General features: G+C 38.1%; 1 protein-coding gene and 1 pseudogene across 2 annotated transcripts; both read right to left on the reverse strand.

Moving 5' to 3' along the window:
• Positions 1–5,746: 5,746 nt before the first annotated feature.
• On the reverse strand, positions 5,747–115,462 carry Maob (monoamine oxidase B). Of its 2 annotated transcripts, XM_004665759.2 has the most exons (15): positions 115,314–115,462; positions 79,039–79,133; positions 76,119–76,256; positions 35,853–35,957; positions 33,824–33,915; positions 26,920–27,061; positions 25,494–25,643; positions 24,154–24,313; positions 22,047–22,143; positions 20,631–20,684; positions 17,080–17,137; positions 14,728–14,825; positions 8,620–8,731; positions 7,767–7,829; positions 5,747–6,663 (listed from the first exon to the last, which is right to left on the reverse strand). In XM_004665759.2, the coding sequence occupies exons 1-15, from the start codon at positions 115,357–115,359 to the stop codon at positions 6,511–6,513; spliced, it is 1,563 nt and encodes a 520-aa protein (XP_004665816.1). In that variant the 5' UTR covers positions 115,360–115,462; the 3' UTR covers positions 5,747–6,510. The 2 variants fall into 2 exon arrangements, with proteins under 2 accessions (XP_004665816.1, XP_044996319.1); XM_045140384.1 differs by lacking the exons at positions 76,119–76,256; positions 79,039–79,133; positions 115,314–115,462 and adding an exon at positions 44,008–44,058.
• Positions 42,232–43,769, reverse strand: LOC105944584 (annotated as a pseudogene).
• Positions 115,463–144,179: the final 28,717 nt, after the last annotated feature.

The following is a 144,179-nucleotide window of genomic DNA, read 5'->3' on the forward strand; positions in this document are numbered from 1 at the left end:
TAAAATACACAAGCAGTGAGGAGAAGGAGGGATCACCCATACTGTGGTCCATTCAAGCCCAGGTTGTCCATAGATTAATGTCACATTCTTTTCCTGGGGAGACTATCTCTATTTACTCTAAATACAAAAGGCAATGATAGTCTAACCTAAATCTTCTACATCTTCCCTTCCTCCCTCTCCTCCTCCCCCTCCCCTCTCTAACTCTTGTATATTAGTTGTCTTTTTCCTCATTTTCTTTTTTTTTTTAATTTTTTTGTTTATTTTTTATTTATTTATTTGAGAGCTACAGACACAGAGAGAAAGAGGGAGAGAGAGAGAATGAGAATGGGCGTGCTAGGGCTTCCAGCCACTGCAAACGAACTCCAGACGCGTGTGCCCCAGGGGAGTCGAGCCTTGAACTGGGGTCCATAGGCTTCACAGGCAAGTGCTTAACCACTAAGCCGTCTCTCCAGCCCCCTCATTTTCTTAGTGGGCACTGACCTGTAACTCCCAGTACCAGCATGGGGCTATCATCCACAATGAGCTTTTGATCAGAGAAACCTACAAGGTTTCCTAAAAGAATGACAGATTTCTGTCAGAGTACTTGATGACCCACCAAAGGTCAGTGGTAAGACCCTATTGCTGAAGACTCCATATGCAGATGACACATAAAATGGCTTTCCATTTTATGTGCATGGCTGGAAGCCAGGAGAGAGTCAGGCCCCAGACAGTCAGCTATCTAGTGCCAGAAGTTGCTACATGGGCGACTGGGGGAAATGACCAATATCTGTCCAAGCAACACATGGTCTAACCTACATAGCAACAAATAACCTGTTGTGATGCCCACACAAGTGCAATAGTGGCACACAGCCATGGTGGGGAACCAACTGCTCTTGATTTGGCTAAATGATCCCCTCAGTGGTACGGGACCCATAGCTGGAGCTGGCAAACAAGTCAGAACCATATCCAAACATAAGCCCCCTCTCCATTATCAAGCTACCATCAATCATGGGGTACAAGAGGGCCTACACGTATTAAACTCTCTATAAAAAAAGTAAGGGATATCTCATTTATCCTGGTGCTAACTTACTCTCCGTTGGAGAATCTGCTTCTCTTTTTCAGATAGATGCAGATCCTAAGGAGAGAGCCACCCCATCAAACCTCAAAAGGGCCCCAACTGAAACTAAGGAAAACTGGCGAAACAAGCAAGGGTGCTGTTTTCCTGATGAACCGGATACCAGCACAAGGGGGAAGGAGACCAACAGAGAAAAATCAACTCCTACCAAATCAGAGAGCCAGAGCCTCAGAGGCCCCCAACACCTCATCACTGAAACAGACCAAAAATGAACCCAATATGACTCAGGGAAATTTTGCGGAAGAGGGGGCGGAAAGAATGTCAGAGCCACATGTTGGGTCATGATATGCAGAGACATTTATCGTAACAATAACTGTGGGCTAACTCCACAATGCCTGACCCATATACTTCAACAAGGAGGGGCCATTGGGGAGGGGGTAGGTCACGGATGAGCCTAATAATAGTACCAAACTGCCTGTATTTGCTGAATAGAAAACTAATTTTAAAAAAAAAAAGGTAATGATAGTTCAAAGAAACAATTCCATCACAAGTCCAGCTTGATGAACCACTAAGCTTATTGTGGACTATTTAAGGGAGCATGACCAATGGGCAAAAAAGCCACAATGTAACAGGGATGGTGATTTGTGAAAGTTGAATCTCTGAAGTACCCTGAACAGCTATTTGAGAAATAGCTAAAGAGAATGGGTGCTTCAGGTCCTCTTGTCACTGCAGAACTCCAGACACGCATGCCACTTTGGACATCTGGCTTTAAGTGGGTACTGGGAAATCAAACCCCAGCAAGTAGCCATTGCAAGCAAGTGTCTTTACCCACTGAGAAGTCACCCCAGCCCTTCTTTAAAACCCTGCTGAGGAGTATCCTCAATGGAATGGGGGTAGGGACAAGGGAAAAGAGGGTACCGACACATGATGTAGGCATATGAAATATGTTGATAGTAATAATAAACATAAAGTATTTTTACTTTTTTATTTGTTCAGGCTCATGTGTGAGTCGGTGTGCATAGATGTATGTGCCAAAGTCTTTTTGCTGCCGGATGCTTGCATCATATTTTGAATCTAGCTTTGATGTGGGTGCAGGGGAATCGATCTTAGGCCTTAGGCTTTCCAAGCAAGTGCCTTTAACCACTGAGCAATCTCCCCAGCGTGCACTCCAACATTGTTAGTGAGGGAAGTTTCTTCCTTTCTTGTGTTTAAAACTCCATGCATGTCTGGGACTGTACCCGATACTTTATATCCATTTAAGGTAGGGGCTCTTTATGTAGATCAGGCTGGCCCTAAACTCAAGATATTTCCAAGTGCTGGGATTCTATGTGTGAGTCAACATGTTTGGCTACTCATCACTCTTAAATAAAGAAAAAGATCATATCTTCCTTTAAGCAACAAACCATACTCTCAATGAAATAATTTGGCTGCCAAATACATACTGTGGAATAATCAAATCTCTTGAGTTTCAATTAAAGTTCAAGATTGGGTTAGTTTGTTGTTCAGTTTAGTTTAGTTTGTGCTGGGGTGGAATCTAAGGGCTCGGTATGCTAGGCAAGTGTTCTAAACTGAGTTACAGCCCCATCCTCAGCGTTATATTTTTTTATTTTATTTGTTTATTTATTTATTTTTTGGTTTTTCAAGGTTTTTTGAGGTAGCAATCCTCCTACTTCTTCCCGAGTGCCGAGATTAAAGGCATGATCTACCACGCCTGATGGTGGTGCATGCCTTTAATCTCGGCACTCAGGAGGCAGAGGTAGGGGGATTGCCATAAGTTCGAGGCCACCCTGAGATTCCATAGTGAATTCCAGGTCAGCCTGCACTAGAGTGAGACCCTGCCTTGATAAAATCAAAAAGAAAAAAAGTTACAAAGAAAGTATCAACAGTTTATTTAAGAAATTATATTAATAATATTATTTAATTAATTATTATTAATTAATCCTCAGAAACTAAATTATACATATGATAAAGTAATTACCTTCATCTTTTAAAATAAATAAATAGATACTTAATTATTTAGTTATTAGAGTGAAAGAGGCAGAAAGAAATAGAGAGCAAATGGCCTCCAACCACTGCAAAGAACTCCAGACTCCAGATGCATGCACTCTTGAGCATCTGGCTTACATGGGTCCTATAGAATTGAACCGGGTGTCCTTTGGCTTTGCAGGCAAATTCCTTAACTGCTAGCCATCTCTCCAGACCTACCTTCATCTTTAAAAGAAGACCATGAAAATGTTAATTTATAAATCTAAAATGCAACCTTATAGAAACTGACCTTGTAAGTCAAGAGATATGAGTTCTTCAAAATGATGATCTCATTCAAAAAATAGTTCAAACAGAACTTAATGAACCATGAAACTATAGTTTTAAATTAATGGGTGTACCTAGTAAAATACTTTGCACTGATAAGGAATATAAAAGGTCAATTGAAGTGTTACAATTATTTTAATAGTAAAAGTAGTTTGCTTATTAATATATCTATTATTTTGACAGATTTTAGTGGGGGTATGAAAGGAAGGACCTGTGTCTGGTAGCATACTTACTATGCTAGTTTGAATAGATAGTCCCCAGTATATTCAGTGTTTTCTTTGCAGTTTGGATCTACAGCCATCTGGCTAGAAGAGGGGCCACTGGGAGGATTTTAGGGTCCAGCCCTAAAGTGTGGTGATATATTTAAGATTCCTATGTAAGATATACAAAGTGTCTGACTTACACTTATAGTTCCTGAAGGGCTCTGTGTAGCTTTTGTCTTGGGCCTTCTCTCTCTCCGCTTGGACCTATGAAAGCAAACCAGCTTCTTCTGCCATTATGGAACTTTCTCTGGATCTGAAAACTGCAATAAATATCCCTTTCTTCATAACTGTGCTTGGTTTGGTAGTTCATCTCAGTGAAATTATCCACTATAAAAATTAGTACCAGGAGTAGGGTGAGATAAACCTGAACATGTGAATTTTAGTCTTTTGGAACTTTTGTTTTGTAAGAACAGACATGGGCTTGGTACTTTCAACTAAGCATGCCTTCTGGAGTGGTAAGCAAAATATTATGGACTATTCAGATGAGAGTTTGAAAATGCTAAGTATAAACAGTATTAGAGGCTTGGCTTATGCATTTCTAAGGGGAAGGAAGGACTATAGAGAACTTTGTTAAAACTGGACTACTGGAGTAAGGGCTGGCTGTTTTCTGCTGCCCAGGCCCAAAAAGTTTGTTCAAGGTTAAACTTGTAATAGACTGATATGCTTGGCTAAAGTTATTGGACAGAGAGATTTAAGATTTTAAGTTTAAAAACCTCAAACAAGTTAAAATTAGACACCGAGACTGCTTTTAGGTTACTAAAGCTGCTATCATCAACAATATTAACAATCTTTAAAAAGGTGGCCCAACTGCTTTACATTAAAACAATTGATTAGATGCCTAAAAAAAGACTATGATAAAAATACAAACTTTTGAAGAGAGTTGAGTGGAAAAAAAATCTGTGTTTCAAGGTTATGATTTATTTTATCCCTAAATTAAAAATATGACTGTGTCCTATACACCTGAATCTAGTTTAAAAAATACATAAAAGAAGTCAAAAAACACACTGCTCAATGAGCCACTGCTAAGATACAAAATAATACAGGACATAATGACCTTAATATGCTACAAGAGCCTTTAAAAGATAGACCATGGTTTACATATAAACCTAAAAAATGTTTTGGATATACCTAAACTATACAAGAACTACCAAAATGGCTGTTAGCTAGGAATAAAAGATTTCCCTGGCTACTCAGCCTAGCTGGAGGGGCAAAATTTAAAAATCCAAAGACTGTCAATCACTAAACCTAAACTACAAAAGTTTAATGTTTGCTTGATGATGATTAAGTTTACATTGTTCTAATCTCCTTGCTATGCCTTATACCAGTTAAAATATTTACTGTGTGCTTTTATATGTTAAAATATATATAACTTGTTTGATTTTACAAGACTTGTAACTAAAAGGCAATCTTAAATCTCAGAAGAGACTTAAGACTTTAAAATTATCTTAAGTTGATCAAGACTGTAAGGACCTTTAAAATTAAACTAAATACAATTTATAATATATAATGGTTTTAAATCTATTAAGACCAGAGACAAAATATAGTAGTTTAAATAAATGTCCCCACCACCAATATACTCAGTGTTTTTTGTAGTTTAAATCTACATGCACCTGGCTTAAAAAAGGTGTCACTGGATAGAATTTAAGGTCCCACCCTAAGGTGTGGTAGTGAATTTAAAATTCCAATCTGAAAATATACAAAGTGCCTAAGTCCCACCTAGAGTTCCTAAAGTGTGCTGTGTGGCTTTTGGCTTGGGGTTTTTCTCTCTCTACTTGGACCTGTAAAAACAGGCCAGGTTCTGTCATTATAAAACTTCCCCTAAATCTGTAAGCTTCAATAAATATCCCTTTCTCCATAACTGTGTCTGGTTTAAAAGTTCATTTCAGCAAACCTAAAATGGTCTTCTACACTTACCATCTCATTGTAAATCATTTACCAAGTGCTCATATATATGAGAATATGACAATTCACACCATCAAAATGCACATATCATTCCAGCTCAAAGAAAATGTTTACTCCATGCTTCCAAGCCACAATTATGTGCCTAATTATTTGTCTTAATTTGACTTGTCAAAGCTATAAAAGTTATTATCTAAAAAGAAAAGACATCAGGAATCTCTCTGGTCAATCAGGTTTACTTTTAATTATCCAGGTGTGTATTGACGTTTGCATGAAAACGTTATGGAGGACACAAAAGAAAAATAGATAGCACTTTCACTATCAACATAATGGAAATCAGCTGCAAATACAAAGTTAAAGGATATATATTGAGTAGTATTTGAGTAGTACAAGATGACTTAATACAGAGTAAGTCTACATAGAGACAACCATCACATACTATGATGGAAGACAAAGGAGGGCAGTTGGGAAATACATCCCAGTAGGTGGGAAAAGCACTAAATCTATGTTCTAGTCACTCTACTACCAATGGGTTTATTATGGGACTTAGGTGATTAAGTTCTGTCAACCATAGTTTATTCAACTCTAAAATAGAGGGGGAGCTCCAGAAGGTGTCTTCTAGCTACAAGAAGACAGAGTTCTAAAGAAAACTACAGAGAACTTGGGAAAGCACAGATACTACAAGGCAAGCAAAGACAAGGCAAAGCACAGAGATGGGAAGAAATTTGTGTGGATGGGCTAGGTGTGTTGTTGGAAATCAAACAGCTTAAACACCCTGGTGTAACCACTCTGAACATTCTGAGGACAGGAACTTGGAAATATGTAGGACATAGTGTTGCTCTCAAGTAAAGGAGGCTAATCCAGGGCCAAAATGGAGAAAGAGGTACCGTGTTTCCTCACTCTTCATTGAATTAGATCTCACCCCACTGCCCAAGTAGAATAAGAAAACAATGTGGCTCCATATGCCCTGCCATTTAGATGTCATTAGATCCGTACAAGCAGCCCCCTTTTGTAGATGAGAAAGCCTAGAGCTGTTGCTGAAAATATGGTTGTCAATCCAAGTAGCCTTAGCAGGCCTGGAACTGAAGGCAGGTGTCTCTCCAGGAAGGTGGTGGTGATGGGCTGTGCAGGGACATCCTAGGTCCAGAAAATATTTATGTGTTAGTACACACTATTGCATATAATTTCAGAGAGTCTGTATTTCCTCCAGGTTTCAGAGTGAATCATTCTTTCTAGCCTATCTAACATGGCAGTCCTATTGTAAACTAGCACACCTCATTTCCCCCCACAGTACCTTCCTGAGGGAGTCTTTCTGCAGTCCCCTCAGTCTGAAATATCCTCACTTTTTCTCTCAGCATGTCGTCCCTGTCAGAATTGTACTCTGCTTGTTATCTGTCTTTACTTCCTGGAGTTGAGCTCCTTGAAAGAACTGCTGGGCCCTGACCACAATGACCAATGTGGAACAACATGTGTATCATAAAAAGTTGTTGAGGAAATGAATCAATAGTCCTCCCAGCCCACCATCCCGTCTCTAGCAGAAGCACTAGGACAATGACTTTGGAGTATCAGCTATTTTTTCTCTCTGGCTTCCCACTTAAGAGGATAGAGGAATAACTTTGACCTTTATGAGTCTTGTTCTCTACAACTCCCTGGCCTCTATGCATCTTTCTTCTGAGCCAGGAAATTTTCCTGGCATTCCAAAACAAAAGGAAGTATGCTTGGAGTAAATTATAAATGAAATTTGCTCAATCCCTTTGCCCCAGGACATGATAATACACTCTCTTTTCCTAACTCTGATTAAGATTCATGAAGCAAGGTATTTATTCAATAGACATCTTTTGAGTTCTTAAATGGTTAATTGCTTTTATATTGCTTTTATTTTCCTTTTTTTGTTGTGCTGGGGATTGAACTTGAGACCTCATACATGCTAAGCAAACACTCTTTAACTGAGCTATATACTCCCATTCCCTATAAAGTTCTTAATGTATCTACAATTCTCTGAGAATTATTTCTTCTTCATCAAAAAATCATATTTTCCTTAATAACCTGAAATGAATGTGGAGCTATATAAATTTATCAAAGTTCTCCTAAATCTATCACACCTGCATTAAGTCATGCTAGTTATTTAGACATTCAATGTTGAATCACTTAGGGAATGCTATGTAGATACAAGTAGTTTTTTCTTGTGGAATTTTTTTTTCTTAGAGGAAAGATTGGTAAGTTTATAAAAAATAGTTTACCATAGACTCTGCTTCTGGCTGCCAGATTTCATCTTCTGGAATCTTCCCTATGGCATTCAGAATCTAGAATGAAAGAGCACTTTAGTGAATAGGAAAATGAGAAGTACTTTTCTTCTACTTTTTCAATAAAGAACTAGGTGAATGTCTCTGGTACTATCTAGCAAAAAATAATAATAAATAAATAAAAATAAAGGCCAGAGTAGCACATTTTACTTTTGAACAACTCCAAATGGTCTTTTACTTATAAGAGGTTCTGACCATTATTGGTCTTATCATAAATTTTATAGTACTTGTGAACATGCCTTAATGAAAATGGGATAAAATGAAATGTCAGAGAAAGGTGAAAATGGGGCTGGAAAGATGGTTCAGTGGTTAAGGCACTTGCATGCAAAGCCTAAGGACCTGGGTTCAATTTTCCAGTACCCGTGTAAAGCTAGATGCACAATGTGGTACATGCATCTGGAGTTTGTTTGCAGTGACTAGATGCTCTGGTGTGCCCACTCTCTAACTGCCTCTTTCTCTCTTAAATAAACAAAATATTTTAAAAGGTGAATGAATTCTGACTCCTAATAGAAACAAGTTTGATCCTATAATACCAGACTTATGCTCTCTCTCAAGAATAGCTACATGTTTATTTGCTTTTTTTTTGTTTGTTTTGTTTTTACCTTGGGTGATATATTAGATATTTCCATAGTCAGCTAGGTTAAGGTGTTCCTTTTACCTGAAGCTGCCTTTGTAATAGTGTTTCCTGGGGAGTATGGAAGTGATGCTAGAATCTTAGATATCTTTGCCGTACTTGTAAAGCCCATGAATCGACTCCTTACCCCTGTTCCCTCATGACCCTGAATCCTACCTCTCGGGCTGCTCTTTCCCCAGCCTCCACAGCCCCCTCCATGTAGCCACTCCAGTGTGTGGCCGTCTCAGTGCCTGCAAAAAAGATCCTGCCCACTGGTTGCCGGAGAGCCCTGAGAATAAAAGAAAAGTGATCATTGGGGTTTCTCTCAGCTCAAAGACGAGCTTCCCATGAAGATCAAGGCCAGCTGGCTTCCTTAGGTTTGAAACTTTGAGGAGGACACTCTGTGTGGAATATTGTTCACTGGGTTCCTCCTACCCTTATACCATCTTTGTAATATGTAAAATGCCAAAGACCACATACTGGTGCACCAAAAGCCCACAGAGAAAGAACTGACACCAATGGGAACAAAATAAGTATTGTTTTTACCTACAGGAAGTGAGGGATTATATGACCCCAGCTCACTAGCTCTGGGCAAAATGACATGTCTCCATTTTCCCACCTAGTTATTCCACGGTGGTCTTGGCAATTACTTTGCCTCATGTACTTCTGTCTTTCCTCATCTGTTCTGCAGATATTGTTTTGTTTGTAGCACTGTGTATGGAATCCAGTGCTTTGTACATGCTATTTATGCACAGTACTAATGACCTACATCCCCAGCTTGTCCTCATCTCTTAAAGATGACCGTCTAATGATATCTAAGATGGTTTCCATCAGTGGTATCAGACAAATCCATGAGACTTATGCCTTCATAACTACCATTCATTGAGTACACATCTCTATTAGGTTTCAGCATTGCTATACTAAATTATAAACATTAACCTTTGAATATCAACTCTTCATAACCTTAATACTGCTATTGTCCTCTTTTTTTCCGAAGAATATTTGGAGATATCATGTGTTGCGTCATGATGCACCATCAGGAATGAATGGCTTGGTTCCACTTGATGATGCTTGTGTTCCTTGGAGTCTGTTCCACTTAAGAAAACTACTGCATACCTCCTCCCAGAGGCTGATGCATTCAGTGACTGATCAGCATGAGCCTATGAAAACTCTAGCCTCATGCCCCTACAGGAGATCATTTGAAGGGCTGTTCTACTTCCAGAGCTCCCCATGGAGTCAGCTGGGGTCTTCATTGGAATTGCATCACTGCCTAGCTCCTTGCTCTTCCAGGTCTTGCTTCCTTGTTTGCTATTCTATAGGTGTGAATCCTAGGGATGCGGATTAGTATCTGTCCTGTGTACTAATTGCTTTGGACTTTGATTCTTATAAACCAACCAACTATAGCAGATAGCAAATGACAGCAGTAGTAGTTGAATCCAAGTGAATTGACTCTAGAACCCCTATTTTTGCTACTTGGTTATACTTCATCTCTGTGTACTACAGTCTTTCTTTCCCCAAACTTTTAAAGAACTATATGATGTAGCTACTATTATCTCATGTCATATATGAGGAAACTAACACTGGGAGAAATGTGCAGTGACTCAACAAGGGTCACACTGTGAGAAGAAGCAGAGGCAGGATTCTTACCAGGTCTAACAGAAGTGAAAGTTTCTATATTCATTCTATATGTGTTGCGTGATATAGTTTCATCACCATTTCACAAAATGCCCACATACTATGCAAAGAATGAAAAGGTATGGCTGGTATCCATGGCAATTCATTGCCAAGTCTTACAAAATGACCATGAAAGCAACATCATTGACAGTCATTCATACTAGCTCACTTTTCCATCATTAGATATGGATTGTCTAGAACTCAAACCATGCTCATCTTAGTTAGCAATTTGTCCCCTCTGGGCATGTCTCTGGGTGATTTCCAGACAAGAATTCTGACCTAAAGAATGGTATAATCCATTGATACATTCAAAATTTGAATAGACTGTTCAAATAGACTGTGGAAGATGGTGTCAGGTTGAAGGAAGTAAGTCACCAGGGGCTTGTTTTGGGGGGGTATATTTTTCCTTGGCTCCTTACTGTTACTAATATGCACCGCTATGATGTGAGCTGTGCTGACACACTCTCCTTGCAATTAAGGACCTCTGAAATCATGATTCTGTCAGGCATTGGTATGAGGGACAAAAAGCTAACTAATGCAACAGGCTACATCCATGGGCCTTATTAAAACTAACCAGGTTGACTGGAATTAGTAGGTTTTCTTTCACCAGCCTTTGTTGTAGTCATCAAAACAAAAGGCAGGTGGATGTAAGGGAAAATATTATAGAATATTAGTAAAATGATAGTACATGGAGTCATTATCCAGAGCCTGCGGGTATTCAGGAAGGATTCCCTAAGAGAGGAGTTTGGTTTACCTTCCTTGTACTCATTAAACTATGCTGCATCTCACTTCATGTTTGCTTTTTACAAACAGGAAACTGCCAATCTGTGGGTCCTGGCCAAACCTTAGTTAAAGATTATAAGACTAAGGCTGGGCATGGTGGTGCACACCTTTAATCCCAGTACTCAGGAGGCAGAGGTAGGTGGATCACAGTGAGTTCAAGGCCACCCTGAGACTACATAGCGAATTCCAGGTCAGTCTGGGCTACAGTGATACCCTACCTTAAAAAAAAAAAGAAAAAAAGATTAGAAGACAGATTTAGAGAACTATCCACGCTAGCATTTATCATGTAAAAACATAAGTAATAATTAATTAATTATTATTATTTTTTTTTTTTAGGTAGGGTCTTGCTTTAGTCCAGGCTGACCTAGAATTCACAATGTAGTCTCAGGGCCTCGAACTCACAGTGATCAACCTACCTCTGTCTCCCAAGTGCTGAGATTAAAGGCATGCATCACCACCCCTGGCTAAGAGATAGTTAACTTCCAATAGTCATTTGGAAATTGTCTTCCTTTAGGGGGAAAAAAGAACCAGGTACTAGATAAGAAAATCCTTTTTTTTGTAGGCAAGTAGACAGTATATTCACAAAAGATGGAGGATATAGGTTATCATATAGGAAAGACTTCACAAATACTCCTCATGGATTATGAGTTGTAATGCATAGTCAGACAAGTCCATTTTTGCATGCATGTGTGTGGTCTGCATGTAGGTGTATATACATGTGGACATACATGTGTGCAGGTGCAGATACCAATGCTGGATGTCTTCCTTAATCTTTGTCTACCTTATTTGAAAACAAAGTATGTTAGTTACCTTGTTTAGTGAGAACAATGCTAGGACCAAATACCTGGCACAAATCAGTTTAAGGAAGGAAAATTCTATTTCAGCTTACAGTACCAGCTTATAGTCTATCATGGCAGGAAGGCACAGGAGCTCAAGGCAGATGGTCATAGGTCATCACAGTGAGGAAGCAGAGGGAAGAGTGCTGCTGCTTAGCCAGTTCTCTCCATTTTATAGTCTAGGACACCAGCCCATGGAAGAATGATTCCCAAAGTTAAGACAATAATCCTTTACAGGCATGCACAGAGACTAACCTAATCTTAAGCAATCACACAGGCCTCTCACTGAGCCTCCAGAGATCACTGATTCAGCTATAGTAGCTAGCCAGCAAGACTAGTGATCCTCCTGTCTCTATCTCCCCAGCACTGACATCACAGGCATGCACCCCCTTGCACAACATCTTACACGAGTGCTTAGGACCTGAACTCAGGTCCTCATGCTTGTATCACAAGCACTTTATCACCATTGAACCATCTCCTCAGCTCATTTTTTTTTTATGGCAGGGTCTTTTGTATTCAAAGCTGTACTCTAATTCACTGTATAGCCAACGATGGTCTTGAACTGTGGAGCTTTACCTCCCAACTACTGAGTTTGCAGGTATGTGCTGCCATGCCTGGTTTAATGTGATGCTGGGGATCAAACCTACACCTTTGTGTATGTTAAGCAAGCACCCAACCAACTGAGATAATCCCCAGCCTATTTTTAATTCTATCTAAAAGAAAAAAAAAAGTCTTAAGAAATATGTGTTCAGTTCCTTACTAAAGTTGGATTTCTAATTCTGTTCTCTGCCTTCTATCTGGAAGCATAATGCTTCTGTGTACATATAAGGTCCTAGAGATAAAGTTCCTTGCAGTAGCCCAATTGTTATAGCCCTAAAGGTTCAGGAATTCCTGTGGTGGCCCTTCTTTATTCATGTTGGGGTTATGTTGCTAAGTTATGTTGTGTCTCATTTCTATTCTACAACTCGAAGGTGTGTCACCACCAGTGCCTAACATAGTGGCATTCATTTCCTCTCATATAGTATCTGGTTTGTACAAATGAATATTCTTCTTGCTCTCTGCCTCCACAGGAATTTTCTTGACATTCTATAGGACTGAGCAGAAAATCCACGATCTGGTGCTCAGAAGTCAAATGATGTCACACTTCAGATTTAAGACAAAGTCAAAAGCAAAACCAATGCAATAATGGCCTTTCTCTCGTAAAAAGATGAAGTTTTCTAACCCTGATGTGTCACACAAAATATATAGGACCCTACACCTTTATCTTATCTGATTCTCAGTTTTGTCATCAATATCACCTATAGCCAAGCCACACTGAGTTTGCCTAAGACCTTCTTAAGAACTTGCAGAATTCCAGGAGTTCACTACTTTCATTCCATATGTCCAGACTCATCTGCAGAAGTCTGCTTCTGTCCCCTACAATACAGGGTGCTGGTGTGAATGGTATCTTCATTAAGAAGCTGTGGCACGTTTTACTAGGTAAGTTGAACTTGCACTTTCTTGGGTCTCCAGAATATTTTTGCTGTCCCCTACTCACTTTAAACTCCACTTCTGAGATCTGTCCTCCTCCATGATGACTCAGGCCCCCAACACTGTCTTTAATATTGAAGTTTCTAATGTAGTGTTAAGCAAGTGGTTCACGTTTAGCCAAAACATGTTGGAGAAAACAATGACGAAGCACTTATTCTACACACAGCATATTTTAAAATGAACCTAATGACCAAGTAATTTATCAGGTAGTGCACTTTGCCCCCAGAATGTTATCTTAAGTGATATTTTGGCATGTGTAGGGAGATAAGGATAGTGCTCAACAAAGTCATGAGATATCTTCTGGTAAGCATGTTTGAATCCTTCTTCCACCAGTTTTTACAGACAGTTTGATCAGTCACCTCTCCATTTTCTCAGTTTGTGGTATATACTCAACTGATTTTCACTGTGTTACAGTTCCCATTTTGTTTAGATTGAGCCCTCAGAATTGAATTATTGCTTCCTTTAATGTTGCTATGTGGGTCAGAATTATATCAGTAATTCATACCTTGTTACCATCAAATACACTGAATTGAATATCAGTGACTCATGCTTAGCTGCTACATATTGTGAGTGCTACAAGAGCCCTTGAACTTTGGATAAATTATTTGTTATGTTATAAATATGCTAATGATGAAGAATATCAGAAAGAAATTTGTTAGGTAGTCAGGGAAGAGACCTTGAAGATTAGTAGTTTTGTCTTTTGTCGTTGCCTGGGGAATATAATGGTTAAAGTGACTGTTAGGTTAAAACAGCAAAGCCAAAACACTGGGGAAAAGGTCGTTTCAAAGATCAACTTTTTTCTTTAGCAAGAAAGACTAATAGGCCTCATACAGAGAAACTCACTGGCAATGCATGTTCTAAGACCCATCTCTGCTCCTGAGAGCTGTTTCCTTGTGCTTCTTTCACTGTTCAATGGGCAACCTATCTTTGGGTCTTCTCTAGTATGGAATCTCCCCATATCAGAGTTCTTTTCTTTGCTTTTAAGAAAGTTTGCTTGGGCTGGAGAGATGGCTCAGCATTTAAGGTACTGGACTTCCAAGCCTAATGACCCTAGTTCTATTCCCCAGCACTCATGTAAGACAGATGCACAGAGTGGCACATGCATCTGGAGTTTGTTTGCAGTGGCTGGAGGCCCCAGCATGCCATACACTTTCTTTCTCTCTCTCATCTCTCTGCTTACATATATTTTTAATTTTTATTAACATTTTCCATGATTATAAAATATATCCCATGCTAATTCCCTCCCTCCCCACCCCACATGCTTACATATTTTTAAAAAACCTTTTTTTAAAATTTGCTTGCTCTCTATAATATAGACTTTTTCTCTAAACTTGCTTTCCATCTATAACAAAGTTTCTCCTTTGAAACCCATCCTTCTTGTCTGTAAGATTCATTCCTGGAATTGTGAGACAAGGAACCAAGGGCCAGTAGTGTAAAGAATTTCAGTCACAGCTTAGCTTACCTTCCATACTGAGTCATGATCCCAGGGGGGAAGTAGGTAGTATAACAGCCCCCAGAGTACTGTTCCTCACACCAGTTCTTCTCTTCATAATGGACAGGCTGCAAGTTGGAAGGACAAATGCTTGAAAGAGAGGCAGAAGGTAATATCTAGTCTAGACTAAATCAAACACTCTCTAATAGATTTCCTAGTAGAGAACCAATTGTAACCATTTCTTGGAATCTGACGGGCAGTGGTTTCAGGGCACCCTCCCTCACACTACCAAAAAAAAAAAAAATTCCAGATGTTCAAACCTCTTGCATCAAATGGTATAGTATATATATATATATATATATATATATATATATATATATATATATATATATATATATATATATATGGCCTGTACATATCTTCTATATACTTTAAATCTTCTCTAGATTGTTTAGAATTCCTGATACAATGTAAATGCTGTGTAGATAGTTGTCATACTGTACTGCTCAGGGAATAAGGACAAATAAAAATCACTACATGTTCAATACGGATGCAAATTTTTAAAAAATACTTTCCATACCTATTTGGTTGAGTCCATAGCTACAGAACCTGCAAATGTGCAAGGCTGGATATATTTGTGAAATATAATTCCATTATTCCTTTGTTTTTGAAGATATGTCTGATCAAGTGAGTGCCTTTGGTAATAAACTTCCAAGAAATTCAGATTTCAGAAAAAAAATTTTCACTTGGTTAATGCATGCCTTAACGCCTCTCTCTCTCTCTCTCTCTCTCTCTCTCTCTCTCTCTCTCTCTCTCTCTCTGTGTGTGTGTGTGTGTGTGTGTGTGTGTGTGTTTTGAGACAGGGTCTTATCATGTATCCCAATCTGACGGAAAAGTGTTGATTCTTCTGCTTCCACCTTTCGAAGGTATGGATTGTAAGCATGTGCAGCCATGGCTGGCCATGCATGTCTTAAGTGCTGCTCATAAACTGCAAGCATCTGTTTCCATTTTAACTTGGTTTTACCTATTAAGAAGTTTTTAATGCTTAGTGGTTTTGAGAAGTTTTTGAAAGGTTGAGATTAGCACACAGGACTGGTTCACTAAGAAAAAAGTAGAAAAATATATCTGTTAAAAAAATGATATGTTTCATGTTTTTAGTAGGGATGAACTTTGTTTACAAAGGGGAGCTGGAAAGGTAAACTAATATTATCATGGTATGCACTCACTTCTATGGATAGCATAGGGAAATATATTTTGGCCAGGAAGACATGTTTTAGTCATGAATAAGCGATACATTAGCTAAATTTTTAAAAATAAAATTTGAGGGGGGAGGTTATTACCATGGGATATTTTTTATAATCATGGAAAATGTTAATAAAAATTGTGAAAAGATAAAAAATTAAATTAAATTAAATTAAAAAATAAAATAAATATTTTACTTTAAAAAAATAAAATTTGAAGCCAGGAATGGTGGTGCACACCTTTAAGCCCAGCACTTGGGAGGCAGAAGTACAAGGATCATTGTGAGTATGAGGCCAGCCTGAGACTACATAGTGAATTCCAGGTCAGACTGGGCTACAGTGAGACACTACCTCAGAAAAACAAAAACAAAAAAATAATATTGAGGCATATCTTAGTGGTACCATATTTAGCATTTATGGAGGATAAGGCCTGGTCTGGTGTATAAATGGGCTAAGAGCTCTCTTGTGGTATCATCACACTGTGTCCTGGTCTCTGAAGGCTATTGCCACCTGTGAAATATCCTTCTCTGACTTTTTGCAGTCAATCAGAGGAAATATTAAACTTTCTATTTTACCTTTTCTTGCTTATAGTCATTTTTTTCCCCACATAGCAGATAGCAAAGACAGAGTGAAGCAAGAGTCTCCCTCCTTGCCAAAATCACACAAAAAATTATTTTCATCATCAGAAATCAATGTTCTTCTTGTGTTGAGATTTTCACAAATGAAAAGTGATCACTTTTTGGAGAATTGAGAACAACCGCTTTTCTCACTAAGTGAGGTTCTCCAATCAACAAGCTCATTACATTTTGAGAATTTCAGTCACAGATTGCCGTGGCCTGACAGAGCTGGGGGTGGATATGTCTAATATGCTCCAGGCAGAGCTCTGAATTCAGAGAGGGGGGCTGTACCACCTAAACCACAGTATGTCACAGATTCAAGTCCTTGACCCACCACTAACACAGTCAGAACCTACACTCTCTGGGACCACTACTAAATAACCATCCCTGCGCAGACCTCTCTGCGTGTCTGTTGGGGAAACATGAACTCTAGAGTCTTATAGGCATAAACATCTTCATGTAAACCCCTTCAGAACAAAATAATGATCTCTGTATCTTGGGAGGGGGCTCAGGAGCAGCCTTACCTGCAAAGCTTCTTGGGAGCCTAGAACTTTTGCATAAAGTTCACAAAGTTTCTTCAACCTATGGGACAGGAAAACACTTTAATGTCAAATCGAAGGTGCAGGAACAAAGAAAGAGAAAGAGATAGGCACCCATCCCCTTAGGAATGGAGCTATGGAGTATTACTCAGTGGATAAAATGCTTGCTGCAAAAGCATGAAGACTTCAGTGTTTGGATCCCCAGAACCCACACAAATTTAGACACAGTATTGCAAGCATCTGTATTCCATGGGTCTATGGTCAGACTGGCGGCAACACTGCAGATTATTGAGAGCCAGCTAGCCTCATGAACACAGCTGTGAACAAGGAGAGATCATGTGATAAAGAAGGGGAAAGGCAAGGACTGACCCCTAAAGTTGTCCTTTAACTTCCATTCATGTAGCATGTTATATGGGTGTCCACACACATGCATAAATACACACGCATGACTCTGAGAGTCATTGCCTACACTTTGATATTTTATTTTAATTAATTATGTTTTGTGTTGTATAGCTTGGGACAGTATCTCACTATGTAGCTAAGGATGGCTTTCAAGCTCTCAAAGACCTGGGATTACAGGCAAGTGTGGCCATACACAGCATTATTTTAATTTTTAGAAACAAGGAATTTTGTACTATTTCAAATGTATTAAACCAATGAGGTAAAAAATATGAATTGAATGAGATTTCTGGTAAATCTTTAAGAGAGGAAAGCAATGAACAGTTTGAATCACTGGCAGCATATAGCAATTTATAAATGTCCATTCTCTGGTTCTGTCCTGGACCTCACAGCTTACAGACCTTCCAGGAGATTCTTAAATTTGGGAACTACCAAGATAAAATTTTCAGCCCAATAGCCAATATGTAATAAGTTCTCAGTAGATGATAACTCAAGTCAAGTGGAGGAATTGGAAGTAGGCTAACAATTATAATTAGTCAATTAATCTAAATTAACTAAATACTCAATTAAGAATAGTCAACTATATTTCTATAAGTAAACATTGTTACTTCAACAGTGCTTTTTAAAGATCAATGCTAAAGAGGACATTAAACATGATTAAGCTATGCTAATGAGTTTTAAAAGTTATTATTTTAAATCTTGGAACTTTTTCTATAAGCAAAATTATATTCAAATGTCTACTTTCTTTTCTCTTCTTTCTTTCTCTCTCTCACTCACTCTCACTGTTTCTCTCTGAACTAGCTTGTCACAAACAGGAATGGCAACACTAATGTAGTACAATTAAAGTCAGAAATAGAAACAAACACATAAGGGATTTAGAATTCACAAACAGGAACACTTTAAACTCACTGGGAGAAGACTGATTAGTCTATAAAATGGTTACCCAGGAAACAAATGAATGTGGACTTCTTCATTATTTATTACATCAAAATATATTTTAGGAATTAGAGATGGCTAAGCAGTGCAAAGCCTGACCTCCTGGGTTCAATTTCCCAGTACCCACATAAAATGCCATATGCATCATAAATAAATAAATATATATATATATATATATATATATATATATATATATATATATATATATTCAAAAAAGAAAAAAAAATCAGATAGTGAATCCAGAGCTGGACACAATGGCACATGCCTATAATTCCAGCACTCAGGAAATGGAGGCAAATGTATAAGGTTCAAAGACAGTCTGGGCTATAAAATGAATTAGAGCATAATGTACACTTGACAGTGCATCCCAGTCTTTTTGTTTGTTTGTTTGTTGAGGTAGGGTCTCACTGTAGCCCAAGCTGACCTGGAATTCACTATGGAGTCTCAGGGTGGCCTTGAACTCATGGCAATCCTCCTACCTCTGCCTCCCGAGTGCTGGGATTAAAGGCGTGCGCTTCCACACCCAGCTTTCTTTTCTTTTTTTTTAATATATTTTTAATTTTTTTGTTTTATTTTTATTTATTTATTTGAGAGCAAAAGACAGAGAAAGAAGGAGAGAGAGAGAGAGAGAGAGAGAGAGAGAGAGAAATGGATGTGCCAGGGCCTCCAGCCACTGCAAAGGAACTTCAGACTTGTGTGCCACCTTGTGCATCTGGCTTACATGGGTCCTGGCGAATTGACCCTCGAACTGAGGTCCTTAGGGTTCACAGGCAAGTGCTTAACCACTAAGCCATCTCTCCAGCCCCTGGTCTTTTCTATATACGAGTGAGACTTAACATTTCTGGATATATACCCATATGTAGTCCAGAAAGGTAATAGAAATATGGACAACTAAAAAAAAAAATCTCTTGACTAATGCTGGGAGGAATCTCAGTAAGGAAAATGCTTGCCTTGTGAGCATGATGAGTATGTGTTTGATCCCCAGAACCTATGTAAAAGCTAGGTATGGTGTCATAAAACTTTGATTTCAGTGCTGGAGAGGCAGACACAATTTTGGGGGTTCACTGGCTAGCCAGTCTATCCTAATTAGGTGAGTTCCAGGCCAATGAGAGACCCTATCTCAGAAAAGTGGACAAAATCTCAGGAATGGCATCTAAGGATGTTTTCTAGCCTCCATAGGCACACATACACATGTATACAGACACATACACTCATGTGCCCTGGCATATACATGAAAATATGTATGATACATATATATATATATATCTCCTTAGACTAAGAAACAGTTTTATATGTTTGATAGATCATTTGGAAGCAGATGATTAAAAATGAGGAAATTTGATTTGATAAAAGATCTAACTTTATAGTATAAGATTTATAAACATGTTCAAAAGACAAATCAGGAAAAGCCTTATTTTGGGCACTGGTGATCCAGAAGTAAATCAACTTAGATATACTTTCTAATCATCAGATATTTTATATTCAAGTGGGAACATTTTTAAGTGTGTGGCCCAGGCAGACCTCCATAGTCCTGGCTGCCCACAAAGATGGCATTGTTTATTGGGGATCAGATTGATGCAGGGGGAATAAAGCAGGCATTAGTTGGTTAGTATGATCAGTAGCAGTGTGAGAACACATAATATCAACAGCAAATGCTAATTGCCAGACGTAATTGCCACCTCTAGAGAAATTAGTCCTCTATATTTATAATCTGTATGCCAATGTTCAGCATTGCTTATGTAGTGCTTTGGAACCTAACAATTTGTGAACCTGGTTATCCCCTTCACAAGTGAAAATTCAAACTCTGAGTTATATTCATTTTCATACTCTTCATAGTCATTAGCATGGTGTCTTTTCAACAAGTATTAATTGCAATATTTGGTTCTGATGTTTTAAGCATTGTGCCTTAATACAGGATACTTTAATTAATATAGCAGAGACATGACATTGGTAATACACATATCATTAGGCATTTAGCGATATAAAATATAAGAAAAATTGAAGGACAAACAAGTAGTCAGCAAAAAAGAAAAAAATGAAAGAAAGGAAAGGAAAGAATGAAATAGAATAGAAATAAGTGACTTTTGAGAAACATGTATTCTGTCTTGACTGTGTACTTTTGCTCTGAAATAAAATTCCTACCAATTCCAAGAAATAGAAAAAAAAATTAAATGTAAGAAAGAAGAAACACTTTTTCTTACCTTTCTTCTTTGGTGAGACGTGCTAGTTTTCTGGCTTTGTGAGCAAGGATAAATCTAAAACATTCAAGTAACAAGAGGAGAGATCAGTATTTTTTACCTCGGCCTCATTTCTATAACTATATGTGCCCAGTGTACAATGTTAAAGGCAGGTAGAACAAACAACACTTAATATTTCTATGCTGCATTTCTGACACTAGGGAGCAGTTTTTGAAGCTGTGGAAGCTGTGGAGTCGAGAGACTAAAAGAAGATGACTGGCTATGACTTCTGCCTAGGTCATGACAACTGATTCACTTCCCCCATTTGGCTAGTGGCCAACAGGAAGGGTCTCAAAACCTCACTTGAGATTGCTCCAGTTCTTTCTCACTCTTGAGTTCTGTCTCTACCATGATGTCTCCCTAGCACCCAACCTTTTAGATTCGGCTTCACATATAGCCATATACTAGCTTTCAACTTAACAATTAGCTTTGGCCTTCTTATTCTCACCATGACTTTCTGAGATAAAATCATATATGTCATAGGGACTGACTCTATTTTAGCTGTTCCAGAAAAACACCTATCTGAATTGTACACTAGCTCGCAAGATATTCTCCATCTGGGTGGGTCTTTCCTGTAAAGTTAGAGAGATGGCAGGCCTTCACTTCTACATAGGAGAATTCAGAAAATTTCAATACTTTACATAAATATCATTTGTTATTATTTAGATATGATTCATCCTCATTAAAAGTCATGTTGAAATTCTATTCCAAATGTGATGTCATTGAGAGGTGGTGGGACCTTCAAGAAGCATTGCAGGTTGAAAGGGGTCCACTCTCATTTAAGTATTAGTATAATTTTCACGACATTTGACCAGTTCTTAGAAGAGTAGGTTATTGTAGAACAAGTTTGGCTTCCTCTGCTTGCTCTCTTGCCATGTGATCACTTGGCACATGCCCACTTCCTTTCTATCAAGTATGGAAGTCCCTCATTAGAAGTAAAGCAGAGGTTTGTGCCATGGTCATGTGCTTCCAGAGCTACGAGCGACAATAAATCTTTTTTCTTTATATGTTACTCATTTCAGAAATTTTAGTATAGCAACACAAAACAAAGAACATTCGTAGCAATACAGCCTTTACAAGAAGCCTTAGTAAAATACTTTTATATCACATGGCAATGAAAGATAGTGACCAAAATAGTATATACCCCAGTATTACATAGAAAACAGAATATGAAAAAATTTTAAAATGTTGTTAGCATTTAAATTCCTTTCTAGGTATGTTCAGAAGACTGTTTTAAAAGAAGAAACAATATGAACCTTTATGTTGCTGGGTGTGGTGGATAGTATCATTAAATAAAAAATTAACAAAGTTTTTGGTGCCTTTAATAGTATTTTCCTTGTCAACATTGAACATAGCTGCAACACCATAATTGTACCTTACCCCATTATAGCAGCGTAGTTGCCATCTGGTTTGGTATCATCCAATGTGTAGGCAATTGGAGCTTCCTCTCCTTCAATAACCATAGTTCCACAGAAATCTGGGAAAATTGTGAAGAAGATATTCATTGCCCTAACAAATTACCCAAGCAATTGCTATGAAACATGCATTTTTTTCTACCTGAGTAGCTGGAAGGACAAACACAGCATATGATACTCTACATATATAAAGGCAAATAAAACTGATGTCAAAAAGAGTTAAACAATCAAACCACAAACCCTTATTGGTAAAGAATGGGGCAATATAATATTCCAAATTCTTCCAGGTTACCATTTAATAAAACCCAGTTTTCCTGTTTTTTAAAATACTTGTGTCCCCTATTTCTCCTTTTATAATGAAGCAGAATAAAATCAAAGTGGTAAAAGGAAATACTGGTTTATCCTGTGAAACAGAAGAAAACTGGTTCACATTTCATGAGGGATCACTCTTTTTTTTAATTTTTTTTTCTTTTAGAGACAGGTTTCAATATCTTTCCTAGGCTGGTTCTATGCTCATGCTGGTCGTGAAATCAAGTAGTCTGCTTTGCCAGTCTCCTGAGTGACTAGGACCACAGGTGTCTGTCACTACATCTGTTCATTTATTCTACTTGAACTAATTTTCAATTATTAGGACACAGGGCACAGAGAAGATAGAATTAAGATGGAGTCTAGAGTCCCATTTCACATATAACCCACAAAGGCCTCTTTTTGTCCCTCATAAAAACCTTGGAAAACAATTTCAGTACATTCTGGGGGAAAAAAGTGTTCCCCGAATTACTCTCATGAACAAAATACAGCTGGCTCCCTCAATCTCTAGGCTTTACATCTGTCACTTCAAGCCAATTGTCAATCAAAAATACACATCCAAAATTACTTCTGTACTAAGCATGTATATGCTATTTTTTTTGTCATGATTCCTTAAATAATAATGTATGTACAGTTTGTATATATACATACTTAGGTACATATATATAAATAGCATGCATTACATGCACAAAGTTTTATGTAGTATAAAGTCTACTTACATAGAATTATATTACATTAGTATACATAATCAAAATGATTTAACTGTACAGGAGAATGTACAGGTTCTATGCAAATATGTTGCCATTTCATATTTAAGGGTTCAAGTATTGGATAATTTTAGGACCCATGGAAAGTCCTGGAGCCAGTCCCCCCCTGGATACTGGGGATGACTTGTGCAATTTCAACAAAAAGCTGACAGAAGTGAAAATGTCAAGCCAGAGTCTGCAAAGTTGCAATAGCCTACCACAATGTACTCTATCAAGCTACTATTAACATGCTCTAACAAAATGCCTTCATGCTCTGTCATTTTCTTGCAAATTCGAGGATGTTCAACAAAAGTATGGTGGAAGACTCTGAAGCAAATGTCTAGTAGAAAAGCTAATGGGAGGGTAATGACAATATATCTTTTTAGATCTGTGTGATAATTTAGGAATAAATAAATATAATGGTAGTTTATATATATTTTTTCTGTAGGTCTGAAAAAAAACATTTGAAGCCCAGTGACAAAGATCAAGGGACTGGTAAGACTCCAAGTTGGGGAATGGGTGTGGCTCAGTGCTAGACCACATTCTTAATATGTGTGAGGTTCTAGGTTCAATCTCTTAGAACCTGAACTATCCAGAAGTGGTAGCACACACCTGTAATCCTAGCACTCAGAAGACTGAGGCAGGAGCACTACAAATTTGATACATATCTGGGCTCTATCCTAGGACCTTGTTTCACTAAAAAGAACCTGCATAAATTTTAATCAAAATAATTACTTGCAAATATATATATTTTAGAATTTTATTTCTTTGTAAGTAGAGAGGGTGTGGAGAGAGAAAAAGAAAGCATGGGTGAGCCAGGACATCTTGCCACTGCAGATGAACTCCATACACATGTACCACTTATTTGGCTTACACAGACATTGAGGAATCAAATCTGGGCTGTCATGTTTTACAAGTAAACACCTTTAAATGCTGAGCCATCTCTCCAGCTCCACAATATATATTTTGACACCAAGTTTCTTGGACCATCGCCTGGAAGTATATCAAGAAATTGCTCACCTTTTTTCCTCCAAAACGGCTCTTTATAATAAACCATGCACTTGATAACTGAACCCAAAGGCACACGAGTGATCAGCTGGTTTCTTATCATTGGCAGAGGAGGGCTATAGTGAATCTTCATGCCCAGAATGGGAGGAATAGCACTAATCACATATTTTGCCTGAAAGAAAAGCAACATGCTTAAACAACATTGATCTGCTATTTTAGTTTCTCCTAATGATCATTTTACTCATTCTATCCTTGTTCCATTTCAGTCTCCAGAGTTATCAGAAAGACCGGTTATAATCTCAAGTAGCCCTCACTATTTTCTAGATTGAAACTTCCAATAATACTCACAGTCAAAGCCAAGTTCCCCACAGTCACCTGCAAGGTCATACATAAAATGAAACCCTATGTTAAGGTTTGACTCTGAAATTCCCCCCACAGTCTCATGTTTTGTTTCCCAGCTAGTGGTACTATTTGGGATGTTGTGGAATGTTTAGAAGGTGGGGTTTGGCTGGTGAAAGTAGTTCATTTAGAGGTGGTCTTTTTAAGGTTATAGCCTGGCCCTGGGTTCTGGCTTTGCACTCTGCTTCAAGGTCATCTGTGATGCTAACACCCCCTACCACATGCTCCCACTGTCATGAATTGAACCACCCATGCCTTCTCCATTGTAGTGGATAGAAACCCTCTGAAATGGTGAACCAAAATAAGCCTTTCCCTTCAATAGAGTGTTTCTGTCAGATATTAAGGTGACATAAAAGTTGCTAATATGCACTTTTGCCTTTATGATCTTACTTACTCTTACTCTTCTCTTCTAGTCTACCTTGCTATTCCTTGATCATTCCATCCAGGCTCCCACCTCTGGGCCTGGGTCCTGGCTAATCCAGCCATGAGAAATACTCACTCATCTCCTTCATCTGTGTTCATCTTCTCAGTAAGGACTTTGCTGATTACCTCATTTCAACTTGCATGTCACCATCTGGGATACCCTCTTCCTCCCCTACTTGATTTCTTCCATACTTTAGATTTTGACTTCAAATATACGTACTGTCTCATTTCTAAAATGTAAGCCACATGAATTCATAGAATTGCATCTGTTTTATTCACTGCTGTGTCACCAACTACTAGAATGATGTCAGGCACATGGGAGGTGCTTGATTTTTATCAAATTAATACTTTTGTTTGGCTTCTAATTATGTAGGAGCCATATACAGAGGGCTGATAAAATATATTTTTGTAGCCCTGCCTCCATGGAAACCTTCTGGCTTTCTTTGAAGTCTGGAATGTTTTTGGCTTTATCCAAACTTTTGTTATCCGTAGGACTCTATTCTCTTCCCTCTTTTGAGGGTCTTAATTACCTCATATATTTCATGATTTAGGGTCTCCACAAGGACATTTTCTCCTGTCTGGTCAATGTGAATCACAGGCCTTTCAAGTTTCACTTGGTCCCCAAGGAGGTCCATTATCCGCTCGCTTACCTGACCAGATCCACCCACAAATTTTCTCTCCTGAAAGAAAATAAAGGGCTTATGAGATGGGTTGGAAATACAGAAATAGGTTTAAATTACTAAGTAGTACTTTTCCTGGCTATATTTGTACTAACATATATAACATTTCATTTCACTGTTTGAAAATCATGTTGTTTGCCTTGTTTTCAAATAAGTTTTTTTTTTTTTTTTAACAAAGCTCTAGGTTCAGTAAGTCACCTTAAGGTCACACTTGTGTGGACTTTCAGGCTCAAATCTCAGCTGGACATCCATTGAATGATCCCCATCTCCCACCTGCCTGGTTCCTACCTCTGTCATGAGTTCCATCTGCATCCTTTAGCTTATCTTCTGGACCAGATGAAACTTTACCTACAACTTGGCCACCATTTTTCTGAGCACACCTAAACCTTGTCCTACTGACTCAGGCTCCAACCTCCCTCATCCTCTTCCTCTACACTCATCTCTACTGCAAGCCTTGCCTCCTCTCTGTTGCAGGCAGCTTATTTCATCTAGGATCAGATATGTCCTGCTTCTGTGCCCTCCAAAATGGCATAGACTCTTGAGCCTTACTGCATCTACCTGCCTTGATTCCTGCTTCCAAATGCTTTACTGGGCTATGACATAGATCAGCTGACTGCCACCTTCCTTTCAATGTTCAGATCAGTTAATGTTTCTAAAGACTATTTCAAATTTAAGTCCAAGAAGAAAATGTGGAGGAAGAAGAGAACAAAGAAAAAGAGAGTGAGGGTTCTGGAGGCTGATTATCCAAGGATGCCAATCCTCTTCGTACTATGCCTAGCACAGGGCTTTATACAGTGCTAGGCTCACGGAGCAGATGTTGAATGAAGGAATTCTGCATATGCTGTGTGGATTTTTTATGCTTTTTTATGATGGTGCTGGGGATGGCAAGCAGAACCTAGTTGATACAAGGCAAATACTCTACCAATGAGCTATAGCCTAGCCCATGGTATGTGCCTTAAATTGTAAAGGTATTTTTAATTTTCTTTTGGGGGCTTTCCAAGAAGTACTCAAGATATATTCAACAGATAGTCCCCTACAAACTTACTGAATAATATCAAAAAGTTATATCCACATGAAAAAATAGTGAAAGTACTTAAAAATAGGTAAGTAGACAAGCTTAGTATTAAAAATACAGTGAATGCCAGGTTCTCACACTGGGCAAGAAAAGAAACAAACCTGCTTAAAGCCTCAGTAATTCCTGATTGAAGGACAGTGCCAGTTTTTCAATCCTGTAGTGGTAGTTTTCTGTTGGGACAGTAGGGAAATGGATAGGTACCTGCCCTCCATTGGTCGTTGAAAAGATTCTGGTGGTGCCCCCACACTGCTTCACATACCAAAGGAACCAGAGAGCAGAGACTTCATGGGTTTCTGCAGTGACACACAGGTTCACAAAGAGAGTGGCAAACTGCTTTGCAGATCTGCTCAAGAAGAAACAAGCAAATATTTGACAAATTTGGGGCATATTTTCTTAATTCTGTAGAGACTATTCAAATAATGTTTTATTGTCTATGTTTAGCAAACTGTAGGAAAGTGTTACTAGAACTCAATGTCATTAAACATGCAACATATATTTGGGAAATATGGGATTTATTCCCCATTAAACAAAGCATCTTATTCATAATGGACTTTTCTTCCATATCCTGTGTTGCCAGTTGTTTCTATAACCCTTGCTGTTCTTCCAGTGGTCCTCATCTTGGTAATAGGCACTGTTTACTAAGCGATAAAAGCCAACACTCTGGAAAGTAACTGCAATTTCTCTATCACTTCTCCCAAATCCAGTCATCTTTCCTCATATCTTTCTATGTCCATCATTACCAATTTCAAAACATCTCTTGCCAGGAGTACTGAAAATAAGTACTCCAGATTGGCCTCTCTGTCTCTACTCATCATCATCTCCTATCTACTGAACATACCTGAAAACAGATGCTTTTACCTCCTTTCCTACCACTCCCTCTCAAAGCTGAATCAAGTGATATAATTCCCTTGCCTAAAACTCTATAATGGCATCTCATCAAACCAAAGATAGAATTCAAAGCTTTTATCACACCCTCCAAATCCTACATAATGTAACCCTTCCTGCCTTTTACTTCTCACCTTGTATCTTCTTCCACTTACTCTGTTTCTTCAGAAAAAAAAAATCTTAATCTCTATGAATATGAGCACTAGCTTCCATAATCCCACCATTATGGCATTCTGTCATTATTCCACTGAATAACATCTATATCACTCTCTTCAAAGTCTGAAATTAGTTTTTATGTTGCTTTATTATTTCTACTGCCATTTCTCAATTTAGCATATCAACCTATGAGTGTTCTTCATCATAGTGTTCCTGACAAAATTGTTCCTGACATATATAAGCAGTCAAAAATTACTTGTTGAATGATTAAATAAGTGTAAATATCAGTTAGATATTTTTATTTAATTTATTTATTTGACATAGAGAAAGAGGGAGAGAGAGAGAGAGGATGGGTATGCTAGGGCCCCTTGCCGCTGCAAACGAACTCCAGACACATGTGCTACCTTGTGCAACTGCCTAACATGGGTCCTGGGGAATCGAACCTGGGTCCTTTGGCTTTGAAGGCAAGTGCCTTAACTTCTAAACCATCTCTCCAGTCCCAGTTAGACATTTTAAACATACTCATCATGTGGTTTGCTAGGCATTACACCTAGCAAGATTAGCCCCAATTATCTGTTTAAGATATTCACCACCAGGCTGGAGAGCTGGTTTAGCAGTTTAAGGTGCCTGTTTGCAAAGCCTAAGAACCAAGTTTTGATTCTCCAGGACCCATGTAAGCCAGATGCACAAGGTGGTGCATGCATGTACATTTGCAGTGGCTGGAGGCCCTGGAACACCCATTCTCTCTATCTGCCCCCCTCGAATAAATAAAATATTTTTTAAAGAAAATGTTTATTGCCTAATAGAAGTCATCATGAAAGGACAGATGAGAGGGGAATTATAAATAAAGCATAGATAGGTGAACTTTTGCTTTATGTCTTGGCAGGCAAAAAGCTATGGACTATATCCTCCCAAGGAGTACACCAAAAATGAATAATGTCATTCAATTCCAAGGTCACAGATAAATCTAGCATACACTCTACAATTTATCACATTAATGTGAACTGTGGTACATCTTTAGTAAGAACCAATCTCCCTTGTGACTTTGTTGTGAGCTTTTCATGTTGTTAATCTAATTATATCTAGGGCAGAATTTTCCGCTTGATAATGATGGCAGCAGGTGGAATAGATAAAACCACCTTCCATCTTTTGAATTCCTTCCACTCTGCTTGATGTTTGAATCTATTATCTTGTTTAATTGTTACATAAATCCTATAAAATAACCACAATCCCCCACCCCCACGCAGTTCACAAACCAGAAAACTGAGTCTCAGAAAGTTTTGTATTTTTTAGCTCAGTAAATGATACAACTTCAAACCAGGTCATGCCTGACTCAAAGCTTAGGCTGATTTTTTAAATTTTATTTTTATTTTCATTTATTTGAGAACGACAGACAGAGAAAGAGGCACAGAGAGACAGAGAGAGAGAGAGAAGAGAGAATGGGCGCACCAGGGCCTCCAGCCACTGCAAACAAACTCGTGATGTGTGCGCCCCCTTGTGTATCTGGCTAACGTGGGTCCTGGGGAACCGAGCCTCGAACCAGGGTCATTAGGCTTCACAGGCAAGCGCTTAACTGCTAAGCAATCTCTCCAGCCCCCAAAGCTTAGGCTTTAACACTAAAATGTTTGAGTTCGCTAGCAACCTTGAAAGTGCAAATACTCAGCAAGAGGCAGCTCTCTGCTCTAGTGCATCTTGACCCTGGAAATTTGAGGAATCATGTCTAACACACATACAAGGTATCTTGGTGTGTTTGCTTTGTTTGTTTGTTTGTTTGCTATTAGCCTAAGTTGGCCTTGAACTCTCTATGTAGTCTAGGCTAGCCTCCAACACATTATCCTCCTGCATCAGCCTCCCAAATGCTGGGATAATAAGTGTGTAACCATCATGGTCAGTATACACCAATGATTGACAATATGTAAAGCCACAAAAACCTGACAGCACTTTTGTAACAGCTTCCATCATTATAGCTGCAAATGATGCCATATTTGAAATGACTTAGCATTAGTTTGCAGAATTCCCCATGATAATTAAAGAGGTGAAATAGTAGAGGCATCCAATGCTGTTCACCTAAAACAAAGAAGTAGACATTGATGTAAAATAGGAACTGGAGAGATGGCTCAGTAGTTAAAGGCAGCTGTTTGCAAAGCTTGATGGCCCGGGTTTGATTCCCCAATACACACATAAATCCAGATGTACAAAATGGTACATGCATTTGGAGTTCATTTGCAGTATCAGGAGGCCCTGGTGTGCCCATAGTCACATACTGCCTCTTTCTCTGTGTCTTTCTCTTTGTCTCAAATAAATATACAATATTTTTTAAAACATATTACTTCAAAGTGAAACTATCCATTGCTAATTCCTATTTCATAACATACTATTTCTATGTAGTCTCAAGGTGGCCTTGAACTCACAACTATCCTACTACCTCTGCCTCCTGAGTGCTGGCATTAAAAGCATGTGCCACCACGCCTGGCCTTATACTATTTCTTTTCTTTTTTCTTTTGGTTTTTCAAGGTAGAATCTCACTCTGGTCCAGGATGACCTGGAATTAACTATACAGTCTCAGGGTGGCCTCGAACTCACAGTGATCCTCCTACCTCTGCCTCCCAAGTGCTAGAATTAAAGACATGTGCCACTACGCCTGGTTTATTTCTTTTGTTCCTTACCTTATAGATAAGTTAAAAGGTATGAAGTAAAGGGAATAAGAAAACAGTAAACTTATCATGGACCCAACACGACAACAAATATTAAACATAAAAATACTGCTGTGGGGCTGAAGAGATGGCTTAATGGTTAAGCGCTTGCCTGTGAAGCCTAAGGACCCTGGTTCGAGGCTTGATTTACCAGGACCCACATTAGCCAGATGCATGGGGGTCGCATGTATTTGGAGTTCGTTTGCAGTGGATGGAAGACCTAGCTAGCCCATTCTCTCTCTCTCTCTGTCTCTCCCTCTTTCTCTCTCTGTCTGTTGCTCTCAAATAAATAAAAATAAACAAAAAAATATTGCTGTGTTCCTAATTGTTATTGTTGCCAATTTGCTGGGAAGGAAATAAGTAGTTTGAAATGAAGAGGGATCTAAAATATAGCACACAGGGCTGGAGAGATAGCTTAATAGTTAAGTGCTTGCCTGTGATGTCTGAGGACCCCAGTAAGAGGCTGGATTGCTTTTTCCTTTACAAAATTATCCAAAAATTTAATTTATATTGCTGGGGGTATAGCTCAGTTGTAGAACACTTGCCCAACAAACCCTGGGTTCGGTCTCCAACAACACAAGGAATATTTTCCTTTCTAAATTAGACCCATTAAGAGACCAACAATATAACTAATAGTAAAGTTGAGTAATTATGATGATATACAGTAGCAAAATTTAGATGAATGTAGTCTTTCTTTTAAGAGACTAAAAAAATAGTCTTTAGGGACAGAATTTAACCATGAATAATTGAAAATACAAAATGGCAAACTATGCATAAGGAGAAGCAACTGTATTCTCTCTGGCAGATTGGTCGATTCCTAATCTTTTATTAGATTTACTCTGGGAGCTTCAGTAAGAAATGAGCTGAGCAGTGTTTGAGAGATGGAAGGTCAAGAAAGTTGGCATAATACTATTTCATGGTTTCTGCCTTGTTGACTTTTAAAAAGATAAATGTTATAGTATTTTCTACATGAAAAATATATAAATATTAGATAAACTTCGGAACACTGATAAGATTAAAAATATGAGAAAATGAATAGTTTCCATAGTTTTATCCCCAAAAGAAAGTTGCTAATCTCCTTTTGATGCATATTTTAAATATAGGCTTTCTAAAATATGATCACACAGCTTTGAAGTATACTTTATAAATTATAACTGAATGAATTATCATCAAAAATCTTTGAATATATGTTTTTGTTTTATTTTGAATTAAAATAGGTTAAATATTCTGGAGCTTGCTTTATTTTGGTTTTACGCATAATGATCTCATGTGTATCTTACTTAGGAAAAATTAGAGAATTTATCTGTGTTCATTTCCCCATTCTATTTTATCACAGTAGCATTTTATTTTGCCAGTCAACAACAATGATAATCACTGAGTGGAGGCTGAGGCAAATACTGTGGTAGTAAATCTCAGATCTCAATGGACCTAAAGGGATGGAATTGGTCCTGTCATGAGGGTACCTAAAAGCTCTCTGGGGAGAACAGATCAAGCTGAATTTATTAAAACCTTTCCATAATAGAAGTTCTAGAACAAATATAGATATCATGTACTCACTATATTTTGAAAATCTATAGAATTTTAAAATAATCACTATAATTTTATTACAGTGAAAATGTCATATTGTAAACCATATTCTCATCTGTAGTGTCAAATACATATTTAAAAGTATATACTTAATAACAGGTATTAATTTTATGACAATTATTATTCAAGAACTGGTTGCTTTCAAAGGCTGAAGGCATAGTGTATTATGTAATAGTAATAATAAAAATGTGGAGGCAACCAAAATGTTCAATATAATGATGTCAGAATTTATATCCATTGCTTTTGCAGTACATTGAGATGTGCGATCATATACTCTACTGTATATACTGCATAACAGCTTGCCTTTCTACATGTTTAATATTATTTTCATAGCCATTAATTAAGTATTTATGTACAATATGATATTAAAACCCTCTAGGCTATTCACTTTTTTAATGCTGCATAACAAACTTAGATGATCTTCTATTATTAGACGTTTATGTTTTCCCTTTTAAAAATAAAGCTTTGAAATGGCCTTTCAAACTCTATACCTTTACTAGTATGTATCTCTCTTTCTCTCCCTCTCTCAATTCTTTCCACCCTTCTTTATAAGCTAAATTCCAAGAAGCTGATTTTTCTATAAAAAGAAGTATGGTCATTATATGTATTTTGATTATTCTTATCTGAAGGACTCAGGTTTGTCTAAGCTTGTTTTCTATTTGAGTTTTCAGTGTCCTGTCTTCCTTCTTTAGAAACTACCAGAGCACAAAGACCTTAACTCCAGATCCCAATAAAAGTTGTTTAGCAAAGCCAAAGGATCCAGGTTCAATTCCCCAGGACCCATGTTAGCCAGATGCACAAGGGGGCACAAGCATCTGAAGTTCATTTGCAGTGGCTGGAAGCCCTGGCATGCCCATTCTCTCTTTCTCTCTCTTTCTCCCTCTCTTTCTCTCTTTCCCTCTTTCTCTGTCAAATAAATAAATAAATAGGAAAAATATTTTAAAAATAAGTTGTTTAGCATGAGAGACTAGCTTCTTTAAGTTTGGCTTCTATTTCTATTTCTTTCTTGACCACAAACTCACTATAGGCTTATATTAGAAGCCCCACAATGCTTTCCTCTTTCTGCTACCTAGGATCAGTGAGGCCTCCTCAATTTATAATCAGTTCCCAGCACTGCCAGGAAGAACTTAAGTTTTTACTCATATATACTTGTTTTCAATACTATGGCTATAAGATTTTTTTCCCTAAAGGGGGCGAGTAGGTCCACTAACATGCTTCCCCTATAGTTATGAATTACGTAGAAGCCTATTTTCAAATTCTTGGAAGAGTTGCACTGCATGACAAAAGGTATTGCAAATGTATAGGCTATCTGCACTTGACCACCAGCAAGGATTATAAAAGTATCTCTACAGGAACAACATGATAAGTGAGGCCTTTAAGCTGCTGGTAGACTTTGAGGTGTTCTAAGGAAAAGAGATAGCATATTCAAGTCTGGGTCTATTCAGAGGATTTTTATGGGGCAATATCACCTTGGTGATGTAAATCTATTCCAAATGTGTAAGTTGTATATATACACATACACACATACTCTATCTGTCTGTCTGTCTGTCTGACAGTCTATCTATCTGTTTGTCTGTCTGTCTGTCTATCTACCTACCTACCTACCTACCTATTCATCTGTCTTTAAGGGAAGACGTAATTCCAATATTTTTCACCATTTCACTTGGCCACTGATGTGCTTTTAGATATAAATCAGCTACTTTTCCCATGCTTATTGAGTGGCATTGTTAAATAAACCTGAGACATATTCACAATAAATGAATTTCCCTAGTGGCAAGTCTTACTCAGTCCAGCAGATCTTGTCTAGGAGCTCCTTCATTGTCATGTGGTCCCACTCTTCTGCAAGGGGAGCCTTCCAGGGAGCATCACTGGGAATCTACATTCAGAAGAAGAATGAAAACAAGGCATTTTTTTTTTCATTTCAAGTAAGTAGTCAACCAATACTAAAATCTTAAAGTAGAGAAACACAAGATTGGTATGGTGTGCCATTCACATTTGTCCTTTCCTTGTGGTCAATGTGAGAGTACTGTGTGTGGTCACTTCTGGAAAAATTGGCTCAGTCCTCTCTAGTTATTTATCTACTTTTGCCTTTCATTTCTCTGACTAACAAATATTAAACATTCATGTCTTCCTAGGGAAAAAAAAAGAAAGAAACACAAGATTCTTAAATTCCTGCAACAGTTTCATTCCACACATAACCCATGTCTGTGTACAGTCTTCCTGTTATCTATTGCACTCAGTAGACATTTAATTTACAATAACCTTCCTGTATCATAAAGTGCATTGTATTTTTATCTTTGTGTGAATGTTTATGATGTATGTGTATGTTCACATGTTCCTGTGTATGAGTGAGGGTGTGCACATACCACAGCATGTGTGTGGAGGTAAGATGATAGCCTCAGGTGTTGTTCCTTACCTTCCACCTTGTTTGAGGCAAGGTTCCTTGTTGGCAGCTGTGCTTACCTGGCTACATGGCCCACAAACCTCCATGAATTTTCATTTCTCTGCCTGCCATCTCACTGTAAGAGCTCAGATTACAGATGCTCATGCTACCATGGAATTTGGCTTTATATGAGTTCTGGGGATCTGAATCGAGGTACTCACACTTACACAGCAAGCACTTTCTCCATTAAGCCATTTTCCCAGACCCTAAATTAGTTATTTCTAATTATGGGTAACAGTGGTATTTCCAATCCATGAGGGGTATATTCCAAGACCCTAAGTAGATTCCTAAAAGCACTAAAAGTGCCAAGTAATATGTGGCTATTGTTTTTTTCCCTATACTTACATATGTACAACAAAATTTAACTTCTAAATTAAGCACGACGTGAGATTAACAGAACAATTATAGCATTGCACTGCTCTAAAAGTTATGCAAATCTAGTTTATATCTGGAATTGTGTTGTTTGAATGTGGTATATGCATATGTGTATGCAGATAAACGCATTCTGAATGCATACATGTGCAGGCTGGAGAACATCATGGATAGTGTCTCCCTCTATCTCTCTTCTATCTTATTTTTCTTAGAGTCTCTCATTGAACCTGGAGCTCCTGTGTTTTGATTGGAGTGCTTGACCAGTGAAACTCAGTGTTCTGCCCTGTGCCCTCAGCTCTGGGCTTAAAGATATGTGTGATCCATGCTTAGTTTTTTTTTTTTTTTTATGTGGGAGCTGGGGATCAAACTCATATCCTCATGCTTGAGCAGCAAAACTTCTCACCAACTGAGCCATCTCTGCAGCCCCTGTTGCTGGAATTTTCTATGCAGCATTCTCCAATTGCAGTTGACTGACCACAGACAACTACAACCATTGAAAGTGAAACCATGGATAAGGAGTGAGAAGACTACTGTATTAAGTTGATAACTGATAGAGAACATTCACAAATTCAGCCCTTTTGATTAGGATCAGATAGCTGTACTTAACCAAATCTAAATGAGAGTTTTTCAGTTAAGCTTTGCATGTGTTTACTTTTGGACTACAGATTTGTGCATGACAGAGAATCAAACATCTTACTTTGCTATGTCCTAAGTATTTTATAAATTAGAAAATTAGAAATATTATCCCTGGAATGCTGAATAGCTCATAATTTTCAGATAAGTCACCAATTGTACACAAACAACAGTCTGTTTGGCATCTTATTCTTTCATGTTAAATTCAAATTCATTCAAGTTACAGATGTTTGTAGTTGTTAGTCTGTGCTGAACAATATGCTAGCCATGGGTAATGAATAATAGATTGTACATTCTTTCTTTAAAAGGAATAAACTTATTATGAAAAAGACAAATGCAGTCAAAACCATTTTAGGAAGCTTTACCTCTTGCCCCATGTCATCTATTGTCCTCCAAAAATTGTTATGATCTAGATAGGTGATCGGGTTCCACACAGATGGTAATGGGCCCCTGAAGGGGTATGATTTGCCCTGTGAGACACACATTTTCAAAAGGAAGTATTTACAACAATATAAGTCAATGCAATTAAATTTATAAATTTTATAAAAGTCAGCAAGTAAAATCATATCATTAATATGTAACATACATAGAAGTCTTTTGGCTCCAGTGTCCATAGAATCCTAATTAACTTTTTTGGTATAGAGCTTTCCAATAAAATATTCTGTCAGAAAAGCAGTTTTGTGACATTTCAAACACAGTAGAGAGTATTCTGTCTGAAATTAGGACCCTTGTGATATAAAATATAAATGTCAGTATGGAAGTAGAGTCACCAAAAGGAATATAAATGCTTGTAAATATCTTAGAATCCAGAGCCCTTATATACACAGAGAATGACAAAATTACAGCATAATCATACAAGTTAGAAATGGATGAATAAGCAGTCACAGAAATGCAGCTATATGTAGAAAGAACTACAAAATGGGTCCAGCAAGATCTGCTAAGGAATCAAAAATCTAGATCAATGCAGGAGTTCCCAAAGGTCAGTAAAATCAAAGTAGGCAAATGAGACAACACCCAGCCTGTCCTCCAGGCATGCTGGCATCAAGTGGTTCTACCTATAGGGACATGTTGATATAGGGATCGAGACATATATCTCCAGTAAAGATTAATAATAATTAAAAAATCACATCTGTGACAGGTAAAGGAAACATATAAACCACTTTGGGTCCATTTGAAAACCTGTGTTAGATCTGACTATGCAATATGACAGAATCGTTCAAGTCAATGAAAATAACTGAAATTCTTCTTCAACCAAAATCGCACAGCAATTCTGAGCCAGTCAACAATGACACATCTTATGTTGACTTTATAGGTAAAGTAATATGAGTTGCAAAATGAGAAGACACTTCGTTGTGTTTTTTTTTTTTTTTTTTTCTGTCACTACTTTGGCCTTTTCTCCCTCAGGCCATGAGATTCAAAGGAAAGAGTTCTTCTCAATAAGAGAGAAAGGCAAGAGTTCCAAATGAGAGAGAGAGGGTGGGGGGAGGGAGAGAGAGAGAGAATTCACATTTATCTTAAGGAACTAGTTCCTGAAATGAGTAGTTCAAGAAGCACAATATCTACAGGGTAGGGCAGATAGAAAAGAGATACAGTTCATGTTCTAAAACATACAGCTAGTAGAATTCCCCTGTCTCCTAGGAACTCAAATCCTTTCCCCATAAGCTCCAGGAAACACAAAGATAATTTTTTCAGAGAGAAAGAATCCCAGTATGACTCATTAGTTTGGCTTGGGATAAAAAGAATAAGTTTTGGGTCAGGGTAGAGTCAACTGATATAGGAAGGGCCCCAACCAATGACCATAGCCTCCTCTTGGTATATTAATATTCCCCTCAGGACATCTTGTGAGGTGGGCAATTATTCAACACCTTCCCTAGGGACAACATCTTTATACAGTATGTGTCATGTGGAAGTGATGTAGTGGAAGTGCTGATAGGTCATTTCCAAGGCTTAATTTGACATAACTCAGTGGCCCAGCTGAAGTATAACTCTAGATGAAATACAGGGCTGCTCCTAAGCCACAAGATTCCAGCAAGCCAATGATGACAGAGTACAGTCACCAAAGCTCTTCTAATCCAGGAACATTCTTAGATCTGGAGATGTGTTAAGAGTTCTAAAATCAAAACCAGAATTAAATGTGATAATCTGTGTGGGAAAATTCAAATAATATGCAGAAAGAAAGAAAAGTGATGAATAAAATCTTTTTATTCATGAGTTTACTCACAGCACTTGGTTTCACATCTGAGCAGATAGGAGCTTAACTTAGGTAGATTCATAAAAGCAAGTATTCTTTTATAAGATGAGGGAAAGCTTCTGATAAACACAGGAAAAAGCTATTGTTAGACTCATTAAAAAAGTCTCAAATCTTCAAGCTTCAGGGAATTTGCAGGGGAGGGAGGAAATAGCTAAGTTTATAAGATTACACTGCACGAGATTTGGGCCTCAGATCTGGCCATGATAGAAATAGTCTTGTGATTGTTACTGTTTTGAACATTGTCCAGGGAGGCCTGTCCTGAAGAAATCAGGAAAACAAAATCAGAATAAGCCACCAGCTCAGGAACTGCCAAGTTACACAGTTTACTTCCATATACCATTTGTATTTTATTCTCAACACAGCCCTGTGAAATAACACAGTAGATTTTTCTTTCCTTTATAAAGAAAATAAAGCACAGATAAGTTGAAATAACTAGTTTGAGATCTAAGTGTGTGTGTGAGTGTGCACACACACACACACACATTTGTGCCAGTGTGTGTAAGGAGGATGTAGAATGTTTAGTGATTGTCTGTAACTATTCATTAGCCAATGTGTTGTGTGTATATGTATGACTAGCATTAAAATCTCTATGATCAAAATTAAATAAGCTTTAGTAGGCGGAGATACCACCATAGGACAATGTACATTGAATTCTTTCTTCTTCTTCTGGAAAGAGAAGTGAAGTGGATTTTGGGGCAAAGAGATGGTAGGAATCCAAGATAGCTCCAAGGTCTTTGGGGGAAACTTGAACGAGAGTGGATGCTTAAGGCACAGGACAAGTCTAAAACAAATACATCCCCACTGCTGGTCAGAAAGCAAAGGTTAAGAACTCTGCTTGATGGAAATGTACACACTTAAGTGTGTGCATATATGCATGCCTGTGTGAGTGTATGTATGTGTTGTATATTCATTGCAGAAATTTTAGATGACAAATAAAACTGGAAAAACTATGTATTTAGGGCTATGGCCATAGTTCAGTGTTAGAACACTTGCCTAGCATGGATTGGGTTTGATCCCCAAAATAGCAAAGTGTAAAAAGTAAAGAAAGAGTAAGCGTTTATGACCCCACCAAGTAAGATCCCATCCTGGTTATTAATCTTCAACATTTTTATCCTCCCATTAATTTTATACATTTGGTGGCTGTAATCCTGGAATCCATGTAATTATTTTCCTGCTAATTTTAATCCAATTTTTATCTGAAACATAGCCCATGTCATTTATTAACCCTTGTTAGCCACACTTTTCACTCTTAGATGTTATTTCATGATATGTAAAGATCATAAGTTTTCAAAATGGGTTCCAATATCCCTTGGGGATCATGAAACACTCAGGGAATAATTGTGGGGTATCCCTGTCCAACCACAAATCCATATAAGGAAAGGTTTTCTTTATAAATTTCAACACAAAAGAACATATTGCAGTAAATGAATGACTGTGCAATCATAAGAATCCAGCTGTTTTTTATGGACTTGGATGTGAAAAAGCTATGCAAAGATGTAAATCAATGTCATTCATTATTTTGTTTGTTTTAGAAACTGTTTTTTCATACAATATATTATACTAATTTTAGTGGAGTTGTTATGGTTGTTTTAAGTAGATTAATAACTATTTTGAAGATTCTCAGTTTTAATTTCTCATATAGCAAAAGTAGGTAAAACCATGAAAGCAAATACCACCTGGGACTCAGAGTATGTTTTAAAATGTGAAAGCAGAGGTCATGAAGATATAACAGTGCCTAGAAAGTTCATTTCATTTTGAGTGTCTATCATAGATGCTTATATTTTCTCATGCTATCTTGATAGTATTGTCTGAATATTTCATGTGTGTACCTCTTCTTTTTCCATCTGCATCAGGAAATGAACCATTTGTATCTTCCTATAATGATTAAGAGTGTTGTAGCTTCAATTGATGTTCCATAAATAATAATGGGATGAATAGGTGGGTAGATGGATGCTGGAAGGATAATTGAGCAAATAAAAATTATGAGAGGAATTATCCAGTCTAAGATGGAAGTGTGATTGCTTTCTAAACAAAACCAAATTTTATTTCTGGGAGCTGGAGGTATACAGTTCAGTGAAAGAGCTTAGCATGAGCAAGTTCCTGTGTTCCCTTTCAGCACCTCCAAAAATATTAATTCTTCTGAAAACCTAAATATTTAGAGAGCTGACAATTCTAACTCTTCCCCCTAATAAATATCATTTATATATTTGTCTTTTCCTCTTATTATTTATTATAAAATATACCTGCCTATGAGATAACCCTAAGTTGCAGAGGAATGAATCTCCCAAGTCAGTCTGTTGGCCTTAGGGAATAAGAGAGTGTTCATAAGGATGGTCCTAATTCTTTGCATCTTGATTCAGTCATTCCTAGCCTATACCACATTTCAAACTATCAGGACACACCATCAATGCCAAGAGGTTGTTGGCAAGCAGATTAATGACCATGGCTACAAAGCATGTTTTTGTGCCCATTTTTTAAATTGAACATTTGCCATTTTTAAGTTTTTTTTTTCAGTTACTTCCAAAATGACATTGAAGTTTTATGAAAGGACAGAAACTGATCATATTTTTGCTTATAACTATGCTGGACATTTTAAAATTAAAAGAAAATTAAATATATAACAAAGGATATTTTAATTCTTCTTGATAAAACATTTTTATTTAAAAATATTTTTGTTGAAAATGGAATTTACAATAATTAGGTTTCATAATATTTTGTTCTGTTACTCCTTAATCCTTATATCTTAACTTTGAACTAACAATACGTCAAAATAAGCTTGAACACTTATTTTACAGTTTCATACTTTTATAAATTTCAGAACCCCCAAAACATCCAGGTCAAAGATTATAAGACAGTTAAACTCAAGAATGGTTAGAGCTGGGTGTGGTGGTGCACGCCTTTAATCCTAGCACTCTGGAGGCAGAGGTAGGAGGATCGCCATGAGTTCGAGGCTACCCTGAGAATACAGAGTGAATTCCAGGTCAGCCTGAGCTAGAGCTAGACCCTACCTCAAAAACCAAGAAAAAAAAAAAAAAGAATGCATTGTTTACCATGCAGAATAGCTTTTCATCAGTTGAACTGGAATGATGCCAGGAAGTACTGGCTTATTGTAGTTGACCCAGTCCCTAGTCACCTGCTGCACTGTTACCTGCTAGGCTCAAGAGACTGTCTCCATAAACTATCATATACATACTTATATATGTTTTTTTTTTCTGTTAGAAAAAACAGGGGTGGTCTGAAATCTGAATTAGGGAAATCATTCCACAGAAAACTACTTTATACTAGTTTTGCTATACAGCTCTTGGCTTCCAAATAGTGGCTTTCAATTTTACCCATATATGTAACATAAAAACAATCAAATATCTAGCCAAGCGTGGTGGCACACACCTTTAATCCCAGCACTTGGGAGGCAGAGGTAGGAGGATCACCATGAGTTCCAGGCCACCCTGATACTACATAGTGAATTCCAGGTCAGCCTGAGCTAGAGTGAGACCCTACCTCAGAAAAAAAAAAAATCAAATAACTAAGTTAAAGAAAAAGTGGCATTACTATAACTCAAAAAAATATGTAAAGGGGGCTTTTTTAAATCCTGGAACGTGAGCAAAATGGAAGACCTTGTTAAGACAAGGTGGCTTTGGAACCTTGCAAAGCTAAATCATCACCTCTCAGGAGGTGAGTAGTGAGAGACCACATGGCGTGTCTGGGTGGAATTGGTCACAGGCGGAGCAAAGCAGCTGAGTAGTGGTGTAGGCAACTCTAGGATACATAAGAACTCATAGTTGTGGAGAGAGCCAGGCTATACCAGGGCTAACCCCAGTCTGCTGTTGAAGGAAAATGGAGGAATCCGAAAGACAGTATTCTCTGCTGTCTTTTAAAGTTACAAACAAAAGGCAAGTCTCTAATTCATTAGAGATATAAAACTGACAGCTAGCACCTGTGCACCATTGTCTCTTCCTAGCTTCCGTAAAGTTACCTGATTCCCATCTGAGTAAGTTTTCAAAAGTTCTTGTTTGTTGAAGCCAGTGTTGTGGCTGCACCGTAATGCACCACATAAAAAGCTTCCACCCCCGGTTACCCCTCCAATTAACTTTGTAAGCATTCATTAATTTTGCTGTCAGCCAACCACATTCCTGCAAGGACTGGGTCGTTTCACATCTTAAGAAAAATTACACAGAAATGATTACCTTGGAAGTATCTAGTCATGGGCTAAAACTCAAAACAGAATGTTTAAGATGTTAAATAAATAAAAATATCAGGGAATTAGGTAACATCTTGGTCAATGAATGTTGTTTTCCATAATAGACTTACAAATTCTAAAAGTTCTGTGTGGGTACTTGTTAAAGTTATATCTCTGATATATTTCTAAATAGCCCATTAGTCTAAAACTGATTTAAATTAGTGTGTTTTCAGTAGCAGCCAGAACAATCTAGCATTTGATAGGAATATGCAGCCTGGTATACAGTACAAAATGTAACTATGTAACACTTTGCAAACTAGCTGCAATTTTCAGAAGCTGTGTGCACCAACTGTTTAACAGAATTATAATGTTCTTCTAATCCATATGCATGTGTCATATATACAAGCACTAAAGGATTTTTTGGATATTCTTCGCCAACTACAATAGGAAGAATGTCTGCCTGTATTATCTCTATTGGTATTTTTAAAATGTGAGACAGAGCTCTTAGCTCAAGCTGACTTCCCCATGTAGCTGTGTGTACAATATCTTCACAGTACTTTTCAGACTCTTCTGGCCTGTACATCTCCCCTGTGTTAGAGTTCGTTACAAATGGCAAGAAGTCCTCTGCGTGGCTTTGCATGTATTCAGCAGGCTACCTTCATAAGTCCACCATTGTCACGGTGCAATTCTGCTCCTTCAGTTGGTCCTCAATGGCTCTGCACATAGAGTAACCATTAGATGGAATCTGCTTAATTTGCAACTGTCTGGCTGATAGTATTTGAGCAAGCTTTTGACTTTCTTTGTCTGGCTCCAGGTAAGTTCTCAATTTCAGCTTCCCACTCATTTTCCAATGCAGCTTTTTCCCCATCTCTTTCGTGCTTTGCAAACAAGTGCCTTAACCACTGAGCAATTTCCCCAGCCTCCTGTCCATGTTCTTGTCAGCATTGTTCGTTTCTTAATGACTGACACTCTCACTGGGGTGTGGTAGAATCCCTGCAGTTTTGATTTGCATTTTTTTGAGGAATAAAGAGGTTGAACATGCTTTAACTTGTTTATTGGCCACTTGGATTCATCTTTTAAGCACAGCCTATTCATTTCATTAGCTTATTTACTGACTGGGTAGTCTGAATTCTTACTGTTTGCTTTTTTAGTTCTTTGTGTAGTCTAGATTATCTAGATTAATTCATTGTTTAAAGTACATTTAAAACAGTATGCGGGGTTGGAGAGATTGCTCAGCGCTTAGAGGACTTGCCTGCAAAGGCTAATGACCCCAGTTTGATTTCCCAGTACCCATGTAAAGCCAGATGCACAAAGTGTAGCATGCATCTGAAGTTCATTTGCAGTGTCTGGGGGCCCTGGTAACCCAATCTATTCCTCTTGTTTCTTATTCTCTCTGCTTTCAAATGAATTTAAAATATTTAAAAATATATAAATAGTATGTGCTTAAATATTGTATTTTAAAGGGTCTTTTTTTTGCGATGCTGGTGATCAAATCCAGGGCCTTGTGAAGAGTAAGCAAGAATTCTACCACTAAGCCACACTCTTAGCCCTCACAGTTTAAATTCACAAGGATAGGCCAAGAATATCAGTGCATGAAAGATAAAGCATTTGCATAGACTATGTGAGGTATCAAGTTCCATCACTAGCACCACAAAAATAAAATAAGAAAATTACCAGGAAATCCGACTTAAAGACTACACGCTATAGAATTTTATTTATATAACATTCTAAAACAGACAAAAATCAATCTGTGTTGATAGAAGTCAGCATGGTAGTTACACTTGGGGTAGGGTAATATCTAAAGACAGCATGAGGTTTCCGTGGACTATAGGTACTGTGTTTCTTGGTCTGCATGCTAGTTTCATGGCTGTGCTATTTTGTGAATATTAATCAAATTGCTCATTTAAATTTTGTCTCCTCTTCTGTATATTATATACCAGCAAAAGTTTACATAATCAGAATAGACTACAACCCATTGATCTGTGTACTTTCTGTGGGTGAATTCTATGATATGTGAATTATATCTCCGTGAAGAAGGTTGTCAGTCATCATAAGAGCCCCAGATTCTCCTATGAAATGCATACTTACTGACCATTTGAGTGGAAAGGGTCCTCAGCTTGCAGCTTGGTCTGGCCAGCACCAATCTACTGTTGCAAAACCAAGATTCCTGCTCAGCCTGATGTAATAGGAATGACATCCAGGCCACTAACTAGGTTTCTGCCCTAGAAATGGATGTTTAATGTCCACACTGCTTCTGAGACAAAAAAAAAAAAGGTTTAAAAATCACAGTCTCGTTTGCATTAAATTTAGAGTGGTTTTTATCACCTGGCACTGGCATTGAAAATATCCTGTATCAAGTTGATGGTGATGAGGCCACCTGAAGGAAAGAGATCCCCATTGACACATTGATCCTATGTTTAATGTTTGCTGCCTCCAACCCCCCGTCCCAAAAAGTTCATTTCTTAAAGGTAAGAAGCTATAGGGGCCTCCCAAAGGCCATCAATGTGAGAATAGGATCTTTTAGTGTGATATTTCTTCTTTCTAGATATAAAGATACCCCCTCTTTCTTCTCTCTCCCTTCCTCATCTCTCACTATTTCTCCTTCCTCTCTCTCTGTTCTTCCCTCCCCTTACTAACAGAAATGATTCTGTGAGAGTCTGGTGAATTTTACTGGTTTATTCTATTTTTTTTTCTCAACCTCACCACCCACACACGTCTATTACTTTTACTGCCAGGTAGTAACTCATTCCTACATAACTGCCATGGTGAAATCAGTTTCTTAAAATAAAAGAATGCCCTAGATTATTCTCCTTTACCATATCCTCAAGTGGAGTCTATTCTATATGTTAAGCAGATCTAGAACCCAACCACTTCTCATCTCTTTGACTATGTGCTTCCAAGTTCAAGCCACCATATTATTACACTACCTATATTATTACATTAACTTCCTAAATATTTTCCTTGTTCTTACCATTAGTGATCAGAGTCTCCAACCAATGCCCCCTCTAAAACTCACATTGATAGTTAGCTGCTATTATAATTATATAAAGAAGCAGCACCTTAGCTGGGTGTGGTGGTGCATGTGCATAATTCCAGCACTGCAGAGACAGAGGGAAAAGAATCACTGCAAGTTTGAATCCATTCTGGTCAGGCTAGCTTGGTCTATGGAGTGAGATACTGTCTCAACAAGGACAGAACGAAGAAGAGGAGGAAGAGCAGATTTAAGATATGATTAGGTCATGAGAGTAGATTACTAAAGAAGTCGGTTAGTTATAGTAGGAGTGTGTTCCTGAAAAAAAAAAAAGGTGAGTTTTTTCTCTCTGTTTCATGCATGGTAGCTGGCCCTTGTTCATGCTTTGATACAATACAGAAACCTTCACCAGATGCCAGCATCATGCCTTTGAACTTCAAAGCTCCCATTACTGTGGTCTAAATAAATTTGCATTCCTTATGAATTACATTCTCTGTGGTATTCTGTTATAGCAGCACAAAGTAGACTAGGATATTATTAGTAAGCCTTTGGATAAACAACTTTCCTAAGATCACACAGCTTATGAGTAGGGTTCAAATTCAAGTCTGCTTAAAGTCAAGCTATGCTTTTCCAGCTCACAATATCTCTCAAAGTGCAGGAGATCCAAGACTTGAAAGGACCTCGATGCATAGACAACAGCCACCAACAAGGCCCACCTTGTTACGATACCACTCTGGCTGCTTACATGTAACTGTGACTTTAGGAATCCTATACAGAGACAAAGGAAAGGATAACAATCCAATTAAAGCTAATACTGGGGCTGGGGATCTAGCTCAGTGAGAGGCACTTGCTTAGTGTGCACAAGATCCTGGATCCTACCCACAACATGGAAAAAAAGCTCATACTGCACTTTGTTAAGTAGTGTAGAGAATCAAACTGATAGGCTTGAATAGGCCCAAGAACCATTTCCAGGCATCATACTTCCAAGTGCTATCAGCATGTGTGCCATGTTTGCTTGTGTAAAATAACAATGTATTATTGATGAGCTATGATTCAGGTGCCATTTGATCTTCTCAACAGATAGGCAAAATGCACAGTCCTAGGCCCACAGAGGTCCAAAGTCTGGTTAGAAAGGCAGGTTCATGGAAAAGAGAATTATGGCACCATGATACCATCCATCACATGTCTGGCTTCCTAGTTTCATCAGGACATGTTGCTATGTACTGTATGGCTCTTTGCTGCCCCCTCAACTTCGGGTACAGGGAGTTGTTTCATGGACAATGCAATCAATAGGACTCCTGACTGCATCTATCTCACCCCAGATGCCTTTGCACATTTAGGTCCCAAGCCACTGTGTCAGCCAGCTGGCAAGGTCTACAAACTCTTCACTACAGGAAGTTTGGCCTGGTACTACTAGAACACTCTCAAAGTTGTCATTGTGGTGGATGCTGTGACCAGCTAGCCCAGGTGGCCTTCACAAACAAGTACACTAGTTCTATAGCTGCTGAGACTACTTCTAGGAGGCAGCCCTGCTTCTTAGCCCCGTTCAGCTGCGGAAATGCCATTTTAACTGAAGCTATTCTGCATCCTGTGGGCAGCTCACTCGCAATGGCTGATGTGATGGTAATAAGGGTTTTGGCCCCTTGGCCCACTCAGGAAAGCTCTAAAGGCTTATCCCATCTTCAGATTGCTTTGCATGGTTACCGGACTTATAACACCATCACAGTCTAATTTTCCCTGTGCCTGCACCTGCCTCCTCCCCCTCCTCTCTAGCTGTTACACCCCCAGAGCTCTCGCTGATAACTTTCCCACATATACTTGTCCATTACCTATGCAACCATTCATTGGAAAGGGTATAACAAACTGTACTGATATGTGCAGAATCTCCACCCAAGGTTCTGGTGTGGCTCAGGTCTCATGAGAAAAATCTGGAACCAAATCCAGTGGAAGCTTATGTGAGAATACAAATTTGGTGGGAGTGGTGTTGAGGTATAAGTCTTCATCTCCTTGATCCTTACTTCACTTGCTAAAGCAAATGGGAAATATATATAGCAAAGGGTGCTCCAAACATGTTCAGGTAGCTGAATAGCCTGAAAAGGAGAGACTAGTCTATATCCATATCGAAGGGCCACAAGAAAAAGCTTACTTTGATATCACAGATCATAATTTTACAATGCTCTGGATGTTCACATAATAAATATTTGGCTAAGTGTAAGAGTAAATTTGTCATGTCATACAGTGTCTCCAAAGACCTAAAACTCCACAAATCCTGTTTTATATTTTGAGTTATTTTTAGACTTGGAACTAAATTGAATGGAATTAAACCTAGGAATCAAAATACATGTAATCTCCAAATTCCAATGAATCCTAAACAAGTTTAAATATTGAAATATTTTGTTACATGAATTTTAACAAGCTCCTCTAGCTATATTTCTCAAGTGTAATTCTTAAATTATAGAAAAGATAAATTTTAGTCTTACTACAAGAATTCATAAAATTGTCCATAAATAATTTACACAGAAGATAGTTTTCCCTACTGCCATCTTCTAATTTAATTAATAAAGCTAATGTGAGTTTTCCTAGACAAAGTACCAATAAAATGCTTGCATGAACAGGCATTACTAAAACCTTACAAAATTTCAGCCTTGTATAAATATGCCATGGCTTGGAAAATTTCACTACAAATATGAAATGATTTTCATGGTGATTATTATAAGGTAATGAAATAATAACAAACAAACTAGCATTGGCACAAAAGATGGCCCCCCAGCTTTATTATAATAATTTAAATCTTAATTTTATAATATTAAAACACCATAAACTACTTGATACATACTCGTTTGAGGGTGGAGATATACCTCAGTGATAGAGCACTTGCTTGCCTTTCATACACAGTGTTCTTGATTGTATCCCTAGCACCACAATTTTTAAACATTAATAACCAGTTCATTTTTGCTTGCATGTCCATGGTATCAGAGTTCAGAGCACTGCTAATGATAGTCAACATCCCAGTAGGTAACCAGGCATTCAACAAACCACGTAGGACTCTATATAGAATGTGGGCTTACCTAGAACCAATGCTAAGGTGTTATTGGGGACAATCAGTAAGCTAATGCATGCATATCTCATAACATACAGCCCTATACACAGTAAATGTCTAAATATGGACCAATCTCACCATTGCTATCTCTATAGTTTCCTTCACACACAAAGGGTTTTGCCAACTGTCATTTAGAATATGGGAGCATTGGTTCAAGAAAAAGATGAATTCTAATGGTGGGACCTTAGGTATGTTCTACCTCTCGCACTTTCTGGGCAGTTCACTTCCACTTCACAGATGATTCTATAACATGTTGGTAATGACACCTATCTCAAGGGTGAGGATTAAATGAAATAATAAATACTTAGAAAAGTTTAGGTTATTACTGTTATTATATTTTCAATAAGTGCAAAACATTTTCCCACACATATTTTGACCCTGCCATGATCTGCTACGGCAATTCTACCATGTAAATCTACAGATGACTTTTTAGGAGAAAATTACAAGTTCTTCACACTTACAGCATCTCTAAGAACACTGAGGTTTATCAGCTGAAATGCCTATCATCAAATACACCTAGCATCCTTTGTTGGGTTGAATACTCACCCAGATGCATCAGCTGCCAAGCCCTCTCTGAAGCTCCAGCCCTGGACCCAAAACTCCAGCCTCTCAGTGAATCCAGGGCAATTGCTCTAGCTTTCCTGGCCTAACTGTAGCCTCACTGGGATTGTAGATGCAGGATGAAAGGTGTGCATCTGGTCTTTCAAAGACATTATACAAATGCTTTTGGTGTCTCTGAAATATTTAGAGTAGTGAGAATATAGACAAGCTTTCTGATCCTCAGTACAAGGCTAGTGCCATATGAAAGGATGGAAAGAAGGAAAAGGAAAATGGGCATATAAAGTAAATTTTTTTTCTCAAAACAGGATTTTCTTTACATGACAGTCATTATCCTTGGTTACTAGACTTTCATGTTGAACTTAAGGACATGTGATGATCTAAGCCTGGAAAATTTGTTCCTAAAAAAAATTACTTTTCTGATAATTTATTCTTTAGAGCCAAAATGATTTCTCTACTACAAAAAATATAATAACAATAAAAATATCTGACACTTACAAAGTCATTTCACACATTGTTATATATCTAATTTTTCCAAAACACTAGGAGATTGAAACTACTAAAAAGCATTAAGTTACATGCCTGGGGTCCATGACCTATATATTGATATACCAGGAGTTGAACAGGTCTATGACTCTACAATTATATGCCTTTGTCTCTAAGAAGGTCCCTATGAGACCGAAATTTATATCCTTGGATATATCCAAACATAGCATGCATTTGACTCTCTGTTGAATTATTCAGCCAGATTCAAATTTTGCCTCTGGTCAAAATCTATAATGGTACTTTTTACTCCATATGTTACTTGGGAGAAATGTTGAATTTTTTTAGTGGTACAGACAAAAATGATTATTCACTGGATGAGCCAGAAGATTCCCTGAAAAAAGTGTGATTCCTGGGCTGGAGAGATGGCTTAGCAGTTAAGCGCTTGCCTGTGAAGCCTACGGACCCCGGTTCGAGGCTCGGTTCCCCAGGTCCCACGTTAGCCAGATACACAAGGGGGCGCACACGTCTGGAGTTCGTTTGCAGTGGCTGGCTGGAGGCCCTGGCGTGCCCATTCTCTCTCTCTCTCTCTCTCTCTCTCTCTCTCTCTGTCTGCCTCTTTCTCTCTCTCACTCTCAAATAAATAAAAATGAACAAAAAATATTTTTTAAAAAGCGTAATTCCTGAATAAAAGATCTACACTGGAAAATTAACCAGAGAGGAAGTCATACAGAAAAGAAAGATCTTCCTGGCCCCTGTAGGAACTTTGCTGCTATGAACACTAATTACTAGTATGAAAATTCTGTTAATTTGAGCCAGTAAGATGGGCACTGAGCAGATCCTGGTTAAAAGAACATGCTAGGGACTAGTAGAAAAATCATGCAAATTATCTTCATCATTGTCATCATCATCATCATGCTTTACAATTTCTGAACATTTGTTCTGTAACCAAAGTCCTTCTAAGCACATTGCGATATTTAATTCATCTATCTTTCTTAACTTCTCTATCAGAAAGGTGTTATTATTATCTTCATTTTAAATAAGTTTGTCTAAAACCACACAGGGCCTCTGGATTCTAAGCATCTAATCTCAATCTCCATATTATGAGACATGTACCTATTATCATATTGTTTGACTTGCTCAAGAAAATTTACATAATGAGCTTTTCAAGACTTTGAGAAGGTCTGGTAGGATAATGCTATATATTTTGTAGCTGCTCTAAGATGTTGACTAAATACTATGAAGACCAAGGCTGTTTGTTACACAGATGAGAGATACAGTTTGTAAAATAGACAATAATTCATGGCATATGTTAAATTTATATGCACTTGTCTCTTTCCCTTTAGTATTATTTTCAATGTTCTCACCTTTTCTGTCTTTAAGCTTTATGCTTAGAAAGTCTGTCACTAAGCTATAAGTTCTTTGATCTATATCCTTTAGACTTACTCAAAATCAAGCTTTTAATTTAGTCTCTAAAATACTTTCAATAACATTCTTGCTTTTTTTCATGGTAGGGTTTCACTTTAGCTCAGGCTGACCTGGAATTCTCTATGTAGTCTCAGGGTGGCCTCAAACTCACGGTGATTCTCCTACCTCTGCCTCTGGAGTGCTGGGATTAAAGGCATGTGCCAAAATGCCCGGCTTCAATAACATCCTTATACATAATTTCAATTAAAATATTGTTTGGTGAGCTGTTGACCAGGGAGACACATGAGATCCCCAAAATAATGTTGACCATTGTCAAAACACTTGGTTACCTGCCAGGTGCTAAACACATTACAGCCTGTACTCCCAGGACATGAAGATACCATACTGGAACTAAGAAGGAAAACACTTCTCTCCTGGCTAGCCCTTAAGGCATTGGAAATTGCTATAGGAGATGCTGGGGGGAATGGTTACCAGAAAATCAACCCGCTGGGCATGAATTACATATCTGTACAACAGTGGTACAGAGCCTAGGCAGGTAACCAACTGTTCTTGAGTTGGACATGAGACATGCTCAGCGGGACAGAACCCATACCTGGGACTTGGAGCCAAGTCAGAATTCCATTTATAGGAAACTCAGAGATTCTAGGGAGAACCTCTGGTGCTCTTTAGCTAAGACTAATGACTGGACACATTAAAAAGCCTCTCAAATAACCATGTTTATCCCCATTAATTCCAGCTGCTCTTACTACTGCTGGTTTGGGAATCTGTTGGACAGGAAGAGAGAGGAAGAGAGAGAAAGATTATTAGGGATGTTATATTTTACTACAGCACAACCCCAGTGAACTACTTCCTCTAGCTAAACTTTGCCTCCTAAACTTCCCTCTGCCTCCTAAAATAGCATCATCATCTAGGGAGGCTGAAGCAGGAGGATTGTGAATTCAAGACCAGCCTGAACTATAAATCTTACCAAACATAAATTAATGAAAATAGCAACTTAAGATAATAAGAGCTGTAAATGCTGGCACACACCTGCAATCTCCATACTTTGGAGGATGAAACAGGAAGATTGTAGATCCAAGGTCAGCTAAAGATATATTGCAATATTCTGTCTCAAATTACAAAAAGCCAGTGTGGCTGTAATAGCCAGGTCATGAGATCAGTAGGGGAGTAACATTTAGGTAGTAGTAGGCTAAGATAAAAATTTGATTTTGGGGCTGGAGAGGTGGCTTAGTCGTTAAGGCATTTGCCTGCAAAGCCAAAGGACCCTGGCTGGATTCTCCAAGATCCATGTAAGCCAGATACTCAAGGGGGCACTTGCATCTGAAGTTCCTTTGCAGTGGCTGGAGGCCCTGGCATGCCCATTCTCTTTCTCTCTCTCTCTCTCTCATGCATGCACACTGCCTCTTTCTCTCTTAAATAAATAAATTAAATATATTTTAAATTTTGATTTTCTTCCTAAAAATTATTGCTAATTTTCTCTCAGAGTTCTATAGTCAAGATAGCTTAGCTCCAGCTTGGATACATAGAAAAGAGGACAACAGGGCTCTAAGAGAAATGACTGGAACCAAGTAGGGAGAGATATGAAGTCCTCAAAATAGCCATAGCACCACTATCCTGACGTTAGAAAGAGCAGATGTAGCTTAAATGACAACCTGATGTTTTTAGAAGGATCCACATCCTTTCTAATTCAAAGGATCAATGCTATTAGGTATTGTAATATCACTCTTTGACTGCCAAAACATCCCTTTTACCTCGATTTCTCTTAAATACATTGTTTCATTGTTCCCTTTCTAGCTAAGCATGTCATTATACATGAGATAATGCTTTTTCTAAATGTATGTTTATACTTTGCAATGAAACCATGAAACGAATACAACATTCATGTATACATCTACTTGCTCCTATGTTTATCTCATGTGACACAGAGTTCTAGCAATCTCATTGTGGTGTTAATACTTCTTGAGTTCCTGGATTAAGAATGAAATGAGATGGTTTAATGTTATATTAATCTGTTTTGTGTGGCTAGAATAAAGTATGTGGTAAATAAGAAGAGATTTTTTGAGCTTATAGTCTTAGAGATTTGGGAATATTGTGCTCACACCATCTTAACTCTGTTGAGGTATCCCCAGACTATACCATGTCAAAGCAGATGGCATCTTGACAAGAGTACATGTGACCAAGGAGGTATCAAGGGTGATAAAGGAAGCCTTTATAACAATGGATCCTCAAGGGAACTAACCAGAGATCCATGAGAACTACATCAATCTTTTCAAAATGTAGTGCTCCGGCCCATAACCTAGTGACTTCCCAGTAGGCTGGACCTCTTTAAAGATCCCACCACCTCACAACATTGAAACCATGCTTCTAACACATGATCCCTCAGGGGACAAACCACAGCCAACCATAGTATTTGTCTCCTACTAGTCCTTAATTTAACCAAATGTATAGTCCATATTTATGATTTTCATGGGCTCCTAATAGCAACAGGCAATGAGGGAGGTCCCAGAAAGTCAAATGTTTATGCATGGGAGGAATCAATGAGATGACATAAGACAGAAAAAGTCAGCATTAGGTAGCAGAGACATTAAACAGAATGAAGAGCATTGAAGGCCTGAACAGCAATTCAGTCCTCAGCACCCTTACCTCTTTTCTTGTCTTTCTGGAGTCCTCACCCATGCTTAAACACAATTCCTGTGTAAGATAGCAAGTTGTCTGAGGTGTAAAATTTCTGAACTCTGGAATAAATTGGATGGATCTGAGTCTGAGTCCCTTATTCTATCATTTATCAATTGGGGATCTAGTGCTTTGTGTCGTAAGAACCTCTTTTGCAAAGGAGGTTCTTAACCATCAGGGTATTTAAAATTATGTTTTATTTATTTATTTTATTTGACTAAGAGAGAGAGAAAGAAAGAAAAGAGAGAGAGAACTGAGAGAAGAGAGAGAGAAATGAGAGAAGAGAGAGAGAGAAAGGGCTGTACAAATGAACTCCAGATGCATGTGCCACTTTGTGTATCTGGCATTACATGGATACTAAGGAATCAAACCTGGGCCAGCAGGCTTTGTAAACAACCACCTTTAACTGCTAAGTCATTTCCCTAGCCATTCCCTTTAATATTAATGAGTTAAAGGCATCTGAAATGCTTAGGATGGTGCTTTGCACATATTAAAATCTCAAAATATGTTCATTATTGCAACTATTAAATTCAAGTTTGAACTGAATATTCAAAAGTTGTCATATACTTCAATAGTTGTTATTGTCGTGTGTGTGTGTGTGTGTGTGTGTGTGTGTGTGTGTGTGTGTGTTACACATTTGGTTTAACTTGATAGCCTATGTTATAGGCAGTTACAAATTGTGATTTATTTTTTATCTTGCAGATAATTAGAAGGTGCCTCACACAACCACCCTTAACAACTGCCAAATTAAAAGGAGGAAAGTAAAGGTAAGCAGCAAAGGGTTCCGTGCCAAGCTGTATCAATTATGCTCACATTTCACATGGTACATGCATGCTGAAAGAGGAACTGAGTAAATAAATTTCTTCCACTCAGATAACATTTAAGACAATCACTATGGATAACACTCTGGGCTAGTTCTATGGGTTCTACTGAGTTTGTCACAGTCAGGGACAAATTTACACATGTATTAAAATAATGAGCCTATATTAAATGTATATATGCTTACCATAAAGTTATTCTCTTAAATTTATGAGCAATGTCCTTCAAAGTTTGGGTAAGTATTCAAAAACTTTACTTACAGTTGCCTACCTATTTCAACCTTATTAAGTTTCAGTTTGCTTACTTTTCATAGGAGAATTTTCTCAAAATGATTCCAAGCATACCTGTCTTCAGCAAGCAACAATTATATACGGAATTTCATTCTTTGTTTATGTCCATGTTTTTGTGATGTAATATATTTGTAGATGCAGGATAAGTGAAGTTAATTGAGATATATTGTAAGGCTATATTGTGAGATCTAGGCATATTTTCTGAACAGATGCTTTAATTTTTTAAGATGGATTGGAAATGTTTGCAAAAAATAAAAACATGAAATATCCTAACTTCTTAAGCCTGTGATATCCAGTTCTGTAGCCACGTACCCAAATCCAAATTGGAATAAATTAACACCAGATACTTTTTAAGTTGTTACATACAAGAATATAAAACATCTCATTAATAATGATTCATATTAAACACCAGAGATTTTAAGATGGTATTTTTGGATATACTGGGTACAATAAGATGCATTATGACAATTTCATCTATGTTATTTTATCTTTTAATATAGCTCCTAGTAAACTTAAAATTAATTGTATGACCATATTTTATTTCAATTAGACAGGTCTGTTTTAAGTTATTTTAATGAGGTTTCCCTGGATTTTGAGCATATGGCCAAAAAGAAAGAAAATAATATACTTTAACATGGTGAACTTGGCACTATAAAAATGTCTTCATGACCTTTCCTTAGTTACCCAAAGGAAACACTTTTAGTTGTCCTAATCACAACCAGTCTCATATTGTAGGAACTGAAAAAAAAAAAAAAACAGAGCAAAATGAAAGGAAATTCAGAAGTTAACAGGACCAGAAAGGAACATTTTGTTTCTCTTTTCTATGATCTACTTAGCCTGTTAGCCTGGGCATGGGAGTTTAGCTTCAGCCAAATGCTAATCTCCTAGCCTACTCAGTGCAGGAAACAAACAGAAGAGGGAAGACTGGAATTAAAGGGTCAGGACTCCCATTTCAGTGTCTAAGGAGCTTATGAAAATATTTTCAGGATGAGTTTATTGGTCTGGTTTGTCTTGTGAAATGAATTTGGAAAGTCTTATCCCACCTGGTGTCTTGTCTTTTAAAGTCTCACATGATGGTAAGAATCCCAAGAGCCTATTAGAACAGCGTGATTTCCAAAGAAAATGAAACACACTATCTTTCCTATTAAAATGTTCTTAAGATCTTCAGTGTATCACAGCAGCTTTGTTGATACAATGTTTGTGTCCTATGTTAACATCTTTTATATTTCAAACCTCATAGAACTAATTGGGTTTTCATGCAAATGTTCTTCTTTTCAGATGGAGAACTTAACATGGCAAGGTCTCACAGAAAGTCGATAAGAACAATTAATCATGATAATGAAGAGAGCAAAAGAAAGTCAGAGAGAGAGAGAGAGAGAGATTGAGAAGTTCTGTAGCCCAGTAATACCAGGATAAGAGCATTTTGGGTATTAGAACAGCTGCTTTGAGGTCTGTATTGTCTAAAGGATCTAAGCTTAGTCACTAAGCTTGGTTAGAAGTAGTTTGGTTATTGTTAATGGATATGTAACCTGGAGACTGCTGCCTAGACAGGTGAGAGGTATAGAGTTCTGCTGGAAACACCAGCCTAACCACTTCTCACAGACCAGGAGCTCACCAAAACCTATGCCTAATTACATTTTTAAAAATAAACATGAGAGAAGTTCTTTGTAAAATGTTTGAGCATTCCAAATGAAAAGAAAGCAACATATTACCTCATATAACAAAATCTTTTTTTTTTAAAGGCACAGTGTTCAGTATATGGTATTCCAGAACTCTTCACAAACATTGACAAGGTATAAAAATGGATAGATTAATGGATAGATGGTTACTATGGATGGATACACAAACAAATGGATGATAGATAGATGTAAGGGCAAAATAAAAAGGGAAGAAAAGGCACAGAAAGAAATATGAGCATTCAATTATATAACATTAGCAAGTTTAAGTGGAGAAATGTCTTTGAATTTAATGCAAGTGGCACAAAATGAAAGAACTGCTGAACTTCACATATTTATTACCTGAATACCAATAATGTTAGTTCCTGAATTATTTTTGTACTATTAAGTCAAATATTTATGAGTTGCTAAGATAGTTCGGTCTGCTTTTTTTAAAAATAAATACAAGTTTAACTTTGGCATACATTGATTTCAAATATCCAATGGAAAAAGACCTAAGGAGCTGTACCCTTCTTATATGTCATCCATTTCTTCTTTGTTACATTTATTAGTTATATAATTTGCCCATATAAGACATTTGAAAATATTTTTATTTATTTGTGAGAGGAGAGAGAAGGGGAGAGAGAATGGGCATATCAGGGGCAAATAAACTCCAGATGCATGTGTCACTTTGTGCATCTGGCTTCATGTGAATACTGGGGAATTGAATGCAGGCAGACAGGCTTTGCAAGTAGTACATTTAACAGCTGAGCTATGTTCCTAGCCCTTACAAGAGGGTTTTCTTTCTTTCTTTTTTTTTTTTTTTTTTTTTTTTTGGTGTTTCGAGGTAGGGTCTCACTCTAGCCCAGGCTGACCTGGAATTCACTATGTGGTCTCAGGGTGGCCTCGAACTCACAGCGATCCTCCTACCTCTGCCTCCTGAGTGCTGGGATTAAAGGCATGTGCCAACACACCCGGCTCAAGAGTTTTAAATAGCATTTATATTGTACACTCCAAGTTTGAATTCCTTTATATTATTTGCATTGCATGTTTACACCAATTTCACCAAAGCTGATACATTTCTGGAATTTTACTTTGAGTCATCTCTTGATGATGTTTGAAATGGAGAACTCCTATGACAAAACTTTCAAATTAGCCACTCTCCAATATCAAGCTACCATCAATCATGGGGTACAAGAGAGCCTACACCAATTAAATTCTCTCTTAAAAAAAAAAAAAGTAAGTGTTATCTCATTTGTCCTGGTGCTAACTTACTCTCCGTTGGAGAATCTGCTTCTCTTTTTCAGATAGATGTAGATCCTAAGGAGAGAACCACTCCATCATACCTCAAAAGGGCCCTGGCTAAAACTAAGAAAAATTGGCAAACTAGTATGGGTGCTATTTTCCTGATGAACCGGATACCAGCACAAGGAGGAAGGAGACCAAAACAGAGAAAAATCAACTCCTACCAAATCAGAGAGCCAGAGCCTCAGAGGCCCCAAATATCTCATCACTGAAGCAGACCAAAAATGAACCCAACATGGCAAAGGGAAATTTTGCGGAAAAGGGGGCAGAAGGAATGTCAGAGCCACATGTTGGGTCATGATATGCAGAGACTTTTATCCTATCCATAACTGTGGGCTAACTCCACAATGCAAGACCCATATACCTCAACAAGGAGGGGCCAATGGGGAGGGGGTAGGTCACGGATGAACCTAATAATGGTACCAAACTGCCTGTATTTGCTGAATACAAAACTAATTGATAAAAAATAATTTTAAAAAAATTAGCTACTAGCTTAATGGAAAAAAAAACAAATAGCCAGAACATTGGTGTCATATGACTAAAATTAAATAGACAAAGTGGCAATGTATTGTGGACTGGAAGCTGACATGGTGACACATGGAAGGCAGAGGTAAGAGGATCATGAGTTTGAGGTCAGCTTGGGATACATAGTGAGACCCTGTCTAAAAAAATAAAAAAAGAAATAGGAAAGAAAAGAATAAAAGAAATGGCAAAAAAGAAATGAGAAGGAAACCACTTCCTGGATAGTTTAGAAAGCAGCAAGTATTCACCAGCTTAGAAGTTCTACCAGAAATGTCTGAAAAATTTGGTAATAATTTGTAGCTGATACATGTAACACAATTTCTCACAGAAATGGGATAGAATTTTGGAGGTTGAAGAGCCATGATGGGGAGTTTTCCTCACTATGAATTTTCAGTTATGCTCTAGAAGGATGTGGTGGTGCATACCTTTAATCCTAGCACTCCAGAGACTGAGGTAGGAGGATTGTTGTGAGTTCAAGGCCAGTCTGAGAATACAGAGTGAATTCCAGGTTATCCTGGGATAGAGCAAGACCCTACCTTGAAAAACATAAACAAAAACAAAAACAAAAACAAAAAACAAAATAACTATTATACAATAATGGTGCTCTTTTTTCTTGGTTTGATTATGGCATAACAACTTTTTCTGTTTCATTTTAGTTAATAATTTTTCCTATTTTTCTCCACTTCCTTCAACATTGAGAGTATAGATAGTCTTGGGTTCCACAAATTCATATCACCTATACTCAAAACTGCCTCAAATTGAATTAGCTAGCCCAGTGTCTTTCATATGATAAATGTTTAGCAAATGTTAGATTATTTGTGCAGAATGTTGATTCTCCATTAATAGCAACAAAATGATGAAATATCTACTATATTATAGTGTCCATATGACATATTATGTATCTATTTAAAATTATATTTACAAAGAATACCTAATGACATTGGATTATATATGAAATATTTGTATGTAAGAAAGTAGACCTCAAAACTTTCTCTATAATAAAAAGTATAAAAATAGGAATCCAAGAACATGAAGTGTAAGTAAAATATGGTATATAAGTATTTGTGTGTGAGTGTACATATGTGTGTTTGTCTGTATGTACACGCTCTATAAAATTATAAAATATTGGGCTGGATATGGTGGATCCCATCTGTAATCCCAGCACATGGGAAGCTAAGGAAGGAGGATTACTACAAGTTCAAGGTCAGCTTTGGCTACATAGTGTGTTTCAGGCCAACCTGGGCTACATTGTGAGACCTTGTAACACAAAAAGGTAGAACTTCTAGGTAAGATGGCAGACTAGAAACAGTCTCAGTGTGAGCCAGTGAAGGAGAAAATAACCCTATCTGCAGAGGGAAATTGAAGAGCCTCAGAAAACCATGAAGAAGTAATGCCAAAAATAAAAGACACTGGAAGTTCATATATGAATCTCTGTGATCTGTAGCTACACCACTGATCAGATATGCAGTGCACCTTGAGCACAGCTCTGAGCTCTCAGCTAGAGGAAACTACTTGGGGTCTCCAGAAGCCAGTGCTACTGGGCATGCAAATCTGAACCTGAAGAGTTCCCCCAGAGAGCACATAAAAGCACCAGATGGGGGTTTTGGAAATTTGAAATTAAGAGATTCTCAATGCAAATATTCCCTTCTGTGACCTTGCCATACTCTGGAGAAGAAAGGCTCTGCTCCCAGACACTGAAGGTTCCCAGGCTCCACAGGCTCCCAGATTACAAAAATGTCTTCAACTGTAACAAGTGAACTTTCCAACAAGGAATAATGGCCTAAGTACCCACATGACTGGACTGGACTCCAGAGAAAGGGAAGTTCACAACTTGGTGCAGTGACCTTAGAACTAAGACTCAACAAATGAACCTTCCCATATCAGGCATGAGAGAAATTTTCAGTAGACAAGTCATCATTCTAGGAGCTGAGAAAGTCTAGATCAGAGCCAAATATCAACATAAAATACAAGCCGACACACACAATTCACAAATTTGCCCCAAATTCTATGTTCCAGTGTGTTAACAATTTCATGAAGTTTTTATAGTTACAGGGAAAATGAAAATTATAAACCGGCTGGAGAGATGACTTAGTGGTTAAGTGCTTGCCTGTGAAGCCTAAGGACCCCGGTTCAAGGATCGATTCCCCAGGACCCAAGTTAGCCAGATGTACAAGGGGCGCTCGCATCTGGAGTTCGTTTGCAGTGGCTAGAAGCCCTGACGCGCCCACTCTCCTCTCTCTCTCTCTCTCTCTGCCTCTTTCTCTCCCTGCCTATTTCTCTAAAATAAATCAATAAAAATAAACAAAAAATTTAAAAAAGAAAATTATAAACCAAGCTGCTTTTCAAAGACATTGATGAAACATAAGATAGGTAGGCATACAGCAAAGCAGATCTCTGCTATTAGTATCAGATCTATCTGAGGACATTTTTATCTTTCAGGTTGGTGAAAGCTAGAGGTGTGTTCATACAATTCAGAAAGGTTTATTTGGTCACAGGATGTGTTAGGACATACATGGAAATGGATATTGTTTAGCCATCAAAGGAACTAAAATAGCCCAAGATAATTTGGCTATAGAACTGCAACATTCAGATCTCTCTACATTGAAATTCTAATAAGTTGATAGTCTTACAAATGTAGGCGTAGCTGTGTTCCAGGAACTTTAGTTCACACAGACTAATCACCCTACAAACCCTGTATCTCTACCTTTTTCTCTCCATGTCTATACTGTTTCTAACACCTATTGTCATCATAGCAGGCGAAATTGGCCTCCACTCTACTCTTAACTTGGTTCTTTTGTGTATGTATGTGTGTTTGTGGTAGAATATACTTTGTTTTGACTTTCTATGTGGTTTTCAACTTTACTTTTCCATGTTTCTCTTTATTCTTTCCCTCTATGTCTTCCTCTTCCAAAGAATATAGTCTGTCCGGGTTTGCAGGAACTCTGAGCCTCATCCAATTGAAAGACGGAACAATTACACAATAGATGTGGGGACAAGTTCACCTCTATCTCTCGAATCTCTCATTAGACAAAATTCTCTCATTCTCCCACTTATTTTTTCTCTTTTGTTTTGACATATTCATTTTTGACTTTTGTCCCCTCCTTCTAATCTTTATATAACCCTAATCTTAACCAGTTGTTCTATGGAATTTTTCCCCTTTATCTTTTTCTCCTCTCACAAATATGCATGTTAATATACTCAATACTGTCAATGTTCCCTTACTCTCTAAAATTATTAGCATTTCAGAAATGATTGTATTACAATCCACTATCAATATTTTTAAAGTTGCTCTATACCAAGATTGTAACTGTTTTCCAAAGTGTATTCTACTCTAAGGGAAGAACCAGGGAGAGCCTGTTGCGCTGAACACCAGTATAACAGAAGACAATTCCTAAAACTTACTATAAGCTAATCCCCCCAAATATGTAAAACATGACCACTGATAAAAGGAAGATGGCTTAATTAAAAAAAAAATTCAACCAAAAATCTAACCTCTAGTGAGAATTTCCCAGTCAATAATCATAATAATAATACTACAAAAAGTCAAGACCATATATCCCCTCCAATATGGACCAATTTCATACTAATGGCACATAATTACAGAGTCTTAGGTGAAGTCCAGACAAGTAGTTCAAAAGAATGGTAATAAATATGTGCAGATAAGCTAAAGAATTCTAAGAGAACAGAAATACTCAGCTGAATGAAACAAGAAAGTTGTTGGAAGTCATGCAAATGAAATGTAATAGAGAAATGGAAAAGTAAGGAAAATAAAATGATGCTGGAAATTAAAAATACAGTAAGTAAAAATATAAATAAAATAAGTTTTAAAAAAGTACGTGAAATAAAAAAAGCTCTGTGGAAATCTTTGCCAATAGAATGTTGTTGGGTCATGATTTTCAGAGACATTTATCATACCAATAACTGGGGGCTAACTCCACAATGCACGACCCATTTTCAATAATAAGGAGGGTCTAATGGGAGGGGGTAGATCACAGATGAGCCTAAATAATGGTACCAAACTGCCTGTATTTACTGAAAAGAAAACTAATAAATTAAATTTAAAAAAAAAAAGTACGTGAAATAAAAAAAGCTCTGTTGAAATCTTTGCCAATAGAATGGATCAGTGAGAATACAGAATGTTAGGGCTTGAAGACAAGGCAGAAGAATTGCTATGTTTGGTCAAGGAAAATAAAAAACTTACAAAAGTATATACATGAAGCATGCAAGATCTTTGAGACACCATGAAAGTACCAAATTTACAATTCATGGACATAGAGGGACGAGTGTACCCTGAAAAGGGAATAGACAATATTTTTAATACAATAATAGCAGATAATTTCCCAATTCTAGGGAAAGAGATGTGGGTAAAAGAGGTACATTGAACATCATACATAGGAGCAGGAAAGAATCTCCCTAGGTATCAACATAGTTAAAACAAACACTAAATGTGCAGAATAAAGAAAGACTATTGAGAGGTACAAGACAGAAACTCCAGGCCACCTAAAGAGAACAGCTGACTTTTCGTGTTCTTTTTTTTTTTTTTCTTTTTTTTCTTTTTGGTTTTCAGAGGTAGGGCCTCACTGTAACCCAGGCTGACCTGGAATTCACTCTGTAGTCTCAGGGTGGCCTCGAACTCACAGCAATCCTCCTACCTCTGCCTCCCGAGTGCTGGGATTAAAGGCGTGCGCCACCACGCCCGGCGAGAACAGCTGACTTTTCAATGGAACCTTTAAAAGCTTGAGTGACTTGTAGTGATTAATTTCAAGTCGTTAAAGACAACAATTTTCAACTCAGACTACTATATCTGATAAAGTAATCAGTCATAATTGAAGGAGAATGAAGACTTTTCTAGGATAAAAAAATAGACTAAAGGAATTTATAGCCACAAAGCCAGCTTTACAAAGTATACTGGGAAGAATATTCCAGAGGGAAGAGGGGGAAAATGATGCTAGGATACATGTTAAGCAATTAAGGACTAAATAAGCCACCAAATAATAAATAACAGGAATAAATACATATATTACAATAGTCTCAATTCCCCAATCAAAAGACACATTCTAGCAGATTGGAGTAGAAAACATAATACATCTCACCATGAAGGATAGATATTACTTTAGGGTAAAATAATGGAAAAAGATTTTCCAAATAAATGGAACCAGGAAACAAGTATGTTGTTACCATTCTAATATCTGACAAAATATAGTTCAAATGAAAATTAACTAGGACAGAATGCCATTTCATACTGATTAATAGAGTAATTCATCAAAAGGACATTATAGTTGAAAATATATATGCACCAAACAGAGGTACACCTAATTTTATAATAAAAATGCTACGAGAAATAAACTCAGACATTAACCCGAGCACAATAACAGCAGGCAGATTCAATAACAAACTCTCAACAGTAGACAGAGAAATATTGGAGTTAACTAATAGATATTTATAGAACATTACACCCAAACACTATAGAATATACATTCTTATCAGCAGCCTATGGAAGTTTCTCTTAAATAGATCACATATTAGGATGCAAGACAAGTCTTAAGAAATACAGGAAAACAAATTACATTTGTATTCTATCTGACCAAAATGGAATAAAGTATAAAATTAATAGCAAGAAAAATTATAGAAAGTACATAAGCTTATGGAGATTAAAAATGTACATTTGAGGGGCTGGAGAGATGGATTAGGGGTTAAGGCATTTGCCTGCAAAGCCAAAGGACCTCGGTTCAATTCCCCAGTACCCACGTAAGCCAGATGCACAAAGTGGAGCATGCATCTGGAAGTTCCTTTGTAGTGGCTGGAAGCCCTGGTGCACCTATTCATTCATTCTGTCTGTCTGTCTCTCTCTCTGGCCGTCTCTTTCAGTTGCTCTCCAGATAAATAAATATTTTTTTAAATAAATGCACATTTGAATGTTGAAATCATTGAAGAAATAAAGAAGAAAATTTAAAAATTCCTAGACTTGAGTGAAAATGAGAACACAACATACAAACTCTATGGGATAAAATTGAAGGCAGTCCTGAGAGGTAAATTTATAACTCTAAATATTAAATTTAAAAACAAAAAATATCAAAAGATGTATCTTAAAACCTTGGAGAAACAAGAACAAAATAAATCCAACCCTGTAGACTGGAAGAAATAATTTAGATTAGGGTAGAAATTAATGAAATAGAAATGAAAAACCAATACAAAGAATCAATGGCATGAGAATGACTCGTTTTGGAAAAAAAACCCACAAGACTGACAAATCCTTAGATAATTTAGCTGAGAGAGAGAGAGAGAGAGAGAGAGAGAGAGATCAGGGGGGAGAAAATTAATAAAATTAGAGGTGAAAAAGAAGACATTAGAACAGATAGCAACAATATTCAGAAAATCAGAAGAACATACTTTAAAAGTTTACATTCCACCAACTTGGCTAACATAAATGAAATATAGATATATATGACCTACCAAAATTAAACCAATATTAAATCAATAATTTAAACAGACCTATAGCAAGTAATGAGATTGAAGCAATAATAATTAAAGAGATATCTCATCTAAAAAAAAAAGCCTAGGTCTAGATAGAGTCACATGAGGAGGTCTCACAGACCTTTAAAGAAGTACTAAGACCCATATTGCTTCAAGTATTCCATAAAATAAAAAGGCAAGGAATATTTCTGAACTCTTTGTATGAATCCAATATTACTCTAATACCCAAATCATATAAAGATACAACCAAAAAAGAAAATTATGAATCAACCTCCCTATGAATATAGATGCAAAAATTCTCAATTAAATACTTGTAAACCAAATTCAAGAACAAACAAAAAGATCATACATAATTATCAAGTGGATTTCATCCTACAGATGCAAAGAAGATTCAGCATGCATCAATAAATAAATATATTTCATCACATAAATAGACTCAAGGAAGGAAATCACATTATCATTTCAATTGATGCACAAAAAGGACTTTGACCATTTTCAACATTCTTTCATGATAAAAGTCTTGGAGAGACTAGGGATCAAAGAAACATATCTCAGCATAATAAAGTCTATATATTACAAACTTATTACCAACATCATATTCAAGGTAGAAAAACTTGAAACATACCCACTAAGATCAGGAAGAAGACAAGGATGTCCACTTTCTCCACTTCTAATCAACATAGTGCTTGCAATATTAATGAGAGTATAATAAGACAAGAGAAGGAAATAAAAGAGATACAGATATGAAAGGATAAAATTAAAGTATCCTCGTTCACAGATGATATAATTGTATGTTTAATGAGCTCTAAAGATTCCACCACCAGAAAATTCACAGAGTTGCTTAACATTCTTAGCAAAGTGTCAGGATACCAAATTGACATAAAAATTACAGTAGTATCTTTCTTTTATACCAGATGACAGATATCAGGAGAAAAAATCAGGGACACAATCCCATTTACAGTAGCCTCAAAAATACTTTTGACTAAGCTTCAATAAGGAAATGAAATACCTTTACAATGAAAACTTTAAAACACTGAAGAAAAATTGGAGGATGATAGTAGACAGAAGGATGATCATGGATTGGAAGCATTTATATCATGAAAATGGCCATTCTACCAATAGAAATGAACAAATTCAATGCAATTCCAATAAAAATTATAGCACTACTCCTGACAGAAATAGGAACAATAATCCTAAAATTCATTTGGAAACACAAAATACCACTAATAGCCAAAACAATTCTGAGCAAAGGGACTACTTCTAGAGGTATCAACATTCCTGATTTCAAGATGTACTATGGAGGCATGACAAGAAAAACAGCACAGTATTGGCACAAAACAGATGTATAAATCAATGGAATAAAATAGAGGACCCAAATATCAGTCCACATACCTACAGCCACCCGATTTTTGATAAATATACCAAAAAATGCTCATTGAAGAAAAGAGTATTTTCAACCAATGGTGCTGGGAAAACTGGATATCCATGCATAGAAAAATGAATTTAGATCTTTATCTCTCACCCCCCACAAAAATTAACTCCAAATGGACAAAACATAACAACCTAAGTCCTACAAGTCAGAATCTGCTAAAGTGAAAATTAGGGTGTACACTACAAGATGTACGCATAGGCAAGGATTTTCTGCAAAGGATTCCAGTCACGCAGGAATTAAGATCAACAATTGAAAATGGGACAACATGAAATTTAAAACCATGATATAGCATAGTAAACATCAACTGAGTGAAGAGGCAGCCTAAAGAATGGGAGAAACTTTTTGTCAGCTATGTATCTGATGGATAATTAATATCTAGAATATACAAAGAACTCCAAAATATCAACAAAACACACAACCCAATCAAAAAAATCCTTATCAAAATAAGGAATAAAAATGGCTAATAAATATTTTAAAGTATTCAACATCCTTAGCCATTAGGGATATGGAAATTAAAATTACTTTATTCTGGATTACTCTGGTCAAAATGGCTATCCCCCTCAAAAAAAGCACATGCTGGTGAGGGTGTGTATATGGGGGTGGGGATCCATATTCACTGTTGGTGAGAACATAAGCTGGGTTAGCCGTTATAGAAAATAGTGTGGAGGTTGCTCAAAAAGCTTAAAATAGAACTACCTTATGACCCAACTATACCATTCCTGGGCTCTATACTTCAGAGGTACTAGCTCAGCAATGTTTATTACTGCTCTATTCACAATAGCTAAGAAGTGGAATGAGCCTAGATGCCCACCTGCTGCTGAATGGAAAATGGAGAATATGCATGATGGTATTTTATGAAGCTATAAAAAAAGTGAAATTATGATATTTGCAGGAAAATGTATGGAATTGGCAAAGGCCATCTTGATTGAAGTATCCCAGTCTCAGAATCACAGTCACTGCGTGCTTTTTCTCCCATGTGGATCCTAGCTTTGAATTTATATATCAGTGGCTATAAGTTAGAATGTCTCATAAATGCCAAGAAACTACAAAGAAGCCATTGGGTGGGAGGTTCTATGGAGGGGGGTAGCAGAACACAAGAGACATGAAAGTATGAGGGGTACTAGTGGTGGGGAGTTTAAGCAGGGATGTGATGGGGTTGGACAAGGGAGAGAAAGGTGATGAGAAGGTGAATAAAAACTAAGGATATATGAATAAGCCATATGGAAATCTACTACTTGGTAAGCCAATTAAAATAAAATTTTTTAGAAAGTGTTTGAATTAAGGCCTTACATGGGTAGATAAAGCTGCTCCCAGAAGCCATAGGTTATTAATCATAAATTCCAGTGTTAGAGATGAGAGATACCTGCCAATAAATTGTTGGTCAGGGACAATATGGATGTCCCTAAAATAATATAGACTCTTGCCATTGCTCATTGTTGCCCACCAAAACTAGACAGTAAGTCCTTATTGCTAAAGACACATACATTTCAATTGCAGGGCCTAGAGAAACTAAGCTGGAATTGAGCTGAAAGCGTCCTTCCTGCTAGAAAACTTTCCCATCCCAGAAGGTGTTATGAAAGCTGCTTGGGGGAAAAAAGCCATCAACATTACTTCCTTGTGTGTTCCACAACCAACCTGCCAGTCAAGATATGCCCACTGGTGCAATAGGGGCATGAATGTTATGAGAATAACCAACCACTTTTTTACAAATTAGATTGGAGGCCCACTTCATAGGAAGGGTGTTGCAGTCAGGTTCACATTGCTGGCAGAAAACTCCTGACCAAGAGCAGCTTGTGGGGGAAAAATGGTTTATTTTGGCTTACAGACTTGAGAGGAAGCTCCATGATGGCAGGGGAAAATAATGGCAAGATCAGAGGGTGGACATCACCTCCTGGCCAACATCCGATAGACAATAGCAACAGGAGAGTGTGCCAAACACTAGTATGGTGGTTTAATTCAGATGTTCCCCATAAACAGGGCTTCTGAATGCTAGGTTCCCAGCTGATGGAGATTTGGGAACTAAAGCCTCCTGGAGGCAGTGCATTGTTGGAGGTGGGCTTATGGGCATTATAGCCAGTTTCCCCTTGCCAGTGTTTAGCATGCTCTCCTGTTCTTCTTATTGTCCACCTGATGTTGGCCAGGGGGTGATGTCCAACCTCTGCTCATGCCATCATTTTCCCCTGACATCATAGAACTTCCCTTTAAGTCTGTAAGCCAAATAAACCTTTTTTTCCCCACAAGCTGCTCTTGGTTGGGTGATTTCTGCCAGCAATGTGACCATGACTGCAACAACTGGTAAAGGGAAACTGGCTATAATATCCATAAGCCTGTCTCCAACAATACACTGCCTCCAGGAAGTGTTAATTCCTAAATCTCCATCAGCTGGGAACCTAGCATTCAGAACATCTAAGTTTATGGGGGCCTACTGAATCAAACCACCACAAGGGGTTTAATGTCTGATACTGTAAACCTGGCCAAGAGTCTATGGCTAAGGACATAGGCACCAGAGGAGAACCTCATGTTATGGTTATGCTAAAGGATAGCATGTTGTGCTCCTTTCTAAATATCTATATTTTTTCCATAAATTATTTTTTGAAGCCTTGATCACAAAAGTTTCTTATTCTTGCCAGCATGGTGGTACATGCTTTTAATCCTAGAACTCAGGAGGTAGAGCTGAGAGTTTGAGGGTAGCCTGAAACTACAGAGTGAATTCTAGGTCAGCCTGGGCTAGAGTGAGACCCTACCTCAAAAAAAAATGAAAGTTTTCTTATTCCAATGGGCTGTAGTAAATGCAGAGGTGCATAGCTGGCTGAAAATAAGTGACTACTTTTTGCTTAGGGCATCTAAAGCACCCCCTTGAAGGCTTAGGGAACCTTGTGGAAGAGGAGAGCAGAAAGAATATAAGAGCAGGAAGATGGGGAGGAGGGCTGCAAATTATTGTCATCTGAAGGGATGGCTGTTACATTCATGGATTCCCAGCAGCTACAGATTCTGACACAAGACTGAGCCTGTAAATACCACACTATCTATGCCGTAAGGACATATGTGATCCCACTCTTCCCAGAGTAGCTAATGGTTGCGAGGAGAAGGGGTATCAGGTTCATCACTGGTGCAGCCACTGGTAAGTTGTCTATTCCAGAGTAAATAACCTTCTACCCTTGATCATGCAAGCAGCCTTACCTTAATTCAATGGGTTAAAATAAACATGCGAGTCAGATGGGGATTAATTGGGAAGTTAATGAGAAGGGAGGAGGAAGATAACAGAGTGTAATTTGGTGGAATAATATCAAAATATATATATCAAAATAATATCTAAATATATATTTCATAATTGTATGCAAATGTTAAAAATGAAAGAAAGAAAAAATTTAAAGATCCCCAAAATTAATATCTTTGAAATACACATAAACAATAATTATGCATTCTACTTCTAAATATTGTTTAACAAAGTGTAATGAGGAACATGAGGACAATGCAGGGCCTAGGAAGTTATCTTCAGAATAGCCATAGTCAATTGTAGAAACTTTTGTGGAAAACACTTGTATTTTGAGCTTGCTTGCTTTTTAAAAATATTTTATTTTTATTTATTTATTTGACAGAGAAAGAAGGAGAGGGAGAGAGAGAGAGAATGGGCATGCCAAGGCCTCCAACCACTGCAAACAAACTCCAGATGTGTGCACCCCCTTGTGCATCTGGCTAACATGGGTCCTGGGGAATTGAACCTGGGTCCTTTGGCTTTGCAGGCAAGTGCCTTAACCACTAAGCAATCCCTCCAGCTCAAGCTTGCTTTTTTTGAATATGTGAAACTACAAGTTTGGCAGGAAAGAGTAGTAGCCCTTTGGGTGTTGATGCTCAGAAGGAACCATCAGATAACCCCTTTTTCCATCCAGCAGACAGTAAGTCCTTCATAGTGTATTTTTTGGCACTAAAGACCTCGTGCTCTGATCACATTTCCTCCTGTCAAGTGTGATCAACATCTTTAAATTTTATGCCCTCACATGGTGGCAGCAGAAGCAAAAGAAAAAAAAAAAAGAGGCACAGATTGTGTGATAGGCAGTCTGGGAATCCATACTTATGCCTTTCTGCAGGTTCCTGCTGCAGAGGGTACAGCAAGACAGGCTAGCACACTTGAAGCCATCTTGTACTTCCTGTCAATCCCTTCATACTGTAGGTTTCCAAGGCTCTTGGATGTACTACATTGTCTCCATATTAATCACTATCTGTTGGAGAGCTCTACTTTTCCTTTGGACCATTTATCTCCTTTGGACCAATGACCACAAGGTACAGATGGAGTAAAATTTTGTACAAGTTTTAAGTTGCAGCCTTGTTTCCTTTAATGAATTGCACCATCCTCACTGAATTCTATACGTTCTGTACCCTGTACTACTAGGATAATTTAAAACTCAATTGTGTTTTTTATAACTCTAGTCACATGTTAAGATTATTCACATGCATATCTGAACATAAAGAATATATTTACTGACATGATCATGTATTAAGTTCCAAATGGAACCCTAGAAGTCCTAGAAGAAATTTATCTCATATTCCACAATGTTGTTCCAAATCCCACCATGGAACGCATAATTGTCAGCAAATTATTACATGCTGAAGCTCTGGTATATTCTCTTGAACACAAATGAGCATTTTGGTTTCCAGAATGAACATATGCTCCAGAATAATCAATATTAAAATGGGCTTTACTTATTGAAGAAGAAATTGCTATTTCTCATATTTTTGCTTGGATAAAACATTCCATGATAATAAGATATACTTGTTACTTGTTTCCAATGAATAAGCAATGAAATGGAGTCTGGATATGTGTATAAGGTACATTGAGCTCACTTTAAAGAACACAGACTACCAGACTCAATAGATTTGACCCAGTGTGTGTGAAGTTCATTTGAAATGGGCAGTTGTTCTTGACTGAAATATAAGAGATCACCTAATTTGTTCCTAAAATTTTATGTCATCAGGAAAAAGCAAGTATTCTTTGGACTTTGATCAAGGCTTCGCTGGATTAATGAGATTGGGGATGTGGGTGTAGAAAAGAGAACATTAATGGCTTAAAGAACAATGAGCACTTCTGGCCTGCTGATCTCCAAGAGACATGAAGTTCCGACACAACAGGGTCATTTCCATTTGCTAAATGCAACTGTCATTGAAGTATTTTACTTCTCAGTATTTTCACTATAATGTGGCTGCTATTCCTCAATGCTAAGAAACAGTTTAGTCTAGAGAGTTCTCTAAAATGGAATTTCTAATAGATGCCCACAGTTCCCCCATCTGCCTCTACGTGATTTGCATGTGCCATGTTTTAAAATGAATTCCGGAGTTGTCAATAAGACTGACATACTGTGCCAGATGTTCCCTCATCTGTGGGATAGTTTCTGAGCAGCAGCAATTATAACAGCAGTGAATTGTGCGATGTCTTCTGACTCACATGACCTTTTAGTATTGAAGTTGACCATATACAACAGAAAAGTGACTTTGAAAATGAACTTGGCTTGTACACATTGGTAAGCAAGCTAAGATCAGAGTGTCCTTTGCTCAGTTTCTCCACTGAATTGAAATTTAGAACTGATTATCAATATGAATTTGGTCTCTTAATTTTAAGTTGCATTGCATCCTTATGATCCAATCTCTTAAGAAATCAACCTTCAGTCTAAGATGGTTTTATGGATACTATTGTAGTCAGGTTCATATTGCTGGCATAAATCACCCAACAAAGAGCAGCTTGTGGGAGGGGGAGTTTATTTTGGCTTATAGACTCAAGGGAAAGCTCCATGATGGCAGGAGGAAATGATGACATTAGCAGAGGGTGGATATCACCTCCTGGCCAACATCATATGGACAACAGCAATAGAAGGGTGTGCTGAAATACTGGCAAGGGGAAGCTAGTTTATAATACACATAAGCCCACCCCCAACAATACACTGTCTCCCGTAGGCTTTAGTTTCCAAGTTGCCATCAGCTGGGAACCTAGCATTCAGAACACCTTAAGTTCCTGGGAGACAATGAATCAAACCACCACAGATACCCTGACTGAACTTTATTTTTTAACTATGAAAGCTTTTGAAGCAGAAAACTTTATTTACTGACAGCCTGGATTGTACAGAACCTTAGAATTTTCTCCAGTTTCTTCAAAGTAGGAACTCAAAAGAGAAAAGAGCAAACAGAAAACAACCACAAACGTGTGCACATGAAAACACATTATACTCATAAGGAAAGAGGAAGAGGCAGAAGTAAAAAATATAGCAGGATTCCTTAAGTTTTCTGTTGTGTTTTTCCTTTTAATCTTGAGAGATATCTTTAGAGGGAATGATTTTTTTAATAGCATACAAAGGATTGGCTTTTATTTTGTTGTATTTCTTTGTCCCTTCTTTTACTCTCTCCCTGTGTCTTCCCTAACTTAGCCTCCTCTCTCTTTTCCTTTTGTTCTCCCCACTGGCCATCACCTCTTGTGCCCTTCTTGCTGTCTCCTGTCTTGAATAAGCCTATACTAACTCTCATGTGCCCTCATATACATGCATACAAACATTCAAAATTAGGATGTACATACATATGAGAAAAATTCACTTGTTTGTTTTTCTTGGCCTGGGTTATTTCGTATACTTCTTTCCAATTCCATCCACCTTCCTGCAAATGTCATAATTTCATTTTTCTTCCTAGCTGAATAAAATTCCATTGTGTATGTGTACCACATATTCATTATCTAGTCATCAGTTGATATAAATAATATATATTTATATAACCTGTAGTTTGTAATTGGAAACAACAGTTACTAAAGTAGACAATGGAGGGTGTGTTTGTTTGAGTGGGGAACATCCCCTGTGTGCTCATGTGTTCAGTTCTCTGCTGGTGGCTCTTTGGAAAGTTTGTGGAGCATTTGGGAGGAAGAGCCTTGCTGAGGGAGGTGTGTCACTGGGGTGGATCTGGTGGTTTATTAGTCCAGCCCACTGGGTGTTCAGTGCTATATCATTATTGGTTATTCCTCCCAGCTGATGTGGCAAGATGTAACAATCAGTTGCCTACTCTGTCATGTTTTCCCCACAATATTGAAACTTCCCCCAAAAAACTGTATGCTGAAGGCTGGAGAGAGGGTTTAGTGGTTAAGGTGCTTTCTGGCAAAGACAAAGGCCCCAGGTTCAAATCCCCAGTACCCATATAAAGCCAGATGCACAAGGTGGCACATGAGTCTGGAGTTCATTTTCAGTGGCTGGAGTCCCTGGTACACCCATTTCTCTCTCCCTCTCTCTCTCATATAAATAAATAAAATATTTAAAAAAAAACTATATCCTGAAATAAACTATTTCTTTCTATAAGCTTCTTCAGGCCAAGAAGGTAACTGCTGCAAAGGGCAATGTTTAAACTGCCCAATAGAGAAGAAAAATTTCTCAACTCCTTTCTCTGGCATATAGTAAGACATAGAATATCAGTTCGCATCAGTAATTCTGGAAATAGATGTAGCAATCTGAGATGCTTTTATAAGCTAAAAATATGAAAAATGACATATGGCCAAAGCATGAAAGTTCCAATGGCACAGAATAGGTACTTAGCTTGGGGAAGGCTAGTTAATTATTTTTTTTTTATCACATAGTTGTTCACTGGATGTGATGGCATAGAGATGGAGTTGGTACCTTTGTCAACACAGCAGGAACCTTTGTTTCATTAGTGTTTCAATTTCTTTCATTGGTGAGATTTCATTAGAAAATAAGTATATCAAACACATACACATATGCACATGAATATTTTAAAGACCCTGATATTTCCTATTTCCTCCAGTAGAGGTCATTCAACAGCAGTCATGGAATATGCAGATCGAAGAAACAATAATATTTTGAGTGATTTTTATCAAGATAGGATTATGGAGTTTTCTAAATAAATTTTACCAAGATTTTATAATCATAATTTTACAATATACATGCTTTACTATTGTATAATTATAAAGCAATAACATTTCATTTAAATTTATCAAGAGCACTGTTGGCATATATATTTCCCCTTTATTGAATCAGAGATTCTACTTAATTACTTATATTTTCTTAGTTGCACACAAATTACTGGAGTTAAAGAGAAAAATATATTTGACTTACACTGTGAAAAATCACTTTAGTACAACATCATTTCCACAAATAATAATTGTGAGCAATCTCTCTTTAATAAGGAACTTAATGCAGCTGTAACATTATCAGAATAAAACAGAGCCTCCCCAAAAGTCTTGAACACTGTATCATCCAGAGCCACTGCACATGCAAAGACAGCAAATATAAGCACTGGCCACCTTCTTTGTCTGGAGAAATCTAAGAGATCCTAGTTTGCTGAGAAGTCAGTTTCTACAAGTAATACAGGTAGAATAAGGCAGACATTTAAGAAAATGATTACTTGACCTTTTAAAAGGCAAATAACCCAACAAATATAGCAGGATTCCTTAACAAGATTTCGTTTGTGTTTTTCTTTTGAATAATGAGAAATGAGAACAATTTTTCATAGCATACAAAAGACTGGGTTTCATTTCATTGTATTTCAAACAAATTTTATTTTTGCTTTTGTTACCCCTTCTTTTCTCTCCCTTGTAACCTCCCCAGGTTAGCCTCTTTTCTGCAGCTGTTCACCATAATGCCTTCTAATTTCTAATTCATGTGTTTCCTTTTTGGCTAGAAGCAAGGAAAGGCTCATAAAGCAAAACTTGAACATCAGTCAAATAATTTATATATAACTTAAGGTGACCTTTTACCTACATTATGCAAAATTAAATAACTGCTTATTTTCTATATTATTAAATGATTCATTATTTATTACCTGTTGTTTGTCCTATTGAATAATATCACATAAATAAAAGGCTATCAAATTGTTATGCAAAACAAAACATTACTAATTTCTGCTTCTTTTATGGATTTGGTTTGGTTTGTGGTGGTGCTGGGAACTGATTCCAGCGCTTCATCATTCAAAACGTTCACTCTACTGCTGAGCCACACCCTTAGTCTCTGTTTTACTTTCTAAATGGAATTATTTCTGCTCATAATGAATACATTTCTATATTATTTACATTGAACTATTGGAGCAAGTGAAGAAAAGAGTAAAGATATAAACTCAAACATCTGCCAGTCAGGCATGCTAGGTGTGTCTATGATATAAGTACTGGAGGCAGAGGTAGAAGGATCTTGAGTCTGAGGTTACATGAAGATCCTGTCTAAACAGCAGCAACAACAAAAGTCCTCACCACCCCCAGCAGTAAATCCCTCTGCTTGTTCTGTGGGATTCCAGAGCAGTGCCTGCAATAGGTGACTGTTCTTATTAGAGAACATTAATGCTTTTTTTTTGGACCAAAGAGAGAATTTTGGGAAAACAGAGGTAAGGGAAATAGAAGATGTGAAGAGAGTTTGAGGACCACTAATGGGGTGAGAGACTGGAATACTACGGGGAATGGAACAGTAAAAGAAAATAGTCAAGGAGCTTTACTCTCAGGTTATTAGGATGTCTGATATTCAATTTGAAGCTTGTAGAGTTTCAGCAGTTCAAAAGCCCTCTATTCCTCAAAACTTCAGGAATGTCTGCTGTACACAGATGCTTGAGTAGTCTGAAGCAAATTAAGATGAAGAGGTGAGTTTGAACTCAACTTGGCATTGAGAAGAGGGAAGAAAAGTCACAGACCATGAAATATGAATGGGCATAGGCTCAGAGGCAGGAACCACCAGCCATAAAAGATCCTAGGAATGAGAGACTCAGTACATTCACAGAAGTCACAGGGAATCAATGAAGTTTCCTGTAGTAAAGATGCTATTTAGGACTTGAGACACTTTTCTACCAATTGTCAAAGAAGAATAACTTTAACTAATATATAGGACACAAGGGTAAATTTTCCAAATATTTCATGAATAATATGACAAATACTTTCATAATATAAACTCTAGAACAACTTTTGTGAGATAGTTTTATGTAACATGAAAGTGTCAATGTATTTAAATAGAGATTTTTAATAAGTAAATCAACCATTTTTCTCTACTACTTTTAACATGGACTCTATATCAATTACTTTCTCATTGTTATGAACAAATGCATGACCAGAAACAACTTCCCACTTCCTCTAGAAAGGCCCCACCTGTTAAAGGTTCCACAATCTTTCCAAATAATGCCACTAGCTGAGAGACAAGTATTCAAACACATGAGCCTATATTTTCAGACCACCATGGGGTCCTCCCCTGCCTCACTTCCACACCTGAAGTGCTAGAATTAGAGGCATTTTCCACCACACCTGTTTTATATAGTACTGGGGATTGAACCCAGGACTTCATGCAAGCTAGTCAAATATTCTACCAACTGAGCTACTTCTTCAGACCCTCTAAGGAATTTGTAAGTTATTTTACCAAATGGATAGTACCATTCTGTCAGTAACATTCTGAAATAGGTTTAGAATTGCCACATAATTCTCCTTTATTTGTAGTTAATACATCTTTAATGTGACTGAAAACTTTCTGTATTGCATTCGGGCTTACGTTTACATGATGGATCAGACGCTCAACTTCATTTACTTTATAGGTTTCCAATCCTAGCTCCTTGGCCAATCTTAATATACGATTTTGGGTTGGTCCAACATAAGATCCTCCAAGGTCCACATATTTAACTTTTGGGTTCTGTGTGGATAAAAAATGAAAATAAATATTTTTTTAAATATTGCTAAAATTAAAAAATTCTGAACAGTTAGTTATACAGGAACATTTGAGCTCTATCTATAAGAAAGTGGGCTTTATTCTCAAATCTACTATATTTTATTCACATAACAATGGTTACTACATCATATAATAGAACCAACCTTTAAAACAAAATTCACTCAAAGAGAAGAGACTTCCAAATTCTGTCACTCATAGTATGCCACAAAATGGTTTGTTTTTTAGTGTCTTGAATTTCTGTGACTTGTTAAGGAAGAATCTCCTTGCTTATTACTTGTATCAGACAGCTTCATGTTTGCTGAGATGAACTTCCAGAGCGGGCATAGTTATGGAGGAAGGAATTTATTGAAACTTACAGACCCAGGGGACATTCCATATTGCCAGAAGAACCTGGCTTGCCTTCACAGGACCAAGCAGAGAGAGAGATGCATAAGCCAAAAAGCCAAACTCCACACAACACAGCATACTTCAGGAACTCTAGCTAGGTTTACTTTGCATATCTTTACATTGAAATCTGAAACCCACTACCACACGTTAAGATTTGCCCAGTGACACCACCTCAAGCCAGGTAGCTGCAGATGCAAACTACAAACTAATAAAACACTGACTATACTGGGGGGCATATATTCAAACTACCACATTACTTCAAGCTAACTTAGAGGGATCTGATGCTAGAGACAAAACAGGAAAGGAAATGATCACTTCTTATATGACTTACTAACTTCCACACTTCAAAAAGAGTTTCCGGAAGTAGTTAATCACAATTCAGACATTTGAAATTATTTTTCTGTATATGTGTAGTGTGTTGTTCCATATGATTTTGAATCAGCATCATTTCTAAAGATGATCTTTAAATACTGAATGAATAGAAAAGTTCCATTTTCTTTGACCACTTCCAAGATGAACCAGGTATAAATGATCAGCCTTTTCTGTGTTTGTTTGTTGTCTAGATCCTCCATTCAAAAAGCATCACTTTCTACCCTAAAATGACTGCATAATCAAAGAAAATATAGTATATATACATACAATGGAACACTATTCATCCTTTAAAAAGAAGTAAATTTTGCATTTGGAACAACATGGATGAACTTGGAGGACATATAAAGCACAATAAGCCATACACAGGAAGACAACTGCCACATAATCTCACATGTAGAATCTAAAACAAGTTAAACTCATAAAAGTGGAGACAACAATGATAATTACCAGGAGTTACATGAGTGAAGGGGTTAGGAACAGAGGGAATGCAGAGTTGCTAACTAAAGTATGCAAAGTTTCAGCTAGACAGAAAGAGTAGCTTCTTTTCTGTATGTTTATGTGGTGTGTGTGTGCATGTGTCTTTTACCATGCACATGGGTACACTTGTGTGTGAAAGTGAATGTGCATGTGTGTGCACATATATGTGGAGACCAGAGGTCAACCTTGATTTATTTTTTAACTTAATTTTTTTTAATTTATTTAAAAGCAACAGACACAGAGAGAGAAAGAGGCAGAGAGAGAGAGAGAGAATGGGTGTGCCAAGGCCTCCAGCCACTGCAAACGAACTTTAGATGCGTATGCCCCTTTGTGCATCTGGCTAACGTGGGACCTGGGGAATTGAGCCTCGAACCAGGGTCCTTAGGCTTCACAGGCAAGCGCTTAACTGCTAAGCCATCTCTCCAGCCCTCAACCTTGATTTTTTGAGATGGATTCTCTCACTGAACCCTCAGCTCACTGATTAAGCTGGACAAGTAACCAGCACAAACCCCAGGGACTTTCCTATCTTTGCCTCACCAGTGCTGGGATTGCAGGTATATATGACCACATCTAGCATTTTATGTGAGTACTGGGGATCCAAACATAGGTCCTCATGCTCTCATAGCAAGTACTTTAACAATGTGGCCATCTCCCCAACTCCAAGATGTTTTAAGATTTGCATAACAAGGTGGCCCTAGGCAATAATACAGTGTTGTTCATTTCAAAGTAACTCAGAGTATATTTTAAGTGTATTACCACAAAAATTCCAAGTAATTGAGGTAATATGTATGTTAATTAGCTTGATTTAATCACCTACACTATACCCATGTCACATTGTACTCCATAAATGTAATTATCATTTGATGTTTAAAAGTAATTTATATTTAAAAAAATGAAAATAAGACTCTTCTTCCCCTAAGCTTTTGGGAATGAAATAATTTGGTTATTAGAGAAGCCTCAAAATTAGAAGAGGAAAGTACAATTTATGATATTGTTCTTATTACTATTACTACATACACCCTCCCCATTTCTCTCCTTCCTAATATCAACTCTATAATGCCAAAGATTATGACATGAAAGGCAAAAAGGAGAGAAGATGGAAAGTGTTGAGGTGGAGGTAACTTATTAAAGAAACTGAAGCCAGGCATAGTAGCTCATGCCTTTAATCCCAGCACTTGGGTGGCAGAGGTAGAAGGAGCACTGTGAGTTCAAGGCCACCCTTAGACTACATAGTGAATTCCAGGCTATTCTTTGCTAGAGCAAGACCCTACCTCAAAAAACAAAAAAAAGAAGAACCTGGAATTAGAGGTATGTATAGCTCAGTGGAAGAGCACAGGCTCTATCCTCAGCACTAAAAAACAAAACAGAAGAGAGATTACAAAGAAATTGTTGGCATCATTTTCACCCTCCCAGAAAGTTACTAATACAATTGAAGACTTTCAGAGGAAAAAGTCTAAAAACACAATTCAGCATCAGTCCCAGCTTTTAATACCCATATTTAGTGCCTTACCCTAATTGTGTAAGTCCTGCCTCCCACACGATCACGGGCTTCCAGAACCACCACATTCAGACCAGAGTCATGTAGAAGTTTGGCTGCTGCCAGACCTGTGAGAAAGTACAGTGAAACACCAAGATCAAATGCATAACAGAACTATAAACATGCTCCTTATGCTAATGGTCAATGAGAAAAACCCAAATTGGCTTATATGTGGTCTATTCAATACATCTCTCAAGTGGATAGATTTTTATTTATTTATTTTTTTTAAAGATTCAGGTTTTTTTTTAAATTTTTTATTTATTTATTTGAGAGGGATAGACACAGAGAGAAACACAGATAGAGGGAGAGAGAGAGAATGGGCGCGCCAGGGCTTCCAGCCTCTGCAAGAGAACTACAGACGCATGCGCCCCCTTGTGCATCTGGCTAACATGGGACCTAGGGAACCGAGCCTTGAACCAGGGTCCTTAGGCTTCACAGGCAAGCGCTTAACCGCTAAGCCATCTCTCCAGCCCTCAAGTGGATAGGTTTTATCAATAGAGGGCCAGAGGCCAATTCTAGGAAACAAACTAATACTTTTAGAAAGAATAAAAGGAATTTCACTGCTGGAGAATACCTCATCTTGAAACTATTGTCAGCTACTATATCAAAAGATCTACCTTAATGACTAAATTATAGACATGACAACATAAATGCAAACACAAGGCCACATTTAAGAAAGTATACATGTTGTATCAAAGATTACTCAAGGATAACCATGTACTTCATTCTTACTGTAATTCTGAAACACTCGCAAAGTGGAGGCAAGTCAGCTTCCAATCATGTGTGAGGACCTGGAGTTTAACTGGAAAAACTGGACCTTTGGAGTTGACATAGGATTTCAAAGCCAAGGTCATAAAAATTGGCTCCTTATGCATCTAATTTCCCGATAGACCTGATCACTGAAGAAGGCTCCATTCACACATCCTTCTTTATTTTTATTATTTGTTTAATCAAAAAAATTATTGAATACCTATAACATTTGTTAATACCTTGACTGCAAAATCCAGATAAACAAATTATACCCATTTTAATGTAGAAGTCAGTAAGTTTTCACAAAGTAGAGGGCTTAGTGTGGAGTATGTGTATATAGTTTTTGGTAGTAATGCATCCTAGACACTGCATTACGTATTTAAACACTTAAATCTCAGCATCTTTAAAACCATTCTTATGCTGAAGATGTGGCTTAGGGGTAGAGCACTTGTCTGGCACATGAGAAGCCCTGGGTTTCCTCACAACACTGCCAAATATAGAAATATAAAATAAAACATCTTACAGATTTTAGCAAGAACTGCCTCTGAGAATATGTCTTTTTCTCTGTGGTAAAGTGAATTTTCTCAGTTCTAGTGTCTTTACTCTCTTGTTTATGAAATGAAACCAAACAGAATTAAGTAAATGGCAAGATGTTGTTTTGCTTTACTGATAAATACAACAGCTTCTATGTTCTCTTTCAAATATAAGAACTCTGGGGCCTGGTGAAATGGCTTAGCAATTAAGGCATTTGCCTGCAAAACCTAAGGACTTCAGTTCGATTCCCCAGGACCCACATAAGCCAGATGCACAAAGGTGTGTATGCGTCTGGAGTTTGTTTGCAGTGGCTAAAGGCCCTGGCACGCCCATTCTCTCTTTCTCTCTATCTGCCTCTCTCTCTCTTTCAAATAAATAAACAAATAAAATATTTTAAATTAAAAAAAGAATTATGGGGATGGAGAGATGGATAGTGGTTGCCTGCAAAGCCTAAAGATCCCGATTTGATTCCCCAGGATCTACATAAGCCAGATGCATAAGGTGGTACATACATCTAGAGTTCATTTACAGTGGCCAAAGGCCCTGGCATATCTATTCTCTCTCTGTCTGCCTCTTTCTCTCTCAAATAAATAAAAAAATAAGAATTCAGGGGCTGGAGAAATGGCTCAGTGCTTAAAGGCATTTGCTTGCAAAGCCTGAAGGCCTGGGATTGATTGTCTAGTATTTATGTAAAGCCAGGTGCAAAAAATGGTACAGGCATTTGGAGTTAGTTTGCAGTGGCAGGAGGCCCTGGTGTGCCCATACTCTCTCTCAAATAAATAAATAAAAATATTTTTAAAAATAAGAATTTTTTTAGACTTACTATGGCAAAATACCTAATATTTACTACATTTAAACTGATGCTGTGTTTTCATATATGTATTGGGATCATAGGTGTAGTTCAATAGTAGAGATCTTGCCCAGCTTATGTGAGGCCCTGGATTCTGCACCTAGCACAACCAAAAAAAAAAAAAAAAAAAGAGGACTTTATAGTTTGATAAATCAATGAGTTCATAACAACAACTCTGAGTTAAGGCACTGTTGATAGTCCCATTTTATGACCAAGCAAACTAAAGCAGAAAGTGTCCAAGGCCACATAGAGAACAGGTGACAAAGCTATTTGCACTCTAGTTATCTATGCACGGCTATACTGCAGAGCCTTCTGCAGGGCCTCAGGGCCATCCACATCTCTGATGGCATCTCTCAGTTTTTGGTGCAGAGAGAAATTAAATTTCAACATATATTTTACATTTTTTGTAGCCATCGTTTCTGAAGACACACTTGCATCTTTGGGCTGATAAAAAGGTGTTGAGCATAGATATGAGCCTGCATGAAGAAGCATCATGAGACAAGGCTTCAGGTCCAGCTGGCTGTGATTTTATAACAGCAAAGCCATTTTCCAGAGAGGGTGAATTGACATTTCCTTATTTGAATCAATGTATCATTTCATCCCTGTCCCTAAAGGGGCAGAGCCCAGGCTTCCAGTTGGTGGTGGAATAATTGTCCTTAAGTCCACACCTGCATGTAGTGTGCACAGTCATAGCACACAAACCTTATACAACCCAGACTTAGGAACACAGGGCTTGAATTTGAATTCCAGTTTCCTAACATTACCTTCTCACAGGAGAAATAAATTTTCTGTCTAAATTCAGAATTGCAGTCAATTCACTGACATTTCTCTTTATCAAACATCAGTTCAACAAATGAAATAACACGGAGCCATAGCAACAGCTATTATCAGCAAGTGCATTGAAAACCCAGGAACATGCTGAGGTTTAAACAAAGGGATGGGGAAGGAAATACAACATAACTCATGAACATTGACATATCAGATTCCACAAAAGATACTGTCTTTTAGTGAATACGCAATTATCCAATAGTGTCTAATGTAAATCCTAAACATTTATTAAAGCAAACCAGGGTCTTATCAAACCATTGGAACTTCCTCTATCTGTGTTACATTAAAATTATAGGCATAAAATTACAAAAGCACCCTTACATAGTGAAAAATGAAAGTATATTGTTGAAAATGTCTTGCAGCCAGGCATGGTGATACACACCTTTGGTACCAGCACTCCAGAAGGCTGGGATAGGCAGATCATTGTAAGTTCAAGGTTAGCCTTGGGCTATAGAACATATTCTATGATAGTGTGGGCTAGAGTGAGACCCTACTTTGAAACAACAACAGCCACAACAAAAAGAAATGTGAGGGCTGGAGAGATGGCTTAGCGGTTAAGCGCTTGCCTGTGAAGCCTAAGGACCCCAGTTCGAGGCTCGGTTCCCCAGGTCCCACGTTAGCCAGATGCACAAGGGGGCGCACGCGTCTGGAGTTCATTTGCAGAGGCTGGAAGCCCTGGTGCGCCCATTCTCTCTCTCTCCCTCTATCTGTGTTTCTCTCTGTGTCTGTCGCTCTCAAATAAATAAACAAAGAAAAAAAAAAAAGAAATGTGATTATTCTTGCTAGTGTTTAGTGGGTGGGGGATTAGCTAAAATGTTTGTTAGGCATTATCTGACCAAAATTGACTTGCAAAACTACTGGACCAAATGTGAATGGCCAAGGGAAATCACTGAATTGTTAGATGAGAGAATTCAGAGTAAGTCAGAAATTGAGCAGCTGTAGTCCGGTCAGGAAGTGATTAAGACAGCCAACAAGAAGTCACCATCAAGGGATCCCTCAGTGATGACAGATAAAGGGATTAAGAGTTTGACTGCTGAAAGAATAAGCAAATAGTAACTCTCCAGAGCTTCCTGGCTCACAAAAGCCTTTTCCCAAATGTTCCTTTCTATGTTGGTTGTTTGGAACTTTGAACACATTTTGTTATAAAAGCAAAAATATGAGAAATTTAAATTTTCAGAGAAGGCTAAGAGTTTATAAACACAATAAATACCATTGCAAAAATTCATAAAGTAGCAGAAACATTTGTCATAAAAACACTAGACAATGTAATGAACACTGATAAAATACGGTAGCTTCCTAGCAGTTTCTTAAATCACAGTTGTTTTAGAAATGAAAATATCCATTACAACATCAACTACCACAATAGAACACAGAGTACTTCCTTGGGTCTGTGTGTAGCACTTTATACACAAAGCCCATGTGATCCTCAGCCCAAGACTGAAAAACATTTTTATCTGCAGTTTTAAAAAAGGTCAGAGACAGTCAAGGACTTGCTATAGGTTACATAACCAGTAAAGTGGCAGAGCCAGAATTCAAAACAAAACTTCAACTTGTGGCTGGAGAGGTGGCTTAGCAGTTAAGGCACTTGCCTGAAAAGCCTAAGGACGCAGGTTCAATTCCCCAGTACCTAGGTAAAGCCAGATGCACAAGGTGGCACATGCATCAGGAGTCCATTTGAAATGGCTAGAGGCACAGGTGTACCCGTTCTGTCTCTCTCTCTCTCTCCCTCTCAAATAAGTAAATAAAATATTTTTTAAAAAACATTTCAACTCATAGCCACTATTCTTGGACCAAAAAGAAGAATTGAAAACACAACAATTCTATATACTTAACTTTGCAAAGTGTTTTTCTTTTTTATTGTTTTAAAATTGTTTTTATTAGATATGGACATATTTAGTATGTAAACAACAGATGTTGGTACCATACTTTCACTCCTCCGTCACCCTTTTCTGAAGAGGCCTTCCTCGTTGGGGATGCAGGTCAATCCCATGGGGGTCATGCATTATGTGGGCAGCAGTCAGATATGGGGAACAGGCAATGTCTCTGTGCAGAATGTCCCCACTTGTGGCTCTAACAATCTCAGAACATTCTATCCAATATCTAAATATTTTAAAATTTTCAGAAAAAAATTCTTTCTCTTTAATAGAGTTTTTGCAAAAAACAAAAACAAAATTCATAGCAAGCTCATAATCACTTTGTGCTTGTAAAAAGTTACAGAACTTGACTTCAATATGCATGATCAATTAATATTTCCAAAATCATTTGCAAAGCATTATCATTAGTCCACTTTCAGATGTCCCTACAGTGCCACTACCAGATCCTTAGATGAACAATCACAGCATAGCCTGAACAAATATTAGAGTTCTCACATTAATGTCATGAAATTATAGGATGCTTGCATTGTACAGGCTTGATGTTGCATGCTGAAATCCCAGTATTCGTAGAGCTGAGACAGGGGAATCATGAGTTCAAGACCAGTCTAGGCTTCACAATAACATTATCTCAAAGAGTAAAACAGACAAAATATTGCACTTATCTTCCTAATGAAACTGATTACCATATTGGTTATGATAAGGCACTGAAATTGTTTTAGTGACCTAGGAATCAGGGTAATGTAGCATCAGCAGCATTTTGGGCTTCCCATTTTGAGATGTAGAAGATGGCTCAAGTGTGCTGCTAGAGGAGACTGTAAAACACGCAATAGTGGAGACACAAAAGGAGCTCCTTCAAAGTGGCTTCATGGCAGTGGGACCCATAAAACCTGAACTCTCACTGCTTCATTTTTTGCATCATCAATCTGTTACATGCCCTTCATATAAAATATGATATTTAACACATTTTTACATTTAAAAAATGAAATTAGGGTTGGAGAGATGGCTTAGTGGTTAAGGCATTTGCCTGCAGAGCCAAAGGACCCAAGTTCGACTCCCTGGGACCCATATAAGCATATGGTGGCCCATGCATCTGGAGTTCATTTGCAGCTGCTAAAGGCCCTGAAATGCCCATTCTCTTTCTCTCTATCTGAGTCTTCCTCTCTCTATCTCTTTTAAATTAATAAAAGAAATAAAAATTTTAAACAAACAACATGAAATTTTTGAAATCAGTACTTTAATAGGACATAAGTATTTTGTCCAGGTTTCCCAGGGGTGGGAGAAACATTGAAACCAAAATTGACAATAAAATCCACAGAACCCCAAAGCATCTCTAACCTTGTAATCCTGAAAAATGATACAGGAATTCCCCTCAGGACATATAAAAGTCATGAATATGCAAGTAGCCTTTATAACCTCTGTCACTTCTGACAAAGCAATGGTTTTATGAGGAAATTCTAGAAACAAACAAGTGCCCTTCTGATCAAAGAACTGGAATTCTTTGTTGTCTCCAAAAAGAATGCTTCTTTAGCTGTTTAACATAAATACAATAAAAAGGTATGGAGTAAGAAGAAACATAACATCCCTAATTGGAAGTCAAACTTATTATAGGGAAGTGGTATTTGATGGAAGAGGTCAGATGGGAACTGTTGAACTTTACAGAGTTTAAATGGAGAAGCCCACGTGCAGGTGAAGCCACCACTGAAGCAGCTAACATTTGGAACACTATTTGTGTTTCTAGTCTGTGTAATTAAGTGTTTCACATATAAGGACTCAATACCCTCCCAACAAATCTAGGAGGCAGTTAGAGGTACAAAGTGCAGTACAGAGAAGCCAAGTAATGGGCCCAAGTTCAGGCAACTAGCAAGAGGGAGGCAGGAGCCAGTATTCAAACCCAGGCAGTCTGACTCCAGGTCCCACTACACCATTGAGGCATGAAGGAGTGAACAATTTCACTGATTAACAGTGAAACATCACACAGCACATACGCACCAGGGCCTTTGTGTAAATTACAAGAAAGCACATGTTCCTGGCAAGAAAATTGCCAAAAGGAGCCCCTTCCTTGATGGAAATACAGCTCACAGGGACGCAAAGGGCTTGGTGTACAGGGTGGGGACTTGGTGGCATCCTCCTTTCCCCATATCAGCTGGGTATCTTGGAGCTCAGAAGACTTATTTTCTGGATGATAAGATTTGAATTATCTAATCTTTCTCTCCTTCACACTAGAACATTGTTGGCACTTACATGTTTCTTGAATGGTTGTATCTAATACTCTTCAATAGCAATGGTAAGCAAATATGGCTAGAGGACTAAGTATTTTAATACAGACTAATAAACTAAATTATTTGGATACACTGAAACAGCCAACCCATAATAACAACCATTGACATTTGTACAGTACTACATAGCTTCCAACACTCCCACACACTCAGTCTTTAATGAAAAAACTTGGGGGTTCTGCATAGCTCTGCCCATTAATTCCTCAGCTAGGAAATGAAGACATGCTCAACGCTAAGCAGCATGTGATGGCAGAGCTAATTCTGGAAACTTGCTCTCATTCTGTGTGTTTGGGGGTCCTCTCCAGCCATATTCCTGCCTCTGTATACAAAGGCTTTCATTGTTAACAACACATTCTTGAAGAAGACAGAATTTTAATTAAAAATAGTTGTTTTTCTGTATTATCGAAAGAATACCTTGATTTTAAAAAAATGCCCAGAGCCAGTGGGTGTACAAAGCCCTGGGATGCTCTCATCTGATAGAGATCTGAATACATTTGGAGCAAGCAGAGTGCTTTAGGCTTTGGTCATATTTCCTCATCCTTTATTCAAATTACTCTTCCATGAGCACATACCCGTAACACTTGGGGAAAAATGGAACCACACATAGCCTAGACCACACACAGTGATTTTGTTCTTTAAGGAACTAAGCCTACAATTTTGTTATTCACATTTTAGCCCACTTTCCCATTAGAAGAGATAGACTCTGAATCTTCTTTGCTCTGTTTTTGTAAGACAATCAAAATGTACAAGGCAAAAACAAATGGCAATGGCTTGTAAAATAAAGGAGACCTTTACTGAAGCCTCAGGCCATAGGATGATTTATGCTCATAAAAAGGACAGAAAAAAATCAAGCTTCTGTAAGTTGCCATAGAAACCTTTCTCCAGATGCAGCTGCTTTGTGATACTAGAATGAGATTGCATTCCAATGCCCCTCAGAATATGTCTATAACCATAAAAATCCCTTCATCATGTTTTATATGCAAATTACTGCTTTATTTTCTAAAATTTTAGCCAGCATAATGAGTTTTGCTTCATATTCAGGCTTTGATCATTGCCCTTTGTTGTTTGAAAGGTGTTGGATATCTTTTGTGCATCTCAATCATGGTAGATAAAATATTTTATTGCTTTACCTCATTGTGTTCTTTCAAGAATAAAGGGAGCAGACCAAGAAATTGTAGGTTTCTCTTTCTCAAGTATATATATGTTGCACCATTTGTCTTGAATTGGTCTATAAATCCTCTTGGAAATTAGGTGGAATATATAGGAATAAGTTGCACCTTTTGTCAGAAAACTAGTTATTTTAGTCTGGGTATGGTGGCACACACCTGAAATCCCACCATTTGGGACACTAAGCCAGAAGGATCAGAAGTTTGAGGCCAGCTTGGGCTATAGCAAGACCCTATTTAAAAGACTAACAAAGCCAGCCGTGGTGGTGCACGCCTTTAATCCCAGCACTCAGGAGGCAGAGGTAGGAGGATTGCCATGAGTTTGAGGCCACCCTGAGATTACAGAGTGAATTCCAGGTCAGCCTGGGCTACAGTGAGACCCTACCTCGAAACACCAAAAAGAAAAGACAAACAACAACTAATAGTAGGTTATTTTCCTTTATTATTAGTATGGTGGTGGTAGTGGTGACGTTATCTACTACTGAGCTACATGTCTAGCCCACAAACTGATTTTTTTTAAGTATGGAGGTTTCCTTAATGATTACCTAAGAATGAAATATCTGGGGTATAGTAGTACCCCCCCACCGTGAATTGTCAACATAATTAAGAATGAGAATCTTTAGTTGCAATATTCCCTGACACCTGCTATTGCAGTCAGGTTCACATTGCTGGCAGAAATCACTTAAGAGTAGCTTGTGGGGTGGGGGGAAAGGTTTATTTTGGCTTATAGGCTTTAGGGGAAGCTCCATGATTGGCAGGGGAAAATGATGGCACAAGCACAGAGTGGACATCACATCCTTGCCAACATCAGGGGGACAACAGCACCAGGAGAATATTCCAAACACTGTCAAGGGGAAAGTGGCTATAACACCCATAAGCCTGTCTCCAACAATACACTCCCTTCAGGAGATGTTAATTCCCAAATCTCCATCAGCTGAGAACCTAGCATTCAGACCACCTAAGTTTATGGGGGACACCTGAATCAAACCACCATACCTGCTCAGTTCAGATGATTTCTGAAAGTGATTGCTATTACAAATGGCATGAGGACTACTTCTCCCCTCTCATCAAACATGAGATGATAGATTAGGAATTCTAGAAGAAGCAGATCAACTGTAGACATTGCTATGGGAAAACAACAACAACAACAACAACATGAGTTTGATGTAATGAGTGAGTAGAAGAAATGAAGTTATAATTGGGTCACATGATCATTTCTCTATTGTCTGGGACCCCAGGGAGCCTATGGGACCTGAGTCAGCAGCTTTATTTTGCCAGTCCCAAAAGCAGGCCTGTGAAATAAAGACTAGGGCAGATATTCCTATATAAGGACCAGAGTATAAGGAAAACACTCCTTGGTTCAAGGATGTTGTCCTTCTGTAGGAAAAACTATGAACTAGTTTCTAGCTGTATAATCTCAGGCAAATCCTCACATTTCATAACCTCCCTTGGCTTGTCCATAGGATAATGTGATTAAATTAATCGTTTTCCAACTGTGATTAAATTAAACAGGACAGGTGGTGTTAACACAGAAGAGGAGACTTCATTACATATGATAGTATATTCATGACTGCAAAATATTTGTTGTATGGAGCTTGCATTTTGGGTGACATCAATGGATGTAAATAAAGTAAGTGATTTCTGCTCATGAAAGATAGAGAAATTCTGATTTAAACAAATATACTAGGTATAGGTATGTTAAGATAATTAGTAGTTAAATATAGCATCTGTGATTTACTTTGTAAAAGAAGTTGGTAGATGAAGAGAGTGATTGAGAGATTTATAGAACATTGCAAATGCATCAAGAACATAGTTGCAGAATCTAGTTGGTAGGCATATGAGCATGCATTGAATAGTTCTTTAATATTTCCATAAGAAAATTTGGCAAAAAAAGGCTTAAAACTAATCTCTCTCTCTCTCTCTCTCTCTCTCTCTCTCTCTCTCTCTATATATATATATATATATATATATATATATATATATATATATATATATATATATACACACACACACACACACACACATACACACACACACACACACACACACACACAAACACACATATGATTTGTATACTTTCTTAGTCTTTATACCTTATCAGGGATCAAGGGGGTGGAAATGATTTTCCTCAAGGGAAGAAATTTCTCCTTATAAGTTTTGGAAAACATACCTATACCTAAGATAACTGATCAATTTGGTTAGTGTGGCCAAGATTGACAGTAGGTTTGTTGAAGAACCTTCTTCTCAAGACAATAACCTTCTTCCTTGGCTGGTAGTGAATCTAAGTAGTAGAGTAACTGCCTAGCATTTGTGGCACTGCTACAACAACTGAATTCTCCTCCCTCCCAACAACTCTAATACTGTTAACAACACCACTGTGCTTAGACTACAACACATCCAATAGTTTAGGTTTAAAGCATGGTTTGCCCCTACAAAAATACAAAGTCTAATAGGAGAAGCACAAGAGCATGATAAAGGGTGACTCCAAGCCATGTTTACAATATGCATAGTGTTACTTCCATCACCAATACAATATTTCATATAATGGCAGTCCCCTAAGAATACATTGTCTACTAGTGTCGTATCTGGCTTAGACTATGTTAGGGGCACTCTCGCATCACCATGACCAAAATACTCAACAGAAATAATTTATACAGAAAAACTTTACTTTGGCTCATGCGAGCCCAAGGTTGTTTGGCCCCATGTGCTTGGGCTGGATGTCATGGCAGTGGGAATATATGGCAAAGGAGAGCTGTTAACTTCATGGTCAGCCAAGGAGCAAAGAAAGGAGAATGCCAACACTCTATTTATTTAGTCTAAGTTACCCAGAAAATGGCTGGGTGCCATCAGGGTGAATCAATGAAAATTAACCATCACAAGTGCACTGTAGTGCTGATTTGACTATAGAAGACTGTTGCCGTCAGTAACTTCATCTTCCTTTATTTCCATTCCCTTTCTCCTTCTCTGACATCAGCTTCCACTTTGCATTTCTGTAATCTTGAATGTTTGACTGAGCTGGTTCTAAAATCATAAAACTGACCAGAAACTGGAGCACTCTGACCTCAAAATAAAACAATGCCAACATAAGAAGTTCATCCCCTCTTGTCTGGGCCATAATGTATAGAACAACCTTCTGCAAAAAAAATGTTAGCTCTACACATAGTCACTAACTTAAGCCTCACACATGTATTCCCCACTTCCCCTAAAGGAGTGGAAGATGGTAAATGCATCCTTCCAGGTTGCTAGCCTCATGAATGAAGACAAATTTCTCCTCAGTACTCTTTTCTAGAGCATTGAATGTCTGTTTGCAGAGCTTTTCAACCTGAATTCGGTAACATGGTGACAAATTACCTACTGAAACTTCTTAGAATGTGTTCCCATATGCATTTGGAACAGATTCTTGGGGAGGTAGTACAGCAGAATCACTCACTAAAGATAGCCCAGGACTCTGGAAGGTCTAGAGGCAATAAATACTCTGTGCTAAAACTCCCCCACCAAGGGATGAAAAGTATACTATTATCCCTGAGGATCCAGAAGTTAGCAGATGGACAAGCAGATGATGAATCTTGAGTATCATAGTATTATGGGTTGAATTGTGCCCCCCCCCCTGAATTCATATATTAAAGTGCAAATCCCCTCGAGCCTCAAAATGTGACCTCATTTGAACGCAGCCTTTTAGGAAAATTATCAAATTCGAATGAAGTCATTAGGATAGACCCTAACTCAACTTTTCTGGTCTCATTAAACAAGAAATTTAGACAAAAAATTAGCATACAGGGAGAAATCCATGTAAAGATGAAGGCAAACATCCTAGTGCCCTGACAAGCCAAGGAATACCAGAGATTAAGACTAAACTAGCAGAAGTTAAGGAAGAGACAGGGAACAGAGTCCCCATGCCAACACCTCGATCTTGACCTGTTTTGACATTAAGCCATCTGTGGTGGTTTGATTCAGGTGTCCCCCATAAACTTAGGTATTCTGAATGCTAGGTTCCCAGCTGATGGAGATTTGGGAATTAATGCCTCCTGGAGGGAGTGTATTGCTGGGGGCGGGCTTATGGGTATTAAAGCCAGTTTCCCTTTGCCAATGTTTGGCACACCCTCCTGTTGCTGTAGTCCACCTTATGTTGGCCAGGGGGTGATGTCCACCCTCTGCTCATGCCATCATTTTCCCCTGCCATTATGGAGCTCCTCCCTCGAGCCTGTAAGCCAAAATAAATCTCTTTTTCCCAGAAGCTGCTCTTGGTTGGGTGATTTCTACCAGCAATGTGAACCGGACTGCAACACCATCTCATTTGTGTTTTTTGTTTTTCAAGTTTTATAAAAAAAATTATTTTATTTATTTATTAGAGGGAGAGAGAGAAAGGCAGATAGAAAGAATGAGTGCACCAGGGTTTCTAGCCACTGCCAACGAACTCCAGACAGATGAGCCACCTTGTACATCTGGCTTATGTGGGTACTGGGGAATCACATCTGGGACCTTAGGCAGACAAGTGCCTTTACTACTCAGTCATCTCTCCAGGCCCCATTTGTGGTTTGTTTTTTTTTTTTTGTTACATCAGCTATTGCAAACTAATACACATGGGAAATATCTTCCCTATTGAGTTAACATTACTATTAATTGTATTTATTTGGGGATAACACAATGATGAAAGTTCTAGTTGGCCAGGTTGGCCTAGCATTTCCTGTGTTCTAAGGAGTTCTTGAGTGTTGAAGGTACAGGGCAAGAATTCCCAGCAGGAGTATTATTTTAAGTGGCTTATTGAACTGGGAGAATGGTGTGTTGTTCCAAACAGGCATTAGATAAGCAGGCAAGTAAGATTCATAGTAACAAAGCTTAAGAATCAGAACTTCATTCTTGATAAGTAGCACACTGAAAGGGAGGGCACAAAGCAAATGCATGCATACGCACTGAAGCTGCCAGCATCGTATATGTCCTAAAACAAGTGTCATAAAATGCAATTGCAGAATCTTTTATAACATGCTTATACCCACCTTAATTCATTTGTTCTATTTTACTACAATTTCAGTTATACTTTCTACACTCTCCCTCTTTTAAAACAGAAAGCAGTGGATTCAGGGCCTTTCCTCTCACCACTATCCTATTGTCAGCACTGACAAGAAAGCCCCTCTAGCCATATAATTTTACTCTTTCTTGGGCCATCTCCACATAAAATTAGAACTTGGACAAGGCTGGTGGCCCATGCTCTGAGAACTATGTCCACTTACTACCTCAGAGGGCTAGTACCTGGAAATTCCATTACCTGAGTTTGCCTCAAAGGTTTGAAAATTTGGCAAGGCTACTCCTTCAGTTTTCTTTCCAAGTCAGGGTTGAATACCCAAAAGCCCTGGGGAGACAGGCAAAGCAGATAGGGTAGGAAGCAGGCAGGAAGAAAACAAAAGCTCTCCACATCCATGACCATAGGCTGTACAGAGCTGAAGAATTCATGCCTTAACAAATGCACTCAGATCAAACTTTGACACTCTGGAGAGCCAGCACCAACTTGTAAGAGTCTTGGCCTGCTGGCTGCTGGCTACTAGCTTAGAACTTTTGCTCTAATCTACCATCTGTGCCTTGTCTTAGAATCACGGGGGTAGTTTCATCAGAGGATGCCATTTTACTATGTCTATTTTCCTGGCTTCTTACTTGGACATAGTCATCTTCCCAGGAGTTCAAGATTAAAATCTAGTCTTCATCCTTGAGTCCTCCTGGCCCTTAAACCATTTCACCCATAAAGTATGACTTACCCTTTGCCAATTTCTCTAGCCTCTTCTTTTTATGCAGTGCTCAGGTGAAATCCAAGATCTCACACATGGTAGGCAAGTGGTGCTCTATCAATTGAGCTACATTCCCAGTCTTTTCTCCTTTTATACTTCTAAAATGTACTCTACTGTCTGGCAACACAAAACCATTTCCCCTGTGGTTCTTTCAATACCCCCACACTGTTCAGTGTTTTTAAGTTTTGTTGTGCTCAGACATTTCAACTAATTTCATTGTATTACCTCCCCATTCTAAAAAAAAAAAAAAAAACTCAAGTTTCACCTACTCTAGACAATTTTCCCTAAGAATTTACCAGCAGTTAAAAGATCTCTAAGGGGAGGGGTTCCACAGGAGTGAATACTTCACCCTTTATGGAATTGCGACCCACAATAAGGAGAAAACCAGGGCACCAAGAGAAGGCAAGATGAGGTAGTTTGCATCTAAATCCACAAGAAAGTTGCATACTTTTAAACATTTCACTGAAATTATTTTTGGAAAGAGGCATTTCCTGTTTTTTCATACCAAGTTTGAAACCGTTCCATGTCTGGCCAAGCCCCCAGATGGTAGTTTGATAAAAAACTTAGCAGAAAGCCAACAGAAGCTGGCAATGTTTGTGAAGGAAGACAAGGCCTCAACTGCAACTCAGATGAAATCACTAATGCTTCTATGAGGTTGGATTCTTTTTAAAGAATGATAAAAATGGGGCTGGAGAGATGGCTTAGCGGTTAAGCGCTTGCCTGTGAAGCCTAAGGACCCCGGTTCGAGGCTCGGTTCCCCAGGTCCCACGTTAGCCAGATGCACAAGGGGGCGCACGCGTCTGGAGTTCGTTTGCAGAGGCTGGAAGCCCTGGCGTGCCCATTCTCTCTCTCTCCCTCTGTCTTTCTCTCTGTGTCTGTCGCTCTCAAATAAATAAATTTTAAAAAAATTAAAAAGAAAAGAATGATAAAAATGATAATTTTAGAACTCAGGGAAAGGTCCTGGACTCAGTTGTCAGAGCCAGTATGAGAGAGGGTACAAAAATTCACAATACTACAAAGAGAAAAAAAAATCTATTACTCGCCTGGTAAATTGGTGTAATGGTGTCTAGCTGAGACCCACTTTCCCCATTCACTTTAGGGTATCTACTTAGTCATTTCGAATTAAAAACAAATCTATATGGTTTTAGTCAGAAACTCTAGACATCATACTGAATAGTGGGCCCTAATTCTTGCCAATTCAATTGTTTTAATTAATTATATTAAATTGGCATTGTATCACTTCAAAAAGGAAACTTTAATGTATTTCTAGGATTAGACACCTTTAATAATATGAGAACTCTGCATGTTCAAATTCTTTCTTTCCTTTAAACTGCAACATGTAGATCTATAACCTAAGTAGTTGTGTCAGCGTAGTTGCTGTCAGTAATCTGGTTAATTAAGGAATGAATTCAATACCTTAGAAAGCACTTGTATTTGAAATTGGATGAATTAATGTCCAAATCTACCATGTCTATGGCACTATGCAATCGTGAGCAAGTAATTTCTTACCTCTAAATCCAATTTACAAAATTGGTACTATAGCTAGATATGGTGGAATACACCTATAATCCCGGAATTTGGGAGGATGAGGCGGGGGGTAAGTATTCCAGGCCAGTTTGAGGATACCTAGAGAGCTCAAGATCAGCCTCAGCTACCTAGCAAGACTGTCTCAAAAGCCAAGCTCTGGGGATATAGTCCAATTGTAGAGTTCTTTGTATAGCATTGTGAGGCCACAGGTTCAGTCTCCAACAATGTGAAGACAGAGAGAGAGAGAGAGAGAGAGAGAGAGAGAGAGAGAGAGAAATGATACCTTCCAGGTAGGGCTGATGCATGGATTGGATGAATTATGTATATAAAATTATTTTTTATATATGAGGCCTGATGTTGCTATCCAGTGATAAACAGATTGGGCATGAGAATTACTAATTCTTCTACTTCACTTTAATCTCCCTACAGATGCTTATTGACAATTTAGGGCTTTTTACATAGAATCTGTCATCATGCTTTGACTCAATATTGTTAATTTATCTAAATATCAAGTCTTATGATAATTAGTATTACCTACTATGTTTCAATAGTGTTAACCTACATCACACATGCAGCCTAATAATTCAATCTGAAACCGCCTTCTTTTAACCTATAACAAAACAAATACATAGCTCATATCAGCAATGTAATCTCCCAACTGGACAAAGATTCAAAACACTACCCCAAATAATTATTACCTAATGTTAGCCCTACAACTTTTTTCTACATATCTGAAATCTATAGGGTTCTCTTTATTTTACTCATTTTGCATACTTGTCTGAAAATTTTCATTCTTGCAGAAAACATTTATTGAGTCTGTCTACATGTTGGATATTCTCCTAAAAGCCTGACATAAAGGAGAAAACCACATAAGCAAGATCCCAGCCCCCTCAGAGTTTATGATCTAGTGAGGGGTGAAGGTTGCACATTGAATATCCAATAAACCAACCAAATACTCTACCTGCAATGCACTGCTAGTGATAAGTGATCCATGAAGGATAAAATAGTATGTTGTGCTAGATCTGAGTTAGAGATGTTTCCTCCTTCTAATAAGATGTGAGCTTGGGATTATAATGCTCAACACACAGCATCATAGTAGCAGAAAGAAGAGCATTACAGCATATTGGAATAATTATTGCAACGTCCCTGAATGGGTTCAACCTTTGCAGGTTCAAGGAAAGGAAACGAATGCATGGGTATACGTGTGTGTGTGTGTGTGTGTGTGTGTGTGTGTTGGTACTTTAAACAAACTCATTGCACTCCAAAGCTTTGAGCATAGTACCAAATTGAAATGTGAAGCCATCTAGTGGGAGAGATAAATCCCATCTTTTGAAGGTTGTTATAATCCACATCTCAGGAAACTTTGATCTTTGAAAATTTCCTCCTACACAAAGAAGATTTGCCAAGTGAGATGGTAGTGTTAACTACTCACACCCAGAGATACAAAAATACATTTTAAATCTCTTTAGTGGCAAAATTCTAAATTTGGAACATTATATTGTAATGGTATTTTCCTTCATCCCCATGGATTTGTGTTTAAGTCCAGGAGTGTTCCTCTATGAAACTTTCCTCTCAGTTATATCTTTGGGGGTTTCCATTTTTTGGTCTTTCCTCTGGGTCTTGTGGTATCTATCTGAGGTGCATGCTTCCCCAGTTCTTTTGCCTCTCTTCTCTGACATGAAGGCAAATCCAATAAACACATATCAATGTTCATATCTGCTGGTTTGGTTGAAAATATATAGAGATCTAGGAGCCAATTTAGTGAAAGTGAGATTGTGTTCTGCTCTACTTCATTTTGTAGTGCTGAGGCTAGAACCCATGGCATCATACATACTACACAAATACTGAGCCACATCCCCAGCACAAAAGGTGAATTGGAAAGCTGTTGGGTTACCCTGGACATTTGTTTATATAGTAGAATCACCATACCAACTGCAAATAGGAGAATATTACACAATAAATATGTTCAAGGAATCCTACTTATTGGATTAAGACATTTTAATTGCAGTCTCAGGCATTACGTTGTGGCAATTTTCCATACACCTGGGTGTAAAATTTGTACATGGAAAGTGGTCAGGAGCTCACTGAAAGGAAGCAAGAGCTGTCAAGAGCACAGAAAAAATTGAAAAATTGGGCTAAAATGTTTTTAGCATTAGTTGTCTATTCAGAAACATAAAAATAAATAAGCATTACTTTATCCTAAATGAAAGATGGATTCTACCCTATGCTCCAACTTCAAGTCATGAAAAAAATTAAGTGAAAATCATCTCAGAAAATATAATTGAATTATTTATAGACATGAGAAAAGTGTTTCATTTTGCTAGTAATTAAAAATAAAAAAACAATCATTTTCACCTCTTCATTTGAGAATATCACTTTCACTCTCAATTTGAGAAAAAGGAAAAAATGTGATATTAAATACTGCCAACAGTGTAATGGAACACAACTAGCTGGAGGGTAATTAGGAAAACACTTAGTAAAGCAATTTGGCAGTATCTGTCAAAAACATTCAACTCTTCATATTTTAAAATCAGAAACTATTACTTTATGATTCAATGCTAAAGAAAAAGTACAAAATATAGAAAAAAGTAATTATTTCTAAATACCTTCAGTGTAGTCATTTATAACAGAAATAGCCACAAAAACTCATAATGTCCTATAGGTTGGTATTAGTTAAGTAAGCTTTAATATGCCTTACTTGATGTTATTTAGATTATGTCTGTAAAGACTACACTAATGTGGAAGACTTTTACTTTGTAGTGTCAGATAAAAACTAGGAAAATTTGTCCATATTAAGACTACAAATATATGGCACATGTTCACACACAGAACCAAACAAACATGCATGAGGCCCTGGCTTCCATCCTTGGCATTGCAAAAAGAAAGAAGAACAAAATTAAATTTCACTTGAACTAAGGTGATAACTAGATTTCTACATATTTTTAGTCAAGCTAAATAAAGGAAAATCTACCCAAATGTCAAGAGTGGTTGTCTTTAATTGGTAGGAGTTTAAAATAGTATGTAAGAATAACATTCAGGGCTGGGGCTGTAGCTCAAAAGTAGGTAGAGCATATACATAGCATGAATAAGGCCCTGGGTTTACACCACATGCAAAAAATAAATAAATAAATTACATAGAATTAGTCTCCCAAGTTTTATTTTGTCATGAAACCATATGAAAAACTTCATTTACTATACTGTTTGCAAGACTCTCTACATAAATGCTTCACTCTTCTTTATATATCTAAACATTTCTAGATATCTAAATCACTGAGTCACATAATTGAAATTTTTTTACAAATCACAGCCTATCTTTCTTTATATTGTCAGCAATTATATTTCAGAAAAAAGTGGATGCAAATGCATTGATAGAAATGCTTTCCTAAAGGTCAACTGTATATCAAATTAAATAAAAATACATTCAAATACTTGATATTTTATGAAATTTATTTCAACTACAATCTAGTTATCAGAGTGGGAATAGAAATAAGGTTTCATATTATTTTTTAAAGGCAAGGGAGCTGTTTCCCTTAATTGCTTTTTCTACAACACCATCAATGTGTCTTTATTAGATTATACTGTAAACTTTGGAATTTAATAACCCTGTTTATACTGTGTTTTCTAAACTGATGAATGCAATGTATTTTTCACCAAGGAAGGTTTTGAACTTGGTATCATTCTAATAACTCCAGGCTTAAGGTCTACATAAACACCTCAGCATTTACATGAACACTGTAACCAAGCAAAATAGTTATTATATATTAAATATAGCACCTAAGTATATATTCATGTGGATATACATATTGTATTATTATGTATGCTGCATGAATTTTCTGTAACCCAGGTTTTTATATGAATGCTGGGGTAGTTTGTTTTTTTCTCTAAACATGAATGCATATATTACATGCAAATATATGCCATATGTATGCATTATATATAATGATCACTCACTCATATATCCATTGTTCAGAATAATTATTTTATTTTTTTGTTAATTTTTTTTCTTTATTTATTTGAGAGTGACAGACAAAGAGAGAAAGAGGCAGAGGGAGAGAGGGAGAGAGAGAATGGGAACGCCAGGGCCTCCAGCCACTGTAAACAAACTCCAGACGCATGCGCCCCCTTGTGCATCTGGCTAACGTGGGTCCTGGGGAATCAAGCCTTGAACCGGGGTCCTTAGGCTCCATAGCCAAACGCTTAACTGCTAAGCCATCTCTCCAGCCCCAGAATAATTATTTTAGGGATTAATATGTTTTGCCTTCATTGGTCTCATGAGTATCACTTATGAATGAAAAACTGAATGGTGCCCAATTTTCCATGTAGATTGCATTTCATTCCTGGAAGCATACCTTGTTTCACATTATTTCCCAGCAAGTAAGCACCTCCAACAATAGATGGATAAACATTGCTTTGATGAATGGGTTTATCTCTGCCAACATGAGAACATATTTGGACTTTGGGCTTAATAATACAGAAGCTTAGGTTTGTTTATTAGGTCAACACTCAAGATATTGCAGAGTCAGCTTCTAAAGGGTAGGAGTGGTATGGTTTATCATGGTTCATGGGTGTCATGCCACTAGTCACTGGAAAGCTAAGTAAGGTCAGAATTGGGTCAACTTTAGGGCTACATCTTGCCTGAGAAAGCTGAGCTGCTGAAGCAATTTTCTCAGTGGATCTCTTTCAGCCCCAACTATCTGAGCAAAGCAGATGAGAGATGAAGAAAACCCAGCCAGCACCTCTACCCATTTTCCAGAAGGCAAAACATAAACATGGTTATCTAGATGTACCTGTACTGTGAGATATTCAGTAAATCACAGCACACCATAGCTTTACACTTAAGATAATGACCTTCCAAAGTTTAAAAATAAAATTAGCAAGTGATCCTGCAGTTCCAACTCAGGCACCTATACCCAAGATAAATGAAAACATGTCCATATGAAAACCTGTAACCAAAGGTTCATGGCAGCACTGTTTATAACAGCTAAGAAGTGGAAACACTTTTGATGTCCACCAACTTATGAATTAAAAACACACGATGTTTACACACAATAGGATATTATCCTTAAAAAACAAAGTATTGATATGAAGTATAACATGAATGAACCTTCAAACATTTTGTTAAGGTTGAATAAGACAGGCAAAAAGACCGGTATATGATTCCATTAATATGAAACATCTGGCATAGGAAAGTCAATGGAAACAGAAAGTAGCTGTCAGGAATGGGAATAGCAATGGTGGGAAAGGGGTAAAGGGTTGTGGAATGTTGGCTAATGGGTGCAGGATTTTCTTATACAGGGACAAAGATATTCAAAAATTCCATTGGTGAAATGATCACCAAGTATTGTAAAATGTGGCAAAAACAATTTATTTGGTTGCTTTAAATAAGTGAATTGTATGGCATGTGAATGATATCTAAAAAACTTGTTTAAAAATACCTTATAAAGATGAAAGTTTAGCCTGGACCAGAGTGAGACCCTACCTCGAAAAACAAAACAACCAAAAAAAAAAAAAAGATGAAAGTTTAGAATTCAGTAAGGCTAATAATTATTATCAATAGTTCCTTGCTTTATTGAAACAGGGGCCCATTAGAAGACAAGCTGATCTCAAAATCCAGATCCCACTTGTCTCATCCTCTTCACTACTGGGATTACAGGATGTATAGCACCTGGTTTCTGGATATTTGTAGGTTCTAGTGAAATGTGTTATTGATGATTCATCTGTATTCCCTCCACGTCCACTTTTACAGGCAACCATTGTTTCCTGGAGTCCCTGTATAACTGATGGATCAAGGGATATTTTTGCCATCTGTAGGTACCATTGAGCTCATTAAATCTTCCAGCTCCCCCATACTTCAGTGGGGATAAATGAGGAGCATCACACAATGTACTCTCAGCTTCCCAATAGGATTGACCTCTAGGCTGCACAACACCTGTTTTTTTCCTTCACTCCTTGCCTGCCTCTCCTCTCTACCTTCGATTGATGCATTTGGGCTCACCTGTCAAATAAATGGCTTATACTTAAATCCTTGTCTCAGGGTAAGTTTCTAGGAGAAACCAGAGAGGAAAAAGAAATAGAGGAAAGTAGAACACAGGCAATGCAGTTTGTATAATCTCTTTTTATCAATTAGGACCTTGTGATTTCCTTCAGCCACTGACCATTCCTGCATGAAGCTGCTCTCTCACAACACAAAAGGCACTCTTGTGGTAGTCTGCTTACTTCTCCTCAGGCAAGCAATATCACACTATCTATGAATAAACATTTTAAATGCTAGCAGAGGACATACTTGGACACCAAAACCCTTTCTGACTTTGCCCAAAGGTAAGTTATTTCACAGTACCAAGAAGCTTCTTTGATTTGAAAAGGACATTTTAGAATACAAACCCCAATCATAAACAGGTAGAAGAAATGTAATTTCACTCCGTGTGTGTGTGTGTGTGTGTGTGTGTGTGTGTTAAGCAGGAACTGTTTCCTGATTGTTTCTGCCCAGCACCTAACACAAAGAAGACATTCAGCTAATGTTTTCTATATGAAAGGTAGAACAGCTGTGGGCCTAGACTCTGGTGCAGAATAAGTTTGAATCATAATATTACAAACAATTCACAATTTCCTTTTATAGACATATCCATAAGCAATATGCACTTGTTTTTTGTTTTTTCAATCTAAGAGCAATCTTCAGAGTGATAGTGTAGTACTAATAGCCTGATATCAGAAGAATAAGCTTGGCAGGACATGGGAAAGATAAGGATCTTTGTCTCTGCGCCTCTCTCTCTCTCTCTCTCTCTCTCTCTCTCTCTCTCTCTCTCTCTCTCTGTCACACACACACACGCACACACACACATGTTGCTGTGAAATAAAACAAAGCACTGTTTCCACTGGACTTTAAATAATGCTGACATATGCAGTCTCTGCCTTTTCTATGCTATGCTAATCACCTTCAAGGGGATGAGCTGCTATCTGTCTTTGTCTCCTAAATGCTTCACACTGCCAGGCTCGGACTTACCTGCTCATGTCTGCCTCCCTTGGTGTAACTCCACGGTATTCCTCATCTGTATAGCCTCATACTAGCCCAGTATTTGAGAAACAGGATACTCAATAATTGTTTATTATATGAATAAATGAATTGAATGAAGAAATAAATGAATAAACAAGTGAACAGAGTTAGTTTTCTCCTCTGCAGAAATAACAACAAAGGAAAACAACATCTGGTGAAATGAGGACAACTCATTTTAGTACACACCTTTATGTGTGCTAATCATTTGTGCTTAAACAAGGACTGTTTGATTTCCATTAACTGGAAACACATTTACGTGGTGACTCTAAAACTGCTCTTTCTTATGGCTATCCTAGATAACTAAAAATCTATCATAGGATTTGAATGCAAACGAGAGAGGAAATTAAAATGTAGGACATAAAACAGCTGTTTGATCAGCTGTTACAATAGGCTGGGACCAAAGACTATATTTATGTCTTATCTAAATGGGTGAAAACAATTAATCATAGAAAATGGATGGTTACAAAGCTATTTTCTGCATCAAAACACAACAGTCATGTAATTAATTATGGCAAACTTCTAGAAGCACAGAAAAAAATGTTATCCAACAAATTAAAACATGCTACAAAAATATACGTTTCAAGTAAATACTTGCATGCATAAAGTAGTAATTACACAAACAAGGATGCTCACAGACTGTAGAAGGCAAAATTTATCAGCCAATATTAACTTTAAAAAAATATGTAAAGGGCTGGAGAGATGGCTTAGCGGTTAAGCGCTCGCCTGTGAAGCCTAAGGACCCCGGTTCGAGGCTCGGTTCCCCAGGTCCCACGTTAGCCAGATGCACAAGGGGGCGCACGCGTCTGGAGTTCATTTGCAGAGGCTGGAAGCCCTGGCGCGCCCATTCTCTCTCTCTCCCTCTATCTAGCTTTCTCTCTGTCTCTGTCGCTCTCAAATAAATAAATAAAATATTTAAAAAATATTTAAAAAAATATGTAAAAATAGTTGTGATTTTTAACATTTACAAATTCAGTGAATTACAAGTATGAACTGGGGAAGAATTATAGTTTTCTTTGTGTTGTGCTAAAAGTGGAGGAAAGTTTAGTTTTCTGTTGAAAAACAAATTGGTGAAACTTTATTAGGGTGACAATTTTGAAATAATTGTTAAATAGCTTTATAAAATTCTTAAGGAATTTTCTCAAGAAGTAGCCAGAGTTGTATACAACAATTTAGGTTCACAATAGCTTTGTTTAGAATAGCAGAAATTGAAAATAACACAAATGCTTATTGATAGCAGACTGACTAAATATGGTATGATACAATCACATGAAACAGTATTATAAAGTTATCAAGATCATGTAGGATTCATGCCACAGCAGGGATGGAAAGAGGATCTCAAATCTGTGGCCAGCTGGGGTTACATAGTGTGTTCCAGGTAACCTATGGTAAGATCTTGTCTCAAAACAAACATACATATATACGTATGTGCATACATACAGAAGACCATATGAGAGAAGAACATCTAATAAGTGAATTAACATTCAAAATGTTATTTATTTCAAAAGAATATGAGTATGGCAAATAAAGTTACATAATGACAATTCAGTAAGAGCAGTTTTATGGCATTCAGTTGCAGATGATTTTCATTTTCTTCATGTCATTGTCTCTAATTTGTAAAATTTCAAAATAAATGTGCATTATTTTTGCAATTACTTTTTAATATTTATTTATTTATGAGAGAGGCAGATAAAGAGAAAGAGAGAGAATGGGGGCACCAGGGTCTCTAGCCATTGAAAATAATCTCCACATGCATGAGCCACCTTGTGCATCTTGCTTTATGTAGGTACTATGGAATAGAACCTGGGTCCTTTGGCTTTGCAGGCAAGTACCTTAACATCTAAGCCATCTTTCCAGCCCTATTTCTGCAACTTCTGTTATTAAAAATAGCTTTACCTCTTCAATAAAAAGGTCCTCAAACTGTCACAAAAATGAAATGATTTGTGTCCTTCATTTATATAAGTGGTTTCTTAGTCAAAACTTTTTAAAAAATATTTTATTTATTTGGAGTGAGTGTGTATGTGTGTGTGTGTGTGTGTATGTGTGTGTAAAAGAGAGAAAGAAGGGGAGAGAATGGCACACTAGGGCCTCCTGTCACTGCAAACTAACACCAGATGCATATGCCACTTTGTAAATCTGACTTTATGTGGGCACTGGGGACATGAAACCAGGCCTTCAAGCTTTGCAAGCAAGCACCTTTAACCACTGAGTCATCCCTACAACCTCCAAAACTTTTGAGGGTATTTTGGTTATTAACTAATTTTGTTATTGATTTTTTTGTCTGATCTTTCTGAAAAAAAATGGCCATTAGATAACGAAGGTTCCAGAAGTGTAGAAAATTGGAAAATCACACAAAGAAATATGATCAATTTTTTTTAATTAAGATGCAATTTAGAATAGGAAGGCAACTGAGATCATAGGAGTGAACACTGTCTCAATCCCCCAAAATGAGGCCAAGATTGCAAATGAAATATAAAAAAGAATAGTTAGAAATGTTGGTTAGGTTATTCAAAGGGGAGAATCATACAGCTAGAAGGAAAACAAATAAATGTAAGGAAATGCTTGGATATTGTCACTATTGTGCAATTCTGATAAATGCTGATCACAAAAAGGCCAGAATGAAAAATGGCCTATATGAGAGATGACTAACATAAGGTCAAGAGCTTAAACTTCAGGGATGAAGGGGAAATTAGCTAGAACATGACATGTCAGATATCATTTAACAGAAATTATGTGGTAGGATCCTAACATTTGAAAGGTCAGATCTACCTAAAGGTTGTTTTTGACAGGAACTCCTCTATTACAAAGCCAAAAGATTTTAGTGACTGTTTTTATACAATGACTCGGATTAAATATTCACTGCGATTGAGATTGCACAAATATGTGTTTATTATTTAGTTATTTTGGTACTGCCTTTTGAAGAAAGTCACATATTCAAAATAAAAAGAAAGAAAATTTTAAATTCCCATTTTAAAACTTCATAGTGAAAAACTAATTATTGTTTGTGATACTTGTTTTCAGTAAAATAGGCAGGAAGGCAAAGTGCTTTGAAAACCTCCCCATGACCATTATTGCTCACTTTCCCACTTTTCTCATAAAACTTCAGATAGTTATCTTTCCACCTGCTCTTGAATTTCTATCTCTGGGCTTCTTTGGCTCACAGCCACCCACATTATCTTCATATTAATTAGTCGATATCATTACTTGATCTTTCAGTACTGGGAATGGAACTGAAAGCCTACTGTACTCTTATTACTGAACAAACTCTCCAGTCCATCTCTCTTTTGGAAATGTCTAACCCCTGAAATGCTTGTCAGAACCAATTAAATTGTACTTACTCAACCAGATCTTCTCCATTGCTTGGGATTGTCAATAAATTCTTATAACCTAGCCCTTGGAGCCTCCAATTACCAACTCAATCATGTGTTATTTTCAGAGTTTCTATAGCTTGTATGTGTTATTCTTATATCTCCAACTGCAAGGGAAAGAACTTGGTCTTCCTCTTTTTCGATATTCCCTCCATAAATGCATCCTGACATTGGAAGCATTGCTACCTGGGGCTTTGCTTTATACTTTTACTGAGTTAGCTACTGATGCATTCATTTTCTTTCCTTGCTTTTTTTTTTTTTTTCCAGGCTGGGATCTTGTTCTAGCCTAGGATAATGTGGAATTCACTATGTAGTCTCAGACTGCCCTTGAACTCACAATAAAACTTCTACCTCTGCACCCAAGTGCAGGGATTAAAAGTGTGTGCCACCATACCAGGCTTGATGGTTTCATTTTCTGAACATGAAAGTAGGAAGTAGAAACAGTACACTCAACATGTTCATGATAATAATCTCCTAGCTAGCACTACTTGGTCAGATTGCATTGCTTCAAAGGCCTGAGGGTTCATCTGTCAGTACAGTAATTTTATTCTGAAGTTGTGTCTGTGAGGTATAGGGTTTTTCTTATGGTCTCTCTATGTCCATTTTTCCTTGCATATAAACCAGTGTTCTTGAGCTCGGCATGTAGCTCAGTCGTAAAACACTTACCTAGCGTTCACAAAGTCCTTGCTCTAGCCCTAACACAATATATAATGAAATATTTAAAATTGAACAAACAAATAAAAAAGCAGAGACACTATCTAGAAGGTAATCTCAAGATCTTTTTACCTTCATATACCAATGATTCTATTAAAACCAAAACATAGCTCATTATGAATTTACTACTTAGATGTTCAAAATCAGGAAGGTATTTAACCCCCTTATTATCTTTCTGAGGAGAAATAAATTTTACACAGACATCCTAGTAATAAGTTAAGCTTAACAAACTTGAAGCCCTTGCAAAATGGTAATACCACACATATAACCACACACACAAAAAATCCTCAGAACTTTCTGGTGCAGGATAAAAACAGAAGTCCTTCACACATAATATATGTGGAAAGAGCCTCTCATTTTTACTCATATTTAAGATTTGGAAGCATATTTAATCCTTCATGTTTCTAGAGTACTTTTAATGAAGTATTAATGACTTATAAAGACAACAGAGTTAACATTTCCACACCAGTTTGTGCCATGACTATGCCCCACATTTATAAGGAAAGATCTTAAGACTAAAGAAGTAGTACACATTTAAGCAAACAGATGGAATTTGAACTCAAGTATCAGGCTCCCTTGCTCCTTGTGTTTAATATCTGTGCTGACCCTCTTCCTCTAGAAGGTAAAGGAAAGCTTCATTCTTCAACAGGTTTTCAACTGTCAAGCTTACCTTCTCTTTGTCCAGTGTTGAGAAAAACCATTATCCTCATTATGGGATGCTATTGGATCCATTCAATGTCTGTCTTCTCAGGTCACTTAATGGTGGATTAAAGTGTGGACTAGGCCAGCATGAGATTGAGAGTGGGCATGACCCTGTTGAGACCTGCATGTATACAACCTATATTTTGTGGCCATTGCCTACACATCTCACTTCTAGAAAAAATATTGACTGGTGAACAAAAAGAAGTGAGTATACAGAAATACTATTTCTGCTTTCAAAGATTTAATTGTTGGACATTGTGTTAAGAGAAATTAGCCAGGCACAGAAAGATAAATAGTGCATAGTCTCACTCTTATGTGGAAGCTGTAGGCATTAAGCTCATAGAAAAGAGTAAAATAGTGCTCAGTAGGCACTGGGAGGGACAGGGACAAGGGAACGCAGGGAAGCCAGACAACATGTACTAGAATACAGTCTGGCAGGAAGAATAAGTTGTAATATTCTATAACACTGTAGGGTGATGAAATATTACTTAAATGTAATTTATTTATTCATTTGCAGTGCTGTAGACTGAACCAAAGGCCTTTTGTATATTTAGCAAGCACTCTACCATTGAGCTATATCACCAGCCACATTTTTTTTTCTTTAAAAAGCAGAAAAGAGAGATATATTCAAAGGGGCCACATTGGGAAGAGGGACAAGGACATACAGTAACCACTCCCTACCCTCTCGCCTATCTTTGGGTTTAAACAGAAGTCAAGAGGTAAGCATAGCTACTCCATCCCACATAACAAATTATTATGGATAGAAGAGAAGGCTTGAAGGCTCTTAACACAAATAAAGTGCTTAGAAGTCTCTAAACAAAGTAATTATAGACAGATAGAAATATATATTATTTTGAATTGATTAGAACACATTTCCTACATATATTTAAATAGCACATATACTCATAAATATAAAATGTAAATGAAAAATATTAAGTATTTAAGAATATAAAAATATTAACTACCTTGATTTGATCATTGCACACTGCATGCACATATAAAATTATCACATAATAACCCATACATTTGGACAATTAGCATGACAATAAAAATTAAGAAGCTAGACAGGGCTGGAGAGATGGCTTAGCGGTTAAGTGCCTGCCTGTGAAGCCTAAGGACCCCAGTTCGAGGCTCAGTTCCCCAGGTCCCACGTTAGCCAGATGCACAAGGGGGCGCACGTATCTAGAGTTCGTTTGCAGAGGCTGGAAGCCCTGGCGCGCCCATTCTCTCTCTCCCTCTATCTGTCTTTCTCTCTGTTTCTGTCGCTCTTAAATAAAAAATTAAAAAAAAAAGAAGCTAGACAGATGACTTAGAGATTAAGACACTTTCTGGAAAAGCCAAAGGATCCTGGTTCGATGCCTGAGTACCCACATGAAGCCGAATGCACAAGGTGGCATATGGATCTGGAGTTCGCTTACAGTGGCTAGAGGCCCTGGCACATTCATTAAAAAATAACTATATGGGCTGGAGAGATGGCTTAGCAGTTAAGCGCTTGCCTGTGAAGCCTAAGGACCCCGGTTCGAGGCTCGGTTCCCTAGGTCCCACGTTAGCCAGATGCACAAGGGGGCGCACTAGTCTGGAGTTCGTTTGCAGAGGCTGGAAGCCCTGGCGAGCCCATTCTCTCTCTCTCCCTCTATCTGTCTTTCTCTCTGTGTTTGTCGCTCTCAAATAAATAAATAAATAAATTTAAAAAAATAACTATATGTGAAAAGTGGTTTTAATGTTATTATAATCATATAATAGTAATGACTTATATTGCAATAACGAAGAATCTATATAATAATAATGTGTTAAATTGATTTTATTAAAAAGGAAAAAAAAAAAAAAGGATTAGGATCTATTTTCCAAAGGTAGAGTGAAACAAATCCAATACAAGACCATTTCCAGTCCTACATTCATCTAGGAAGGCATTGTGAGCGTCTTCCCCAAACTGAATTAAGGACTGAGGCTGTAGGTTGTAACTCAGTGGTACAGTGTTAATCTCATATACCTGAGGCTGAGTTTTTTGAACAGCACACACACACACACACACACACACACACACACACACTGATGGGAGGAATGTTCATTTAAAATATTTTTTAATTAAACAGCTATCTTGATTTTTAAATTTTTATTACTCTATATTAATTGTACAAAGTAATAGGTTTCATTGTGATATTTTATACATACAGAAAACATATTTTGATGGCACTCCCTCATTATCCTCTCTTACTCCCCTCCTGTGTCTCCCTGGTCCCCATCCTCTTGCCTAATGGTCATGGTCCTCCTCCCTTCCTTCCTTCCTTCCTTCCTTCCTTCCTTCCTTCCTTCCTTCCTTCCTTCCTTCCTTCCTTCCTTCCTTCCTTTCTTTTTTGTTTTGTTTTTTTGAGGTAGGGTCTCTCTCTAGCCCAGGCAGACCTGGAATTCACTCTGTATTCTCATGGTGGCGTCGAATTCATAGCAATCCTCCTACCTCTGCCTCCAGAGGGCTGGGATTAAAAGCAAGCACCACAAGCCCGGATGATCCTCCTTTCTTTATTCAATTGATCATTAATTAATTAATTCATTTTTAAATATATTTATTTCTTTTGAGATACAGAGATAGGAGAGGAGAGAGAGAATGGATATGGGTGCACCAGGGCCTCTTGCTCTCACAAACAAACTCTGGATGCATGCACTTTGTACATCTGACTTTATGTAGGCACCGGGGAATTGAACCTGAAACAGCAGGTTCTGTGAGCAAGAAAGCACCTTTAATTGCTGAGACATCTCTCCGGCCTCTTTTCAGTTGATTTTTCAAAAGCCAATCTTTGTATTTGAGAAGGTCTTTTACTGGTTGCCTACTTACTAATAACTTATTTCTAATGCATTTGTAATTTGAATATATTTGTACATTTTTATTAACTATTAAGCCTTCTAGTGAAAGCAAAGAGAGATGAGGCAAGTGAAGAACAGGTTATGTAAGTCACTCATACAAGCAAGGAAATGGGATTCATGGGCAGTCCAGGTGACAGTAAAGACTACTGCTAACTGAACATTTCCAATACTTCTCTGTTCCTCCTTGGTTGGGACATACAAATTTCAAAATTACATATGTTTTAACATTCAAGTGAGTTAGTTAAAGGAGCCCATAGAAATTCTCAAGTGTTCTTCACCAAAGATGAGGAGGAGGCTTTAGCAACTAATCCTAGGGCCATGTCCGTTCATAGTGTCCCTAAACTTAGGGTATTTTGTGACTGTCACTGATGTTCCTTGGCTAGGCCAGACCATGTCCAGTTTATTCCACTGGGCATACAGATCACCTGGCATGTGCTGAATGTGGAACGCTCTTCAGGCTTCTCTGAGGAACTGAAGTGCCTACTGACTCTCTTCAAGAAAAGACTTTCTCTTTCTTAAATTACCTTTTTTTTGCTGTTATTTTGATATTTGATCAAAATCTCCAGACTTGCAAAAGATAGTTTCCATGGTTTCAGTTATCAAAACAGTTATGTTGGGACTTAGGACAGGTAATGCTAGACTACGCTGAAGGCCAGCTCCACTTCGGAGATTATTTTTGTTTGGCCAAAACACAGGAGTTGATCTGCCCTTTAGATGGTCAGGATACACGTATACACCAGACACATTTCTAAAACGCTTTGGAAGTTTTTAAACATAAAATGGAAAGTTATATATTAACCAGCTTTACTTCTAGTATAGCTCTCTGTTTATCCCTAGAGAAATGATTAAGATTTGCTGACAGCTTTAAAAATTATCAGAGAATTATCAGGATATCTCAACTTTAATAATTAACAAAATCTAAAAGCCAGAGTAGGATTTGGAAACTTTTAAACATAAGCCATTGTGTTAATTACCTCTTAATTCTAAATAGTCTATACTTATCTTGAACTATTTTTTTCCAATGCAGTGGCTTCAAATGAAACTTCTCTGCTGTGTATATTTGTGACACCAACTGCTTCCCCACATATCCAGCTGCACATGCCTCTTCCAAGGTGTCTTCCTAGCACTTCAATTCCAGATGTCTTGTTTGTCCCCACAAACCTTCCTCTCACTTCTCTACTTCCTTCTTTTTTAAAAAAATATTTTATTTCTATTTATTTTTATTTGTGAGAGAAACAAAGAATGTGCATTCCAGAAGGGCCTCTAGCTGCTGCAAATGAACTCCAGACACATGCACCACCCTGTGCATCTGGCTTTCATGGGTGCTGGAGAATCGAACCTAGGTCCTTAGTCTTCACACACAAGTGCCTTCACCACTAAGCCACCATTCCAGCACCTCTGATTCCTTCTTTTTGCCAACACTATTTCCATATTCTCAGTCATTTCAAACACATCGTTTGTGAATGAGAAAAAAATTACCATCACTGTTCATAGACTACAAAAGTAGCCAGACCTTTGAGGTTTATCATAAAAGAATAATAGGCTGTTCACAATTCATCCCAACTAGCCTTTCTTTTTTTTTGGATTTGTTGAGACAGGGTCTTGCTATGTAGCCTGGGCTGCATCAGCTGCCCCAATGCTGCAAATACGGGCATGTGCCACCTTGCCTAGCTCTCAAGTGACCTTTTTAATTTTGTCTCCACCAGATTGCCGAACTCTTTACACTCACTTTCTTGAGGTTTCCTAGACATGCTACTGTGTACTTCTACATGTATGACTGTATACAAGTTAGCTCTTAGCTTGAAATGCTTCATGTGTCTTATCATATCAGTCTTCTGATAAATGTATTTTCATTCTTTAAGACTCAGTTCATTTTGGCTGGGGCAGAGGCTAGGCCATTAAAGAGGCTGACTTGCAAAGCCTGCCCGCCTAAGTTCAGTTCCCAAGCCACTCAAATAAGAAGCAGACAAAAAAGTGGCACAAGTGTCTAGTGTTTTGTCGTCACTGTTGTTTGTTTTGTTGTTGTTTTTGAAAAGGCAAGAGGCCCTGGAATATGCATGCACTCATGAGCACGTGTGCACACACACACACAAATATTTTTTTTTTTTACTTTTTTTCTTTCTTTCTTTATTTTTATTAGTTTTCTATTCCGCAAATACAGGCAGTTTGGTACCATTATTAGGCTCATCCATGACCTACCCCCTCCCCATGGGCCCCTCCTTGTTGAGGTATATGGGTCATGCCTTGTGGAGTTAGCCCACAGTTATTGGTACAATAAATGTCTCAATCATGGGCTACAAGAGGGCCTACACCTATTAAACTCTCTATTAAAAAAAAAGTAAGGGTTATTTCATTTGTCCTGGAACTACCTTACTCTCCGTTGGAGAATTTTTCAGATAGATGCAGATCCTAAGGAGAGAGCCAGCCCATCATACCTCAAAAGGGCCCCGGCTGAAACTAAGGAAAATTAGCGAAACAAGCAAGGGTGCTCTTTTCCTGATGAACCAGATACCAGCACAAGGGGGAAGGAGATTAACACAGAGAAAAATCAACTCCTACCAAATCAGAGATCCAGAGCCTCAGAGGCCCCCAACACCTCATCACTGAAGCAGACCAAAAATGAACCCAACATGGCTCAGGGAAATTTTTTTTACTTTTTTAAAAGAAAGTTTACACATCTTATTTGTGAAGTTTTCTAACATGTTCTCAGATTTTGCTGTTTTCTCCAATCACCTCCCCTAGAACTTTTGGCGTGTGTGCTGCTAAAGCCATCATAGAGAGTAACAGTGCATGACTCGGTCCTCCACATTTGATCAATATAACTCCAGGGGCAATGCCCTGTACAATTCATATTTCATTCTCTTTGAGACAAAATGTGGGGAGGGTAGGAAATCTTCATTAAATGAGTGACTAGTGGATTAATGCATAGACCCCTCTTGTGGCACACATTACTTTCCATAAATAAAGGTCCAAAACAACTTATGATTGTCTTTTGTAAATTGTTGTTCACTAGTACATTAAAATGGTACTGACCTGGGGATGTAGCTCAGTGGTAGATCACTTGACTAAAGTGTGTGAGGCCCTGGGTTCCATCCTCAGCACAACAAAAAATATTTCTAGGGTACTATGTAATGTTTTGATATAGGCACACATTATATAATATTAAATTGAGGATAAGCATTGCTATCTGCTTATTTTATAATTTATTTGTGAAGAAAATATTCATTTGTCTGGGTTTTGTGTCATATGCAGTATGTTTTGGGTATCCATAGTTATACCTCTGTAATCATTTCTCCTTCTACTGTCCTCATATAGATATCTATCAGCTACTTCATTCAGTTGATGGGTTTTCACTTAAAAAAATAAAGAGGTGGGCTGGAGAGATGGCTTAGTGGTTAAGCGCTTGCCTGTGAAGCCTAAGGACCCCGGTTCGAGGCTCAATTCCCCAGGTCCCACGTTAGCCAGATGCACAAGGGGGCGCACGCGTCTGGAGTTCGTTTGCAGTGGCTGGAAGCCCTGGCGTGCCCATTCTCTCTCTCTCCCTCTATCTGTCTTTCTCTCTATGTCTGTCGCTCTCAAATAAATAAAATAAAAAATGAACAAAAAAATTTAAAAAATAAAATAAAATAAAGAGGCTTGTTGTTAACCATGAGCCTGGCCTTAAACTTGTGATCCCCCTGCCCTACTGGGTGTTGAGAATGAGACTCCAGTCATGGGTTACTAAGTCAAGCTAGCTTCTATTTTAACACCATCCATTTTTAATTCCCTACCATAGCCTCTTCTGCCACTTATTTTTTGAATAAATAAGCAAAACTCTTTGGGGAATTTATTTCATTCATTCTTTCATTCATTCATTCATTTTGCAGTGTTGGGCATTAAAGCCAGTGCTTTACCACAGAACTACATCACCAATCCAAATAGCATTTACACATGTATTTTGGTGTTTTTGTTTTTCCTCTGCAGGTCTGGGGATGCAAGTCGGAGACTTGAGCAAGCTGGACCATTACTTTACTACTGAGGTCTTCCACCAGGCTTCTGGGGGCCATATTTTCGATTTTTCAAAGCTAGTGTGCACAGATTATTTCACTTGCCCTTCACAATGACCTTATAATGTAGCTATGATTAACTGGTGTTATCCTCAGGTAGGAGATGAGGCAACTGAGTGAGCATGACCTTTGGGACCCTGTTTGCTTGATTCTTAGACAATGCTTTTTCCACATAAAACTCCAGAGAAAGACGGGTCTATTAATCAGCCCCTTATTTTAATCAGAATATGGAGGTGAATATAGAGGTTCCCCACTGCTTATGGAAACAACCAGATCTATATTATCTACTCCGTCCCTATGAGTCTAATATCAATAATTTGAGTGTGTTTGAGGAGATGGAGTGTTGGGGCCAAGGACGGAGCTCAGTGGCAGAGCTTGCCTGGCATTTATGATGCTCTGGGTTCCATCCCTTGCACTGAAAACAAATAAATACTAAACAAATAAACACATTGCTAAAGGCTGGGAGCACACATCCTGGGTAATTTGGGGAAAGTAAAAACTATGAATCTGTGAAGCTTACTTTGGGGAAGAAAAGGAGGACTTCAAGGGACCTGGAAAGACAATTTTCAGTTTCTCGTAAGATGAAAGTAGAGCAAGACAGCATCAAGAGGCACTTAGTAATGTTTTGTATAATGCCTAGGTTGGGATGCTTTTTAAGCCCAGGTCCTTTAGTAGAGAAAATGGTAAAAAGTAGTCCAAGAAAACTGAATTCATCTCAGCTTTGCCACCTCAGCATGCTGGGCTCATGCATCTAGGAACTAGCAGCACCAGGCTACTGGCCTTCCAAAGATGAGCTTGCCAAGGCTATCTACACATAAATAGTAGCCCAAGAGCTGACTCAAAGATGAGGAAGGGCTCCAGGAAGATCACAGAACCAATGCAGTATCCAACATCCAATATCTGGGCCCAAGAGTTAGGTCTCCATTTTCCCTGCACCTCTGAAACACAGTAAGGCCAGCTCCTGCTTCAAAGGTGACTTAAGATCAGGTGAGGGTAAATCTTATACAACATATCTTCAGATTCTGGAAGTGTCTCTAATACCACTCAAGTACCAGAAGGCACTGGAAATTCAGCCAAAGCATGCCTTATTAAATGGGCTTTGCTGGAAGCGTTGCTTATTTCCAACTAACTCCATTCCAAGGGGTCTGCCTGATTGTCCTTACAAGGTCTCACTCTTTACAGGGTCCCACTGGCCCCATCCTCCGCCAGGTTTCTATTTTCCAAGGCCCCTGCTGTGTCCAAAGCCCCTCTGTGCCTCTGTGGCTGAAGGGGTAGTATCTGTTCCCATTCTTGCCAAATATGGGCTAGGCCAGGGAGTCTAGTTACAGCTTGGCCACCATGAGCTTTGAGTGGGGAAAATGGCAGGGGAGGGGTTGGGGAGGCTAAAAGAACATTCATTTACCAAGGAGGCTCTGGAGGCTCAGCTGGACCCTAAAAATCAGGGGACCACAGAGAATAAAGGCAGTCTTGAAAGGTTCTTGGAAATCAATTTGGTCAGAATGTAACCCTTCTTCCTGATCAAGGCCTTTTGCCCAAAGCCAAGATAGTAATGTGTTGCTTGCCTGCTTCGAAGGGGAGTGCCTAAGACAAGCATTGCATTACTGACCTTTGCAGAAGCATGTCCCCCCAAGCCCGCAACAGGTGCCTCCCATCTCCCAGACCCTTTTCCCCTTGATTGGAATATTCCAGCAAGCCTGGCAGCCTTCTCGGGGAGAAGCCCAAAGTCTTGTTGCAGACCTTCAATAAGCTTCCAATCTCCGACTTTTGCCCAGGTGCACCTCAAATCCTTTCCCCACACAGAGCTCAGCTAGACAGTTGCCTAAGCTCTGCTACAAATGCACAGGGAGTCTGGCGGCTGAAGTGGGCCTCCCCTGGGCTGCCACCTGTCTGAGCGCGCTAGCAGGGAGAGAGCTTGCAGCCGCGACTGACCTGAGATGCCGCCCCCCACCACGATCACGTCGCATTTGCGGCTCATAGTGCCCGTCGCGCTCCAGGCCGCCTGGGTGCTTGCTGCTCTGGTCTCTGAGTCTTTGCCCTGGCCTGCGCGCTGCGCACTAACCACAGCCCGGCCGAGCCGCTAGACGCCAGCGGGGCTGGGGACTCGAGGCCCCGCCCGCCTGTCCGCCCGCCCGCCCGCCCGCCACGCCATCCTGCGGGGTGGAGCGCTCAGCCCCCGCCACCGCCCCCGCCCGCGGTGTGGAGCTCAGGCCTGCGGTGGACCAGCATACAGGCTAATTGGGGACCTGGAACCTCAAAGTTCCTCCCTCAGGCCACCGCCCATGGTCATTCGTATGGTCTTTTCCAACCAGCCTCCCAATTGTTCTACGGAGCTGGGGACCTGGATAGTTGACAAATCCGGTGTCTTCCCCCAGCTCCTCTCTCCTCCGGTTGGAATAAATAGTAACAAATATGGAGTGCCTCACAGGTGCCAGGCGCTGTGCTAAGCGTTTTACATGATGCCTCTCCAACCTCATAATAACCCATTTTTGAGACGAGGAAAGCACCCTAAGTGGTAAGTAAAAAAAAGCCAGGAAGCAAAAGAAAACTAATAATCAAAATGTCACACTGAACTGAGCTCATGTGGTGGCTCATGCCTAGGAACCCAACCCACAGCTCAGATAAGAGGATCCACATAGTTTGAGGCCAGCATGGGGTGAGAGTGAGTTCCAGGTCAGCCAGGGCTAGAATGGGACCCTGCCTAAAAAACACTGTCACGCTGTATCCCACAAATATGTATGTATAAATGCTGTCATGTTCAGTAACTAATAAATAACAACAACAATAATAATAAAGCTAGGAAGGATCTGAGGCTCATTTTCATCCACTACACAGAATTACAATTCCCATCCTCTTAAATACTGCCTTTCCTACGCACTTGTGTAGCTAATTTCTAAAGGCTCCTCTATAGCATAGTAAATTCAGTACCTAAAAATGCTTAAATTTCCCCACTGCTGCAAGTGATGAAACTAACCAACTGTGTGTGGGGGGGTATAACTCAGTGATAGAGCCTTTGCCTTCCATGAACTAAAGCCTGAATTCCATTCCCAGTGTCAAAAGAAAAACAGTTGAGATACATTGAGCAACCCAGGGTGTCAGTAGTATAAGCCATTGAGACTGGCACCCAAGAGGCTGAGGATGGTCTGGGAGAGGCTTTGGATAGATAAGTTGGCTTTGCAGCTTCCTCATACACCCAATGCAGCATACTCAGTGGTGTATATGTTCCTAGGATGTACACTTAGGGACTTTAGCATTGCCAAATGTAGGGGTGATTCAACAGGGTTATGGATACTTAGGTTGAAGTGACTATAGATAACGTAGACATTTTTGTCTTCCTGAGCAACAGGATAGCTTCTTCTGAGAACTGATTGTAGGAAAAAAAACAGTGCAGAGTGGATCTCCTGGAAATAATTGGGTGATGAGCTTCTGTTCAGGATAACAGAGCTGTGAGCCCCAGAGAGGCTGGCTCTAGTGCCTTCTAAATTGATAATAATCTAAAGCAAATTCCACATCATCCCACCTAATTCCCTGTATCCAGCTCTCACTCAGGTGTCCTGCACTGTTGTTGCCTTCAGACTAGAAAAACAATGCATATCTGTGATTGAGTAGTTGTGACAATGTGATTAGCCTTCACTGTTAACCTAAGGGGATTTAGGATCACCTAGCAGATAAACCTCTAGGTCTGAACATGAGGACATTTCTAGAGAGAATTAACTAGGGAAGGAAGATACACCCTGGATGTGGGTAGCATCATCCCATGGGCTGGGTGCTCAGTTTGAAGGAAACAGATGAAAGGTAAAAGCCTGATGGACACCAGTATTTCGCCCTCTCTGCTTCCTGACTGCAGGTGCGTTGTGACCAGCCACCTAATATTCCCTCTCATGCCATCCTCACCATGAAGGACTGTAAGCAAAAATAAATCCTTCCTCCTGCAAGTTGGTTATTTTTACATATGTTGTTGCAACAATTTCTACACGACATCCATGCCTAAGCCATGAGACCCATCCCATGATCCCACTACAGGGAATGAAAACAGTTGCAGGTCTCACCCTGGAGACAGTATATGCTGATCCCTTCCTCACCAGACCTCACTGGATCCACCTTTATCCACAGGTCCCTGGAGCTGTTGCTGCCCTGTCCCCTCACCTAGCTTACAAGTGAATCACATGTCAGGTGGAGTGGAATAGAACCTCATAGAACCTGTTAAAGATATACTTTGCATTGTTCCAGTTAGTGCAAATTCAGCCAGGGTCCTGAACAATTAAGGTTTTGACTCTAAGGAAGGCTGTCCCTTCCTTTTGTCCACCTAATGAGGTCAAGAAAGGAGCCAGACTTCCATGATGTTTGGGGGAAAATACTTTGTGGCAGGTGGCAGTTTTTCCCCAAAAGTAATCTTCTTCTATGAGGTAAAAAGCAGATTGACAGTCAGGCATGGTGGTGTACACCTTTAGTCCCAGTACTTGGGAGGCAGAGGTAGGAGGATCACCAAGAATTCAGGGCCATGCTGAGACTACATAGTGAATTCCAGGTCACCCTGAGCTAGAGTGAGACCCTACCTCAAAAACAAAACAAAGCAAACAACTACAACAAAATAATAATAATAATAAAAAATTGAATTAGAACTCAGACCTTGGTAGCAAGGAACCAGGAATCTTTGAGGGTCTCTAAGGCTACTTGTTGTCCCCATAAGGATAATCTCCCAGGTTATTTTAAGGTCCTCAGTCTCCTATCTGGGATGACTCCTTCAGTTTGTTTTCTCTTTCAATATCATGTGACCAAATGAAATAGAAAGCTCATTTCTAACAAGCTCCAAGTGACACCTATGTTGCTAGTCCACTGTAGACATACTGAACAGTACTCCAGACCTCTACTTCCCCATGTTCTAAACCCAGCTCATAGCCCCTTACCTATCTCTATGAACCCCTACAAAGTGGCTAGTATGGTTTAAACATGATTTCCCTCCAAACTTCATGTTGAGCTTTAATTATTCAAAATGATAGCATTGAAAAATTGTTTAACCTTTAAGACCTTAGGTCATTGAAGTCCCACTTTTATACAGGAATTCATGTAGTTCACTTAATTAATTAATTAAATTTTAAGCACAGAGAGAGATGAATAATGGGTACACTAGGACCTCTAGCCACTGCAAACAAACGCCAGACACTTGTGCTACTTTGTGCATCTGGCTTTACATTGGGTACTAAGGAATTGATTCCAGGTCAGCAGACTTTGCTGGGAAAGGCCTTAATCACTGAGCAATTTCTCCAGCCCCATGTAGTTCTCTGAAGAGTATGTTAGTTAGGCTGCAAGGTGGCTCAGAGACTAAAGTGCTCCTGCAAAAGCTTGAGGACATGTGTTCAGATCTCAGAACTATATGAAAATACAAGATGTGGTGGCATGAACCTGTAACTACTGTGGGGGTGCAGAAACAGGAAATTCCTGGTGCTCACTGACTAGCTAGTCTAGCCAAATTGTGAGCTCTAGTTTCCAAAAGAGATCCTGTCTCAAAAAAAATAAGATGGAGATTGAGGAAGCACATAGTATCAAACTCTGACTTCCAAATACAGGCACACACATGTGCAAATGCACTTACACATGTGTCCTAACACATATGAACATGCATACACATACCCCCCCCACACACACATACACATGCACAAAAGAGTGAGTTGAGTTTTCAAAGCAGCAGGTGAAATGGCATGTTTTTCTCAGTCTCATTTGCACACATACCCACTTCCCTTTCTGTTTTTCTGCCATGCATGGAGCACTATGTGGCCCTCACCAAAACAAGGTATATACGAATGCTATGCTCTTGGACCTAGAGAACAAAATAAATATCTTTCCCTTATAAATTACTAATCTCAAGTATTTTCTTATGACAATAAAATGGACTAATACAGTATCTACTTATTATGCAATAATTTATTGAACACCTGCTATAACTGGTCCTTGAGGAAGAGAACAAGGCAAGGTGGAAGGCTTCCTTTATCTTCATGGGGCTCACATTCTATAACGAAAGACACCCAGAAAGACTGATCACAGTGTAATTCCTAATCTTGTTCTGGGGCATACAGCAGGGCCAGATAACCTTGCCCAGAGAATAATGGAAAATTTCCATAAGGAAATGACATTACTCCTGGGATGAATAAGAGATAATTCCCTACTGAGGAAGACAAGGATGCCAGGCAGAGTGAACAGCAAGTGCTAAACTGGGAAGCAAGCCTGCAGCTGGAACCGTGAAAGAAACAGACACAAGCTGGTGCAGAAAACATCTTTACCATCTTTAGGACTTCTAATAATGTGAATAATAATGATGATAATAATAATTATTATTATTGATGAACAATGAATAAAATGATGAGAAACATCATTTGTTTTGTATGTATTTCTGTCTTCTATCACTAGCTAGATAATAAATTACTGCAGGAAGAGAATGTGCTTCCTTTTATTCATCAATTCTAGATTAATTTATTGAGCACTAACCTTATGTCCATTATTGGAAATACATTATTATAAATAAAAAAAGATGCTACTACTAGAAAGGCTAAATATGAAAACAGAAGACTAGTTTATGCTCCATTTGAACAAAGCGCAACACCTCTAACAAAGATTTGCTGAATTATTCTGTTTGCCCCCAGAAGGATTGGTTTGCCTTTTCATGAAACCCATGTTTCTTTCATCAATTAAAATGAACGTGCTTGCTTTCATTTCTTTTTCATTAGAAGACTGCCAGAAAGATAAAATGTCCTTATTACTTTTTCTTGTTGGCTAGCTTTTCATGAACGGATATTTCAGTGAGTCTCTTATGATGCCTCAGGAGGTTTCAATAAAGAAGCAGGCTGTGTAGAACACAGTTCACCAGATACAATCTAAGTTGTACATTTTGTCTTATTTTTTAATGCTGGAAGCTTGACAGGAGACAAAATTTGTTTTAAAATTAGATTCTTTGGAGCTTGCCAATTTCTTTTCCCCAACTATTCTGTTAATCTTTTTTTTTTTCTTTTTAACATACTTTGAAGGATAAAATGATGAAAAGACTCAGCCCTTGCAGCCAGGAGAGCACTTTAATAATGTTTGATTGGAAGTGTTATAGGATCCCTGGTGTTATGCAGTAGAGTATCCATCATCAGCTTGGATCCTAATCTAAGAGTGTTGCTGTCACCCCCCATGAGTTGCTTTAGGGGAGCAAAACTGCATCTTCAAGCAGTACATTAATTGGGAGGAGCCCACTAGCAAGTTGAGACCCTTCATGGAAAGTTGGGCTCTAGAATTTACATGCTACTCAAAAGTCCATAGGCTAGTTTAAGATGATAAAGGCAGCAGAGAGGATATAGTGGGACACACCTATAATCTCAACACTTGGAAAATAAATCACAAGTTCAATTCATCTTCACCTACATAGCAAGTTCAGAGCCAACCTGGGCTACATAAAACCTTGTCTCAACAAACAAGATGCCAAAGGAAAGATTTGGTCAGAGGACTTGGTAAGAATGGGATCAAAGTAGAGTAAGCAATAAACAAGCCAGAAAGGTATTTGTGAATTTCTAGAACCTCCTGAAAGCTTTGTGGGTATTTCTTTTTTGAGGTAGGGTGCCATTCTATGCCAGCCTGACCTGGATCTCACTCTGTAGTCCAAGGCTTGCCTCGAACTCCCAGTGATCCTCCTAACTTTGCCTCCCTCCACCACGCCTGATACTTTGTGAATAACGTGAGCTGGTTTACTGAGACAAACTGGAAGTGGACAAAAAATAACTTTTTTTCCTATGCAAAGAACACAAGTATTGCTCTTTGCTCTATGACTTCATTGTCACAGCACGGGCAGGACAGGTGAACACAGGCACAACAAGGAAAGGCCTGTCCCAGAATGTATGAAGTGAAGCAGAGACACCAACTTGCAAGGCTTCAGAAAGACATGTTGCATCAAACAGTAAAGCAAACCAAGATTATATTTGCATTGCAAATGCCACATAATTTACACCCCAAGTTAGTGTTCTTTATAATGACTGTTATTGAGGCTAAGAATGTCTCCATATATCAGAAATAGGGTCCTAAACAAGGAGAGACATAGCAGAACATGGGCATTATGGGACAAAGAGGAGAAGGGCAATTAGCAAAATGATCACAGCTGGGAGCTTAGTGGTTGAGCACTTGCCTAGCATTCAGGAGGCCCAGAGCTCCATCACAAGTATTGTGAAAAAAGAAAAAAAATAAGACCTCAAGAAGAAGAGAATGGTGGAACAGATACTACATGAACATCAGATTAAGGGCTTCCACCAGTTCTTTCCATAAAGAAGAAATTTTAAAATAATATTAGAGCACCTTCTGCATGTTAATAATTGATACTTGAATATTTGCCTTCAATGAATTTTAATGCTTTATGGAATTCTAGTTTTACAGTGATATATATTCAATACTTTGGTTGCATTTGTGTAAACTTGGGCTAGATAATCTCTTCATATTTTATTATAGAGAGGTATTTTGTTATGTAGATATTGGATGTTGATTGCAATTCAGTCTGGTGATAACAGTAATCAGATAGGAAAGGCAGCTCTTCCTGTAACATGCATTCCTGGCTGGGAGGAGCAGGTACCAACAAGAACAAACCTCAGATAGAAGCTAGGAAATTTAGCCCTGTCCTCCAGCTTCCAGGGAAAGGAAAAAGACTGAAGACTGAATTAATTAACAATGGTTGATGATGAAATCACTCAAGACTGTGTAAATAAAGCTCCAGGGGACTGGAGAGATGGCTTAAGCAGATAAGGCACTTCGCTGCAAAACCATAGTATCCAGGATTGATTCCCCAGGACCCGCATAAGTCAAGTGCACAAGGTGGCACATGCTTCTGGAGTTTATTTGCAGCAGCTGAAGCCCCTGGCATGCCCATTCCTCTATATATATACTCCTCTCTCTCTCTCTCTCTCTCTCTCTCTCTCTCTCTCTCTCTCTTTCTCTCTCTATCCCTTTCTCTCAAATAAAGAAAGAAAGAATTAAAAACAAAAAAAAAAGAATTTTAGGAAAGCTCCACAAAGTTCCTAAACAGTGACATTCAGAAAGCTTCTGAGTTAAGCCAGGTGTGGTGGCGCACGCCTTTAATCCCAGCACTCGGGAGGCAGAGGTAGGAGGATTGCCGTGAGTTCGAGGCCACCCTGAGACTCTATAGTGAATTCCAGGTCAGCCTGGGCTGGAGTGAGACCCTACCTCGAAAAACCAAAACAAAACAAAAAAAAAAAAAGAAAAGAAAGAAAGCTTCTGAGTTGGTAACCACATCTATGTATCGGGGGATAGTGCACCCAGACTCCATGAGAGCATAAATTCCTATGCTGAGGATCTTCCCAAACCTTCTATGTACCTCTTTGTGTGTTCATTTCTATTTTTATAACAAATCACAAATGTATGTAAAGTGACTTCCTGAGTTCTATCAGCATTCCGGGAAATTTTATCTGAACTGACCATGGTCTAGGACTTGTACTTGGCATATGAAGTGATGGCAGTCTTATGAGGTTGAGTCATTAACTTCTGGTGGTTAAATCCAAGAAAACAGTTTTGAATGTAAAGTCTAAACTTTTGTTTATTTATATTTATATTTATTTATTTGTTTATTTATATTTATTTTACTGTGAATGAGACCATTCATTTCATTATCTCTATCAATATGATAGTGAAAATCACTCGGTAATACAAATTGGCCTTGGAATCATGGCAATCTTCCTATGTCAGCTTATCCAAGTGCTAGAATTAAAAGGATGAACCACCATGCCATGTTTGCTTATGAGCTAGTTTGATTTCAGTGCATTTACTTTATAATCTATTACTTTATTAAAATCTCTTGTGACAAGCATCTGCTTTTTCACAGATTTATTTTGTATTTTACATAAAATATCTGAAAATAGACATGGCTTTGCATTAAAATATCCAGACAGAATCTGAAAAAGAAGAACAATAAAAATGAGGTGAAGGATTGGCCTTACCAGACATAAAATCATATTTTTAATATTTTTCATCTTTATTGAAGCATAACTGGGCAATAAAAATGTATGTATTCAAGGATGGCAATGAAGTAATTTTATGTGTACATATTGTGAAACAATTGACATAAAAATTTAACACACTTGTTAACACAAAGTTACCATATTTGTGTGTTTGTGCACATGTGTGCACACATGCATACACATGTATGAATGCTGAGGATACTTTGGATCAACCAAATAAATTCAAATATGCTACAGCATTATTCATTATCATCACTATACCTTACATTCTGAGAACATGTTCGTTTTATCTCTGTAACTTTGCACCACTTCTGGTCCTCTGTTTCCCCACCCCTGGTCCCTGGTAGCCACCATTTCTACAAATTGTGTTTTGTTTTTTTTTAAGATTTCCAGTAAATAAGACCATACAGTAGTATTTGGTTTTCCTCTATCTGGCTTCTCTCATATATGTAACACAATACTCATTAGTTTCATACCAATTGTCACAAACAGTAGGATTATAGTATAACATTGTGTATATGTGCCACATTTTCTTGATCCATTCATCAGTTGATGAATACTCCATTTCTGTTAAGTTTGCATTGTGATGTAATCAACATGGAAGAGCTGGTGCCTCCTTGACATGCTGATTTCATTTCCTTTGAACACATCTCCAAAAGTATGAAGCAATATCTCACAGTGGCATGGTTATTCATTTCTCTTTTATTATTGTGAGGCTGAGCATCCTTTCATGTGTTAGTGGACTTTCTGCTTATCTTCTTTGGAAGAATGTATATTTGGGGGTTTTGTCCCTTATATAATCTGTCAGGAGTTTGGCTGTTGAGTTATATAAGTTCCTTATACATTTTTTTATTAACTCCTTATCTAACAGTTTGCACATATTTCCGCCACAATTTGCTTCATAACACTTAGAAAATGGCTAAAAGAATATATTTCTAAAATTCTTACTAGGAAAATTTATAAAGTAATGAATATGTTAATTCCTTTGCTTTAATCTTTCTACAGTATATACATAGGCCAAAATATCATATTGAAGGGAATGAAAGTGCATGTCTGTACTCTAAGCACTTGGGAGGCAGAAAACAGATGACAACAAGTTGATGGTCATATTGGAGATTCTTCTCTCCAAAGAAGAAAAACAAAAATAAGTAAAAAACAAAAAAATAGTCACATTGTGCTCCATAAGTATACACAACTATTATTTGCTAATTTAAAAATAAATTTGTTTGGTTAGAAAGGAAATTCTGCAAGCCAGGTGTGGTGATTCATGCTTGTAATCTCAGCACTTGGAATTCCGGGGCAAAAAGACCATAGATTCAAGACTAGCATGAATTACATAACGGGTCATTTTCTCAAAAACAACAGAAGGTAAGAAGTAAGGGAAAGGATGGAGGGAGATTAGAAGGAAGGAGAGAAGGGAAAGGAAGTGAGGGAGGGTAGGAAAAGAGAAGAGACAAATAAATAGTTCTTTATATTATAGCTATTTATCCATAGCTAGCTGACCAAATATGACATGATTAGGATATCAAGGGCCTTAATATTCTTTGATATCCTGAGATGTTTTCTAAATTATCTAACAGAAAAATATTAAAATAAGATCTCTATTAAAGAGAAGATATATAATCAATTGCAATGTATAAACTTGTTTAAATTCTGGTTACTCATATCATTGTGGGAACAACTGTAGTTTATTTTCATATGTCATAAAAGTATGATGATTATATAAAAATGTCTGAAGGATGCATGCTTAAGTATTTGAGGGTGAAATATTATAGTTTGGGACTTGTTTTTATGCCATAAGAAAAATAGTGGTATTCAAAAGTGAAACAAACTGGGTAAATAGTGATAGATTTTTGGAGCTGGGTAGCAGGTGCATGGATGGCTCATGATATTGGTCTTTGTGCTTATATGCACTTAAGAAACTTACCAATATAAAATGTTAAAAAATATTCTGACTATAATTTTATTGAATATAATTTAGCATCCACAAATGCTTTGAAAATTGCATATCAGTTGATAATTTTGTATGTCAGGCTAAGTGATAGAATTTTTGTTGTATTCTTTATTTTTGTCATATTGAAAATTGAATTTGGGGGCTTGCATTTGTTTGGCAAGTGTTCTGCTACTGAACTATATCCTCAGCCAAGATTTTCTATATTCTAAAGAAAATGAACTTTTGCCACCATCCATGCTCTAGTAAATCATTTGGTTTATGTGTTCTTCACCTGGACATAACCAGAACATATACAAGAAAGGCTTTCTACTTCCCTAAAGACAGATAAACAAATACCTTTAAATCTTAAGGTGACTATTGACATAAACCATTTGGAGAACTGGAAACAACCCGTTGGGGCCATCTGGTCTACCCTCCCACCCTACAGCAGCCTGTTTATAGTAGAGATAATATCATCTCTGACACCCTCTCTTCCTGCAAATGAAAAGATTCATTTACACAGGACACAGGGCTCCTATCTTTCAAAATCAAGTATGAAGATTTCAAAAACTGTGAAGTTACCACTGCATTTTTATGTGAAGCTCCCACGTGTTAATAGTGCTCTCTTAGGTGTGGGACACTTACCAGCCAATTCCAGGTAGCAAAGAATTTTCAAGCTCCAAAATATAATACTTGTAGTTGGCACTACAAAGAGAAACTGATCTGCTTCTCTTAGCATGGGTACTATTTGCCAATGACTGTGCTTTCTTGGTATTCAGTTCAAGTCATGTCATCAGAGCTGAGATTTCATGGTAAATCCTAGAGTTTTCAGTCGTAATGCTCACTATACAAATAGAAATTCTAGAAGAAAAGATACTATGTGATAAAATTTCCATGATTAATTATCCAAATAATTTAGGTTAGAATAAGCTATTTCCCTACATCACCAATACATAATACCAATGTCCTATATAAAACTCAGGTTTGGAATATAAGATATTGAAAGAGAAACTTTGATCTACCTTATCCTCAGGGAAAAAAGTCCTAAGGCCTGGTTGTTCTCTTATTAAATAGTATGGAAATCATATTAGTAATGCCATTTCCTAAAAGCCTCTTACGTCCTCTAACTTATAACTGATGCAACTATGGCATAAACATGAATTTAAACCAAATACTCCTTGTCACTGTCTTAACAGGCAGAATATGCTCACTGCCTGCCTAGCTCAAAGGAATAAGACAACTCAGGCCCATTTGAATTGTGACTGCACTTTCAGCTTTGTGCCATGCACCCTTGAAGATGTGGGGAAAATTTTAGGAAGTATTTGCCCTAAATAGGGTTTCCAAATTTTTCAATTAAAATATAGCTATGCATGGTGGCATATTTCTTGGTTACTAGTATTTGAGAAGTTGAGGTAGGAGGATCACTGTGAGTTTAAGGCCATCCTGAGATCAAGCCTTGAAAAAAGAAACTATATATATATTTTTTTTCAGTTAAATTTCAATTTCATATGAACAATGAAAAAGCAATATAAATGTGTCTCATGTAACATTTCCAATATACATATACAGAAACTTTTGTTGCTGATCTCAAATGCAAATTTAACTACAAGTTCGATGTTTTTTGTTTTGTTTTGTTTTGATTTTTTGAGGTAGGGTCTCACTCTAGCTCACGCTGACCTGGAATTCACTATATAGTCTCAGGGTAGCATTGAACTCTTGGCAATCCTCCTACCTCTGCCTCTCAAGTGCTGGGATTAAAGGCATGCACCACCCTGCCTGGCTAGAAGTTCTATGTTTTATCTGACAACTCTAGCCCCTCCAAAAAATTGTTTTGTTTCAATAAGGGAAATCAACACATAAAAGTCAAATTTAGGTGGCAGAATATGACCAAGTATTGCATTATAATGTACAGCAAAGATGAGTTCACAGAATCAGAATTCCTCCACCAATGAACTCTCAAATACTTCTGTCATTGGAGGAGAGAGAGTCTATGTCTCAGTGCTTCAGTGTGGTGGCAGTGATGTTTAGTAGTTTCTCAATGTGTTTAATACATCAGTCAGTATGAGAGAAGTCAACGTGGGTCTAGAAGGAAGTTGAAACTTTGTGTTGGCCAAGAACAGCAAAGAGAACCAATGATCATGTTGAATGGGGCAGCTTCAGACAGCAGGTGTCACTACAAAAAGCAGTTTCTTCTAATTGAGAATGGCAAGACAGAGCACATATTCTATAGCTGCTTTCCAATAGTAACAAAAGGAATTTTCAATGCAAAAGACAGCTTTTGCTCCAACTCAAATAAGACAGTTTTTTTTTTTTTTTTTTTTTAGCCAAATATGGGTGGGAAAAGGATTCAGGTTGCCCTGAATATGTTAACATTGTGGAAGTGTTCACATGAACTTTTATAATTACAGAACCAAAGACAGTCATAAATCAATGCATTTACCAAATACATTGGTAGGGATATCAGGTTAGATGTGTTACAACAATCTTTAATATAGGTTTTAGATGCCAAATGATGACAATCTTACCTTTTAAGCTAATGAATGCCAGACTGACAACCTAATAGAACTAGATTTTGAGAATCATTCAACTCAAATATAGGTATTAAGTTTCCTGAGCTGGAAAAAAGCAAAAGAGCCCAAACTTTAGGTCCTTAACATTTATGTAAGAATATTCATACCAAGAGTAAAACTATTACCTGGCAGACTTTAAAGGGAATTTAAAAACCATCTGGGACTACGAAGGAACTAGTCTTAAATTCTAGAAATGGTACAAAGTATATCAGAATTTCTTAGTCTAGGAACAATTGGCATCTAGAAAGGGTGATTCTTTGTTGTGGGCATTGTGGGCATCTTATTCTTACTGTAGTTATTCCTCAAATTCATACTGTAACATAATTTCCAATGCAGCAGTATAGCAATTACTGCCTTTTCCACATGAATGTAATTAAGGCCTTGTAAAAGAAACTTCACCATGGACTTAGCTCCTCCTTTTGATCTACCTTTTGCTGTGTGAGGACACAAATTTCACCTCTCCTGGACATTGAGGATGTAGCAGGAAAGTCCTCATCAGACCATGAACCAGACAGTACCTTGCTCTTGGATGTTCTAACCTCTAAAACCGTGAGAAACTAATTTCTGTTCTTCATTCATTACTCATCTATCAGGTTTGGGGGTGTAACTCTTTGAAAGTCTTAGTCTAGTGTGCACAAATTCTATGATTGTTCCACAGCACTCAATAAATAAATAATAACTCACTTGTGATGTTTAATTATAGCAGCACAAATGAAGTATAGCACCACTAGAAGCCAGTAGAACACCCTTCTGTGTGAAAAATAAAACTGTTTCTAAACATTGGCCAATGTTCTCACGAGGTGAAATTCCCCTTTGTTTCAAGTCACTGTTCTAGATGAAAGCATATAGTAAGGGTTGAACTATGTGCAGAAAAAGTCTCTACTGTAATTGTTTCTCTGTGCAACTGAGGTAAATAAGGGACAATTTATGCAAATAAAACCTATGCATTTGAAAAACTTGTATTAAATATGAATGAAAGTGTTGCCAGGCATGAACTTAGTTCTTAGTTGGATGAAGAAAAGGCCAACCATGATCTGTATCCACTAAAATTGCATACATTTACTTCAATGGTCCAGACTTCAGTGGTCTTGAGTCAAGCTCAAATAGGTTCATTCAATGAAATACGTATGCTTGACAACGAAAGGCAGTTACTGGCTAACTGCAGGGGTGCTCACTTTTTTGTAGATGCTTCTGCATCTACAAAATTGGTCCAAAGAAAATTTGCACATAAAAAAGGAAAGAATGAAAGACCTTTAGAATTCTGGGGGCCCTTCCTCTCAACAGATAAGAATTATGTACTAACAGCTCAAAATCACTCTGCAAATTCTGAAAACTCATTATCATTCTCGAACAGGTAGGTCCCAAATTGTTTGCCTAGTTATGCTATAGCAGAGACTTCGTTTCATCATTATGAAAAACTACTGCTAATTCCAACTAATATTCAGGAGCTAGTAAGAATTCATTCTTATAGAACCCAGGCGTGAGTACCATCTAAGCTGTAAAGTTATAACACTAAACTCTGACAGCAGGCCACTGTCAGGGTTGCTGCCAATTAGACACATAGATAAAGTTCCCTTGAAGAAAGGAGCAAGTAGAAACATGGGGCAAGGTTTATATTTCCTCCCACTGGGAAAGAATGCCATACAGGAAGGCCAGGCTTTTGTGATGAAATCAAGATTCTGGATGGATGCAACTGCTCCAAAGGACCCAGGGCAAGGGTCACATTCACAGAGCAAATCTGCCCCACTTCTCTGTGATGCTGAGAGTGGTGGTGACAAGTGGGGAAACTACTGCTCAGAGGTAAGCCACTGAGTTATATTTACTCAGGGGCATGGATATGTGAAAACAATTAAACTGGAAGATTCTGCCAACTCTCAAAACAGAAAAAAAGAATTGAGCAGTATGAGAAAGATAATATGTGAGGTCCTGGGTTCAATGCCCATGTAGTAATCACTCTACATGTTTCCAAACTAAAAATACAAATTGAAAGAACTGTTTTTTTTTTTGTTTGTTTGTTTTGTTTTTTTAACCGATGGCAAAGCTCGAGCTTTTCCATAAAATCTGTCTTTTCTGATAGGTCATTGTCTAAACTTTGCAGTAGAATTAAAACCATGGGGCTTTAGAGATGGCTTAGCAGTTAAGGTGCTTGCCTGTAAAGCACAACCATTGGGGTTTGATTCCCCAATACCCACATAAACCCAGATGCACCAAGTGATGCATGCATCTGCAGTTCATTTGTAGCAACTGGAGACCCTGGTGTGCCCATTTTCTCTGTCTGCGTCTCTTCTTTCTATCTCTCTCTGCTGGTAAATAAATTAAAAAATATTTAAAAAACTATGAATAAAATAAAATTACATATATATATTTCTCTTTTCTGTCTTTTCTATTTTTATTTATTCATGTATTTATTTCTTTATTTTGTGGTGCTGGAGATTGAACTCAGGACCTTCAGCATACTATGCAGATATTCTACCATTGGTCTACAACGCTCTCAGATAAAATACATAACATTATATTTTGAATGGCCTCTGTTTTATACAAATTATTGACCAAATATTACATAAAATCTCTTATCCTTGCCTAAAAGTGAAGCAAACCATTGAAAGAACATTTCACAACTCTGTATGATGGCTATCAGTCAAAAGAAATTTTCAGTAAAGTCTCTGAATTTCCTACTCAAAGTACCATTAACTAATAAACAGATACAAGACTTCTATTTTCAGGAAAATGATAGGTTGCATGAAATGTCTTGAAACTTCTCCCAATATAATGTTGCAGAATCTAGAAAAATACAGGAAACTTCACATTATTTTAAGTGAGAGTAGCCAGACACAAAAGCTAAAGTGCATGCTTTTTGTTCTATAAATATCCAAAATAAGTGAATTCATAAAAGCAGAAAGCTGAGTGAGGTTTTCCAGAAGGCTTTGGAAAAAAATGAAAGATAATTTTTCAATGGATAGGGGGTCCCTTTAAGATGATGTAAATATTTTAAAAGAAAAAAAATGGTACCTTCCAGCATTGTGATGTTCAAATGGCACCAGGTTGTACATTTAATTTTTTGTTATTGTACACGAATGTCACTTCAAACATTAATTTTTTTTTAAATACACAGCCTTGCTAGTATAAGGCCTATAACAACTTGAAGACCTACTTGGGCTACAGCTTGAGTTTAGGGCCCATCTGGGCAACTTAGTAGAGACTTTGTCTCCAAATAAAAAGTCATATGAGCACTGGTGATATAACCCATTGGTAGAGCACTTGCTTAGAATGTCTGAGGTTCCGGGTTCAATCCCCAGTACTGCCAAAAATAAATAAATAAATTCTTCCCTGTAACAGCAGGTTGCAATGAATAATAGCAATAAGGAAGAAAGGAAATAGCTAAACATTTATAGTGATAGAGGACAAAAGTTTCTCATAAAGACCTATCAGATAAACTGAGCATGGTGGCTCACACTTTAATCCCAGTACTTGGAAGACAGAAATAGGAGGATCACCATGAGCTCTAGACCAGCCTAGGGCTACAGAATGAGTTCCAGGTCACCCTGGATTGGAGTGAGACTCTCTTTCTCTCTCTCTCTCTCTCTCTCTCTCTCTCTCTCTCTCTCTCACACACACACACACACACACACACACACACACACACACACACACACACACACACACACACACACACCCAAATCAGGCAAAATGGTAAATACAGAAGAATTTGAAATCAAGAAGTTTATACTTTGTAAGTAAAAAAGAGTAAGGACTAAAACCTATAGACATGGTTTTTAAAGGCAAAAACTCAATATCCAAGAATAAATGATCAAAGGACAGGACTTTCAAAATAGAAAAGAAAATGAGAATCTTTGGAACAAAAATCACTTGAACTCTATCAATATGCACAATTTATATGTGCCAAACAGAAATAAAGTTAAATAATGGAAACAATGAGCACAGGGTCCAAATTCATAGCAAAATAATGTAAGACAAATTAAATGGCAAAAGTATATATAACCAACATAGTATTTCAAGCTACATATAATTTTAATTTATATCTAAACAAAGAACTATAATGCCCACACAAGTAACAGCAGAATGAGCATTCTTAATAGAGTGACAGATTATGGCCATGTCTTTGGAAACCTGGGTGACAGAGTCCAAATTCCAGAGGTGAATGCCCTACCCTTTGGTTATTTACTAGATTACCTGAAACCCATTACACCTCTACACCAAGTCCACACAAACATGGGTAGAGACACTAATACAGGGCTGAAGGTTTCTCCCACACCCCTCGACTGCCAAAAGGCAGAGCTGTTACTTCACCTTTGCTCTTGTGGAGCCAGAAACAGTGATTCTATCATATCTTCCCTCATCCTTAAGAAATCAATCAGGGAAGTCATTTATTTTCTTTTCTTTGGAAGTTCAAAAATGTATTAGCTTGTTAGAGTATAAAAGGGGACAAGACAGGTACAAACCCTGTTGCTGGAACTGATAGGAACAGGACTGGATGACATATCTCAGAGGAATAGGGAGGGAGACAGGGGACAAATAGTGCAAGGACAGAACAGTGTTGTTAATGTGGGAGCTTGGATAATGCTGGTTTGGAGACCATCATTAGGGCTAAGGTTAGAGCCTTGTTTATTCAATTACTATATCCTTTATTTTATAATATGTTGGCAAAAATAGGTGGTCTCTAATATCTGTAACAAAAGTAATATTTAACAATCTTAAGTCAATTAATGAATTGTTTATTATTGTTATTTTAGGGAAATCATATCAGCTTGTGAAATGGCAAAGTATGTATGAATATTCTACATTTGTGAGATAGATAGCAAACCTTAACAAGAGAGTTCGGACACCATAGTGTGTGTGTGTGTGTGTGTGTGTGTGTGTGTGTGTGTGTGTGTGTGTGTGTGTGTATGAGAGAGATATCACAGGACACACAAAAAGGAAAATTTAAGCAACTGTCCCCATGAACACTCTGTCCCACATTGCCAGCTGACACATCTATGAGTGCCAGGAGGGTTTCTGAGAGCGTCCCAAATAGCAGTTTCAGGGAAACTCAGGGACAAGTAAGTAAAATTCAGAAGCAGTACAAATAACATGCCATGAGGTTATGGGCCATTCACTTCAATGGTTCATAGAAAAAGAAGAGCTATAAGGGTGTGAGACAGTGCACCTGAAATGTCTGCAGCAATGTTTTTATCAGGTCAAAATATCCAGAAGCAGCTACCTCATGAAACCCAGGTTATCAGTAGAAGCATCGGTTGGATGTGAGACGTGATGCTTTTTCCATGAGCCTTTAGAGATTCTGGCCTCATGCGAGTGACACGCTATACACAGACAGGCATTCTTCTAACATGCCATGTGCCTAGGCACCACTGGCACTGTAGCTGAAGTCAGTATAGATTACTTTCCAAGGGCCCTACTGGCCTCCTACATGTAGTTGATAGCTGCAGTGGCCTACACTCTGCATAATTACTTAATAATTCAGTCTCAGTTGTTACTTTAATGAAACTCCTTCAATATTCCATGATGTGGACTGGCTCAGACTCAACCTGGGACAGGTCTGAAGTGCCAAGTTTGTGTAGCTTTACTAAAGTTACAAAACATGACAGTACTCATTTCACACCAACTTTGCAGGAGTAGGTTTCAGGGGAAAGTGACAGCTATATCCCATAATGATCTAGCCATAGGGTTTTAGCTTTCCTGAGCATGTCCTTTCCTCATGAACGTTCTGATTCTTGTTCATAATAATGTGACAACAGCTCTGAGGCCAAAATAATTGTATTCCTACAAGTTAATGCTAGGTCATCTCATTTTAACTAGCTTTTTTCATAGTTGTCAGTACATGTCCAGTAGGGTATTTCATAGTCATGGCAGGCATAAAGGACTAAAGTGAGTTCCACCTATCTTTAGAATAAATGATCACATGACAAAGACATGAGTTGTTTCACAGAATCAGGAAGAAGTCTAAAGAACTAGGCTAGTAAACAAACAAGAACCAAAGTAACAGTATTGATTGGTTATCTTTAAGCTGTTTAAGTCAATAAAGGCTTATGTCTTGCTCAACAGGCATGTCTTTACTTTGCAGTGGTAGAAGATTCTGCTCAACGTAGTCTTGCAGGCCCTCGGCTAATAAACAGCCATGGTCTCAAACATTGCCAGAAAAAAAAAAAAAGAAAATTGTGGATGGTCTCCCATAGCCATTAGCTTTTAGTCTCTGAAGTAAAATGCAACACCTCTAACCCAACTCATTGATCATAACTGGTTATTGTGAGTCCACTCAAATAACAGACAGCCAGGAAATAAAATTATACCATGAACAGAGAGGAAGGACTGAACTGAGAAGAGTTAAACACAGCATTCAATAAAGCTGAGCATGGTACACCGGCTTGAAATCTTAACACTTAGGAGGCTGAGGAACTATTTATTGCCATGAATGTGAGGCACTCCTGGGCTACATAGTGAGGTCAAGTCCAGCTTCTGCTACAGAGTGAGACTTTGGCTTACAAAAGCAAGAGAAAACAAAGGAGCCACAATCATACAGAAAGAAAATTCTTGATTAGGGTGTTACCTCTGGGTACTGTTGGTCACCACTAGCATTGCCAGAAAAAAAGTCTGAGAAGTATCCCCATTGCTCATTTTTGACTCAAAATCATGAATGCAAAGTCCACATCCACTGATGGTCCAGACTGCATCTTCTGTCCAACAATGTCATGTGAGTTCCATCACAGATTCTCCAAATGTAGGAAATGGGCTTTTATAGCATGGGCAGTCAAAACAGAAAGTTCACTGTGTTGTTGATGAATGTCTAATGAGTTCAATTTGCAGAACCAAATAGGAAAATATCTATATATTGGCCCTGTTCCATGTACCATTCTTATCCATCCCCAGATTAGTGTAAAAATTAGTGCTGCACAGGCTATTTAGGTATCCACTGGTATGTTTTATTAGGCAACAAATGTACACTAAGATGGAAACTGCTTCTAGGCACTTTAAAGATCCTAAGACGGAGGGCTGTAGAGATAGCTCAACAGTTAAAGGCACATGCTTACAAAGCCTGAAAAACCAGGTTTGGTTTCTTAGTACCCACATAAAGCTATATGCACAGAGTGGCGCATACATCTGGAGTTTGCAGCAGCAAGAGGCCTTTGTATGCCTATCCCCCTCTTTCTCTTTCTCCTCTTGTGTGTTAATTTGAATAGATGTCCCCCAATACATTCAGGAGTTTATTAAAGCTTGTAGTTTATATCTACAACAACCTGGCTGGAGGAGGTGTCACTATGGGTGGGTCCTCGGGTCCAGCTCTAAAGTGTGTGGGGGAGTAGTACTGGAATTTCCAGCCAAAGATATGCAAAGTGCTGGAGCTCTGACTGAAGTTGCCGAAGTGTGCTTGTTTGTGGCATTGGTGGTGCTTTTTCTCTGCATGGACCTGTGAAAGTACTCCAGCTTCTTCTGCCATTATGGATTTTCCTCTCTATCTGTAAGCTCCAATCAGTCCTTTCCTCCCATAACTATACCTGGTTTGGAAGTTCATCCCAGCAACCTGAGGGTGCAAATAAATAAATATTTTAAAAGTATCCTAACATGAATAAGATATGATCTTTTCTTTCTAATAGGGAATATCAACACTAAATAAACTAGGCATACATTTAAAGAGAGACGAATGCTAATGGGAATGTTGGCAAAAAATAAAGAGCAAATAACTTTAATGGAAGTGGAACGCATGATTCAGAGATAGCCATCTTGAGAATAAGGTGTGGTGGGATAAGCTGCATAATGCCTGCCTTAGGCAATGCTCAGTAATGTAAAACACTAGGGGCAGGAAATCTGACAGACCAAAGGCTGGGAGAAAGGTGTATCAGAAAGGCTTCCTGGCCATGCTAAGCATGAGTTTTGTCCTGCAGGCATTAAGAGCACTGACATTAGAACTAGTAGAGGAGAAATAGGCTGGGGAAAGGGCCAAAAATCTCCTAAGGGGATAGAGAACTCAAATGTGTGTTCAGAGCCATTGAGGCCAAGCAAGAATAGTTCTACCTAGAGCAGGAAGTCTAGTTTTCTGTCAATTCCAGAGAAGGCACCCCATCCATGTGGGACTGAGAAAACATCCGGTCTTCACATAGGGTGCATTACTGTGAAGTGGAGACATCGTTGACCTCCATTAACTTCTACGATTTTCCACAGCCTGAAGAGGCATGAACTTTGTATTTCTAGCTCAAATGCTGCTTAATAAATGTTGATTGACCTTATTAAATATCTGTAGCAGTACACAGTCAGCCCTTGCTATCTGTGAGGTCTGCATCTATGAATACAAACATCTATGGATTAAAAATATTAGAGAAGGGACAAGGAACATGACTCAACAGTTAAGAACAGTTGCTGCTTAAGCATGAGGACCTCCCAGGTGGGAGAGTTCCAAGTTAAATTCCTCAGAACCCACTTAAAAAGATAGGTCTGGCCATGTACATCTGCAACGCCAGTCTCAAGGGAGGACAGTGAAGACTGGAGAATCACTGGGACTCGCTGAGAGAGAGCCGCTCTGGGTTAAGAGAGCCATCCTGCCTCAAGGAAATATGTGTATGAGTGATAATAGAAGGGCATGCACAGTTCTACTTTGGCCTCAAAATGCACATATATAGGACGTGCACATCTACACACACACACACACACACACACACACACACACACAGATACTTGGGACATCACATAACCACACCAAACATACTCTATAGACACACATCCACACAAAATGTGAAAAAGTGTTTGAACTAAGTAGATACAATTTTTGTCATTACTCACTAAATAATACAGTATAACAACTATTTGCATAGCATCAACATTGCTTTAGGTATTATAAGTAATCTATAAATGATGTAATATGTACTAGTGATGTACAATGCTGTGCCATCTTATTTAAGGAACTTGTACTTAGGGATTTTTCTGTCCAAGGGAGTCTTGGAACCAGTTTCCAATGGATACTGAGGGCTAAATATATTTGTAGCCTAACAAATAAATGCCACATCCCCAAGCTCAGGCAAAAAAGTTTGCATCTGCCCTTTCTTTTTTCCAGATGATAAAAAAAGAAAAGGGCTGGAAAGATGGCTTAGCGGTTAAGCGCTTGCCTGTGAAGCCTAAGGACCCCGGTTCGAGGCTCGGTTCCCCAGGTCCCACGTTAGCCAGATGCACAAGGGGGCACACGCGTCTGGAGTTCGTTTGCAGAGGCTGGAAGCCCTGGCGCGCCCATTCTCTCTCTCTCCCTCTACCTGTCTTTCTCTCTGTGTCTGTCGCTCTCAAATAAATAAATAAAAAATTTAAAAAAAGAAAAAGAAAAACTTTAAAAGTTGAGCCTACACATAATGCTGAGTCATATAATGTGGTTGTTAAGAGCTTTAACAAATCAGATAATGACCCCACAAAACGCCAAAGTTCAAAAGGACAAGTTTGACCTTTAAGTACAAATATGTTTGCTATGTGACCTTAAGGGATATTTCACATTGTTTATATCAGAGTGCTGTGGAAACAATAAGAAAGGGTGACACATTTAGTGCTTATGAGGAAAACAATTATTGCAATCCATTAAACAGACTAGCAAGGAAATTTAACCCATTTTCTTGACTTTTTTCTTAACACACAGGAGTCCTGACAAGAATCAAAGGTGTTCTATATTAGTCCAAAGCGACCAACTCACAGAGAAAGAAATTTGGACCAAGAGAAGCTAAATAATGCTCCCAAGGTCATGGAACTGATTATTAACCAAGGGGTAAAGGTCTTCTGATTATCAGCCCGGAGGCTTATAATTGGTCACAGAAAACTATGTTGAAAGATTCCAACATCCCTGGGGAATCTATTGAAATGTTTATTACAAAAAATATTATTACTTAAAAGCAACCCTTCTTTCTTTCTATCTTATCTAAGTTCATCATTCTGTTATAGTCTTCTTACAATATGAAGGATAAAAAGAATCCTTCCCTCATCAACCTATAAACTGGTATGAAGGGAAGTATTAAGTGGCCCTTGAATCTTCTCATTCTCAGATGAAAATAAAAATAAATAATTTTGTAGAGTTTATTCTCCTAGATATATATGTATGTATGTATGCTATATATGTGTACATGCATTTAAAACTACTCCCTATGTCTTCAGCTCCTATCTACATTGCAAAAAAAAGATATGCTATTTTTAAAAATATTTTTTTTCATTAGTATGCAAAATTTAATACATAGAAAATTATATGCATACTAAAGCATTGTTTCAAAGAAAATTTCCTTAGGGTTTATTAACAATGTTTTTGTTGTTTTTATTTATTTATTTTTACTTTTTACTTTTTTTGTTTTTCTGGGTATTTTTTTTTATTAATTAGTGTTCAGCGAATACAGTCAATTTGGTACCATTGTTAGGCTCATCCATGTTCTAGCCCCTCTCCCTGGCCCCTCCTTGTTGAGGTATATGGGTCATGCATTCTGGAGTTAGCCTATAGTTATGGGTAGGATAAATGTCTCTGCATATCATGACCCAACCTGTGGCTCTGACATTCTTTCAGTCCCCTCTTATGTACAATTTCCCTGAGCCATGTTGGGTTCATTTTTTTAACTGTTTTAAATAATTTTTTAAAAAAAATTTTATTTATTTATTTGAGAGTGACAGACAGAGACAGAAAGAGGCAGATAGAAAGAGACAGAGGATGGGCACACCAGGGCTTCCAGCCACTGTAAATGAACTCCAGACACATGCGCTGTTGGGTTCATTTTTGGTCTGCTTCAGAGGGGTGTTGGGGGCCTCTGGGTCTCTTGAAATCTGATTTGATAGGAGTTGACGTTTTTCTGTGTTGATCTCTTTCACCCTTGTGCTAGCACTAGGTTCATCAAGAAAACAGAACCCTTGCTTGTTTTGCCAATTGTTCTTAGTTTCAGCTGGGGCCCTTTTAAGGTATGATGGAGTGGGTGTCTCCTTAGGATCTAAGTCTATCTGAAAAAGAGAAGCAGATTCTCCAATGGAGACTAAAGTTAGCACCTGACAAATGAGATAGCCCTTACATTTAAAATTTTTTTTTTCATTTTTATTTATTCATTTGAGAGTGACAGAGAGAAAGAGACACAGAGAAAGAGAGAGAGAGAGAGAGAGAGAGAGAGAGAGAGAGAGAGGGAGGGAGGGAGAATGGTCGCACCAGGGCTTCCAGCCACTGCAAACCAACTCCAGACGTGTGTGCCCCCTTGTGCATCTGACTTAACGTGGGTCCTGGGGAATCGAGCCTCAAACTGGGGTCCTTAGGCTTCACAGGCAGGCGCTTAACCTCTAAGCCATCTCTCCAGCCCAACCCCTACATTTTTAAAGAGAATTTAATACGTGTAGGCACTCTTGTAGCCCACTATTGGTGGTAGCTTGATAATGGAGAGTGGGCTTATGTTTGGATATGGTTCTGACTTGTTTCCCAGCTCCAGCTATGGGTCTCGTACCACTGAGGGAATCAGCTAGGCAAATCAAGAGGAGTTGGTTCCCCACCATGGCTGTGCGCCACTATTGCACTTGTGTGGGCATCACAACAGGTTATTTGCTGCTAAGTAGGTTAGACCATGAGTTGCTTGGACAGATATTGGCCATTTTCCCCCAGTCGCCCATGTAACACCTTCTGGCACTAGACATGCTGACTGACTGGGGACTGACTCTCTTCTAGCTTCTAGCCATGCCATTCCATTTTATGTGTCAACCGCATATGGTGTCTGTAGCAGTAGGGTCTTACCACTAACCTTTGGTGGGTCATCAAGTACTCTGACAGAAATCTGTCTTTCTTTTAGGAAACCTTGTAGGTCTCTCTGATCAAAAGCTCATTGTGGATGATAGCCACATGCTGGTACTGGGAGTTACAGGTCAATGCCTACTAAGGAAAGGAGGAAAAAGACAACTAATATAAAAGAGTGGGAGAGAAGAGAGAGAGAGAGAGCGAGAGAGAGAGAGAGAGAGAGAGAGAGGGAAGGAGGGAGGGAAGGAGGGAGGGGGGAGGGAGGGAGAGAGAGGAGCTGTAGAAGATTAAGGTCAGTCTTCATCATGTCCTCACCAGTGTCTTGTGGCTCAGGTGTTCCCTCTAAGAGCCTGGTGAAGGTTCAGCCATTTGGTCTGCCTTTTAGGATGTAGAATGTTATGGTACCATTGCCATTTGAGTCTAGATTTGTGTTTCCCACCCCCTCTCTTTCCCTCCCCTCCCTCCCCACCCATCCTATTGTCTAGTCCTTGAGATGCTTGCTTGGTATGTAAGGCATCTTAGGTAGATTCAGGTTAGGTGCTGTAGATGAGTGAGACTACGTGGCGATTTTCTTTCTGTGATTGGGTAAATTCACTAAGAATGATCTGTTCCAGGTTCAACCATTTTTCCTCAAATTTCATTGTGTCATTTTTTCTTACTGCTGTATAAAATACCATTTTTTTTTGTTTGTTTCTCAAGGTAGGGTCTCACTCTGGATCAGGCGGACCTGGAATTCACTATGGAGCCTCAGGGTATCCTCGAACTCATGGCAATCCTCCTACCTCTGCCTTCCAAGTTCTGGGATTAAAGGTGTGTGCCACCACGCCCAGCTTAAAATTCCATTGTGTAGATATATCACATCTTATTTATCCATTCTTCTAGTGATGGACACCTGGGATGATTCCAGCTGTTAGCTATTACGAATTGAGCTGCTACAAACATGGTTGAGCAAATCTCTCTGGCCTGTGGTTTAATGATTTTAGGATAGATGCCCAGTAAGGGAATAACTGGGTCTGTTGGTATCTCTATAGTCAGCTTTTTCAGGAGTCTCCATATTGCTTTCCAAAGTGGTTGTACCTTCTTACATTCCCACAAACAGTGGATGAGTGTTCCTAATTCTACACATCCTCGCCAGCATTTATTTTTTTACTTGAAAGAGGAGAAAAAAGATGGCGAGAAAGAGAGAGAGAGAGCATGGGTACACCACCAGGGCCTCCAGCCACTGAAAATGAACACCAGATGCATGTGCCACTTTGTGCACCTGCCTTTGCATGAGTACTGGGGAATCAAACTCAGGTCATTAGGTTTTGCAGACAAGCACCTTAACCACTGAGCAATCTATATAGCTTGAAGATATATTATTTTAATATGTACCTGCTAAGTTTGGTAGTAATTTCTACTTTTACCTACACATATACAAGTGCCCTTCACTTTGTAAGACTGTATGTCTTTTAAATTAAAAAAAAAACTGGAGAAAATAGTTTTTATTTGCCCAATCACAATCATGCTGCTCACTTCAAATTATGGTAACTTTACTACTCTCAGTGCAATCCTATGACCTCTGTCCTGGAAACAGAAATTGGTGTCTCAGAGAGCTTTTTGTGCCAAAGATTATGCTCACATGCACATGCACGCTCTTTGCTATGATTGTGCTCTGGCCCTAAATGTATTTTCCTAAGAACTCAAAACTGTAAGCATGCAGGGCATAATCTTACCCAGGGTAAAGCATATCAAATACCAATGGATTTAAATCTAGAGTTCATTCTTGGCCAATTCTTACTCAGTTTCCAAAGCCCATTTTACTTAATTTCTTCAGCTATATAGTATGTATAATCCTTATTTTTTTAATCTATCAAGACTGTAATAGCCCTGTATTATCACAAGCTTATCTGCTCAGATACATTTCCTTATAAATTTACTTACTAATTTTAAAGGTACACAGTGCCTGCATTTTAACTTAAAGGGGATCTGTAGTCACTTTCTTATTACTGAGACAAAATACCTGACCAGAATCAGCTTAAAGAAGAAAAAGGTTTTTTTGCTTACAGTTTTGAGGGGGAGTCCATAATGGTTGGGAAAGGAGAAGGAAGCTAATGTCACAGCATCATATCACCAGGGATAAAGAAGAAAGAGAGAGATATCAGGAAGTTGCTGGGTTATAAAACCTCAAGGCCCATTCCTATTGACATACTTCTTCCAGAAAGGCTCTACCTCCTAAAGGTTCCAAAACCTTTCAGAGCAGCACCATTAGTATAGGGAATAAGTATTAAAACACATGAGTATATAGGGAACATTTTATATTCAAACCATCATATTACACTTCTGGACCCAAAGGATTCATGGCCATCTGCAAAATACATTCTGTCTGACTTTAAAAGTCCCCATAGTTGTTTTCTTTAAAAAGAAAACATCGGGCTGGAGAGATGGCTTAGCGGTTAAACACTTGCCTGTGAAGCCTAAGGACCCCGGTTCGAGGCTTGATTCCTCGGAACCCACATTAGCCAGATGCACAAGGGGGCGCATGCATCTGGAATTCATCTGCAGTGGCTGGAAGCCCTGGCGCGCCCATTCTCTCTCTCTCTGCCTCTTTCTCTGTCTGTGGCTGTCATATAAATAAATAAAAATAAACCAAAATTTAAAAAAAAATAAATTCCAGGACTGGAGAGATGGCTTGTCAGTGAAGGCACTTGCCTGCAAAACCTAAGGACCCAAGTTTGAATTCCCAGTACCCATTTACCCATGTACAAGGTGGTGCATGCTTCTGGAGTTTGTTTTCAGTGGCTGGAGGCCCTGGAGTGTGGTGGTGCATGCTTCTGGAGTTTGTTTCCAGTGTCTGGAGGCCCTGGAGTGTCCAATTTCTCTCTCTCTCTCTCTCTCTCTCTCTCTCTCTCTCTCTCTCTGCCTTTCTCTCTACCTCTTTCTCATTCTATCAAATAAATGAATAATATATATTTTTTAAAAAATCAATTCCATCACTGTTTAAAAAAATCCAAAGTCTTATCTGAGACTTATAGTAGTCTCTTTTTAAATTTTTAATGCCTTTTAAAACATTTATTTATTTGAGAGGGAAAGAGACAGATAGAGCAAGAGAATTCGTGTCCTAGGGCCTCTAGCTACTTCAAATGAACTTCAGATGAATGCATCACCTAATGCATCTGGCTTTACATGGGAATTGAACCTGGGTCCTTTGCCTTTGCAGGCAACTGCCTTAGCTGCTAACCCATATCTCCAGCCCTTATGGCAGTCTCTTAACTGTGAGCCTGGCATAATCAAAACACAAGTTACATTCTTCCAACATATAATGACACAAATTTAATTTTCTATTCCAAAAAGAAGGAGTAGGGGAATAGCAAAGAAAGAAAGATTGGACAAAAGCAATAACAAAAACCAGCATGGAAAACATCAAAACCTGTGCTCCTTGTTCAGCCTCTGGGACTTTTGATAAAATTATCTGGGCTCCAAAAGTATCGGGTACCCTACTCCTCCAGCTATGCTACCTAAAGCCTCTCTTATGGGCCAGATCTTCCCTGAGCTTGCAGCTTTCCTTGTTAGACACTTATGCCCTTGGAATATCCAACATTCTGGGGCTTCCTTTACAATTTAAAGTTCACCTTCACAGCTTTACATGGTAATCTCATGGGACCTCCTTGAAGGTATTCTGACCCTGCCTCACATTATGTAGTTTGAGCAGCGTTCTGCAACTGTGGTGTAATAATCATCTTGCATCTTTCCTGCTTCCAGAATTAGTATCAAGTGGATGACACTGCCAAGTTCTACTGCCAGCTTACAATGAAGCCTGGCCTTGGACTATAGCTGTAGCCAGTTCTGAATACTGACTTTATGGAGCAGAGACTTCCTTAAGCATTCTTCCTTACATATTTTTTTTTCCTTCAAAATAGCTTCATTCTTCCTAGCTTGAGCCTTCAATGGGTTAAGTCTTGTCTTCAGGGTATACTTCCTATTGTTCCAGTGCATGGGAGTTGGCTTATCCTTAATAGTGGTAATATCTTCAACAATTGAAGCCTAAGTGGCTACAGATTCATTAATTTCAAATCCAACTTTGTCATGTCCTAATGTCATGAGCAGAATAATTTCTTTGTCACAATGTAACAGTAACTGTCTCTAGCCTAGTTATCAGTAAAGTCCTTCTTTCTCTCAGAAACCTCATAAGCCTGAACTCCAGAGTCCACATTAGTCTTGGCTTTCTGGTCTTCCAAACTCCCACTATAGTGGTCCACTGTGCTATGCTTACAGCCTTATAAGAAGGCTTCTCTAGTCCAATGTTCCAAATCTTCTCACATTCCTCCTACAAACCAGGACTAAAACACTATGAACAACATAATCAGGTTTATCACAGAAATGCCCCACTCTTGGTATCAATTTTCTATATTAGTTACTTTCTCATTACTAAGACAAAAATACCCATGCTTAAAGAAGGAAAGGGTTTATTTTCAGCTTAAAGTTTTAAGAGGAAGTCCATCATGGGAAGAGCAGGAGGATATCACATCATCGTATTAGTAAGAAGGAAGTAGAAAGAGTGGTCTTTTTCTCCCCAAGGTCACTATGCAGAGCCTACTACAA

Source organism: Jaculus jaculus, chromosome X, assembly GCF_020740685.1.
Source record: "Jaculus jaculus isolate mJacJac1 chromosome X, mJacJac1.mat.Y.cur, whole genome shotgun sequence".
Classification (NCBI taxonomy): Eukaryota; Metazoa; Chordata; class Mammalia; order Rodentia; family Dipodidae; genus Jaculus; species Jaculus jaculus.

Coding starts and splice junctions, on each gene's coding strand:
- Maob (XM_004665759.2), bottom strand. CDS start 115,359: ATGAGCCGCAAATGCGACGTGATCGTGGTGGGGGGCGGCATCTCAG. Junction 20,685..22,046: donor AACTACGCTGCTATAATGGG/GTAAGGTACAAT, acceptor TGAATGTTTTAG/ATTTATCCTTGCTCACAAAG. Junction 7,830..8,619: donor GGGAAAGAGCAGCCCGAGAG/GTAGGATTCAGG, acceptor CTTTCATTCTAG/ATTCTGAATGCCATAGGGAA.